The sequence below is a fragment of the Xyrauchen texanus genome, chromosome 9, assembly GCF_025860055.1.
Source record: "Xyrauchen texanus isolate HMW12.3.18 chromosome 9, RBS_HiC_50CHRs, whole genome shotgun sequence".
In the NCBI taxonomy this organism is placed as follows: Eukaryota; Metazoa; Chordata; class Actinopteri; order Cypriniformes; family Catostomidae; genus Xyrauchen; species Xyrauchen texanus.
Window position 1 is genome coordinate 25313830 of NC_068284.1, and position 144179 is coordinate 25458008.

At 39.7% G+C, this 144179-nt stretch overlaps 1 protein-coding gene across 3 annotated transcripts; it reads left to right on the top strand.

Moving 5' to 3' along the window:
- The first annotated feature begins 1065 nt into the window (after positions 1-1065).
- LOC127649593 (cadherin-7-like) lies at positions 1066-100197 on the top strand. 3 transcript variants are annotated; one of them, XM_052134775.1, is made up of 12 exons: positions 1066-1438; positions 8159-8615; positions 22505-22799; positions 24903-25022; positions 29102-29269; positions 30280-30467; positions 42099-42352; positions 43727-43863; positions 56767-56888; positions 75011-75128; positions 75312-75563; positions 95381-100197. In XM_052134775.1, the coding sequence occupies exons 1-12, from the start codon at positions 1410-1412 to the stop codon at positions 95884-95886; spliced, it is 2646 nt and encodes an 881-aa protein (XP_051990735.1). In that variant the 5' UTR covers positions 1066-1409; the 3' UTR covers positions 95887-100197. The 3 variants fall into 3 exon arrangements, with proteins under 3 accessions (XP_051990735.1, XP_051990738.1, XP_051990736.1); XM_052134778.1 differs by lacking the exons at positions 75011-75128; positions 75312-75563 and having other exon boundaries at positions 95381-95523; XM_052134776.1 differs by lacking the exons at positions 22505-22799; positions 24903-25022; positions 29102-29269; positions 30280-30467.
- The last annotated feature ends 43982 nt before the right edge of the window (positions 100198-144179 follow it).

Here is a 144179-nt window from a genome sequence, read left to right on the forward strand (position 1 = left end):
AGATTAGCTCCATGAAGCTCAGGGCTCTAACTGTCCCCTGTATTAGTTAATCCTGGGCAATGAGACACCAGAGTATCCCTCTGTAATTGAGGAGCTGTTGCATTTGTGTGGTTTTGACTAGCTCAGCACTGCTGTTGAAAGCATAGGTCTATTGACGGTGACATAAGCCAGCAACAGTTAATTAACTTTTTCATACAGTAATGCTTGAGGCTGGATTAGAGGACTCTCTTCAATAAAAAGTTTCTCTTGTTTGTTTTAGGTCACAAAGGGATTGAGGGGTTTGCTTCCCTGGGGAGCCTTGCAGCTATTTGGCTTCAATCATAGTGGAGTGGATGATAGACACAAGCACACTCACTGGGGATGTTTTTGAACACATCGTACTGTAACCTAGACATCCAGGCAGCTGAGTAATTCACTCTGGTAACAAGAGACTGCAAACTCAGGAGTGGATGCATTAAACGCACTTTATTATTTTCTTTCGCAAAGTCAGAAATCTAGGCAGGTTATTAAATTGGAAAAACGTTTAAACTTGTAGTTATTCCAATAAAAACACTTGGCTAACTCTTTTTCTCTCTTTGGGGAGTCGACAGGGAGAGAAGAGGAAAAAGCGAGGTGAATGTTCCGGATCCAAACAAGTTAGTCAATAGCATTTGTGGCATGATGTTGATTACCAGAAACAATTATTTTGACTCACCCCTGGTTTATTTACAAAAAGCAAACTTCAGGGCAGAGGAACAAAAACCATAAAAGCAATCATACGGGTGAAGGCGAAAACGCACAAGGAAGGCAAAAGCGTTCCCACAAAGACCGAAACGGGGGCACCTTTTTATTAATCAAATAAGTACTCAACATTAAATGCCAATAAACTAATAATCTCTGTTCGTACTTCGCCCATATGTCATATAAGTTATCAAAGGCATGCTTAAATCCACCTCGGATACGGTGACTGACATAGGCACCTCCCCTCGATGCAACGTCTCCCTAATGAGCGATGCTTGAAAAGCACACTAAAAAAGACTTGTTCGTTTTGTCAGGGTAGAGTAGGCACTTTCAACAGAGAAAACGAGTTACGTTCAACCACTATTTTCCCAGAGTTTGGGTGACTGTGGCTCCCGGGGCATGCATCACGGATGGCCGTCAATGTTGTGGTCCCTTTGTGAGTCTCTCCTCAGTGCGCGGTGCTCTCGTGCTCTCTCCTCTGGCTGAGGTTCGCTGCAGATGTGGCTTCTCAATAGGGCTTATTGTAGCCGCTGTGCTGTAGATGCGCGGAATCTGCGCGAGCAGCGCACTGAATGCGATCACGTTAAGCAGAGCGGAGGGAAAGACGTCTGAAGCGCAACGATGCTTCTTTTTAACACAATTCCTTGACTTATTCGGAAAGTGCGCGGCTACAAGAACATTTACAATGTATGAGCACGTCAAGGACCAGGAGGAAAAGGTACGAGTCTGATTTATGCTGTGTTTATGCAGGTGCAATATCGTACGGACAGTTGGAGATTAATGTTTGTCGTCTTTACTGTAGCTAGTATTTGCAGCTCTTGCACATTTAGACAACAACAAGAACATATTTTAGCGACCTTAAAGTGTTGAAAAGCTGATATTTTGGCATTATTGTGTGTTATTTTTTGAACGAAAGGTCAGTTTAATTTAACTTAACGGACTACAACTATTGCATAGGCTACTCCATAAAGGATAGATATAGCATATTATATGTAGAATGACTGAGAAAAATCAAAGAGGAATAAACATAACACAATGATTCTTTTGTTGGGATGCAATTAATTATTTTCTTTGGGCTACTAATGTATAAATGTAGCAATTTGCTATCATCTTATTTTGATAGTGTGGTCAGCATCAAAAGCTATGCTGATTTAAGTAACATTTTTTAAAAGTTTCTCTCACTGCCTGTGATGTTTTAATATTCATAATTATTCCCTCAGGAACATGCGATGTTCAGAAGTTAAGGTCTGACAGTCAGCATATTAATCGACTCGTTGCGAAGTGCAATTTCTTAGTCTTGAGAGCAATATTTGGGACCATGCCAGAGAGTCACATTTATGATGCAAATAATGTCACCTGTACTGTGCGAAGAACTTTATTGTGATGTCAACACTTAAAAAAAGATGTCAACACTTATATAAATATATATATAGATAACAAGAGCAGTTATCAAAAGTAATGAAAATCACACTGCAATGCCAACAACTTTGCCTGTCATGCGAACCATGGGCCACCAGGTGGCGTATTGAGTGGACTGTGAGGACAATCTTCTGTGGCCCAAAATTAAATAAGAGAGGGTCAGTTCGAATGAACGGTTTGAAATTCTGAGACTGCACGAAGTATTTTGTTCAGTTCTCTTGTGCTGCAGTTGGTAATGTTACTATTTTCTTATTTACCATGTAAATGTGTAAATGATTGTAAATCATGCCTTAAAAATAAATTATAAAATAAAATAGATAAATGATATTTTAGCGGCTTATTTTTAGAGGGTTTTGTCTGGTTTTCACAGTTCCTGACAATGTTTCCCAGGGGAAGCATATATAAGGAGAAAAGCAGAGACCCTAAAACCGATCCCAGTGGCACTTCATACTTAACTTTAGTTTGATCGAAGGTAGTTTTACTATAGTAATATTGTAGTAACCATGTTTTTTGATGTAAACAATAGATCTGATTCAATTAACAATGGTGTTACTACAGTAATATGGTGTTTACTGTATGTAGTAACCATGTTAATTATGTGGTTGCTATGATTTTACAATAAAATACCATGGTGATACTATGGTTTTTGTAGTTAAACAATGGTTAATTTTTGTAAAGAAAGGTTAGGGTTAGGTTAAGGGTTGGAGTAGTGTGTCTGTGGGGCTCCAAGTAAACACAAACACAATAAACATGACCCTATACTAATCATATTTAATTAGGGTTGCAAATAGTATCTACCTCTATTTGTACTCAGGTGCAAACAGCATCTACCATTTTTTACCGGGGTTTGGGTGCAAATATTTTTTTTATTTGCCACTATTTGTACCAGGGTGCACACAGCATCTACCATTTTTTGTACTATGGTTGAGGTGCAAATAATATTTTTGTTTATTTGCCACTATTTGCAAATACAGTAGCATCTACCTTTATTTGCACCAGAGATTATCTGGCTTTTTTATTATGTGAAGTGTTTAATGACACAGTATTAATCTACTACAGAAACATTTGCACGCTCATCACTACTTCCAGTACTCCCAGATCCTGGCATAATCTTGTCACAGTTACCCTCAAGAGACTGCAAGGGGAAGAGCAGCCTTAATAAGAAGGCCATATGCTACTAGTCCTCACTGTGCTGTGTTTGATGTCCAGATGTCAGGAGCCTTCCTTGCTCTGTGTTTGAGCATACTGTCCCTGGTGAGCGCCACAATCGCTCTTACGCTATAGGGGGGCTATGACAATGGAGGACGATGAGAACGGTTTTGTAGTTGAATCTCTGGTGGTGGCTGTGGGCGCTCTCTCACAGGGCGGTCTGTGTTGGAGCCTCGGCTTTGCGCGTCAGATGGCATGGGGGGCTAATGAGACTTCATCATCCTGTCCCAGACTATTTGGGCGATCTGTGCTGAACACAAAGTCCGGGGCCTCAGCCAAGCCTGACAGTGAACAGATTCGGGCAGAGAAAAAATTGTTAGTGGGGGAGCTGGAAGGAGAGAGGAACAGAAATAGTACACTCACGGCATGGTATAGTCACATTATAACATACAGTAACTCATGATTAGTCTTTTTCATGATTTTTCAGTAGCTCATAGATTTTATGTTTTATAGGATCTCTGTGACAATATGACTTGTAACCCCCAGCAATCTGGTTTTATTGTAATATCAGATTGTCATTCAAAGTGTTGTTGTTTTTCTAGTCAGTCCTTGTCTGGGTCCTAAATGATTTAGGCACAATTGAGAAACGTCCTGTCATGCAAACTTGTCCTAAGATATTGCTTTGGACGCACAGGATTAAGAAATTTTAAGGATTGTTTCCTGTGTCCTTGTTTGCTGTGTTTTAATGCAAGCCTGATAAATGATCCATATCACCTTCTAGCTCTCTTTATTAGCTTGCACTATGCTATAAACATTCCAGACTCAAAGCTCTTTTATTTCACAGTGGTGTCATGTAGCACTTCAATGAAACTCTTGGAGGTCAGAGATAATTAAGACTAGTGGAGGATTATTTATTTTTCCATAGCTGTGTTTTTCTTCATATCTTTTAGCCTTTTTTCCAACTTTGTTGAATCCACTCAGTAGAGATCTAATCAGTTACTAAGCACTTGTAATTCCCCTATAACGTGAAGCTTATGATAAAGATTACAGGCTTTAGATGAGACTTTTCCCCACTGAGGGGTCCAGGTACTGTTTTCTTCAGAATCAAAGCTCAAGAAGTTCTGCTCTCCTTCAGCAGTGCTACTGCTTTGAGCTGGGAGGGAATACAAGGAGTGAATGGATTCCCTTAGGGATTCTTTGTGATTTATTCTTTTGTTAACCTTCAGAGCTCTACACTCAAACATGCAATTATTTAGCATTTTCTAGCACAGTAGCAGTCATAGTTCTTAAATGTTAGAACATAGGTTTAGCATCTCGTATATAAAACTTCTATTACAATTAATGTTTTTTAACAATGTTGCTTCCAAAAAGCAATTATTGGAATGTCATAAACCACCCTACTACATTCATGCTGCAATAGTCACACAGTTTTGTTTTGCCATAAACTCTAAACTGAATGTGTTGTGCAGTTCTGTTATCTGGAATGCTTTGGTCAGATCTTGTCTCGGACAGTGACAGATTTCCTTGGAGATTTCAACATCTGTTTCAACATCAATATAAGCTGTTGGGGTTTGAATTCTGTTGCCGTGGGTTTTGAATTGCTGGAAGGACAGATTTATCTAGAGAGCATCTATGTGCTCTACCCAAATCCCTTTTTAACAATTATTTCCAGACTTGTAAGTGTTTGACTTAAAAGGATGTTAGAAACACCTAAAAGGCTCTCTTGGACTGAGAAGCTCCAGGGATCCCTTTAGAGGAATTTGTGCCTGGGATTTAGCCATTTGAACTTAGAGTGCACACTTTCAAATTGTAGTTCTACAGTGCAATTTGGAGCATGAGGTTTTCTGTATAACATTATAAAAATCTAGTGTCACTTACCTAGCATAATTTTATGGTGTGGAGTGGATCAGAGGTTGAAGATCTTAAGTGATCCCCTAAGGTTGAGGTTGTAGGTTCAAACCCCAAATGGCATTGCTCCTGAGCGAGACATTTAACTACAGATTCCTATAAGTAAAAATGTACTATCATTTGCAGAGGATAAGGGTGCGTCATATAGAATAATTATTAAGCAAGGAAATTCAGTTCAGCAACAATATTGTTCCTGGGATATTTATTTGATGCAACAGTGCTGTAATGAAGAAAAAAGTAACTTTTCAACATTTCAAAAACAATATGGCCTATTACTGTGCTAACAAAAACAGTTTCAAACAAAGCCAAAGCAGGATCAACTATGGTGTGTCATCGAGCAACACACAGATTGACAGACAAGCAGAGTGATACATAGTTGTGGGAATTAACAGGGACCTGGCAATTTGATATAATATATTGATATCTAGGTCTTTGCAGTCTGTTGTTCTATTACTTTTTTATGCACCTTCATAGGCCTTCTTGGGACTGGTGTGAAACATCCTGCCTTATGTCATCATAGAGCCATACGAGTTCCATAGAACATAGGCACACCAGTGTCAATAAATTAAACAACCTGAGGGACTACACTCACTGTAAATATCTTTAGTGTGAGTTTACAGTAAACTCCTGGCTGCTAGTTGCATGACATTCAGAGTATATTTTACAGTAGTATTACTACAATTTATTGCAATTAAAAGACAACTGTATTCTGTGACTTCACATTGAACTGGACCAATATATTGCTGTAATGTAGCAGTACTGTGTTGTAAAATCACAATGATCATCTGTATTTTTTAATATAGAGTGTTTGTTAATCATCACCATTGTTGAGATTTGTATGCTGAGTGTTGATATCTTGCATGCCTGACTGACACCTCATGATAATAAATTAATGGGTGATAAAACCAATCATATTATAGCCTAGCTTTGCAAACATCCCTTCCTAATTGTTCATTTAAAAAAAATATATTTACATTTTTTTATCCCCCTTTTCTCCCAATTTGGAATGCCCACAACCTAGTAGGTCCTCGTGGTGGCGCGGTTAAACACCTCACTCCGGGTGGTGGAGGACAAGTCTCAGTTGCCTCCGCTTCTGAGACAGCCAATCCATGAATCTTATCACCTTGCTCGCTGTGCACAACACCACAGAGACTCCGCATGTGGAGGCTAATGCTACTCTCCGCAATCCACGCTCAACTTACCACATGCCTCACTGAGAGTGAGAACCACTAATTGCGACCATGAGGAGGTTACCACATGTGACTCTACCCTCCCTTGCAACCGGGCCAATTTGGTTGCTTAGGAGACCTGGCCTCACTCAGCATGCCCTGGATTCGAACACATGACTCCAGGGTTGGTAGTCAGTGTCAATACTCGCTGAGCTTCCCAAGCCCCAATACTATTTCTTTACTTTCAAATGCATCATGTGATGTAGTTTATACATTATAGTTCGACATAAAGTTATCCACTAAATGTACTATTTACAGTATAATAAATTGTGTTCTTAAACACAATTGCGCCAACTGGGAGCAATTTAATTTATAAATAAGAGAAGGTGCCATCCAAAGGGAACACTAAACACCGTAATTTTGACTTAAAATTAAACACAATTTTCCAGTAATGCAGCACGATATTCAAATGTCTTTTTTCACAGTAATTTGTTGTGTTGTGACAGAAAATAACCTGTGTAAATTTCAGAAATGAAGTGTACATTTTACTTACCTTTTCGAAGCTGTTGTTCCCAGCATGCACCAGGCTGGAATAATTAATGACCTTGCATATTTTAATTGTATGCAAGTAAATTTACACAATTTTTATTGTTGATGATTGTGTTGTAATGATTGGTAACTGTATTTTTGTATATATTTTGTATACTGTATATGTAAAAGAATATCTTATGATTGTTACCGTTTTGTGCACCAATTGTTGAGGTCTGCGGTATCTTGATTCTATTGCCTGTAATGCAAGGCGGTATTGTTTGATAAACTACGTAATGTAGCATGCAATAAGCTTAGCAGTGGAAGGCTTCCATATGTCATATGCTACGTGATTAAACATGCATTTATAAAAGAAAGTTTATTTGAATTTGACTAAGTTTATGTAAGTGCCTTGTACATAAATTTTTAAGTAAAAGTTATTGAATGAACTGCAATTTTAAGTTAAATTTACTCAATCATTTTAAATCAATATTATTTCATGAGGTTAAGCAGATTTTACTTAATTTTATACCATTAAAATATACTTCGAAAAACTGTGTGCAAAAACTTGCAAAATAAGTAAATCTTACTAGTCATTTTAAGTGTATAAACACACTAGGATTGCTGCTGTCCAATCAGATTAGAGGTTAGACCAGGTCAAATTAGACCAGAACTAAGTGTTCTACTTTAACATAAACTTGATAAATGATAAATGTGATTACAAGCTAGATACTGTACATGCTCTATTGTACACTGGTAGGCTCAAGCCAAATATGACAATTGAGCTACTCTCTCCTATTGCCTTGGGACATGGGTTGGCATATATGCCTATATTTGCTTTATTTTCCCAAACCTTTGCATTGGAGCTTTGCCTCTACCCCTCTCCCTCTGTCTCTCCCTCCCTCGCTGGCTCCCTTCAGCTCAAAAGATTAATGTGCTCCACTTTCAGCAGTGCTGTCAAACACCCATCAAGAGGAAAAGGCTGCATGTCCGTTTTGCTCACCTGTAGCAGTGTTCCGGCACCTGCATCTCAGAAGGCTCTGAAATGCCAAAAGTCATGTTGTCTTAATCTGGGGTTGAAATATGATGTGGTATTATTAAAAATGTCAGTAAATCGAGCCTGCATCAGCGTTGACACACTAGTTTTTTCTACATTTCTTTCTTTTACTAATTTCAGATTGTCTCTTTCATGCCCCCTTTCTTTCGCTTTTTCTCTCGATTTCTTTCTCTTCAACCTCTCCTTCTGATGTCTGTTCTCACAACAGGTTTGAGAGCTTCATCTACAATCATCGTTCATTACAGTGGTCTCACCCATCAATCACTGGTTGGACTGTCTGCTCTACCCTTCTACCCAAGCCGGTGCTGAGGTGGTGCACAGCTTTCCATGACCCACCTCTAAGCATCAAGATCTCTGGCAACCATTCATTACGGAGGAGTGTATTTCTTTCCTTTTTTTCTGCCTTACGTCCTTTCATCCAAATGATGCAGAAGGGCTCTGCAATGTGGAGAGGACTGAGTGTAATGACTATGCTGTTGTTAGCCCAGTGGGACGTGGGCTGCTGGGGAATGACTCTGAACTCAGTCCCTCTCCGTCCTGGTTCTCAAAGGCCCATCATGGCTAATGTGGGAGCTCCACTTCACAGACACAAGCGCAACTGGGTGTGGAACCAATTCTTCGTCCTGGAGGAGTACACAGGAGATGATCCTCTCTATGTTGGCAAGGTAAACAATATATTTCCCATTAACAATTTCACATTTGTATTTTATAAAGGTAAACACATTTGATAGAGAACTCTAACACAAGACATGACACAAGCTCCAAATGCCTTCTTGAATACTTAAAACGTGTAATAAAAAAAAAAGTTCAACTGCATTCTCCTATCCCAGTTTAATATGCAGAGACAACTATAAGTAATAGGGATGTGCATCTCCATAACTGAGGCCGATGCGATACGCATCTCGATGCATAGCCAACAATACGATACATTAAAGATACATATGAAGCAGCTACCGAACGATTCACCCCTATTACAAGGCAGTGCGATCCGATTTCGATTCAACACAATGCGATTCAATGCAATATGATGCAATGGTAAACAATATGATGGTATGGAATTCAATATGGTAGGATACAGAGAGTTCACTTTTATTTATTTGGTTCAGATAGACAGTAAATCATAAATGAACTTAAGTACCTACTGACTTCTAACACATGGACCTTTCACAAAAAGGCCTTTGTAGTGCAAAAGATTAAATAAAACCAGACGTTATTTTCCTGTTCTGTTTCCAGTTACACTTTTAACAGTTCACACATTTAACAGTGACACAATTTAAGGATGCTCAGGGATAAACAATAAAGAAACGTTCCATAACTTGCCAGCAGACGAATGTCCTTTCATGACGGTTCTTCAAGTGTGTTGTTAAATTAGTCGTACTGCCTGTATAATTTATAGCAGCATGACATATTTTACAAACTGCATGGTTTTATAAAAATCTCCATCTTTCTTATAAAACCCAAAGTGTTTCCAAACATTGGATTTGTAATTATTTGGTGGAAGATGCAGCTCTGCCTCTGTCATGTTAATCTATATTCTATGTCAGGGGTGTCCACACTTTTTTGCGTGATTATCTACTTTTAAATGACCAACTAAATAAGATCTACCAACTAAAAACCGAAACGCAGTTTCGTTTAAAAAAAAAATGCTTGTTGGGAATACTGCATGTATCCCTACATGGAATTCATCTTCTAATTAATTAAAATATATATAATAATGTTCAATGTTGATATCAATCAGTATTAACACTAAACCCAAAACACCTACAGCACAATAGATTACAATAGCCAGGGCATTTACCTTATTCTGATGACTTGCACTGAATGAAATCAGACAGTTTTGCATAATCTGGGCAGTAGCTGCTGGTAGCTAGTCTCAAACACTGCTAGCTTTGCAATTTCGCACTCTGTTCTCAGAAGCCCTTGGAAGGCGTGAAACTAGTTGTCATGGCAACTGAATAAACAAAAATCTTGCCTGGTCAAAATGTACTCGTCAAGTGCAAGTCAGACAGAATCTAAAAGAAGGATGTTCACGTAGCCGCAGTGGTGATGAGAGAACGTGCTGTAGAAACAGTTTAGAGAAATCAATCTACATATAATATATGGTCACAAATTATTGGTCACTTTCCAAATAATAAAAGTATAGCGCATCTACTAATAATTATATATAAATAGTTTTTTACCGATGCAAATATGTTAGAAACGATGCATTATGATAAAAATGCCAATTTGTATCCGATGAACACTTTTTTAAATCGATGCATTGCATTGTTAACTTTTATGCGAATCTGTGAATCTTACCATCCCTAATAAGTAAGCTATTTGTAGGTTAAATATCACCTAAAAGTGTATCACTGTAGCTATGTGGTACTATCAAAAAAAAAAATATCTTTGTTTGGGCATCCCATTCATCCTGACACAGTAACATTGGCTCAACCTATCAACCAATTGACTATCTGTTTGGAATGGAAGAGTGGGGGAATTATCTCTTTAATTCATGCATGCATTAGAAATGCATATTAATAGATGTGGTATATGAGTTGGAGGGATGCTGGAGAAATTGACGCAGGAGTGAAGTAAGGGGCTGTTTATATACTCCTGATATGTTGTTGACAAAATAAAACATGCTCCTCCTGAATTTTTTGTTAGAACTCTATTAGTGTCTCTTAAAGTACATCTTAAACTTTTACTATGTATTGTGTAATAAAACAAATGCACTGTTCCAAGAGCACTGCAGTCATACCTTAGGGCATCTCCATTACATTTAAGAAGAGTTTAGCATGTGTAATAGACTCTTTGCAGCTTTCTGTAACTTGCCAGACCTTTCCTGTGCTTGGTGCCATGCTTTAGTGTTAGAAATACATCCAGATACTGCCTACTAACTGAGCTGACATGTTTATTTAGATAATGCAGTTTGGGTGCCCAGAAGCCAGCAGAGCTGTCCTATAGTTGAGACTTTTCTCTGGAGTGTCTGGCAAAGCCTTCTGCCTCAGAGCTCACCAGCTGCACATGATCACTGTTTCTGCTTACCATATGACAGTTATTAGACATGACTACCTATTGTGCACGGATTAGGCATACAGAGCACCTTTAAAGGAATAGTTAACCACAAAATTAAAAATATGTCATTATTTATTTACTCATGGCACTCTGTGGAACACAAAACCACTTTGTATTCCATATAATAAAAATTAATGAGGACTAGAGGTGTAAGGCTCCAACATGACAAAACGACTCTTTTATGAACCCACAGTTTGGGAAAAACTCCAAAACTTCATGATTCACTGAAATCTTTGACATCTGCCCTCACTCTCTTTGGCGTGTTCATGAGTTTATGAAAGAAGTAACAATATCTGATTTGTGAATGAATAATTTGAGTAAAATATTTTCATTAATCAGTTGATTCAGTTCATAAAAGTTAATGATTTGTTTAATGTATCAGACTGATTATGTTCTCAAGTTCAACTCACTGACAACTTACTGATCTGACCTCAGTGGCTAGCAGACTACTGGAGTGGAAGATTGTCAGTGAATAAGGACTTATGTGGTCTGTTTGTTAAACAACGCTATTGTATGACTTTTGAAGACTTTGAACAAAGTGCCCATGTCTTTTGGACCATATTTTCTTTTGTGTCTTCTTTTCCCTGCTAGATTTAGAGAGCAGGGTGACTGATAGATGTATATATTTTTACAATTTAATGATAGCAAATAATTTGTAAACAAAATTGTTGAATTTAAACAAACACTTATTGTACAAATGTGTTAGCCTGAGTTAGCCTGGTGACTGAGAAGTCCTAAGGTTTTGGAACAATATGAGCATGAGTAGATTACATAAACTGTGTTTTAATAAAGTATTTTAGTTAAAAGAGAAAATGTCCATTGTCCAGGCAACATGCAGTATCTACAGCAACACTGAAACTGAAAAAAAGGCTTTAAAATGACTTGGATTTAGTGTTGTAACTGCAATATTTAAACTCTTGTTTTCTCTGACTCTGAGCATAGTTGAGCCAAACGCATCCGTCACAGGCATCTGAGAGACCCGATTTAAATTATAACTCAGTTTTGAAGAAAATAAAATTAATTAAATTTGGAATTGGCACTAGGCAAAAAGACTACTTCTGTTAATAAGCTATTTGGGCACAGTCATTGTCCGATACTGAAAAGGCCAAATATCAGCTGATTTATTAGCCTGGCAGATATATTGTTCTGTTAGTTATAAGAGAGAGGGAGTGTGGCCACTTACAGTACTCTAACTTAATGTTTGCAGAATGTTGAAAGATGTGAGGTGGTACAAATATTAGACAAACACACTTCACTCTCAGAGATTCCTTGCTGTGACTTCAAAGATATTGACTATGTTTACATGGACATCAGAAAGCGGCTTATTGCAAGAAAGCAGGTTATTGCGAGAGCAGGTATACTCTTTACTCCCGTATACATACGGCTGGGCCAGTTTTCTACACAATTTCCCTTCAACACTTGTGTAAATAACAAACGGAAGACTTTGTGATTTTATTCTCCATTGCTTAACTTCTTTTCCTTAACATTCAACAAAGAGCAAAGAATCATACAGAGAAGTTAATTCTTAATCAAACATGCATTTGGACATACAACACACCAGTCTACTTTATTATCTGGGAAATTATACCAGAATGAATTTAATGAATATGTCTTTGCCATCTTGATATCGTACCATCAGCAACTGGGATTATTGCCCATGGTGACCTCTTTGCAGCCTGATGAATATGGATATGATAGGTCCAGCTTGAATAAAATGCTCAAACGAGGGGATGTCAAAGAGAGCATGATGAATAATGCATATCTGTGTCTCTAGGGTGGGTTCAGTAATATCAACAATTATTAGAAATCACCCCAGTGTCTCCAGTGAAAGTACAAATTCATTACAGCACTTCCTTGCTAGTTCGCTTCAGAATAAGCATAAACAAGTGTCCGGTGTCGAAAATAGTTCATTTCCAGCTCGACACATCAATGCTGACTCAACTAATGGTATGAGTTTGCAGCGATACTATATGTTTGTTCAGCCAGTGGAAGACGGGGAGAATTCAGGAAAGCTGTTTGAAAACAATCTTTATTTTTAGCAATTCCATTTGGTGACGCTAGTGAGAAATTACACATTTCATCTTACAAGATCTTGTCTATGGCTGAGAATCACAGGATTAAATGCTACTGTATCAGGAGCCTCTCAGCTGCTTGTTATCCCACCATTCTCATCTTTTAGCTTCATAAGAACTGCTGGACCTGTCAGTTTGAATCTCTTAGGTGGGCGTTGAGTGTCCGATCATATTCTGCCTGTACTCAATGAGTCCACCAGAGAAAATGGCTTTGATACCAGCCTTAATTGGGGGGACCCTTTGATGGTGAAGGCTGAGTTATAGTGTGTGTGTGTGGGGGGTTGTGTTCCCAAGCCGACTTCCATCGCAGCCCATTTGCATTTCCTTCTCCGACCCTGCCAAAAACAACTCGTAGCTTACCTTCTAAATGTGTGTTTAATGAGAAGCAGACCAGGAGTGCTGCTGTAACCCCTCAGCGGGGATGTGAGATCCACACTTCTCTCCCCTCTGGCCACTGGGAGGCTTTCGTCAGTCGGGCCAAGCAGATTAAACAAGCTCTCCATCACGCCCGCCCTCGAACCACATCAATGATTTGCGCAAGCTGAATTAAACAAAATTAAACAGAAGAGAAAGAGCACTTTTCATGTTGTGAATCAACATGCATTCCCAAAATCCTCTTTGGAGTGATTTCTAACATATGCTGGGTAATAAAATGCAATGTAGGAGGAGATGGGCTGCTTTTCATCTGCTTCTCAGTTTGTACTGGTCCATGCCATGGCCATTTGTCATCAGTGCAGATGAAAGTCATTGGGTTGGCAGTCACGGCCCAAGCTCTTGTGCCAATCCTGTGTGTTTCCACACACACTCTTTTATACACACAAAACACGGTGGTTCACAGTGTTGGGAAGTAAATATATGAAAAATACTGACGCTACTAATATAACAACATTTTTTGTTTAGCGTAAAAGTTACATTTGGAGTGGAGTTTACTTAAAAACCCTAGGAAACAATTTCCACATAGAAATTGCTAGTAAATTTAACACACCATATTTTCAATTAAGGGCTACACACAATTCTTGGTGGCTTTAATTAGATTTGTTTGCCTTGAAATACTCTGTTTTAATACATTTTACTCATTCTTTTATATATATATATATATATATATATATATATTTTACAGTGAATTTCTGGCAACCACATCTGCCAGTTTTTTACCGTAGATTTTTTGGAATGTACTGGAAGCTTAAGGCATCCTATGTAGTCTATTAGACAACATCACCTTGCTCTAATGGAGGTAGAAACAAGATCAAGATATCTCAATACTTGGTGCACTTCATTTTCAAAAGAGTAGCTTGACTTTAGTGTACCTATTTTATATTATGAGTAGCTTATAGGATGCAAATCTATGGTTTCAAATTAGCTTACCCTACACCAATGGCACCTATACACTCACTGATCTGCACACATTTATATGGCTTTACACAGAAATGCCCGCATATTGGGAACTTGAAGAAAGGAAATAGTGTCTTTTGAGATAATTAAGGCTAAGGGCATTGAAGGTGTCTAGTCACAAAGGTGCTTTTTAATAGAATCTGGCAGAGTCTTTCTCATATGGAGAGTGATATGAGCTGACACCACTGAATCTAATGACAGGGAATAAGGAATCCTCTACAAAAAGGGTGAGATGAGGCTCCCACTTCCTTAGCGAAGAGCAGCTCCACAACACAATAAAATACCATTTGCATTTATATAGTACTCTACAGGTGTTGATTCAGGTGAAATATTACAACAGCGTAAGAATCCCACACCAAAAGAGCATATTGAAAAGGCACCGGCAAATAGATCTAATATGTAAAAAGCTATCATGTACAAATGACTGCCTTTTCTCAACAATTCAGCCGCTTGCCTTATTGTAGGCTGGTTTTTGGTTTGGCTCTTGATTACCCTGGGTGGTAAGAAGTTTTAAAAGCCAAGTCAAATGACATTGCAAAGTGCTACCGTACATCACATGAGCTTGGAATAGGAGACAATACTTGTCCTGGTTCTGTCATTAGACATTAAATATCACAAACAAAAAGCACTAAAATATGAACAGTGCCAGAATGACAAGCTAGGTTTATTTCACCTTTAAACGGTCAGCCAAGGGTATCTCTAAGGGAACTGTCGCTTTAATGAGATGCTTATGAGCTTACACAGCAAATAATGATAGCAGGCAAACCTTTAACATGCCTGAGTTACCTCCTTTAAAAATGCTTAAATCTACCATTAGAGACTTCAATATGATCTCAGTAACTTTGCTTTCTTATTCATAGAGTATATATATATATATATATATATATATATATATATATATATATATAAAACAGAATGCATTCTCAAAGTTATTCAGATCATAATGATATTAAATATTCCTTAAAGAAGCTATAAAATGTGTATTTTCAAGAATCATAACTACATTTTAATTAGAGCTGTCAGAATTAACACGTTAACGCATGTGATTAATTAAAAAAGTTGAACGCGTTATTCTTTAAAAGGGGCATGTAATTATAAGACTAGGTCTTCCTCATGCTCCTTTTCAGCAGTGAATGTTATTATTTATTTATTTATTTATTTTTTTTTGTTGATGTGATTAATATTGTGTCTGTAATAACATCATGACTGAATAAAGAACTTGAACTTGAACTTGACTTGAACTTTATCGCGATTAACACATTTACCGTTAATACAGCATAAACACTTTAGTGAACCTTTGTAATGTGTTCGTCTGGAGTCATTACACCGATGCACACTTCACAAACAGACACCGTGCAAGAGCCCATCTACCAAGGAGAGATACAAGCTTAGCATGAAATAGCATAACGCAGCAGTCCCATTGACATTCTATGGGTGGTACTGTCGTAATACACTCCTATGATAGAGCCGGTGAGGTTGTTATTTCAGAAAATAAAGTAATCTCTGACAGAGCTACCCTGTCAGTAACAAAATGATGAAGAACAAAATAAGCCCAGATGGGACTTGTAAGGCACATTTTAATTACCACCGAAGCAAGTCAAGTTTTAACTATCACCAGAATGCAGAAAGAGATGTTTTTGTGTGGAAGAACATTTCATGGTGAGTACAAAGTGGCAATTGACACTGGCGTTGATGCTCTGACGCAAATCATGAACGCAGCTTCACAATTGCTGTAACAAAGTGTCAGCCACAGTCTACCGGCAGAATAATATTGCGGAAGATGAGTGTTTAAGAGATGTATTTCCCATACAGTTGTTCAGCTTGTAGTACAAATCCCTGAAGATACTTTACCAGGGGTTCCCTCAGGATTATGGAAATAGGAAAATCTAGAGGGAACCCACGATGAATTAGACTTCTGGGTTCACCTACAAATTGACGTCACTGCTGAACAGCTCTATTGCAACGAATATACAACCTATGGGGAAACTAGTTCTTTCAATTAGTCAACCTCCACAATTAATGCTTAATTTTTCTCAAATTGGTGCTATTGTAGTGCATTTCTTGTGGAAGGCTTTGTTTGGGAAATGTGTTTAATCACGTTTAACTACAAAAAATTGTGTGATTAATTGTGATTAAAAACAACTTACAGCACTAATTTAATACATTTTAACAATTAGGCTTAAAGGGGTAGTTCACCCTCAGAATGAAAGTTCTTCCATGATATACTCACCCTCATGTTGCTCCTAACCTGTATTACTTTCTGTCTTCTGTGAAGTGCAAAAAGAGATGTTAGGCTGAATGCAGTCACCATTTACTTACATTGTATGGAAAAAGAGAGGGTGAATGAGGTCGAGGGTGAATAGATGAAGACATAAATTTCAGTTTTGAGTGAATTATACCTTAAAATGTATTAGCTATTTGCAGTATAAGCAGTAGGAACATATAAAATGTATAGAAGATTCTTGAAGTTGCTGAGTCTCCTGTACATAGTCCAGTGATTCATTCTTCCCTGTTCATCAACCTAAAACAGACCACAGTCATCCTCAAAGAGCAATGCTAATCATACTAGTACTGCAAAACTAGGATACCTTTTCCTCTACGAAATGTCAGAAAGTAAGAAGGTTGTTTGTACCACTTCGTGAAGCTAATAATACTACTAGAATTATGAACACAGTGCATGATATCTGCTGCCATTCAAAGTTAAAATCAAATATTGTAAAAACAAAACTTATCAACTATTGTAGGAAAGCAAATCAGCCAACCTGGGGTGCATTGTTAGCCAACTATGGTTGCAAGTTCCATCGTTACCAGCAGAGTTCAACGATTTGGTGATTCCCAAAACAGTAGTTCCAACAAACAGCATCGCAAAGTTGTGTGGTTGTGGACATCATTTGACTTTGCTGAGGCTTCTGTTTCTTTTATTCCATATATATCTTTCATTCTATGAAGACTTTGACCACGTTTACAATCACTTATGAAAACGGCTTATTCTGGGATTTTTGCAGAGAGCTGCGTTCTGAAATGTCACGTTTGTGCAGCCGGTTAAAGGATTAAACGCTGTTATGAGAAAGCACTTTAACACACATGACTAATGTGTCCATGTTAACACATAAGTGGAGTTTTTTATTTGTTTTTAAAGAGAGCTCAAGTGCGTCAGTTAAAGCCCAAAGTCTGATGTAAAGGGAAACTCCACTACTGCAGCACAATCATCTGTGTTATTTACTTATTTATTATCTTCGTCAGCTTTTGTGCATTAAACAGCTTTCTGAAGTATGGGTAAATGAGCTATTATAATTTGATGTCCGCAGAAGTTATTACTCAACCCCCAGCATAACATCTTTAACAACAACTCTGTATTGTTAAATCAACGTGGATTGAACAATGAATGTGCGAAATAGTTACTACAGTTTCGGGAAACAGTCATGACTAGCAAGTTAATTTCTCCAAAGATGAATCGTACTATGGTGGTTAAGCAGTGAGTTACGTAGTTGTGCATGAAACGCAACCCAGGTAGGCCTAAAAATATACCCTATGACACAACCGTTTATGTCGAGGAATTTCTAGTAAAACCATAGTAACCACAAATCAAACTTTGCATGGCTCCTCATTACTAGTAATTTAACTATGTTTCTATTCAACAAACTGTGATATTTGTAATAAATTTGACCATAAATATAGGTAAATATGTCATACTTATATAAAAAAATCTTCTTCTTCTTTTGGCTGCTCCCATTAGGGGTCATACTAACATAAAAAATAATAATCCAAAAATGTATTATTTAATGTTTTTACAACATTTCTGCCTGAGAAAGTTTAGAGTTTCTAGACCAAGTGTACATGAGATACTCTTGGTAAATTTGCATGTCACCTAGCAGTTCATGTTTTTTTAAATTAAAGGTGCACTCAGGAATTTTTTTGTTTATGTCATCTTGGACTTACACTGACACCTAGGGGCATGGATGTAGCACCATAAAAACACAACAGTTTTCAATTACCAATACCATTGTAGAAATTAATTATTCACAGTCACACATGATCCATTAAATCTATGAATAAAAGTGTTCAAAAACACTTGTCTTCTCTCCACTTCTCAGATCTTTTTTATGACTTCCTCTGTGCTGAAAAAGAGGCAAAGGCCGAGAGATAGAGGACTAAGTCAAGAGGCGTCCCCAGTGCTGCATTCCTGCATTGCAGAGTGATTCACACATCCACTTGCATTCACATGGCCACCCATATACATAGAGCTGTGCTCAAGGAGCTTTCTGCAAGCATACAGATTTGGTGTCATAGTAGATATGAACATCAAAGCGGAATAGTGACCAAATTGATAATCTTGAACCAAAGAATTTTGCACAAAAGTTCCAACATTAAGAAATAGGGGTGTAACGATCCATCGATCTGGATCGATGCATCGATCCAATGAATAATAATACAATGTTATCCTTAAATATCGATATAGACATTCTTTTAAGATGCACCTTTATTTTAATACACTCATGTCAGCCACGTTCGTACGTTTTTCTGTCAGGCGATGAAGTAACCTTTTTACATTAATTTCAGGCCAAGAGAATCGATTCAAGATAGTATCATGATGAAATTTACACCCTTATTAAGAAAATAGAGGGCCCGGGTAGCTTATCAAGTATTGATGTTGAATACCACCCCTGGAGTCTCAAGTTCGAATTCAGGGCATGCTGAGTGACTCCATCCAGGTCTCCTGAGCAACCAAAATGGCCCGGTTGCTAGGGAGGGTAGAGTCACATGGGGTATCCTCCTCGTGGTCGCGATTAGGGGTTCTCGCTCTCAATGGGGCACGTGGTAAGTTGTGCATGGATTGTGGAGAGTAGCATGAGCCTCCCGTGCTGTGACTCTCTGCAGTGTCATACACAACAAGTCACGTGATAAGATGCACGGATTGACTGTCAGAGACAGAGGCAACTGAGACTTGTCCTCCACCAACTGGACAAGAAATAAAAAAAAAGAAGAAAAAAAGAAAATGTCCACTGCCTTTATTGTCTAAAATTTAGAACAGTTCCAAAACTTTGAGGAATAGTTCAAACAAAAATTTCCCATTGGATCTTGCGAAATGATGTCATGACGTTTGATTGCGATATGTGCTTGCTGTTATCAATTTAGTCGCCATATTGGATATCAGTGCTGTTTATGAACTTTATTGTTTATTTGATTTGATAGTTCATTAAAATGTTAGGGTGAACTATTCTTTTTACAGCTTACATATTAAATTAACAAACTAAAACAACCAAAAACATGTTTGAAGATCACATATTTAATCATTCATTTTATTTTGGAACAAATCTTAACATTGAAGGCAGCGAATAGCCTTTTATTTAAAAGTCATAGTATGAACTTTTTTGAACTTCTTTAAAAGGATTTCAGGTTGTCACATTCATCTAATTTGGCAAACGCTTTTAAGCAAAGCTATATACAATATATATATATATATATATATATACAGTCAATTAATTACACAGGTCTCTGGAATATTGATTTTGATTGTCAGTGCTGCCATCTAGTGGTCTGATATTTCTAAGCAGCAACCACACATCCGTTTATTAAAACATACAGTATCAGACTGGTCATCCAGGTATTGTGAGTCATCTTTCCTATATTTAATTAAATAATCACAACTCATGTCAATGTTTTCTGCCCATTTATTTATTTATTTGGCTTATAATAAGCTGTATAATGAGCAATCAGGCAGTAATTTTTGCTAAATTATCAGTTGGTCAGCAATTTATTTTTTCACACATAAGAACATAATTTCAACGCAAATCAATATTTCATGTCCATTTGTTTATTTGTTTGGTTAGTAGCCATGCAATAAGCGGATCATCTTTGCGTTGGGGTCCTGATTTCCTTTTGGGGTTTATTTTGCGATAACAACTGGCTGAATGTAAATTATTTCTTACATGTTTGTTTCCTGTGAATCAAGCCCATGATCTTGGTGTTGCTTGCACAGTTCTCTACCAAAGGAGCTAAAGGAACAAGCTAAAGAAACAGATTCTGATAGATTAGCTTCCATGAAACTTTGGCTGTGATTTGGACGTTTAATACTTTACATACAATGGTAATAACTTTGACAGATTTAATTATTCATATGTAAATATTAATACATTAATTAATATCATGATGAGTCTGCAAGTTTAGAGCTATAGAGCTGAGCCCACAGAAACTAATGATCTGCAGTCATCATAACAGTAATTTATGGTCAGAATAAACATTTTAAATTAGACATTCAGACCATGAGTGCAGACTCAAGCCCAGCCACACAACAAGCATCACACTGGAGTTGACCTTGGAGAACTGCCAACGCTGACATCCAAACACAGATTTACTTAAATTAATTAAACTCAGATATCATTATAACACTGAGATCCACTGCTGAAACCATTTTTTTTTTAATAAATTGTTTTATTAACTGTAATCATATGTGGAAACTGCAACCTAAACCAGATGTGACTTGACGGGAGCTTCAAAAGGAGTAGAAGTATATGGGTCGATAACAAATAAAAGGGATCTGAATTCTTTTTTTTTCAGCACTATGGTAACTGTTGGTTATATTTAATACAGTATATTTATTAAGGAAAGTGTATATTTTTAGATCCTGTAACTGGTCACCATTTCTTTCCAATCACCAGTCACATTTTAGCAGTAACTAATTGTTAAAGCATTCCATGTAGTCTCTCAGTTAATATGAGATCATAAAAACAGCATGCAAAAATTAAAATTATTAAGAAAATGCTGTTTAAAATACTTTTAGATGAAGTATGCCATGTCTTAATGCAAGACTCAGCTCTCACTGCCTGACATGTCATGTTAACTACCCAAATTCAGTTGTGATATCATGGCATTTTTTGAGCCATGGAAGTACAGTAATACAGCTAAGGTGGTTAAACACTGTTAAAAATTCAATAATAATGTGTTTGTCTGTGACAAATAGCATTATAAAGAAATGTTGTCTTATGGTATGACAAGACTAATTAAATTAGTCACTTTATATTTAAAATACCAACAGTATGAGAAAAAGGCTCATAATGAGGATTTCTGGACTGTGAATAAAATTGGACCTTGTATCTGTAATTTGGTGCAATGGATTTTGTTTTATTACTAATGTGCATTGTTGGCACTATTTAAAAAATGCTGAAGATGAAAGATATTAAAAAAGTTAATGTTGTTTTCCGCAACAAAGTTTGTAAATTTGTGAGGCTTCACCCAAAGCAAATGCCCACTTATAAAATTGACTAAACATTCAGTGCAAAATGCTTGACAACAAATAATGTTTTATTATTATTAATTACTAAATATCACTTCTGAAGACATGGATTAAACCACTTGAGTCATATGGATTACTTTTATGCTGCTTTTATAAGCTTTTTGTACCTTCAAAGTTCTGATCACCATTCACTTACAATGGACCTACAGAGCTGAGATATCCTTCTAAAAATCTTTGCAGAAGAAATAAAGTCATACACATCTGGGATGGTATGATCGTAACTCAATGTATGACTCTTATATGTATATATGTAACATAAATATATATGTTAAATATATATAAGCTATATCATAAGTGTTTTTGAATAGTGACATTTTTCCCCTATTACCATTGCTCCATATCTACATTTTATCACTATAGCCCCCTTTTTATTTAAAACAGGCTTTTTTCATTTCTTTTTTCTCAGATTATGATATAAATAGCATGAAGTATTTAGAGAATGGATATTAATCCAGCAATGTGTTCTGAGATAATGTGAAGAAGAATAACTTGAGAGTTTTTTCATATTTATTCAGTTGTCTTTTGTCGACATACATATTTTTGTGCACTAATTGCGCTCAAATGTGCCGGAGATGGTTTATACCCATTTATTATTTAAACCACTGCAGAAGTACATTCTCATGAGTAAACAAATGTACTGGCTTTATACATTACTATGCTAACTAGACAACAAACAGTTACAAAGGCAACATATATTTATAATGGTTTTTCTCCCCTCCTCTGTTCTGTCCTCCTAAAGCTTCACTCTGACGTGGACAAAGGTAATGGGAAAGTCAAATATGTGCTCAATGGTGAGGGGGCAACCTCCATTTTCACCATAGATGAGAACACAGGTGACATACATGCCACTAAGCGTCTGGATCGGGAGGAGCAGGCCTACTACACACTTCGAGCTCAGGCCAGAGACCGCACCACCAACCTGCCAGTGGAACCAGAGTCAGAATTTGTGATCAAAGTGCAGGATATTAATGACAACGAGCCAAAGTTTCTGGATGGACCATACCATGCACAAGTAGCAGAAATGTCTCCTGTTGGTAAGTGCCACGTATTTTGTCATACAAAGCCAGTCACCAGTGATGGAAATATTGACATGTCCTGTTTCACAATAATTATGAGTTGTAGTCCCTGCTGACTAAAATACAGCTTAAATCGGCAGACACGGTTAACAAAACGGTTAATTTAGATGTTACCACACAAAGTATTTTTTGGTTACCTGACGAAACATTTTTACATGGTTTGCTGTTCTTAGCTGGTTGAGCTGATCTTCCAGCTTGGCTTAACTGGTATTTAGCTGGTTTAATTGATGAGTTAACAATTGCCCAAAACCCTTTAAAAACCATCAAAACATTCAAGCTTGACCAACTTGGCAATGCTGGGAGACCAGCTAAGCACCTTTGACTGTTTGTAGGTGTTTTATTTTTTATTTATTTTTTAGGCACTTTTTTGTTGTTGAACAGTGATATTCACAATGAATGTTCCCCATACAAGGCAGTTGTTTGTCAGTCTGACCATGCAGAGCATTGTACCTGACAATCACACAAGCATTGACATACTTTTTTTTATAACTTCAATTAACATGCTGGCTGCCAGTGTCTGTCCAATGCCATGAACAAAGCCATTAGCCTCTATGAATGCAAGCGATCCTTGTCCTTAATGACTGTATTATAGATCCATTTAAAATCATTAGCAGTCAAGCGCTGATGAATGGATTTGATTAACAAGAAAATGATTAATTTAATTTGGTAATTAAGAAACAGGAGATTGTTTGCAAGTGTGGGGACCACAACCTAACCCAGACACATCAGACTTAAGTATCAGCTTGAGTGCAAATTCATAACATATGCCTATAGACTCTTACCCAATCACTTTCACACATGCTATGCGTTAAATTGATTTACAACAGAAATGACCATATGCCTTGTAAGGGATTGTAAAATGCAAAAGGGAATATTCTGTCATCATTTACTCATGCTCATGTTATTCCAATCCCATATGAATTTCTATCTTTTGCCAATTTCAATATATGGAAAAAAGATGTAATGGAAGTGAATGGTGACTGAGACTAATAATCTGCCTAACATCTAATTTTGTATTCAACGAAAGAAAGACATTAATACAGATTTGCAACAACATGAGGGTGAGTAGGCTAAAGGATGAGAGAATTTTTAAATTTGAGTGAACTGTCCCTTTAATTGTCTATGAATGTACAAGCCTTTTGATTCTTTGTAAGCCTACAATGATTTTTTAGTTGTACAAGGTCATATGTTAGAAGTGAAATCACATCACACCATCTTAAAAAGAGTAGCACTCATTTGGCTTTGGTCTTTGCTGTACAGTGTTGCCATGGTACTACGCTTTTGTGGGTGTCTCCAGATATTTAGATAACCAATATGACAACATCTGGGCCTGTCCCCAACAATCTTTTCTAGGTTATTATTTTGTATTTATTTTTATGGGCAAATGCATTTAAGGACAATTTGCGATTTCTGAGGAGCACTGCAGTCTGAACTGGCCCGTAAATTGCGTTCCAATGAAGGCCTGGCACTTTTCATTAGCTATTTTACAGTTTAGATAAAATCTGGGAAATATCCATGAGCCAGTAGAGCAGCATTAAACTTCCCTTTGTGCTGCTGTGTTTCAGTTCTACAGGATAAATGAAGTACAGAAGATTTTGTGTGAGGATCATTACAGCACATGTCCAATTTTTGTTATTGTGCAAGAAACCTTGACTTTAGAGAGAAAGGCAGGAATGAAGCCTCCAGTTGATTCAGTTTATTAATTTATATTGCATTTATTATGCACAAAGTATTTTGTCCAAAATATTCAAGGTTCACACAGTGCATTCAAGATCAGGTTGTGTGTTCCCTGAGAATCAAACACATAACTTTGGTGTTGCAAGGGCCATGCTCTGCCAGTTGTGTTACAGGCAGTACTGCCGCTCCCTATACGCATACTATGCAGTGTGTGTAGGGCACCAACTCCCTAGGAGGGCACCATCTTACCCTTACTCGCACGTTATATGTTATTCAAGGACCTGAAAGCAGTTGCGGTATACAGACAATCGCTTCACGCTCATATCATGCGACAACCATGACATGACATGACTTTGACCAGACTGGGTGGCTAATTTGTTCCAGGCACGTCGGTGGTTGAGGTTAAGGCGACTGACGCAGATGACCCCACATATGGAAACAGTGCCAGAGTCATCTACAGCATCCTTGAGGGACAACCTTATTTCTCAGTTGAACCAAAGACAGGTATTCACAAGTTAGAAATATGTTAATCTCTTTGCAATGCTGTCAGTATAATTATTAGTCACTTTGGTGTACTTAGTTTAGATTTAAAGCTTAACCACCATTCATTATCCACGATTTTGAGTCAGCTCATAGTTACAGGAGAACCTGAAGCTGTAGTGTAGTCTAGGGCATACACAGGCATATGCCATATGCCCACCTATCTTTCTTAGGATTTTGTGTATGCCCTCCTAAAATAAGTGGATACGTATAGCCGCCATTAAGTTCATGTCATGTTTAAGCCATGCTAAGTCTAGTTTATGTCAAGCCACATTTATGTTTAGCCATGTTTTTTAGTTCATGTTTTTGTCTAGTTTAGTTCTCATTTAAAGTTAGGGTTTTGGATTTCACGTTTGAAAGCTACAACATTACACTAATAATATGATCCTGCAGCACTGTTGAGTGAATAGTGTTTTTTTATTTTTTATTTATTATTATAATTTTATAAAGTGTAAAGAGATTCTCTCTAAACTCGCACAGAGCAGCGGGAGCGCAACTGATGGCACAGACAAGACAGGCAGTCCGACTAAGCTGATCCACCAATCAGAACGTTAATTTCAGACATGATTGGAAATTTGATAACCAATTATATTTTCCGTATCAGTAAGGGGTGGGACATTTCCAGAATCTAATGCTAATCTGCATGTTATTGCAGGGGGGGTCCTTCATAAATTCACAGTATGCCCATCTCTTCAGACACTACTATACCACTGGCCTAAAGACATATTCTGTTTAGCTTGCCCATCAAGGTTTTTAGGTTAACAGTGTATCATTTATTTGCTTTTTGTTCAGATATTGTTTGATTTTTTCTTATTTGGAAGTAATTTGAAAGATCAAAATAAGAAAGCTTTCCATTTTGTTGATTTGAGTGACACTTCTTTTCGTGGCTATGACATGATAGCCACAAATACTTGTCATGGAAACATCAAGAGACCAGTGTTTTGATTGGCTTGCTTAAACATGGAAAAATTTGATGGGACTTGTTATGAAGTTACTGCCACACATTACCAACTGATTACAGGGAATTAAACCCTTAATGTAATCAGCACTCTAGCTGTAACTGAGGTCATTTTCACATATGGACTCAATCAACGGGGTAAATTACAAACCTTGATTAAACTTTTTCTCCTTTTTCTTTTAAAGCATAGGGTTTTTTTTAGAGATGGTCTGCGTCACCACAACATGTGGAGGAAAAAGATGCCAGATATAGCAAATAGCAGCACATATTGATTGAGATTTATCGCAGCTGCCTGTTCAAAAAGAAAAAAGAAAGGACTCTTGGGTGTGATTATAATGGTTTGGAATAATGGTTTGGACACTAAATTGATTTAAAGTCCAAAATCTAGTGAATTTGACTCATCGATGAGAGATCCATTATAATTTGGCCTAACAAATTTGGAAAAGGTCATTGCTGCAGGGAGATTACAAAATGGTAGTCCTGTTTTAAACTCTTCATCTCCTTATAATGCGGAAAGGACACTGATCCATTTTTGTAATCTAGATGCATTTTCACTGCTCTTAATGGCAAGGACATTATCACATGCATCAACAACCTCCTCCTCATGGTATACCTTAAATTATTATAGATTTATATTCATTTTATTTTTATTATAGTTTTGACTTGTACATTTTTACTCCATGGTTGATAGTTTTAGATTTTTCATTTATTTTTCATTTTTTTGTTGTTTATTTAGTTTAGTTTTAATATTTTAGTGATGCCAAAGTCAATGCATTAACTAATATAATTAAAAATTATGGGCTGTCAAGTGTTATTGTTATATAGTGGCATTTTCATATTTAATCCTCTTATTGCTTTCAGAATCTGCATACACCTTTTGCATTTGCACATCAGTTCTGACCCGGTGGAATTCAAATCTAAAACTATATTGTAAGCCATTAATAATAATAGTTCTTAACTGCTCATACATGTAAAAAGATTTATATTTTTGGTTGATATATTAACTGATAAATACAAAAGTTGTTAATTTATATGCCGTTATTTATTTTCTTTCAAAATAATAAAATGTAGAATTTCAAAATATACACCGATGAGCCCAAACATTATGACCACTAACAGGTGAAGTGAATAACGTTGATCATCTCCTAACAAGGCGACATGTCAATGTCTGGGTAGTTCTCATAGTCAATGTGTTGAATGCAGGAGAAATGGGCAGACCTTAGCAACTTTGACAAGGGCCAAGTTGTTATGGACAGATGAATGGGTCTGAGCATCTCTGAAATGGCAAGGCATGTGGGGTGCTCCCAGTCAGCAGTGTTGAGTACCTACCAACAGTTGTCCGAGGAGGGACAAACCACAAACCGGCGACAGGGTGTTGGGGCCCAAGGCTCATCGATGCACAAGGGCAACGAAGGCTATCCCATCTGATCCAAACCGACAGAAGGTCTACTGTGGTACAAGTCACAGAAAATTTGAATGATGGTTACGGGAGGAATGTGTCACAACACACAGTGCATCGCACCCTGCTGCGTATGTGGCTGCATAGCCCTTGTCTTGGTGCCAGATACCATAGGACACCTTCAGGGGCCTTGTAGAATCCATGACACAGTGGGTTAGCGCAGCTTATTAGGCCATGATAGGTCATAATTTTTTGGCTCATCAGTGTACAATAACTACAGCAAAACCAGTGTTACACATGTGAAGATGTGATCTTTTTCATACACATTTCTGTTAAATTTTATCTAAATACAACTTAATATACAATTTACATTAACATTTAATGTGAGAATTACCAGTAATTTGAATGAATGTCGTATTACTCATAACTGCTCAATACAACATGGTGGTCAAAAGTTATGAAACCAACATATTCTTTTTCAACCAAACATCATCAAAACAACTGTACAACTCTATTATACAACTTTAATACTTCTTTATACTGTTTTTAAGCCAAATGTATTCTATTGACTTGCATGAACTGCCAAATGTTGAAGCGTGAGTATGTAGCAAGCTGGTTCGTCATCAGATTGCTACAGATTAAAATGTGGACGATTCCGTCTTTCAAGCCTATTTAGACTAATGTGTGCATTAACTTTTGCTCTCGCCACAGACAGTAGTACCATTGATTTAGTTTATTTGTTATATTTGTTACATCTGTCATGTCTGTTTTGTACAGGAATGTGTGTGTGTCTGTGTGTGATTGCATGTGTGTGTGTGTGTGTGTGTGTGTAAACAAGATGCAGTCCCAATGAGAGACAAAAAAGTGCATGAAAGAGTATGGGAAAGAGGCTAAATGTAAGTGAAGTTTTTAGAGAATATATGTAATTCATAGATGTACAAAGAAATCTACATAATATCATGGTTAAATCCATAATTGATGTCCGGGTCAAAATTGACCCACAAATGTAAAAGTAAATGTTATATCTATTAAACAGTTTTATTAAAAAATCTGAAAAAAATTACAATAAAAATGTGATAGTCTTGACAATGTCACTGTAAAGGGAATATAAGGGAAAGAAGGAGGCGAGAACCGGCTTGACAAAATAAATAATAGTTTTATTGATAAACTTAAACAAAAGACACAAACATAAACACAAGGCGGTCAGCAGCCGTAAACAATCTCTCTCTCTCTCCTGCACCACTTTTCACAGTCGGCCTTTATCCCTCTTGGAGGCTTGATTAGCCTGATAAGGGACGGCGTGTGTAGAATCACCACCTGGCCTCACCATCCGCCATGTCACAGTCACAAAGTTTGGTTCCCGTACTAAAAACTATGTGGTATTTAAAAACTATTATCTACCTCTCCCTAGTCAAAAATTACCCAAATGCAATAGGTGGGTTAATGAAGGCAGGTTGTAAAGGTTTCATATTTTATAATATGCTGTGTATCAACAACTGAAGCTTTAATTAATTTGCAGTCAATTTTATTGGATTTTAGTTAGTTAGTTTTGGAGTCATGACAATGGAATTTAGTTTAGATTTAGATTTTTCTATTATGTTTTTATTTTTTTATTTATTTTTTTGTGAACAGTTATAACTGTAAACAATAAAAAGTTCAGTAAAACAGATAATACTTCTCGTGCAGGCATTGTGAGGACAGCTCTGCCCAACATGGATCGAGAAGCACGAGACCAGTATCTTTTGGTGATCCAGGCCAAAGACATGGTGGGTCAGATGGGAGGGCTCTCAGGAACCACAACAGTAACGGTCACACTGATGGATGTTAATGACAACCCTCCCCGCTTCTCACGGAGTATGTATCTGCTACCAGTTATACATTTTATAACAATTTTATTTGTATAGCACTTTTCACAACACACACCATTTCAAAGCAGCTTTACAAAAAACATGTGCTTTAACAGAAAATGAATTATGAATGTAATTTCTGTAAGGTTTTAAAGTCGTCATTGTGCTGTTTGATGAAAAACTTGATTGTAGATAATACACTCAGTCACACGATAAAACAAATGTGATCCATCATTAAATGGATTGTTTACCAATAATAATAATAAAAAATCCAGTCATCATACTTGCCCTCGTATACTTCCAAACCTGTTGGACTTTCTTTGCTTCATGTAACACAAAAGGAGATGTTTGGAAGAATATTAGTCTCAGTCACTATTCACTTATATTGCATCTTTTTTACATAAAATGAATTTGAATGGTGACTGAGAATTAACACTCTGCATAACATCTCTTTTTGTGTTCCACTGAGGAACACATTTTTATAAGGGTTTGGAACAACATAAGGGGGAGTAAATAATAACAGAATTTGTATTTTTTGGGCGAACTCTCCCTTCATTTTTTGGGTTAACTCTCTTAATGCATGCTCTTTCACCATTTAATTTGCATATAAGTAATCAGAGATCCTTAATGACTTAAAGGCTTGTGTTGCATTATAGAGATTAAGTGATCACTGTAGCTGCTGTGTAACTATCAGCTAGATCATCTATTGAACGGAAATGTAAAATTTTTATTACAAGAAATTTTAATTTCGAGTCATTTCTATCCCTATTTTTAGCAGTGTGATACCATCACCGCCATCAATATGTGTCTGGGAGAGTGTAGAATGAGTGTGTAGAGCTTCGACCATCCTCGTGTTAGCTATATCTGAGAGTGGCTTACCTGCCACAGAGCAGAGAGATACATTATTAGCTCAGACCAGCCTTAACAGCTGGGTGATAAGGAAGAAAAAAAGAGAAATAGCATCATCAATAACCTCTGTGTGTGGGTGTGTGTGTGTTTGCTTGGCCTCTTTTGCAGAATCCTATCAGTTTGCTGTGCCTGAATCCCTGCCTGTGGCTTCGGTGGTGGCCAAGATAAAAGCCTTGGATTCTGACATCGGACCAAATGCTGAGATGGACTACAGAATTATAGAGGGCGATGGCCTTGGGGTGTTCAGGGTCGGACCAGACAAAGATACCCAGGAAGGAGTCATAACTCTGCAGAAGGTAGGCCAGAGACAGCCAAAACCAGATATGTATATTCAGCCCCATCTCTATGACAGCATACAGATGAATGTGAAACTGTGCCCAGTACAAACAATCTCACAATCCAAGCGCTTAATGTAAAAATATGGGTATGAACTGTGGGGTGCAAAAGTCCACATTGAAAATCTGGGGTTCAATATCTAATTTAAAACTAGAAAGTTTTAGGATTTTGAAATATTTAGGATTCTGCACTATTTCTATCTAGGTCACTAATTAAATGAGCATATTTTTGACAGTGACATTTAACATTTTAACAGGCTTCCTGTAGCTCAACTGGTAGAGCATGGCGCTAGCGATGCCAAGATCATGGCACAAACTGATAAAAACGTTTACCCTGAATGCACTTTAAGTCGCTTTGGATAAAACTATGCAAAAATGCATAAATGTAATTAAATGTAAATGTATCTGTAGAAAAAGTTCAGATTTCCTAGCCTCCATTAAAACAAACAAGATGCTCTTTAAAACTAGGGTGGCCAGACGTCTCGTTTTTACTGGGACAGTCCCATATCTAAGCACTTTTTCTAGTGTCCAGACTTATTCTGAAAAAATTGTGTTTTGTCCTGTATTTCTTCTCAATGCTCTACCAGTCGATCGCAAAGGCAATGCTGGTAGATCGCACACAATTTAAACATGCTTTAGTAAAATTTGTATAAAAAAAAATGATAATGTCTTTCCTTCTTTTAGTTCCTGTTTGACTTGCACTCAACGAGTACATTTTGACCAGGCAAGATTTTAGTTTATTCAGTTGCCATGACAACTAGTTTGCACCTTCCAAGGGCTTCTGAGAACAGAGTGCGAAATTGCGAAGCTAGCAGTGTTTGAGGCTAGCTACAAGCAGCTGCTGCCCGGATTATGCAAAACTGTCTGATTCCATTCAGTGCAATTCATCAGAATAAGGTAAATGCCCTGGCTATTGTAATCTATTGTGCTGTAGGTGTTTTGGGTTTAGTGTTCAAACTGAATGATATCAACATTGAACATTATTATATATATCTTAATTATTTAGAAGATGAATTCCATGTAAGGATACATGCAATAGTCCCATCAAGCATTTTTTTAAATGAAACTGTGTTTTTTTTTTTTAGTTGGTAGATTTTATTGAGCCGGTCATTTAAAAGTAGATCATCACACAAAAAAGTGTGGACACCCCTGGCCTAAGCAGCTTTCTTAATCACGTGAGCAGGGGCGGACTGGGAAAAAAAATTGGCCCTGGATTTTACATTGTCGCTGTCTTTTCTGCATTTCGTGGACTTTTTTTAGCTTATCGCCACCCGTTCAGCCCCGTTCGTGACCGGCCCACGGGAAAAGTCCCAGTTCTCCCTATGGCCAGTCCGCCCCTGCACGTGAGTATTAAAATCAAATGTAGCCAAGGATACGGCTTGTAAAACCAATAAAATTGCATCATGTCCAACTATCCAATCACAATCCCATATCAATAGATGTCCAGTTAGTGAACTGATTGAATAGTCAGTTTGAAAGGGCACACAGATGTAATTGTGGCTGAAAAAATATCAAAGAAGCATGTGTCCACATTTAATGAAGATCTTCAAAAAGAGTTTAAATTTCTAAAAAAGGAGTCACAGACAGAGCCTAGTAAAGTGAGTAGTGAGATTTGTGGAGCTCTCTTTTCCATCACCCATTGAGGCCGCAGCGACATCGCGCAGCATGTTCATACAAAAAAGTATGTGGATGCTGCTAAAGTAAGTGTGCCACACCAATTGTTAGCAATTTTTGGGTGAAGCAAAGTTCAGAATCTGACAAGTTGCATGCAAGTGAAGGACTTTTTGCTTATCATTCTGTAGTGCATGGCCATAGATTTCGGTCGGCTGACTGCACTGCGAAATTGATCAATCTGAAATTTTCTTCTGCCATCACCAATTCTGAATCTGTCATGTGCAACATACTTCCTTTTGTGCAGCTGGACTATCAGAAATTACTGCAGCATGGCAACACATGTTTCCTCTCTCTTGATCTCAAGAAAAATGCCCAAAGTTTCTAAGATACATTTTCAGCAATCCTTGCACTAAACTTTGGATTGGCTTCACACTCAAGCAAACACGCACTTTTAACCGTGCACTGGAGGTAGTAGGGCAAGACCACATATCAGCCACTGCGCAAACACTTAATGCAGCTAGATTATAACTTATTGGCTCTCAACTTATTGAATCAAAATATATGTCACTGTGCATTTCTTATCGTGAAGAAAATTGGCAATATGCAGCTTTATTAATAAGAGGGAGTTTTTTTTTTTTTTGTTAAAAATTGATTGAATTGAACAGAAAGGTGAGAGAGGGAAGTCTTTGCTCCATTATACACTGCAACAAAATAGGTTTTTGTGATATAAATATGTAAAACTCTTTTAAAACAACGTACATTTCTTTACCAGAAATATTGCAGAAGAAAAAATTGTTATCTGAGAATGTTGAATATAATACAAATATTTTAAAATATCTAAAAATCTTTTAAAAAAGATGCATTCACCTGAGAAGTAACATATAAGATATTTAGACTTGCTTTTAGAGAATAGATCTTGAATCTAAGTATATTTTGTCTTTACCGCACTTGCAGAAGTATAACCATTAAAAATACACTTATATACACAATACACTTACTGTATATTTAAGATACATTATTTTAAAAGTCTAAATATCTTATATGTTGCGTCTTAATTAAATGTATCTTGTTTTAAAGATTTTTAGACATTTTTAAATGGAAAACAAGACAAAATTAATCGATTATCAAAATTATTGTTAGTTGCCACCCTACTGGAGAGCAAGACCATCAACTTCGGAGTCTTAGCCAAGGTCGTGGAGTTTGTTTTATGCTTGCCTGGGACATCTGCATCTGTGGAGCGTGTGTCTCATTAATGAATGCAGCATGGACACCGGATAAATCTCGACTCAATGTAACAGTCATGAATGCAATGCTTTTTGTACATATTCATTTTATTAATGCTCTGGATTTTATGATACGCTCTTGAAAGACATGCACACACTGAGAAAAATTGCTGCCAGAGAAAATTACAGATGTGGATGCACCCTTTACTCCGCATTGATCTGCGCCTAGGTAATGAAATGTCAATTTAAATTTTTGCTGGGAGGGGGCTGTCCCGTTTTCCACAAGCAGGAATCTGTTCACCCTATTTAAAACATTCTTAGTCACGATGGGACAACATTACATACACAAACTAGTGGAGTCCATTCCAACTCAAGTGCATGTTGTCATTAAAGCAAAAGAGGGGCATACCATATCCTAAGGAATTGTGAAATGCATGTTAATTTTTCAATTCATCTTTACACTCAAACTGTTATGCTGATCATATAAATTGACATTTTTAAAAATGCAAAAAATGGTCTCAGATTCTGAACCCCACTGTTTGTACAAGTTTACACTCAGTTTGTACTCAGTATGTACAGCCCTCATTTTACTGTTATCATTTTATGTGTTTGCATTAATAATGTGTAACACAGTTACGGGAAGGGCGATCAAGGAGGACACAGGAAACGGGGTAGGCTTTTTAATTTCTCACAACACAATATGCAGCACACTGGGTTGCTTTCTTTTAGGCTTTCTCTCTCTCTCACTGGAGGTTCGGAGTCCGCTTTTATGCCGCTCTCCTCGTGCTCACTGGAATTAGAGACAGGTGTTAGGCATAATTTAGCTCAGGTGTAAGCGCCCTTACCGCTTTCCTCTCCCGGATGGGTGCTTGACCACGCCCCCGCTGCCACATACCCCCACCGCCCGACTCAGGCCGGGGCGCCATCCGGCCTGTCTACCACCCCCCCCCCCCCATTTCTGGAGAGAAAGTCAGCGACAGCCATCTGCACCCCCGGTCTGTGGACCACCTTGAATTTAAAGGGCTGGAGAGCCAGATACCAACGGGTGATCCGGGCGTTAGTATCCTTCATGCGGTGAAGCCACTGGAGTGGGGCGTGATCCGAGCAGAGGGTGAAGGCCCGCCCCAGCAGGTAATACCGGAGGGTGAGGACCGCCCACTTGATGGCCAAACACTCCTTCTCCACGGTGCTGTACTTAGTCTCCCTCAAAGACAGCTTCCGGCTAATGTACAGCACTGGGCGCTCCTCCTCCTCCTCCACCACCTGCGAGAGTACGGCCCCAGCCCCCTGTCTGAAGCGTCCCTCTGCAAAATAAAAGGGAGAGAGAAGTCAGGTGCATGAAGAAGCGGCCCCCCCCACAAAGTGCGGCTTTAACCCGCGTAAACGCCTGTTGACACTGCTCTGACCATTGAACCGGATCTGGAGCCCCCTTTTTAGTGAGGTCAGTCAGCAGGCTGGTGACGTCCGAATAATTAGGCACAAACCTTCTATAATAGCCAGCCAGCCCCAGGAACTGCCTCACCCCCTTTTTGGTCTTAGGTCTAGGGCAAGTCGCAATCGCCACGGTTTTGTCAATTTGGGGACGCACCTGGCCATGACCCAAGTGGAACCCCAGATACCGCACCTTCACACGCCCAATCGCGCACTTCTTAGGGTTTGCCGTGAGCCCCGCCCGCCGCAGCGATCTCAGGACGGCCCTCAGATGTTGCATGTGCCGCTGCCAATCATTGCTATAAATTATAATATCATCTAAATAGGCAGCGGCGTACGCTGTGTGAGGTCTGAGGATCCTATCCATAAGACGCTGAAAGGTGGCTGGTGCTCCAAACAAACCGAACGGAAGCGTCACAAATTGGTGTAATCCAAACGGTGTAGTGAAGGCTGTTTTCTCACGGGACATTGGTGTCAAGGGGATCTGCCAATAGCCCTTTGTTAAATCCAAGGTCGAATAAAATCGAGCAGTACCTAACCGATCGAGCAGTTCATCAACACGGGGCATTGGGTACGCGTCAAATTTAGACACCGCGTTGACTTTTCTATAGTCCACACAGAATCGTACAGACCCATCGCTCTTGGGAACAAGAACAACCGGGCTGGACCGGTTCCTCTATTACTCCCATCTCAAGCATCGCATCCAATTCTTCCTGAACTATTTTCTTTTTGTGTTCGGGCAGGCGATAGGGGCGGCTACGTACCACCACCCCCGGCTCGGTCTCGATGTGGTGTTGTATGATGTTCGTACGGCCCGGTAGCGGAGTAAACACATCTGCAAATTCCTTTTGTAACTCGGAAACCTCTGTGAGTTGACGCGGTGAGAGGTGGTCTCCACAAGTAACCGGGGTGTTGAGATTGCGAGCTTTGTTTACCTCCGGTCCGAGCTCAGCCCTCTCCGGAACTACCGTGGCCAACGTCACAGAGGCTGCCTCTTCTCTCCACAATTTGAGGAGGTTGAGGTGATATATTTGGCGTGCGCCCCCTCTATCGGTACGTTTAACCTCATAATCGAGATCCCCTACTTGCCACTTGGCGAGTAATTTAGAGCTTGACGTTGGGAGTAAAACAAGCACCTTATCTCCCGGTGTAAATTCCCTTAGCCGAGCACCCCTGTCATACAGCCGGCGTTGGCGTTCTTGAGCCTGGAGCAAATTCTCCTGTGTTAATTGCCCCAGTGTGTGGAGTTTTGCTCTAAGGTCAAGAACGTACTGAATTTCGTTTTTGCTATTCGAAGGTCCCTCCTCCCAAGTTTCACAGATGACGTCAAGGACCCCGCGTGGGCGTCGCCCATACAGCAGCTCAAATGGGGAGAACCCCGTGGAGGCTTGCGGGACCTCTCGTACTGCAAACAACAGGGGGTCAAGCCACTTATCCCAATTCCTAGCATCTTCGTGGACGAATTTACGAATCATATTTTTGAGCATTTTATTAAATCGTTCCACTAGGCCATCTGTCTGGGGATAGTAAACGCTAGTTCGAATCGACTTAATGCCCAACAGTTCATAAAGTTCGCAAAGTGTACGTGACATAAACATCGTGCCTTGATCGGTGAGGATTTCTTTCGGAATCCCCACCCGGGAGATTATCTTGAAGAGTGCCCCTGCAACGTTACGTGCTGAGATGTTGCTCAGAGGCACTGCTTCTAGATATCGCGTTGCGTAATCCACCAGGACTAACACAAAGCGATGTCCGCGTGCTGTCCGTTCTAATGGCCCGACGAGGTCCATTCCAATTCTTTCGAAGGGGACCTCGATTAATGGAAGGGGGCGCAATGGCGCTTTTGGGGTGGCCAGTGGGTTTACCAGCTGACATTCGCGGCACGCCGCACACCACCTGCGGACGTTGCCGCCAATGCCCGGCCAATAGAAACGGGCTATTAGACGGAGAAGTGTCTTCCTTTCCCCTAGGTGACCGGCCATAGGATTATAGTGAGCCGCCTGGAAAATCATTTCCCGGCGGCTCCGTGGAATCAATAGTTGTGTCACGTCCTCTGTGTCACGTCCTCTTTTGTTTGAGCGTCCTGCGTCACTCTATATAGCCGATCTTTAATCAAGGCAAAATATGGGTATGAAATGGCGATGCCCGGCCGGAGCGGTTGACCATCAATTACTCTCACTTGGTCAAGAGCATGTTTAAGTGTTTCGTCCCGCGACTGCTCTAGAGGAAAGTCCCCCTCAGGGAATTCCCTGAGAGGAGGGGCGGCCACCTCGCCCCTTCCCTCGTCATTCAGAGCAGCCGAGGACGGCCCCGGCTCCGCCTCCCCTGCCAAAGCATCGCACTGAAGGACTGGGAAGGAACATTCTCCCAAGGCCGGGAAGCTGATCGCACATACACTCCACGACTGCGCGGGGCAGGAACGGGCCCTGGGGAGAGAACAGAGCGAGAGAACACAGGGGAGGGGGAGGAGGGGGGTGTAGACACAGGGGAAGGGGAGAGAGAGAGAGAGAAGAAGAGGGCTCGTCCGCCCTCGGAATCGCCGCCAAATGGTCCTCCGCCAGATGAACAGCTTCCTCCAGCGACGCCGTGTGGTGGCACTGGACCCACTCCGCTGTTCTCCTGGGCAGCCGTTGCGCAAATTGCTCCAGTACCACCTGATCGATGACTCCCTCGACATTGCGGTCCCCCGCGAGCAGCCACCGCCGACAGGCATCCCGGAGCCGTTGACCAAACGCGAACGGGCGATCGGACTTCTCTAGCTTCATGCCCTAGAAGAGCTGGCGATTCTCTTCCGGGCTCCGACCGACCCGTGGCAGAATGGCCCTCTTCAGGTCAGAGTAAGCCAGGAGGTTTGTCGCCGGCAGTTGTTGTGCCACGAGTTGAGCTTCCCCGGACAGGAGAGGAATTAGGCGGGCTGCCCACTGTTCGGGCGGCCAGCCCCAGATTTCTGCCGTCCGCTCGAACAAGTCGAGGAAGGCCTCAGGATCATCTGCTGCCCCCATCTTCTGTAACGTGGGCGGGGGTAGCATAGCGCGGGTGTCCGGGGTCGCGGCTGTAGCCGACGCAGTCTCCTGGCTGAGGAGGCTCCGGATGGCGAGCCGGTCCTCTGCCTGAGCCCGCATGATCTCGAAAAACCGTCGATCTTGGTCTTGGCGGAGCTCAAGCAGGGATTGCTGGTGGCTTTGATGTAACGTCGCAAGGGACTGGAGGACTTCCGCCAGCTGGGAGGACTCTATGGGGCGACTTTGCTCCATGCTTGGAGAGTAATTTCATCCCAAAATGATGGAGTATTTTAAGTTGTTTCCGCTGTAATGACGAAAATATGCAGCAGGACGCGCCGGCGCATCCGTCGACCCCAGAGGGTTAAAATCTGGTTTGATTTTCATTTAAGTTACAATAATGAACAAACACAATCTGTTTTATCTAATAGCACACATATTACTGTATTGTTCATATATTGAATATATTATTCAAACATTTACAGTGTAGGTTGGAAAAAGTATGTGCTAATGTAGGCTAATGATGACAACAAAAGCTAATTAGAGTCAGGAGTTGGTAAACCTGGCATGCAATTATTTAAATGATATTGTAGGTGTGGGTTCCAGCTACTTTAACTTATAAAAAGCACTCAAACATTTTGAGTATGCTATTCACAAAAGCATCTGCTGATGTGGACCATGCCTCGCAAAAAAAGACCTACGATCAGAAGACCTACGATCAAGAATTGTTGCTCACAAAGTTATCTCAAAGAGCTTAGATATTCATCTGTCCACAGTTGTAAATGCAAATGGAGTTGCACAGTAAATTGAAACAATTAAGTACTGTGGCTACTCTACCTAGAAGTGGCCGTCCAGCCAAGATGACTCAAGACTTGAAGCAATCATTGGAACTGGTTAAAATGTCTGTTAAAAAACAGGCATTGTGTTCATGACAGGGCCACTGCTTTCCAGCAAAAACATTGCTGTGTGCCTGATGTTTGCCAAGACCACATTGACACTCCATTACACTACTGGGAAAATGTTTTTGACTGATGAAATTAAGGTTGATTTATGTTGGAAGAACAACATTACGTATGGCGTAAAAAGGGCACCGCATACCAACATGAAAACATCATCCTAGCGGTGAAGTACTGTGAAAAGAGCATCATAATTTGGAGCTGCTTTGCTGCTTCGGGGTCTGGACCACTTGCCATCATCAAGGGAAAAATTTATTTCCATGTTTATCAAGATATCCTACTGTCAGGGTGGCTGTGCATCAGCTGAATCTCAGTAGAAGTTGGGGGTGATGCAGCAGGACAATGACCCTAAACTTCAAAGAAAATCCACAACAGAATGTCTTCAAATAAAGAAAATCCACCTTTTGGAGTGGCCCAATAAGAGCCCAGACCTTAACCAATAAGAGATGCTGTGGAATGACATCAAGACTGCCTTTCATACCATACATCTAAGAATATGGCTGAACTGAAACAGTTCTGTAAGGAAGAATGGTTCAAAAATCCTTCTGAACATCGTGCAGGTCTAATCTACTTGGTTGAGGTTATTGCTGCCAAAGGAGGATCGAACAGTTATTGAATCTAAAGGTTCACTTGCTTTTTACGCAGAACTGTGACATTTTAATGGGATGCGTCAATAAAGACATGAAAGATTATAATTTTTTTGTGTTGTTAGCTTAAGCACATTGTGTTTGTCTATTCTTGTAACACTGATGAAGATGAGATCACATTTTATGACCAATTAATGCAGAAGAAAAAACTGTTAATTCCAAAGGGTTCACATACATTCTCTTGACACTTTACATAGAATCCTATACAATAACTAGGATAATTTACAAAACAAGACCCCTTTGAATTCCTGACAAAGTCGATACTCGTCTGACTTCAATAGAATGTGTACTGAAGAAGCCAGTGTTAACATGCCTTTATGGTTAGCATCCGTTTACTTTCACACCTATAATAATGCAGTGCTTCTTGCTGCTGGTCATGACCCATATCAAGACCGGAATGCCACCCACACTGGACCCCTGACATTTCACTTAAAGGCAAAACTATCTTCTTTGAAAATCAATTTCAGCTTAGTATTCAGCATTTTCAGACCGCAGAACACTAAATAGGTGAAGTATGTAATTGTTTCAATGTTGAAATAATTTATTCCATTTATTCCATCACTATACTTAACTAATCCATCCATACACGTATTTCCCTGAGAGTGTAAAAACTGTAGCTCCGTGGCACTATCAAAACATTGCTCTGTTTGTTTGAACATTTCCATTTAGGGGGATGTCACTAGAGTCACAGAATTTACACACTTCATCTCAAAACTAAGCATCACTTTGCAGCTTGATCCTAGACTTCCTGACAAACAAACCTCAGGCAGTCATGATCCGTGACCGGACCTTGCAAACTGTCACCCTGACTACCGGTGCCCCTAAGGGATGGGTCCTCAGCCCTCTATTGTTCATACTGTTGACTCTGAACTTGGTTGCCAGGCACCCCGGCAACCATATCATCAAGTTTACAGATGTTACACTACAGTGCCAAGTCTCATCAACAACAATGATGAAATAGCATGCAGAGAGGAGATGACAGACCTAGAAAAATGGTGCAGAGTCAAGAACTATCTCTTAATGTGAACAAGACAAAAGAGATAATTGTTGACTTCAGGAAATCAACAGTGTTTGGAAACTGCTCTTCCTCTGACTGGAAGCCCCTGCAGTGAAGACTGCTCAGCATGTGACTTCCCCCAAGCAGTGTTTAAAGAAAGTCTGTAACAGCATGAAGGACCATGCTTTTGGCCTTCAGCTTTTTTGCCCCTCTTCCCTTTGGGAGAAAAGCTTAGGAGCATACACTTCTAAACCACTGGACTCGAGAACAGTTTCTTCCCACATGCTGTCATTCAACTCAACCCACCTTACACCCCCTACCAAAACTCCCAACCATTGAGCCTTTCATATGCAGCTGTTTTAACTTTAGTGCAATAATAAGTGTTATACTCATGACAACGTTTCATTTCAACTGTCAAATATTGTGTTTTATTGGGTATATACTGTACTCTTACTCTGTATTTTGTGACATGATACTGAATTGTCTTTTCTACATTTCTATAAATTTCTGTGTAACACAAAAAAGAAGATATTAGGCAGAACTTTAGTCTCAGTCACCATTCACTTTCATTAAATGGAAAATAGATGCAATAAAAGTTAATGGTAACTAAGGCTAATATTATGCCTACCATCTTCTTTTGATTTTCTTGGAGGAAATCAGTTATAAAGGTATGCACAGACTTGAGTGGCTTATTGCTTTTATAAAATGGTGAAAACAACATGATAAAATAGTTACATTTATTATTAATAATTATCTATTATCGTAATAAACTATTCTACTGCCAAGTGATATAGTTCATTATATTAACTATTCTGTTTGTGGTTACCAATGAATGCCAATCAACTTACCGCATAAATATATAGAATGTACAATCAATGTTGTGCATTTATAGTTTACAATGGCTTCGACTGTGGCTTATCCAATCACAATTTAGACTCTGAACTCTCAATTTTACAAACCATGTTGGTAACACTGGTACAATAAGGTTCCATTTGTTGACATTAGTTAATGCACTATGAACTAACAATGAACAATTGTATTTTTATCAACTGACAGATTAATAAATGCTGTAAAAATATATATTGTTCAGTGTTAGTTCATGATATCTAATGCATTTACTATTGTTAACGAATGGAACCTTTAGTATAGTTTTACCAAATTATTAAATATGTAATCTTTGATATCCAGGGAAACTACGTATTGTTTTCCCCCTAATATGTAGGAAAGAATTTACAATAAACCAACTTCGACTTCTCATATTAAAGCCACTGCTAAATGTGCAAGAATTCTGTATCTGGCTTGGTTGCACCCTCAGGGATGTTATGTATTGTCAGTGATATGAAATAGGCACGGAAGGTTGTTTTCAATGCACTGCAAATTATAGCAGACAGGAGTGATAAATGACTATAAGAGAAAGTATTCCACAAGACATTTTCGGCATCATGTATCTCTGTCTTAAAATCAATGTACTGCTTTGACACTGTTCTTTTCTGTCCTATCAATCGATAGCAATACTTAAATGAAATATGAGAGCTAAGAGGAGAGGATCAAGGGTTCTTGGGTGCGTTAAATGTGTACAAACATCACAGGGCTAGATTTCAAGTGTGAACTTTGTTTTTGACTTGTGTGGCTGCATACAACAGAGACCATGCCCTTGTTTATTAATTTAAAACTAACTCTTCAACACTTTTTCTCTTGCCCCTCCTTTTGTGCTTTTTACCTCAGAATCTCGACTTTGAGACAAAGTCAACCTACACTTTAAAAATTGAGGCATCCAACAGGAACATAGACCCACAGTTCTTGTCTCAAGGACCATTCAGTGATACGGCAATGGTGAGGGTGACTGTGGAGAATGTAGATGAGCCTCCCATTTTCTACTCTCCACTTAGTAAAATGGTGGTCTCAGAAGCCGCTAAAGTGGGAACCATCATAGGAACTGTCTCCGCTGTGGACCCTGACTCCACCAATAGCCCCATTAGGTAAGGCATGCTTGGTTTGGTGGAATGGCTCTACACAATGTGATTATGCGACAATGAAAATTACAATCTTCACTGAAAACCCCCCCCCATCTTAATCAGTATTTATGCCTATAATATAATATAATTTAATTAGGGTTGTTAATCGACTAAATTTTTAATAAAATTAAATATATGACATGCCATTTAATTAATCGAATAATACATAGTTAACATTTTTATATAATAATATGAAGGGCCTATAATAAATATGTAATGTGGTTTGAAATAAATTGCATTATTAATTTTAATTGTCGCTCTATGTACATGTGTGTGCCCCAGATGGACGCATTTGAAGTGTCTCACTGGTATACAGCGTCAATTAATTTTTAGGATGTTTTAAGTAAAAATTAGAGGAACCTTTCAAAATTGCATCTCAAGAATCCTGTACGCTGGTGTTTCCTCCTAAAGCAGTTCTCATTCTGTGGCTGCACTGCTTGTGAGGTTTGTGAGGCGCGCTGGAACCTATTGACATGGCTTGTAAAAACAGATGTACTTCAAGCTTGAATTGCTCGCATGATAGGAACATCTGTACTTTGAATGCAGAATTTACGTACGTGCCAGTGGGCATGATTAATTGTGTAAAAATGTTTAACACATTATTTTTTAAATAGTTAATCACATTAAATTAACATTTTACATATAATATAAATAAAACAAAAACATGTACAGTACTTTAAATAAAATATGTAAGGGTTATTTTAGGGTTACGTCGTTATGGCATTGGTTACGTTTTGTGGCTATACTTTTGAAACAGTGAGAATTTTAATGTTTACCCCAATTCATTTCCATTGTAAGTGCCTCATTATAGCCCAGATTTGTACTTTTTCTTTGGAGAAAATGAGTCGAAATTCATTTTTGTGGTTATCAACATTATACCACACGTGCTGTCGATTGAGATTAGCTTGTATTGAAAAAAACAGCAGTGATTGAGAGTGACAATTAGTTTTTTCATTAATGCCTATATTTTAATTGCATCATAGACAAATTTAACCTCTGTTTTATTGTTTTCACATTTGTATGAATTTGTTTTATTATGGTGCATTACACTAATAAGATACACATGCAATTCATTAGTGCCATTATTATCACACTTAATTTTTTTATTTGGTTATGCAGGAGCAGATGTAAATGTTGACTATAAATGAGTTGTGGGCTCAGGTGTTATTTTGCTAAAAGACAAATGTTCATAATTAACTAGTTCTGTGTCTTAGAGCCTCTGGAAAATGATTGCTGAAGGGCATTCCTCTCTTAGACCTATGGCTTGTGGGCATATCCATAGGAAGTGAACACTTGAAATTGACAATTGTTCTGACTTTTTTTTACACCTTTCCGCAGGTATTCAATAGACAGAAACACGGACTTGGAGCGATTTTTCAACATAGAGGCAGCCACAGGGGTCATCATTACAGCTAAACCATTAGACAGAGAAGCCAATGCCGTACACAACATCACCATCCTGGCTATTGAAAGTTGTGAGTGAACACCCTATCAATTCATTTTGTACAGTTGTACAGTTATGATCTGAAGTCTATATGAAATTACACTGAGAATAATTATCTTTCTTGGCTGAAACAAAGAATGAGATTCAAAATATGTTATATAAAAGAGGTTTAATTTATGTAGTACAGTACTCCTTTTAATAACTGAACATGGTCTGCCCATTACAAAAACTGTTACTGCTTGATATGTCCTTCATAATTTGTCCATTCAGAAAAACAGTCAACTAATTTTTACTTTCATTTTGTATTGTAAAGCTTTGAGCAGCTACATTTAACTTTTTCCAATACAAAAATCTATTAGGACGAAATCCTTTGCATATAATTAGAGATTAAAATGCAAGCCTTCCCAGCAATTTCCCGATGAATATAATTGTCCTGAGGCCAGCAGACTTTTGCAAACAGACCTGGCAAACAGTTAGCACTGCTATGAAGTGATCAATATTTCAAACCATTTGCTATGAGCATGTGTTGTGCCGTCTCACTCCTGAAACGTTGTTCACATACGCGATCACAGAGCACTGTACAGCTGGCATAGTGTTAAGTATTCAATCTGTAGAAGTGCTCTGGCCAGGCTTTGAGCAGATGCTGGGCATGGAGGTGACTGCTGTCCACTGACACCTCTACAATTTGTTTAGCTTGATCGAGTCTTGTTCTGATTGTATCTGATGGCCAGAACTGCAGCCTCCTTCTCGAATACCAAAGTTTTACTGCTGATTTTCACCATGACCTTCACTCAAGTGTGTCTGTTCATGTTGATCCCTTGCAGTCTTTGCACAGAGTGCCATAACCATATTGACTTGAGTGAATGAAGGGAATATAATCCATCCAAAGTTAAAATTTTTACCCATATCCATAAATGTGGACACACTTAACCAAAGTTTCCAGGTTCCAGCCAATGACAATCAGTCATTGTCAGTGGAACCCTTGGTCTCTCAAATGGGTCTTGGCAGAGAAGATTAAAATGTCCTCTTCTATTTATCTGTAAGAGGCTTGTTAGGTGCTTCAAATTAATTTGTCTTCAGGCAATGTTTGGTAAGATCTTAATGGCTCGGAAAATCATACTGGAGGAAATCTCAGTTTTGGAAAATGGATACTTTAGATTCTGACGCAATATTTGAAAGGGGCATTCAGGATAAAGATAACTCCATGAGCTAGAATCTCTTTTTTCTGGTCAATAATTTACAACATATTACATTTACATATTACATTACACTGAACTTTACATGGCGAATTGTGAGACTATGCCCAGAGGCATCATTTGTGTGTGACATTACAGTCACAGTCTATGCCATCGAGGTAACTTATCACCCATTTTATTGTTTAAAGAATTGTAAAGTCAGTTATGATACAAATCCAGCGATGGCATGCTGCCTTGATTCTATTCGATCCCTCATCCTCGACAAAGTCAAATTAATAGATGAATTAGCTCAAACCGGGAACTGGCTGCAACTCAGCATGTTTCCTGCAGGTGTGTATTGCATTGAGGCAGATGGGCTCTGTATATCTTGGGACAAAGATACTGAGAGGTGGGAGGCATATATTTACTAGCACTAAATATATATACTAGCATAAATATATTTATTTAAGGATATGCATTTTCCCTAAACCTGAACTGTGTTTGGTTTACAGTTAGGCTGAATTGTGCTAGCCATGTAAAAAGGCAAGCTAGTTTGATACATACAATAATCACTGTGTTTGCAATGAAAATCAACTCTGATTGAGCCAGCATATTTCTAGTTCGCTTCTGCTGTGTGTTCACACCTGCAGAATTTATTTATATTTGCTCTCCATCAATTAGTTTGCCTGAAGACCATGGCCTCATTTTGTCCTCCTTAATGCTCTCAATATCATCACTGGTGCCAAATTATGGATAGATCATAATTACAGAACAGCTTGCAAGAATTTATTCAACCATGTCGATTAATGGTTGATTAAACCATAAAAAATTTGAATTCTGTCATCGTTTTCTCCTCCTGTTGTGCCAAACCTGTATGATTTTCTTTCATCATATAAAACATAAAAGATGTTACGCAGATTGTTAGTCTTAGTCACCTTAAACTTGCATTGCATCTTTTTTCAGTACAATAAAAGTGAATGGTTACTGAGGCTAACCTTCTGCCTAACATCTCTTTTTCCAGGGAAAAAAAAAAACATACTTTTCGCAAGTACACAAAGGCAGACATGAGCGCTTGGCCAACACACAGCCCGACTGAACATACTGTGTTTAACTTGCATTTTTTTGCATTATTGTGAGGGTAACAAACCTCGGTCATCAATAGAGTTTTTGTCTTCAAAAGCAAGTTCAATATTTAAGTCAGTTTTTACCCTAAATCTCCACTTTTGCTTTTGGTTGAACTATCCCTTTGGTTGAACTATCTTTCCCCTTCTGTCGCTCTCTCCACGTTGTGTCAGAGAAGCGACACTAGGGGTCTCTCTTGAGCGCCGATATTCACCTCTGAACTATGAAAAAAGGCCAATGAGAGTTGGCAACCAGTATTTGCATGTCCCGCCCCCAGACATACGGGTATTTAACGGCGCAAATACGGGAGTTCATTCAGAAAATTTCTTCGGAGCCGATGGTCGTGTCTGCAATTGCTGCGTGTTACACACCGAGTTCCTGTCATTCCTCTGCTGCATGCTGTTGGATTCCACGGCGCACAACAGCGGCTTTCTCCTGTTTGCACGGCTGTGCATTCTGCCCCTCTCACGAGTCCTTTTTTCATAAAAGAGGGATTTTATTTAAAAGAGTAATTTCCTCTAAAAGAGCAAAACACAGCGGCATTGAACGTCCTTTTAAGGACGCGTCTTTATAAAGATGCCTTTCCGACCCTGTGTTGTTTCTGGATGCGGTAGAGTGCTCTCCGCTTCAGACGGCCAAAGGCATTGTCTCGTGTGTCTGGGTAGCGATCACACCGAGGCTGCGTTTGTGGATGGTTCATGTTCTCACTGCGAGAACATGACCATGACAACGTTGCGGTCGCGGCTTGCTTACAACCGTAAGCAAGCCACTCCAGCTGCCCCCCATGTTGCTCCTTCCCACGGGATTGAGGACGATGCGGGATGGCAGCGGGTGCAGCTCCGCCGGGTACGCCCCCCTCGGACCACCTGCACCCCAGCACGCTCGTTGATTCCCGTCCGTGCTCAAAGCCATTCTGCCGACACTCTTGCGATGGAAGCAGGTGAGCTCGCCGCGGCATCAGAGGGCATGGTATCTGATGCTGAGGACTCCCCTGGGCTGCCGCTTTCGGGCCTGCATACCCAGGCTGAGGCTGACACACAGATGACCGACATGCTTTCCCGGGCAGCCAACAGCGTGGGCTTGGACTGGAACCCTCCATCCTCCCCACAGCCATCACGCCTGGACGACTGGTTCCTGGGGTCTGGGCGCCGCTCACAGCCTCACCCCCGGTTCCGTTTTTCCCGGAGGTGCATGATGAGCTGACATCTTCGTGGAGAGCCCCCCCACTCCACTCGTCACACCGCCACCTGCTCATCCGCCCTCGCCACCCTCGACGGCGGATTCCCCAGGTGGATAGGGCAGTTGCGCTCCATCTATGCCCCGGAAGCCCTACCACCTGGCGGGGCCGCCCTGTACTCCCTTCCGCGAAGGCCTACAGCGCCACCGGACGCGCCGCTTCCACCCTGCATGCCATGTCTCTCCTGCAGGTCCACCAAGCCAAGGCAGTACGCAACATGCACGGGGGTGGCCCTGATCCCGACACGCTGCAGGAACTGCGCTCAGCGACCGACCTCGCCCTGAGAGCAACGAAGGTCACAGCGCAGGCGCTCGGGCAGGCGATGGCCACACTGGTGGTCTAGGAACGTCAACTATGGCTGAACATGGTCGAGATGCGTGAAGCTGACAAGACTCGCTTCCTCAACGCCCCTGTCTCCCAGTTTGGCCTCTTCGGCGACACCGTCGAGGACTTCGCCCAGCAGTTCTCCATGGTGAAGAAGCAGATGGAGGCCATTTCTCACATCATGCCTCGCCGCAAGCCTGCCACCACGGCCCATGCCCCGTCTGCTCGCCGAGGGCATCCTCCCGTGGCCAGAAGACAAGCTCCTGCTCCACCTCAACCCGGGCCCAGCTCTCAGCCCCAGCGTCGAGCAAACCGTGGGAAGTGCATGCCCCCTGTCTCACGGACCCCCTCGAGGACACGGAAGGCTCCCAGGTGCTCCTGAGACAACGAACCCAGAGTCCAAGACATTAGTTCCGGAGGTGGTAAGACCGCTCCGTCCCCCGGTGGAGGGCCGGGAGGAGAATCCTGTGTTTTTTCATTTGCCGCAACCCCCAACAGGGGCTGCGGTACCCAAATTCTCAATAAAAGAGCTATTTCCTTTGTCTCTGGGGCACATGGCCCGCAAATGCCGTTCTCACGGCACACTGCTTTCAGGCCTCAACAGTCCCGGCTTCCTGGACGCAGCGTCCCCACCCTCAGCCCCACGACTGTTTCCCGGCCGGCCGGTTCAGACCAGTCCAGAGGATGCCAGCATCAGACCTCCTCCTCAGTCACGAACCCGCCCCCCGCCGGGTGCGTGGAGCAAGGTAAGTGCTTTGAGTTTATTCTCAGCACCAGAGCCTCGGGACGCTACAGTGCATCCCGATGCTGCGTTAACTGTTCCGCACCGCTGCGAAGCCCCGCCGGGTACGTCCAAAATACTTGTCCCCTTGGTGCCCCTAGCACGGAGCTTAGAGGCGTGGCTTTCACTGCCCAGCCCGTCACGCTGGCTGCACCGGACCATTCGACTCGGTTACGCAATTCAGTTTGCCAGGTCTCCGCCCTCCTTCGTGGGCGTTCATTTTTCCGCAGTACACAGCGAACATGCCCACTCCCTGCACGAAGAAATTGCCTCCCTTCTAATCAAGGACGTGATGGAGCCTGTCCCTCCAACTGAAACGAAGAAGGTTTTCTACAGCCCTTACTTCATTTTACCCAAGAAAGGCGGCGGCTTACGACCGATCTTGGACCTGCATGTTTTCAATCGGACCTTGTCCAAACTCCCGTTCAAAATGCTCACCCAGAAACAAATTCTATCTGGCGTCCGGCATCTAGATTGGTTCGCAGCGGTAGACCTGAAGGACGCGTACTTCCACGTCTCAATTCGCCCTCGACATCGACCCTTCCTACGGTTCGCGTTCGCCGGCCAGGCGTATCAGTACAAAGTCCTCCCCTTCGGCCTGTCTCTGTCCCCTCGCGTCTTCACGAAAGTCGCAGAGGCAGCTCTTGCCCCGCTCCGAGAAGCTGGCATACGCATACTCAATTACCTCGACGACTGGCTCATACTGGCCCACTCCCGAGAGTTACTATGTGCGCATAGAGACCAGGTGCTCAGCCACCTCAGCCGTTTGGGGCTTCAGGTCAACTGGGAAAAGAGGAAGCTCACCCCGGTCCAGAGCATCTCTTTTCTCGGATTGGAGTTAGACTCAGTCTCAATGACAGCATGTCTCTCTCCAACGAGCGTACTCAGTCAGTGCTGAAATGCCTCGCTTCCTTCAAGCCAGGTGCCGTGGTCCCTCTAAAACGATTCCAACAGCTCCTGGGGCATATGGCATCCTCCGCGGCGGCCACGCCGCTGGGGTTGATGCATATGAGACCACTTCAGCACTGGCTCCAGACTCGAGTCGCACAACGTGAAAGTTACCACTGCCTGCCGCCAAACCTTCAAACCCTGGACAGACATCTGCTTTCTACGGGCAGGAGTACCCTTGCAGCAGGTGTCCCGACGCGTTCTGGTTACAACCGACACCTCCAAATTGCCTAGAGCTGCTGGCTGTTTTCCTTGCCCTGAGGAAGTTTCTCCCGTTAATTCGGGGCAAGCACGTCCTAGTCAGGACAGACAGCACCACGGTCGTAGCCTACATAAATCGCCAAGGTGGAGTACGCTCCCTCCACATGTCACAGCTCGCCCGTCGTCTCCTCCTTTGGAGTCAGCAGCGACTCATGTCACTGCGCGCCACTCACATCCCCGGCAACCTCAATGTGATAACGGACGCGCTGTCAAGACAAAGCTTGCCTGGCGGAGAGTGGAGGCTCCACCCCCAGTCGGTCCAGCTGATTTGGGACCGGTTCGGCAAGGCCCAGGTAGACCTGTTTGCATCCCAAGAAACCTTCCACTGCCCGCTCTGGTATGCCCGGACAGAGGCTCCCCTCGGGGCAGATGCGTTGGCACACAGCTGGCCCGCGGGGCTACGCAAGTACACATTTCCCCCAGTGAGCCTTCTTGCACAGGTGCTATGCAAGGTCAGGGAGGACGAAGAGCAAGTCATTCTGGTGGCCCCCTACTGGCCCACCCAGATTTGGTTATCGGACCTCACGCTCCTCACGACAGCCCCTCCCTGGCGAATTCCCCTGAGGAAGGACCTTCTTTCTCAGGGACGGGGCACGCTCTGGCACCCGCACCCAGACCTCTGGAACCTCCACATCTGGCCCCTGTACGGGATGCGGAAGATCTAGCCGGCCTACCATCAACCGTCATAGATATGATCAACCAAGCCAGAGCCCCCTCTACCAGGCATCTTTACGCCCTAAAGTGGCGTCTGTTCGCAGACTGGTGTTCTTCCCGAGCCGAAGACCCACAGAAGTGCGCAGTTAGGTCAGTGCTCGTGTTTCTACAGGAGAGGCTGGAGAGGAGGCTGTCCCCCTCCACCCTCAAGGTGTATGTCGCCGCCATCGCGGCTCACCACGACACGGTAGACGGCAAGTCTCTTGGTAAGCATGACTTAATTGTCAGGTTCCTAAAAGGTGCCCGGAGGCTGACTCCCTCCCGGCCTAACCTGTTTCCCTCCTGGGATCTCTCGGTCATCCTCTCGGGCCTCCAGAGACCCCCCTTCGAGCCGCTAGACTCAGCTGGATTCAGGGCTCTCTCTCTCAAGACCGCCCTGCTGATCGCGCTCACCTCCATCAAGAGGGTCGGGGACCTGCAAGCGTTCAATGTTAGCGACACTTGCCTGGAGTTCGGTCCGGCAGACACATACGTGATCCTAAGACCGCGACCTGGCTATTTGCCCAAGGTTCCTACCACACCCTTCAGAGATCAGGTAGTGAACCTGCAAGCGCTGCCCCGGGAAGAGGCAGACCCAACCCTTGCGTTGCTGTGTCCAGTACGTGCTTTGCGTATCTATCTGGACTGCACGCAGAGCACTAGACGCTCTGAGCAGCTCTTTGTCTGCTTCGGGGGACAGCGGAAAGGGAACGCTGTCTCCAAACAGAGGCTTGCCCACTGGGTTGTCGACGCCATTTCATTGGCTTATCACACCCAGGCCGTGCCCCCCCCCCTTGCGGGTCCGAGCTCACTCTGCTAGGGGTGTTGCGTCCTCATGGGCACTGGCCAGGGGCACCTCCCTAGCAGACATCTGCAGAGCAGCAGGGTGGGCAACACCTAACACTTTCTTTTTTACAATCTCCGTGTTGAGTCAGTATCGTCCCGTGTTTTCTCAGGTCCGAGCCCGTAGTACGCTGACGTTCTGACCGGGTGAATCGCTTGCGCCTAGCGCCCTTTCCCTCAGCCGAGGTAAAATAGTGCGCCTCCGTTCCCAGGAGACCCCATCTTCGGGTCGCTGGTTGACTCCTCCATAGCCCTGTTGGGTCCGCAGTTCAGGGGAGGAACTCGCCGACCCAAGCCACTACGGGTACCCAGAAGGCTACCCTGTACTGGAATAGGTGCTCCACAGGTAAGGCCTCCTGCTTGGACTCCCCCTGTGTGTAATTCCACGGTACTGTTCCCTCACGAGCGGACCCCCGTGTCTCCCTTGGGCAGTTACAGCTGCCTCAGTCGCCTTGCTGTATGCTTCCCCCCTCTACGAGGCTGGATCTACCACCGCACCAACTTTTTCCACATAGGTCCTAATAGGCCATGTGTTGCATTCGCCACTCTTAGCCTCCCCTGACGGGTAGGTGTGGCCTCCGCAGGGTCTTCTCCCCCTGAAAGAAGGGCTAAGACCCCCTTCCCTCAATGCGTGTAAGGGCCCCGGCCGTAGTTGCTCTATGCGAGAAACATAGAGAGAAAAGAGGCCCAGCCAGGCTTGGCCTGTTCCCAGGTTGGCGGCAATCACCTTGTTCCCCCCTCCAGGGTAACGAAAAGGATTCTGATGGCTTGAATGGGGCATTGGGGAAGGGTACGTGCAGTCTGATACAGTTGGTCGTCCTGCACGTAAGAATACCTGCTCGCTCCTGTATCAGCAGTTCACGTACACGGCTCAGCGCATGGCACTTTTATAAGTGCACCCCTAGTGTCGCTTCTCTGACACAACATGGAGAGAGCGACAGAAGGGGAATGTCTAGGTTACGTATGTAACCTCCGTTCCCCGATGGAGGGAACGAGACATTGTGTCTCCCCTGCCACGTCGCTGAGCCGAGCCACTGTTGTGGCCGGACCATTTCCGGCTCCTCATAAAAATCCTGAATGAACTCCCGTATTTGCGCCGCTTAAATACCCGTATGTCCGGGGGCGGGACATGCAAATACTGGTTGCCAACTCTCATTGGCCTTTTTTCATAGTTCAGAGGTGAATATCGGCGCTCAAGAGAGACCCCTAGTGTCGCTTCTCTGACACAACGTGGAGAGAGCGACAGAAGGGGAACGGAGGTTACATACGTAACCTAGACGATAAATATATTGACTTCAGCTCACTTGTTCAGCAATATTCACTTCACACTCTTGCTCTGTCATGACAGTAGTTGGTTTGAAAGAGAAAACTCACATAGAAGCGGACAGTTCACACTAATGTCCCCTATAGCACTCCTGCGTGTACTTGCGAAGTGCTATGAATTGAGGTCTGACATATTTGGAACTCAACAAATCAAGCTTGAGTAACTAGAAGCGTCTGCATTCATACACTTGCATATAGTAAGATTCAGGCTTAATTGTTTGAAACAACAGGTGAGGGTGAGTAAATGATGACAATTTTAATTGTTTGGGTTAACTATCTGTTTAACACAAGAAAAATGCTCTTAAACACTGTTGATGTATTGGTTTTGTAGTGGATCGAATGTGTTTTAAGCATGCAATAGTGAGCTAAAAATCAGCAGTCATCCCACTCAAAGCATACAAGCAGCTGTGTCTGTTCTGGTTGACTAGAGGCAAGATGCCCTCAACAGGTGTTTGGCTTGTGCCTAAGCAGCAATACCATTTGAGATATCTACACCTTATAGTTACACAACAAAAATAACCCCACGCCCTCATGCAGTCACTTAATGACTGCGATATGATGGCTGGGCGATATGACGATATACATCGTGGTGACGATATAAAGTGTCAATCGATAGAGATTTTGCTATATAGTGTATATCGCAATATGTAAATATCCATGTGCACAGCTTGGGCTTTTCTATCTGTGGGCAGGGCTTCTAGTGAGACTGAAGGAATTGAAAAAGTATGGACAGGGACATGGCCGCCCAAGCAAATTTAATGACTTTCATTGTGTGTTTGGCGCTAAATATACTTCTTCATGTTCATCTGATGTGAACGCTTCACATAACTCTGGCTCGCGCTGTCTCTGTAGCTCCGAAGTGTGTGCGAATACGGCAGGCTCTCCAATATTTTCACTCCAGAGACAGGAGAACATAGAGTAGGCTCACTTGCGCAACTCAAATCATTATTGATCCAGGAAAACCCCAAATCTTGACAGAATGGGACGACTCCCAAACAAGACAAGAAAATGAAGAGGAGCTTGTTATAAAAACAGGTGTGACATCTGTGGTGTGGGTTCACAAAAGCCAGCACAGAGCAGAAAAATGATAACTGCAAACGATATAATGACTTGTAATACAAGCAATCCGTTTTACAACCTCAAAATAATAATTATATTTATTTATTAATAATAATAATAATAATTTGTTCATTTATTTATTTTACAAGATGTGATATTTATTTGATATTTATTTTCTTCAAGAAGTGTTTTTTTTCATTGGATATTTTTTATTTTATTTTCTGTCACATTGCTTTGAGAAGATCTTAAGTTTCTTGAGGAAAGTTAATAATAATAATAATAATAATAATAATAATGGTTGACAACATTTCAAACTGTAATGAGGCAGACTGTGAAATTTAGCATTTTGGTAAGGAAGATTTTTGGAAACAAGTTGATTTTGTAATATTATTTATTTAATTACATTGACATTGTTTGTCTTGTTCCAAATAAAGAGGAAGTAGTTAATTTCTTAAGTATTTAATTCACTGCCTTGAGTTCCAAAAATAGGCATTAAATAAGGTTTTTTAATATATAAATCCTTTTTTATTTTTTTTTGACAGAAAACGTTTACTATATTGTGATGTATATCATTATCTTGATATAAAATTACTGATATCTTGATATTCGATTGTGGTAATATCGCTCACCCCTAGTTGAAAATATCACCTTATTTGCTAAAAGTAGAAAGAATAGATGAATCAGATGCGCTTTAAGCTTCACATACAAAACTCTCATGAATGTACTGTGCTGTGCCAGAAAGGCCTTATTTAATCTTATTTAATGTTTTGTTTTTTCTTGGAGAATGTCAACTTATGTTTGCTAGTCTGATAAATGGGATGTTGCTGCGATTGGCCTATTAATTTTGACAGCACAAATTTTATTCAAAGACACATAAAATTCTATTGCTTGTATTGCAGCAGTAAATTTCCATTGTCCTTTTTATGGTTCTCTGCACTCATGGGAACACTAAGCAACAAGAAAAAACAAACTGCTAATTCCTAATTCAGCTTTCTATATTGCATCAATCACACTAATAGTGAATTCTATCTGAGGTGTGTGTATTTATATCTATGAACGTGTAAAATGTTAGGGATATTACCCAGAATTGAAACTTCTGTCATCATTTACTCTCCCTCATATTGTTTCATATGATCTATTCTAGGCTATATGACTTTCTTTCTTCTGTGGTACACCAAAGTTGATGGACTGGATAAAAATATCAAATTTCAGATGCATTGCGATCTTCATTTGAAAGATCTCGATATTGATTCTTAAATACCAAGATCGATCTTTTACTGTATGTGGAAATCGTTCATAAAGTGATTATATCACTAAATTGCACACTATGTCACTAAAATATCTGTGATTAGCCACTGGTTGGTCATTTTCAGATTTCATTAACCAGTGATTGAGTAGTATAGTAATGAAGATCCTATTACTTGTAAATAGTACAAATTGTGCTTGTAAACAATTAGCATATAACAGAAAATATATAAGAAATATAATAATTGCAATTTCAAGACATTTAATGATGGAATACACTGAATAAAAAAAAAAATCAAAAGCTACAGTGTGACCAATATGATGAAAAACTAATACTAAAATATTATTTGTAAAATTATTATTATTTTGTATTGTACTCAGTGTCATATTCCCTGTTGTCTTTTGTTTTTGTGCTTTTATGTTGGAATTATTATTTTATGTTTAGTTTCCTGTTTCCTGTGTTAGTTTTGTAGTCCTTGTAGTTTTATTCCTTGATTGATTCTCCCTGATTATTTCTCATTCCCTGATTGTTTCCCCAGGTGTTCCTTGTTTTCCCTTGTGTATTTAAGCCCATGTTTTCCTTGTTTTCTTTGTCAGTTTTTGCATCTTTATTTTATTTTATTTGGGGTCTATTTTATCTATGTCTTTTCCCTTTTCCTCTGAGTTAGCTTGTTTATTTTTCAGTTTAATAAAGCTGTGTGTATATTCTCATTTCTTGTCTGCCTCGTCACACTCAGAAAGGCTAACTAGAAGGTTAGAAGGTTTCTTTATAATTAACAGCATTCATTAGCTGAGAGAGAATTTCTTTCATATGTAGGTAAAATTGACATTGTAAAGGAAATACATACTCGTGAATCAATTTTTAATCAGAATCGAATCAAGCACTTGTGACTCAAACTGAATATGGAAATGATAATCAATGCCCAGCCCTATTATATAGCCAAAGCGGCAGCCTCAGTCAACATTCACTTTATGGTGTAAAAAGATGCATTATAAATGAATGGTGACTGAGCTAACAGAATTTTCATTTTTGGCTGAACTATGCCTTTAATGTACAGTAACTCCAGCATCTTAACAGCAGCCTTCAGATGAAATATGCAATATTTGTTATTTCTCTGAAAGAAATGGGCCCAGAGAACAAAGTTCAGAAGTAATGGGATATTTGCAGTACACTTGCAATCTCTTGTAAGAACATCAATGAGAATATTTAGTGGAATTCTAAATGAAAGTTCGGGAAGAGCATGTTCATCCAAATCCTGTCTATTACAACCCACTTGTAAATTAATGGCTGCTTACGTTATTTCTGTAACCATTTTTCTGACATCCCTTCACCACTTCAACTATTTCTAATAATTTCTATTTTATATAATCCATTAATTATGTAAGCAGTCCAGCTTGAAGTGAGTTTCAAGCCCTATTGATCCAGACCAGGTTATCTTTATCTCATTCAAGGAGTATATACAAATGTAAACTAGTGAAATAGACCATATTCAGAGTAACATATCTCTTTGTCCAAAGTACTCTGCAGATTTGCATGTATTACACACTTTTGCTGTTAGGACAATATACAATATGTGCAGTTGTTTACATGTATACAACATGTGTAGGCATAATCTGTGTGCATAAATTTGGACAGAATTGGAACACCCTTAAAGTTCAACAAATGTCCCGCCCCTTGCGTGTTCATTTTTTATCTATTTTGGTAATTAGGTAATTTTTAATTAACAATAAGAGTGTAGTACTCTCAGCTGCTTTTAACACATTTTACTATGTTTAAGTTGATTGATTTTGCTAATTATCTTCCAAAATCAGTGCTGAAAATGTAGATTCTGTATATGCTGTTTGGGCCTGCTTATGTGTCGTTATGTTTAAGTTTTTGTTATCCTGTTCATTTATGTTCATTGTCTCTTTCTGGGATTTCAGTGGATCCATCACAGGTGGGGAAAGGCGTGGCTCTCATCACAGTGATGGACATTAATGACAACGCGCCAGTCTTTGCCATTGAGTATGAAACTTTCCTTTGTGAAAGTGCTGGACCAGGACAGGTATTGTGACAAACTCTTTCTCTTTAACAAAAAAATGCTTTTTACCAAATGTGATTTCTTACACATTGAGTGCAATAAACAACAATTATATTTGTATTGCTTCTCTGGTACTGCAGAAATGAATTCTCAAGTATTACTGTGGAGCATAGCTAATAAATTAGAATAGCTATTATGTTCTGCAATGTGCACCCATGCACCGTAAAAAGTGGTAGTCTGCAACTGTTACCTTAAGGAGCTATTTTTACCTAATCTAAAGTTTGCTGGTGTACTCTAATATACTAGAGGCATTTATTTGGCATGAATCAAACCAGTTAATATATTGTAGATGTTAGCACATGAAGCACATTTTTTTTAGGATACAATTTTGTTTCAGTGTGGGTAGCTTAACCAAGGTTAGACTGCTAGTTTTACTTTAAAGACAAAGTGAAATGCTGATTGCAGCACATTTGACTTTGTAATGTGAAATATTTTCAAGTGAAACAGGAAAAATTGGGGGTGTTTTTTTTTTTTATCCTTTGGGGATTGATCGGATCATGAAAAGTGGTTGTTGCATACCAAAGTGAAATCAGACCTGAATATGACTTTGTTAAAACAATACCTAAATAGCTATTTGACTATTGATTAATATTATCCAATAGCACAGTCTTTTCAGAGGAAGAGCATTTTGATTAAAGATGAAAAAGACATGGCATTTCTTCCGAATAACATGAACCAATGACTTATTCACAATAAACCCAAGAACATGCAATAATAAAGTTGATAATCAATGTATGATTTCATAAATAAGTATAAATTATTATTTACATATGTAGTACTGTATATAATTCACATCCTTCATTAGAAACTCAACCAGAAAGAATGTGGAATTTGGTGCTGATACATACCCAGTAAAGAGAAGGCAGAGAGAGACACACAGATGGACAAAACGATAACAATAGGATTCTTGTGGCTTTCTGCTGCAGATTACTCTAATCAGAGGATCAAAACAGTGTGCGCTCATGTGGAAAAAGCTTTACAACAATGCAAATGAGACAGAGGTGACTGTGGCATGAAATTGGTTTGTTGTGAAGTGTGGGGTTGTGTCATGTAGCCAAATGTAAGGTCCTGCAGTGGCCAATTGCAGCAGCCAATTGCATAGCACAATGAATGTGACGGAGAATTTGTCTGAATCAGGGTTTGTTGCTGATTCTAAAATGAGGATTCTGTTTGTTTGTGTGTGTAGCAAACAAACAGAATCCTCATTTTAGATTTGGCAATAAACCCTTATTCAGACACATTCTCTGTCACATTCATTGTCAGAATGTCATTACAAATATGAATATAGTATAAAGGGCATAATGAATGGCGCATACTAAACTATCACTCTGAATGCATGGAGGAAACATTATGAACCTTTGTTGTTCTAATGGAATTGATAAAAGCCACTGCCAAAATGTGTTTCATGATGCACCATAGATCTAGAAAGGTCTGTATAATGTCAAAGGGCCAACACCAGTGGTGGAAACTGAGTCACTCTACTCAGTTAGAAGCACTTAAAACTAGAAGGCTGGATTACACTATACAACTTTTAAAATCACAACAGATTATGCAAATACTACAAACTGCACACTTACCTACTATGTAAATGGCTACAGACAGAAACTGGGAATGTCACACTAAATGGCCTGACTGATCACACGGCGAATTCAGCAACATGAGGTTCTGCGACTAAAATTGAAATTCTAACTGCTTCCCCCAGTGGCCGAAGCTGGAATTGTGGTTGAGGTAAAATGTCAACACGTTAGCGCCAAAAGCGAGTTGTATTTTTAGTTGTAAATGGTGTAATACAGTCAATAGGAATGTATATTTTACTAACCATACTCCCTAACCCAAATCCCAATCCTAAACCTAACTGTCAGAGGAGACACTCAGAGATTGCTCACTTAACATGCTATCAGTAGATATACACGTTTGAGTTGATAAAAAAATGTCTGATAGTGGATGCCGCTTGTCAGCAATTTGGGAGATGGGTTCGACTTCAAGATACATGAACATTTAAAAGCAACTTGTCGATTTTTTTGTGTTGAAACAACTGGGGATCACACACTATACTACTGTAAAGTCAGTCTGATAACAAGCTCCCACGAAACACAAACTCGTTAACTCTTGCATTAACTCTTGTCATCAACACCGTTAGAGGCACTGATTCTCCTGCCACAACAGAATTAACTTTAACTTCATCGCAGAGATTCACTTTGAGTATTTGAGCTTCATGGCCCCACAGGCTCATTTTCCAATGGTTGTCACCATATGACTACAGATTAAAGTCATGGAGCATCACATACTACATGACTTCTCTATATTCAGCTTTTAAATATCAAACATGTTTGATATCCTCTGACTAAATGGAATTGTAGTCTGAAGGCAATAATGCACTGCCTGTACTCTCCGGGGATTGTCACCTTGTCGTGGTGGAAAGGCTTTTGTGGTCCTGAGATCCCGGGAGCAATGCTGTCTGGAGCTATGCTCCTGGTAGGGCACCCATGGCGGTAAGGTGGGGGGGTCCCTGATAAAGAGCAATCCAACCAAGACCTCAACGGTGGAACAGGCGGAGGATGATGGCTGGCTTTAGGGGAGCAGAAAAGGGCCCCCAGTCATCTTGGACTGGCCTAGCTGCCCTTTCTGAAACCCAACTGGCTGACAAGGATAACTGAAGGAGGGGAAGGGTGGCTAAATTTTTCTGGAATTCTGGAAAGGAAAAGCTGCTGATGAGCCCAGGATCCATGGTGTTGGATTTGCCATTAGGAACCAGCTAATCAGCTACCTCTCTAAACGTCCTGTGGGGATCGGTGAGCATCTTGTGACCATCCATCTGGTGCTTGCCAACAACCAGATAGCAAGAGTTGTGAGTGACTATGCCCCTACTTTAGACTCTGAAGAGGAAGTAAAAGAGACCTTCTACACCTGCTTAGACGAGACACTGTCAAGAATTCCTAGGAAGGATAAGATTATTCTCTTAGGAGACTTCAATGCCAGGGTTGGCTGGGATCAACACCTCTGGAAGGGCACTATAGAAAAGGAAGGTATCAGGAACGTCAACTCCAATGGAGTTATGCTTTTCAGCAAGTGTGCTCAGTACGACTTCACCATCACAACACTCTCTTTCTTAAGGCATCTTGGAGACACCCCCGCTCCAAACAGTGGCATCTCATTGACTATGTCATTGTATGAGCCAGGGACCGCCGTGATGTGAACATCACAATGGCCACGATCCATGCAGAAGACTGCTGGAGAGATCATCGCCTCATATGCTCCACAATGTCAAATCAAACTCAAGAGGAATAGGAGAGTTCAAAAGAAGCAGATCAGACCATGACTGAACCTTGAAAGCCTGTATGAAACTGCCATCCAGCAGCGACTTCAGGCCACTCTTGGGGAAAGTCTCCAACAGGAATACTCTGATGATATTGAAGAGCACTGGATGCTGCTCAAATCCACCATCCTTGCTACCTGCAAAACCATTATTGCGTACAAGTCAAGAAAACACCAGGACTGGTTTGATGAGAATGACACAGGGATGGAACAACTAATCTCCAAGAAAAGGAAAGCCTTTTATGCCTGGCATAATGATGTAACCTGCAAGGCCAAAAGGGTGTCTCATTCCACAGCTAAGGCGGATGTCCAAAAACTGGTGAGGGAGCTAAAAAAACTCTTGGTGGACAGAAAAGGCTCTGGAAATCCAGAGACTAGCAGTCTCGGGTGACACAGAGGCATTTTCAGTGCTACCAAGGCCATCTATGGTCCATGCTACTGCGGCATATACCCCCTGCGCTCAACAGACGGGCAGGAGTTGCTGAAAGACAACGAGTCCTTAACGCCAGATGGAATTTGCACTTTTGAGAACTCATCTGTGACAGCACAACTGAAACAGACAATACCAGCCACATTCCCCAGAGTCCCATCAGAGAACACATGGGGGAACCTCCAACTATAACGGTTCAAGATGTCATCAGGAGCCTTAAGAACAACAAGGTCGCTGGTCCAGATGGGATCCCAGCTGAGATCTTAAAGGAAGGTGGATCAGAGCTCCTTTACTACACCCATGCCCTACTCATTTAACTCAATGTCTGGGGAAAAGAAGAACTTCCCTCAGAGCTCAGGGACGCTCTAAGTGAGGCTGAGCCTTTCACTGTGAAAACGGGGGTCAAACAGGGATGCATCATCGCACCCATACTGTTTTCCATCTTCATTGCTGCCATACTCCACCTCATTGGTGAAGAGCTGCCACAGGGGATTCCAGTCCTGTACAGAACTGATGGCAGACTCTTCAACCTTAACAGGTTCAAGGCCAAGAGCAAAGTCCGCAACACGAACATCACAGAGATTTAGTACGTGGACTAAGGCATACAGAGCCCTGGGCCTAGCCTTAAACATCAAGAAGGTCCTACATCAAACTTCATCTAACCAGCCATCTACCCATCCCACCATACAAGTGGACAACACTCTTGAAATCGTGGACCACTTCCCCTACCTCGGCAGCCTTCTCTCCTCAAAAGCTGACATTGACTCTGAGGTCAACCATCACCTGAGTTGTGCCAGTGGAGTCTACACCAGACTCAGGAAAAGAGTCTTCGAAGACTCGACCTAACAGCCCAAACAAAACTCCTGGTCTACAGAGCAATTGTCCTCCCCTCCCTGTTGTATGGAGCCGAGTAATGGACCACCTACAGCAGGCACCTGAAAGCCCTAGAACAACACCACCAAAGATTTTTTTTTCCTTACGAAAGATTCTGAGGTTCAGCTGGGAGGACAGACTCACCAACGTAAGTGTCTTAGAGGAAGCCAACATGGCTAGCATCAAGACCATTCTGAAGAATTTCCACATCACATCGAGCAACTGGTAACACATTGCACTGGACAGGCACTCCCTGGAACAAATCCGTGCAGGAAGGAGCTGCACCTTATGAAATGGAACTCTGCTGTGCCGCAGAGACAAAGTGACAGCTTCGCAAGGAGAAAGAAAAAAGGCTCAACCACCACTCTCCCCTGCCCACACTGCATCAAAGTATGTGGATCGGCCTCTACATCCATCTGAAGATCCAGTAGATGACCCAATGGAAAGGACAGCCATTCTTGCCTCGAGTGACCACTGATGATGATGACTGGAATTGAATGAATTCACAGAAAATCGCCTATTGAATAGAATAGAATAAAATAGAATGGAAGCCTTTATTTTGGTCACACATTATAGATACATTTTTGCCTATGTACAGTGAAATGTATTTGTTTTCACATATCCAAGCTAAGAAAAAAAAATAATTCTCAGGAGGTTTTGGAAAGATTACATCAGAGTAGCTTGTAACGTAAATTGATTTTTTATTAAAACAATGTACGAAGTTGAAGTTGCTTTAATTCAGCAAAGACTCATTTTGAAATATTAATAACAATATACACATTATTGTTATTTTCTGCATCACAAAGGTGGACATTTTGGAAATGATAGACCATTACAAGGTCTTCCACTTCCAGAAGAGCACAGAAACTTTCACCAGTGGAAAGTTGTGAATCATCCTGAATACATTAAATTACACCAACAAAACTAATTTACGGGTTGGATCAGGTAGAGATTTCTCTACGAGGTTAGCACTTTTTACAGTATACTCTGTAAAAATAGATTTAATCTGATCTGCAGTAGCCGAAGCCCTACTTTGCAACTGTAATCAGTTAATTTGCATGTTTGACAGCCCATTTGTATTTAGTGGAGAATTAATAGTTGTGCATTGGCAGAGGCGTTTGAAATTCCTAATCATTATGTTACAATGTTATTATTAGTGTATCAGAAACTGACTTGATCTAATCAGTAATTCTGGGAGCAATGAAGGGATAATGAAAGATGTTTTCCTTTTTCTTAATAAAACAATCTCTCCCAATAGAGCTCTCAACAGAGAGAGAACAAAACAAGGCTACAGGGTCCACTGAGCGAAAGATACAATCCCCTGTAGTGGCATCATTGTCTGAGCCATTACAATTAGGCCTGGTCTGCCTGTGTCCCTAAGTTACAGAGAATCATGTTTGTTTTGCCTAAGTGAAAAGGTGCTGGTGGGCTTTCTTCTCAAATGCTATAATCTCAGCCTTGAAATGTATTACTAAAGTCCCCGAAGACCATTCTGTATGTGTTTTGGACATTCAGAGCTCTCACTAATATAATAAGCTAAATTGCTTTGCCATCACTTACAGGAACAGTGGATCGGTCTCTGTTTTTTTTTAAATAGAGTTTAAAGCTCCTGTATGTTTTCATATCATTTTAGTTTTCCCAGTGAAAATAACTTTAACCATGGGACCTCTTGAGTGATGCGGCAGTGATAGTCAAATGGCATTCTCGATAACACTAATTTCTCTTGTGATTCTTACCACGATGACTCTGTCCTTATCGCAGGCCTTAAAACTCAGTACCTGCAAAATGGACACTCTCAGACATTCTGAAGTGCCATGAGGCCAAATCTGAAAGTCAAAACCTTTTGAATGAGCTGTTTCGAGAGCTGTTAGACAATGAATTGTGATTTAAAAGTAATGTATGCCTCGAGATGCAATATCATCAACGTTCTTTGTCACTTCAATACCTCACAAAATAGTCGCTGTTTGCCTATTTGCATCTGAGGCAAAATAGGCTCTTTTCCAGCAAGCATGTGTGCCTGCTCTTACATTGTTATCTATGAGTGTATCGCAACTTCCTTGTTTTCATATGCCTCATCTGCACATTTGTATATTTAGAGCTTCACACCTGCGCCATCAAGAAGCTGGCCCCTCTGAAAGAGACTGTATAGAGCTCTTGAATTTGAATGAACTCCTCATAATTGCCTGGAGAAAGAATGAATTGTTGCACACAGTTGCATGGGAAACCTGTTCAGAACCAAGCAATTTAGGTTTTGAGATCAAATGAAATTGTTTTGCTTTTTTCCTACCAGGGTTATTGTAATTTTCTCTCAACTGATTGGTAGACCATAGTTTGGTAGCAGATTAAAACTGCAACAATGAAACAATTAAATACCAGAACTCCCGACTGTAAATCAGATTCAGGTCTGCTTTGCTTATTTTATGACCATTGATAACCAAAGCCACTCATTACAAGGTTTTTTTAAGATGTTCTTTTCAGGATTTCTTGTAGTGACTATTAAAGGGTTAATGTACTGTAGTTTTATTTATTTTTTTCTATTTTATTAAAATTGTCTTTTCAACTTAGAAAATAATAATTATTTATAATTTTCATCTACTGACAAATCAAGGCTAGTATTAACAGTGATTGTATCGGAATGCACTTCACCTCTTCCTGTCAATTTTGATTTTGAAATATTAAATGTATTTATTGAAACACGAAAAAATTAAACCAAAACATATTTCCAAATTCAAATTACACTTCAAATGAAATTAAAATATAATTTAAATAATTAAGTGGTCAGAAAAATCATGCAAAATACAAATGGCACTCTCATTTCTCCAATTCTTCCATCAGCCCCTTTTGCAGACTTAAAAATCACTTTATAACAACGGGTGGAAAAATACATATACAAACTACATACAAATTTAATAAATATTTGATTCATAAAACAGCTTTCAGTGTATGTCAGGGGCATAATCTGATGTTCTTCTTTAATTTCAGTTTGAACATGAACTTCATTACAACCTGCTGGTGCAATCTCCAAAGTGCAAATGCAGACACTGAGTTTTGACTTTGCCTTGCAAGTTTAACCGGTCTACTCATAACCGCTGTTACCTGTTCTGCGTTGTGTATGAAAAAGAGGTGGACAACTGCCACTTCTGATTAACCAAAGGAGGTTTATTGGTCTGTTTCACTCTTTCCTCAGCTTGCATTGGGTGAACTGTGTAAAACATCAAAATTTCAGTACATCTTCAAGATGATAAAACGCATCGTTTATACCTCCTCTCCCCAGCGTGCATAAAGTGAACTGCTAGATAGTGTATATATAAATGTTTATATATATACACACTATATAAGTGTCAACAACAATCAATATGAATGAATAACAAACTCTTAAATTAAATGTATAACAATTAAGAAAATACACATTAACATGAATTAATAATTATTTGAGTTATCACATGCCATCTCACACTGTGATCTCTACAGACAGCATGAACACATTCCAAAAAATCTTCAGTTGTGGAAATATATCAAATACATTTACATGAATGGATAGGATAAGATTAAAGAGAAATACCTGTGTAAAACATCAAACGTTCAGTACATCTTCAGGATGATAAAACGCATCGTTTATACCTCCTGCATGATATAAAACTCATTAGCTGGTCTGCAGTTATTCAAGGTGCACCAACTCATGTTACACGGCCCACTGAACTCGATATAATTACACATTTATGGCATCCAAATATAAAACTAATATTCAAGCGTAGTATAACCCCTTATACAACACTTGTTGTAATAACAAACTTATTTTAATACTTCAACAAACTTTAACAACTTTTTATATGAAGAGACGGGAAAAATGCTTACCTCTCCTCAGCGTGCATAAAGTGAACTGGCGAGATAAGTGCGCAGATCCAAAAATGGCATCTACCAGCACCGAGACAAAACAAAAGTCCCAAAAACAGTTCTTTGTCAAAATAACAAGATTGCATAAACAAAAAAGAAAAATAATCACCAAAATATCAGAGGGATTTTAGTGAAACAAATTATTCATATTATGAATATTACAACCACGTTACACAAGCACACCACAGTTTATGAAGATACACCTACCCATGCCCACTTGAACTTTGTGCTGGCACAAAAATTGCACTTAGAATTAGCACTCTTACAAAAATAGGATAAGATTTCAGTACACTGCCCTTTGCGCACTCACAAAAATAGAGCTCTTAGTTTCATTTTCATTAGTGTTTACTTTCAATTGCTAGTTTTACTGTATATTAAATATTTTTGATATTATTAAAATATGTTTAACACCATTACATTTTTCACAGACATAGTGTTATTTCTATCTAATGGCATTTTCATGTTTAATAAAGGTGGGTTTTAAAGGTTTCAAATTGTATTATATACTCTCACTCTCACTAACCATAGTCCTCGAATATGATTGGATGAGAGACGTTCCATGAGCACTGATGGTGTGACACCATCAGCACTCGGACGCTTCACTGTGTGTATCACTCCGCGTTCATGATGTTCTAAACTAAAGTGTATCTTTAAGGAGTTACTGTCTTTATTTTTGAAATTGCATATGCTAGCCAGCAGGTGGTGACAAAAGATAATTTTGTGTGTAATATGAGCCAGTTGGTGACGTAAAGTGAATCCGTTAGTCATTGTTTACATAGAACTGCGCTCCCTGAGCGCTCGTATTACTAATACATTATCAAAGCTAGGAAATAGCTTTAAACTGACAACTTCAGGATTAAGGCTCATGCTGAGAGAAACAACAGACTGATTTATTACAGAACTCTAGTGCTTACCTTTTATCAGAGTTTCCACATTGGATACATACTGTTTAAAATAGCGGAGGACATATCTGTTTCTATAGTGAATGACTCTTGCACACGGCTACCGTGAAATAGAGAGGAATACCCCCGCTTGGATGTCTATTTTCCACTGAGAAAGCTCACTAAGAAATCTCTGATTGGGTGTGGCAACAGGTGATTGCACATGTTCCACTCTCTCTCTCTCTCTCTCTCTCTCTCTCTCTCTCTCTCTCTCTCTCTCACAGACACACACATACACACATCCAGCTGTCTATCCTTGTTTATCCAATAACTTGTTTGAAACACCACAAGCTGTGATACTATTTCTGAAGTGAACTTTTTGAATTACTAATGGAGGCTTGGACGCATCATTTGTTTTGAACCAGCAACGTCAGATTCTGATTCGTCGTGTAATAAAGTAGTTCCATGCACATATGACTTATATATATATTTGATATACATAAATATATTTTATATACATATATTTTATTTCATTTGAAAAAAAAAACATTTATGGTCATTTTTATTTTATTTCAGTTAGTTTTTTAATCATTTTTGTTTTCCATTTATGTAATATTTTATATATATATATTTTTTTATTTCAGTTAACGAAAATGTTTCATATAGATTTCGTTTTCATTAACGATAAAAACACTTTACTAATTATAATTTCCTTTATACGGTTGAAGACCTTATAAGGAAAAACACCTTAGCCAAATACATTTAAACTCAACAATTCCTATTTATTTTTACAATTAAACAATTCCTGACATTTAATTATAGAAAAAATTCCCTGTCCCCAGGTCAGTTAGGATAACTACTTTATTTTAAGAATGTGAAATGTCAGAATAATATCAGAGAGGATTATATATTTCAGCTTTTCTTTCTTTCATCACATTCCCAGTGGGTCAGAAGTTTACATACACTTTGTTAGTGTTTGGTAGCATTGCCTTTAAATTGTTTAATTTGGGTCAAACATTTTGGGTAGCTTTCCATAAGCTTTTCACAATAAGTTGCTGGAATTTGTAACTGAGTCAAGTTTTTAGACATTCTTGCTCACACTTGTTCAGTTCTGCCCACAAATTTCTATCGGATTGAGGTCAGGGATTTGTGATTGCCACTCCAATACCTGAACTTTGTTGTTCTTAAGCCATTTTGCCTCAACTTTGGAGATGTGCTTGGGGGTCATTGTCCATTTGGAAGACCCATTTGTGACCCAGCTATAACTTCCTGGCTGATTTCTTGAGATGTTTCTTCAATATATCCACATAATTTTCCTTCCTCATGATTAACCCATCTATTTTGTGAAGGGCACCAATCCCTCCTGCTGCAAAGCACCCCCACAACATGATGCTGCCACCCCTATGCTTCATTGTTGGGATGGTGTTCTTTGCCTTGCAAGCCTCACCCTTTATTCTTCAAACATAACGATGGTCATTATGGCCAAACAGTTACATTTGTGTTTCATTAGACTAGAGGACATTTCTCCAAAAAGTAAGATCTTTGTGCCCATGTGCACCTTGTGCAAACTGTAGTCTGGCTTTTTTATGGCAGTTTTGGAGCAGTGGCTTCTTCCTTGCTGAATAACCTTTCAGGTTATATTGATATTTGACTCATTTTACTATGGATATAGATACTTGTCTACCTGTTTCCACCATTATCTTCACAAGGTCCTTTGCTGTTGTTGAGAATTACAAGGCCTTAAAATACATCCACAGGTACAACTCAATTCAGTACACCTCCTATCAGAAGCTAATTTTCTAATTGTCTAATGGCTTGACATCATTTGCTGGAATTTTCCAAGCTGCTTAAAGGCACAGTTAACTTTGTATGTAAATTTCTGACCCACTGGATTTGTTATATAGTCAATTAAAAGTGAAACCATCTGTCATTAAACATTTGTTGAAAAAATGACTGTGTCATGCACAAAATAGATGTCCTAAATGACTTGCCAAAACTATAGTTTGCTAATATAAAATCTGTGGAGTGATTCAAAAAATGGTTTTATTGACTTCAATCTAAGTGTATGTAAACCTCTGACTCAACTGCCAAGTTTTTCTTTAAGGTTGTCTATATTCTGCCTTGCCTCAGAGACATGGTCAGCAGTGATGGGCTGACAGACCAGTGTTTTAGAGTGCATGTGACTGCTGACTCTCCACAGGCGGTCTCACTACAGTGAGATTTCCCCTTAAATCTGTATGAGAGAGATTCTTTGCCCTCCAGCCAATTTTACATGCTGCAGTGCCTCACTCTTGTGACCTGGCTGACTCACACCCACGCAGCTTATGAGGCTTCCCTTGCCCGTCCTGCCTGGTGGTCTCGCTAACTGACCTGCCTTATCTGGTTGCCTAACTGCTGCATCAGTTACCTGATCAGCCTTCCTGCTATCCCTGGAATCCACCAGTTAGCTCCGATTTACCACAAGCACCCAGGACTGTGTTGTGCCCTTCGGGTTTTATTTCAACTTTTTTTGTTTTTTGCCCTTAAAATAATCATTTTGTTTACTTCTGCATTTAAGTCCTTGCTCCTTGTAGAAACCCTGACAAAGGTGTTCCTCTTACCTAATCAAAACCTAGTACACATATATTTTTGAAGCTTTAAACCTCTATTTTATCAGAAATTATGCATGCACTTTCAGAAATGTAACTGTTATAAATTGTAGAAACATTGCTTCTGTTTGGGGTCAGTTTGAGCAAAAAGCAAGTTCTTATAAACGTTAGGAAAAGTCATGAAACATGCCCGGGATATTCTGGGTTCAGGACAAGTTAAGCTCAGTCGACAGCATTTGTGGAATAATGTTCCACAATGTTCCAAAAATAACCTGACTATAACGTTACACCGAAAAGGACAGTTAGTAATTTTATCACAATAAAAAAAAGTTCAGTGCATATTGGTAATGTATTGTGGCTATAATTTTGAAACGGTAAGTATTTATACGTTTACGGATTGCTCTCATTCACTTCCATTGTAAGTCCCTTAGAGGAGTCAACAGGCACTTAGCATGATGTGTGGGATCTTTCAAGATTTTCATTCCTTTACTTACGTGACACACAAATATCAGAAATGGCAGGTGTAACGTTGCTGGCAGAGCTGACAATGACGAAGACAATGACAATGGTGTATGAACCCAAGTCCATTTTATTAATAAACGTGAAAACCAAAAACCTTAACTACAAATGAGAAACATAAACATGAACTTGTCTTGACTTGACTTAAAACTTTGACTAGACATAAACATGGCTTGACATAAACACGTTCAATACTTGACCAAGAACGATGGAAAACATGAGGGTTTAAATACATGGACATGGGAGAACACAAACAGAACTCTAAACAAGATAACAAGAAAATCAACCAATGAAAACAAGAAACGTGAAATCATATGGCAAGGGAATCACATGACATGAAACAGGAACTAAACTAAAAAGGAACTAAAAGAGAAAGTTAATATGCTTTCTATCACTGCTCTATAAAAATTGGACATAGCATTTTATGATAGACCAAACTTTTTTAGCTGTCTTAAAAAGAAAAGTCTTTGATGGGCTTTTTTGATAATGCCTTTTAGGTTATCATCCCATTTCAGAGATGCAGAGATAGAGATTACCAGGAACTTGAAGCCTTGTACATTTTCAATATCTTATAGACACTGAACTCAAGAACTTGTTATTCATTTTCACTACTTGTGATCTGTTTTTCAGGAAGTTCAGAATCAAAAGGGCAATGGAGTGATGAACCCCCAATTGCCCTAACTTATCAAAAAGTTTAACCGGGTCAATTGTATTAAATGCAGAGCTATAGTCCACAAAGAGAGCCCTCGCATAGGAGCCTGGAGCTTCTAGATGCTGCAAGATAGAATGAAGACACAGTGCCACAGTATCGTCCACAGACCTGTTAGCCTAATAAGCAAATTGGTTGGTGTCCAGACTGACTGAAGAGATTCAATGTCTGAGTACCAATCGGCCACTGGTCTGTAGTCGTCTTGGCAGCTTATGGTAGGCTTTTTTGGCACCGGGATGATGATAGCCACTTTAAGACATGCTGGATCTCTGCAAACTTTTAGCAACCAGTTAAAAATGTCAGTGAATACTGGGGCAAGGGAGTAAGCACACCACTTTTTGGTTGCAGCTGATATGAAGTCTGGGCCTGCTGCTTTCCAGCTGTTCTGTCTTCGCAATAGATTCCTGACTTAATATTCTTCTATTTTAAAAGGGGGTGTCATGAGACCGGGCCTGATGTGCAGTTTTAGCCAACCCGCTGTGCCATCAGTTGTATTGTAAAATCGTCAATAGAACATATTGAGATCATCAGGCAATGACAAGCTATCCGAAATAACTGGTGCCATAGTCTTATAAATTGTGATCTGCTGCAGACCTTTCAATACACCATAAGTGTCTTTGGTCTTCAGTTAATTTTCCAGCTTACACTTGTAGTCACGTTTTGCCTGTTTGACAGCTCTTCCAAAGTCACCCTTAATGATTTTATACAGTTTTTTTTGTCATCACTCAGGAATGCCTTGTGTTTATTTTTCCATATGCTTTTTATCTCTTTGTTGAACTGTGGCTTTTTGTTGTTGTATATAAGTACAATCTTGGAAGGGATACAGACCATCTGAGAAAAGTTTATATAGGAGGTAACCACAGCCGTATACTCATCTAGATCGTGGCATGACTCCTTGAAAACAGACCAATCAGTGATCTCTAAGCAGTCCATTAACATTTCTATTGCATCAGGAGACCATTTATTAACATTTCTAATGATCTGTATAATACATTTGAATTTCTGGCGATAGACAGGAATAAGAAAATTCACGTTATGATATACAATATACAGCATGATAGGCATTTGAAAATACACTATAACGTTGATCAATAGTCTTATTAAGTCTTCTGGGAACTTTAATCTGTTGTTTGAATCTTGGAATGGACTTTCTAATGTCAACATGATTAAAGTCACCAAGAATCAATAGTTTCGCATTTGGATGTGAATTTTCTATCTGCATTATATGTGCAGCCATCTGTTGAGCTGCATCAGTAGCTCCTGCTTGAGGTGGAGTATAGGTAAATACAGCAACCGATATATACCGCAACCAAAATAATAGAGGTGAAATCTCTAGGCTAGTAAAAAGATCTGCACATGATGGTAAGTAGCTCCAAGATGGTAGAACATGCTGTTGAGATTACCTTTATGTCCATGCCCCATTGTTGATTCACATAGAAACACACACCTCCACCTTTACTTTTCAGTGAGCTTGAAGTACGATCCACGCAGAACAGAGAGAATCCCGCCCGATGTAACGCTGAGTCCGGTACACTCTCGTCCTGCCAGGTCTTTTTAAAACATAGTACAGAGCAGTTAGCCATATCCTGTCTCTTACTTAACAGAAGATTCAGTTCATCTTGTTTATTGACTAGAGAACGGAATTGGAGATTAAAATACTCTGCAGCGGAGAGCGTTTTTCCGTTTTCTGATCCGAACCAAAGCGCCGGCTCTTCTCCCTCTCTTCCTCGCTTGTGGTGCTCTATCGGGTTGAGCAATAGTATCTCCGCTGGCAGTACCAAACATGCTTGATAAAAAAGTCCTCTGAGTAAAAGTGTAGTTTGGTCAGTTTAATCATATTGTCCCGAATATGCAGTAACTCCAGTCTGCTAAACGACATCATACCCCCCACATAATCTAACCAAAAACAAGACATCACCACACAAAAGAGTGAATAGAGCAACTCCATGTCAACAAAGGACGGCGCCATTATGGATTACTTTATCCTTTAACCTGATACATCAATAGAATGTAGCTATGTTTTTGTTTTGTTATTAAAATGGTTTTGGGGGTATGAGGCTTAACACACTAAATGTGGTTGGCTTTAACACAACTCCTTGGTCGTTAAATTCAAAATCCGGTTTAAATTTTTTAGGGACTCTGCCTTTGAAAAGAGTTCTTATTCACTTTAAATGAACCCATTGCCTCATTGATTTTATCAATAAACTTTGCTTAATGGACTATCTGTAATTAATTTTGTCACAGTTTACTGTAATCATACAGCGCTCAGTGCGGCGGGAACATCCTGCAATATGTGAGTCATTTTGGTGGCAGAGTTTTTAATAGCATAGCATTTTATGATTTCAAAAATATTTACAGATAAAAAATAAATCCTTCATAGTTCCCATTGCCAAATAATCACTTAGCGTAAGTGGTGGGAGGCGTTAAATAAACTAACTGAGAGGAGAATTAAAGCTCTTGTTTAGCACAAGGTCATACTCCTCCAGTGAATGAAGAAAATATGTATACAAATATACAGAGTATGTTCGCTCTGGCTCCGTTGCTTGGGCTGTGCATGGGGTTTTAGGAGATTTTCAAGCAGATTGAGTTTGTGCTGACTGCAGTCTGACACAAGGAAGAGCTGTGCACACAGTATTAACCCAACCAAAGCCCACAGATTAGGCCACAACAGTGTGTCAGGAGAATCTTCTTAGCGTACCACCTGATGGGTCACCCTGATATTCATCTCTAAAACATAGCACTTTGCTGCACTTTGGGGGTTTCGGTCCAGCTAATCTTTAATGACCCTCTACTTTGCTAAATCCCTAGATGCTGTATAAGCTTTGTCTATCACAGATATCTTACTGACTTAGTCTATCCTTCTGATGTTGTTTGCAGCACGATTCAGACTTAATGTAAAATTTGACATTGTGAAATCTGTATATTTCCCTCCAAGATCACCACCTTGAATTCAGTTGGTAACCAAAGTTTGTTCCATATTATACAAAAATTAGTTCCAGTCCTCAAATTGGATCTCAGATTGTGGCATTATTTTGGAACTTTTTTTGTTGGTTTAGAAAAAATAAATAAAAACGAACTTGCCAAATTTGTGAAATGTAAAATACTGTTGCCTTGTATCTATGGCCGAATCACAGCCATGCTGATATTCAGTACAACGGCACTCTTGCTTGTGTAATATTGCTTAATTTTTGTGTAAAATATATAGATCTGAATATCTAGAATATATAGATAAGATATGTGGATGATGTTGTCTGGAGTGAGCTAATAACAGCCTGGTCTAATTAAATTTAACTGATAATTAGAAGTCTGTACGGGCCTTAAAATTAAACCCCGACCCATCCCAAAGACTGTGTGGACCGACCCTACCCGGCCTTAATGATGCTGTCAGATTATAAACCCGAACCCAAAATCATTCACTATCTTTTTAATTTCTGTTCCTAGCAAGTACTATTGCAATAAGCTATATTTTATGTAAGCATATACAGTAGGCAACATTAGGAACAGTATTGAAACAGTAAACATACAGTTTTAACAAGGCATGGCAGCCCCTCGGTACACTATAGCAGGATGGAAAAAGCATTGACTTACCATTTATTTGATGAAACTTCACTTGGTGCAGAACAATCTGGAATAATATGAAGCAATGCAACAGTCCCTCTTTATTGCCTGAACTTGTTTAGAATGATGCATCTTTGTGTCACCTGCGCTAAAAACAATCTAGATGCTGTGCAAAGTATGAAACCAAGTGCAGGTGTCTCGACATGCATTTTTGAAAACGTTATTTTTAACTTTAAGTTAATGGTGTTTAAGCAGTGCCAGTCCTGCACAAGATGCTGAAGAAACAGCGAGACACATGCAGCAGTCAAAGACATTCATCCAGCATGTGTTTACATTGGAAAACAATGGAAAACAGAACAGACACACCCAAAAACTAATTTGGTGTGAATGGCCCCTAACTCATCTGCCTGCGCGTTTCTATGAGTGAGAGTACGTGTGCAAAACAAGTTCGGTAGGCCTGTTTATTTTTTCATTAATTACAAACCCGAACCCGGCCTGAACCCGAAGTCCTACTTGAAAAACTGACCCAAACCCAGCCCGAAACCCTTTGTACCCGGGTTGGATTGTAGACCTCTAGTGACAATGGCAACGTTTTTGCAAACCAAAATTACGTGCTTCATTTGGTGGCAGTTTCCAAGTGAAATGTCCTACGGGGGTGTGAAAAGCAACTGAAATTATGTTATAATCAGACTAGGTTTTTTATGTGAATATTATATGGTGTTTTAATGAGTAAAACGTACCTCCCTAACCTAAAAATGTAACCCAAACCTAACCAATATTGTCTTAAAAGATAAATGAGAGATGAAAAAACATCCTTAACCTTAACCTAAACCTAACTGATAGTTTTTAAAGCAAATTCAGCATGAATCATGAAGCACATGTACTGATGCATCCAGGTCATATTGTGTTGCTTCTATGGCACCTTTGCTTCACTTTCACTTTCATTTCGAGCATCCTTTGCTAGACTTGAGGCTGGGTCTTCGAGTCCATTGGAATAAGTCTGTAAATGTAATTGGGTCTGTAATACGAGTGTTTAAATAAGTAGTTTTTCAAATTATACGTTATAGTAAAAGTGTTCTATAATAACATTGCAGTTAGTAATAGAGCGAAAGATAAGTGTTTATAAAGTCATAATTAGCCATATTACCCATGAAAGTAAATAAAACGCACATTTTCACCAGGAAACTGCAGCAAATGCAGCACATAAAAATAAGTTTGCAAAAATATAGTTATTTTCACTTTTATTTTATGAGACTAGGTTGGGTAATAACACCTGTGCTCATCTTTCTGTTTTTTATTCCTTCTTCACACTGTCTCAGGTCATTGAAACCATAAGTGCAGTGGATAAAGATGAACCGCTAAGCGGACATCGCTTCTTCTTTTCTTTCACTGCAGAGACAGTTGGAAACATGAACTTCACCCTCAGAGACAATAAAGGTTTGTGATTTCATTAAGACAGCAATATTTAAAAGCAAAGTCTTGAAACTCAGCTATATTTTCCAATAAGATACGCAAAGCTGTCATTCTATAATCTATTTATTGGAGTCATTTTACATATTTTCACAGTTTCAACTGAAATCATCTTCCTTATAAGTCATAGAGCTCTCTCTTTCTCTCCAGACAATACTGCTTCTATCCTGACTAAGCGGAGTGGTTTTCAGAGGAGGGAACAGGCTATGTATCGACTGCCTGTGTTGATAGTGGACAGCGGCACTCCTGCCCTTAGCAGCACTAACACACTGTCTATAAGAGTGTGTGACTGTGACTCTGTAGGGACTCCTCAGTCATGCGGCACTGAAGCCTTCATGCTGTCAGCTGGACTCAGCACCGGAGCTCTCATTGCTATCCTGGCCTGTATCATCACCTTGCTCGGTAGGAGATAAATTGAACCCTCAACAGCACACAAAGCAATGGTTAATAAGCAGTGTTGCGGAAGCTACATTGAAACTGTAGTTCACCAAGCACTAAACCTTTTATAACTGAGAGCCGAAAACAAGTTGATGAATTATACAATATTTAGTTATATCAGCATATAACTAAATATCAGGGCCAATTCTGACCATATGGGGGCCCTAAGATAATTTCTGCTTTGAGGCCCACCCTCTCCCGTATCCAAGCACACCCAAGAATGACACTACAATATAATCTTCAATGAATTTGAATGTATTAACTTAAAATTGGAATACATAAATTACAAAAAATTAACTATACAAAAATTTAAATAACAATAAATAACTATTTACAAAAAATAATAATAATACAAAAAAGGACCTTGCTTTGTGGGGCCCCCTGGTAGCTTGGGGGCCCTATGCAGACGCTTATACTGCTTATAGTTAGAAATGGTCCTGCAAAATATGATATTATTCTGTACGTTTATTGTAATAAATATTATATTACTTTTTATATTGCTAGAAAAAGAAGTTGGAGGGAATGTTATTATTTTTTTAATCCAATCAAAACAAATTGATTCACTAAAATGAATTGGACATCCCAATGCTTCATATTAGAGAGAGAGAAGGGATATTTTCGGTGAGCGTGTTTGATTAGAACCTCAGTTTTCCCAGCTGTAAATCTGCGAACACAATACATTGTGACAAAACAATTGCAATTTAGTGTTTTGTTCTGCTACACTGTTACTCATTGGAAAAAGCAGTGTCTCTATTTTCAGAGCAGCAAGCTACTGTCATGCTACTGAAAAATGCCATTAAGATAGTAGCGTTGCTAATTTTAGTTTGTTATTTGCCAACACTTTTAATAAGCCAGTTTAATGAAACTAAATGAATCTGAAATTGAAAGTGCTGTGCTTTGTTTGCTGTGCTAACAACTCTTTTACTATGAAAGACAACATGAAATGACATTCATAACTTTTGTAATGTGACCGTTTTATGAGTGAAGCACAATATTTAGTAAGGAATAGAGTGGGACTTGATTGTGTTCATCTTTGATTTGATTGGATGGAGGATAGTTTACTTTTTGTAATTGGTAATATTATTCTTCCCCATACACACAATCTTAATTACATCAGTAAGAAAAAGGAGTGTTGTTTTATAACCTGAGAAAATCATTGCTTTTTGGTAAAAGATTATGAAAACCATTTTTCTTTAGAATAATGTGCAATGATGAATTATGTGCAATAATGCCAAGGACATCTATGAAGTCCAATTTGATTTCAGGTTGTCCTTAATAAGACCAAGCCAATGGATTGAATTCTGTTTCAGAGCCAGCATTTAAATACATCTTAGTGCTTTCTGAACATCCAATCAAAGAACACTTGTTCAATCCATGTTATTGTTCTCCATTTTTAAACCATTTCTAACCATTTTTAAAGAGCTTCATTTAATTTCCACCTCCCCCATACTGACATTTCACGCACAGTTGGTTTACTGTTACTTTATAAATGCTGGAACTACAGCTCTAACAGGTGGACACTGAGAGGTCTGCTTGGCCACAATTGACTTGTTTGCGCTCTCCTGGGAAGCTGCTGGTGTGTCTGATTACTACATTTTGAGCCTTATTAGCTGATTGTTTGAAGAATGACCTCTACCCAATATGTACCATTCACTTGGTCTGATTGGTTGACAGGTGTGTCTGTGCTGATTTGTTGACCTGAAAACTGCAGAGAGGGAGTGAATTCAGTCCTGATGGTTGGATTGATTTCTTGATTATACCATTGATAGGTTGTCTCTCTGGCTGGGCCGGCAGTGTGTAGATCTGTCCACAGATACTGTCACAGCCCTGTTTTCTGACAGCTGTTGCATCTGGCAGTGTGTAGATCTGTCCACAAATACTGTCACAGCCCTGTTTTCTGACAGCTGTTGCATCTGTCTTAAAAGAATCCTGTTATTGTGACAAGATGGGAATTTGTATGTGTACACACATTTTGAGCTGAGCCCCAGTAATATATATTTTGTTTAGCCTTATTAGTTGATTGTTTGATGAATGACCTCTACCCAATATGTACCATTCACTTGGTCTGATTGGTTGACTGGTGTGTCTGTGCTGATTTGTTGACCTAAAAACTGCCGAGAGGGAGTGAATACAGTTCTAATGGTTAGATTGATTTCTTGATTATACCATTGATAGTTTGTCTCTCTGGCTGGGCTGGCGGTGTGTAGATCTGTCCACAGATACTGTCACAGCCCTGTTTTCTGACAGCTGTTGCTGAGCTGCCTAAATTCAAAATTCAGTGACAACTATACACAAACATTTAAAAAAAGGGGCCAATAATTGAGTGTATTATAATTTTTGGTGGTACCTTGCAGATAGAATCTTCACAGCAACAAGCTCCAACACAGTGCACCGTGACTTACTGTTTGGGTCAGAGACAGCGGTTTACACACTGTGGAAGCACACACACACTAGGCGAGTTCTTCCTTTCAAACTGTTAGCTGGAGTGCAGCTGAATGGAACATTCAGTCTTCAAAAAAATGTTTTACTTAACACTGTGTATTAAAAACAATATGGTTAATATGGTTTATCAAATCAAATCACTTTATTGTCACACTACCATATACACAAGTGCAACAGTAGGTGAAAGTCTTGTGTGCAGTTCCGAGCAACATAGCAGTCATGACAGTGACGAGACATATAACAGTTACAATAAACAACATTTACACAACACAATTTACATATCAAATGTACACATACTTACACAACACAATAATAATATACAATGTACAGTAAACAATACACACAATATAGAATACACATACAATAAAAAGAAAAAAGAAAGAGTATATTAAAAATATATATATACAGTAGTTGTATTGAGGAGAATATAATTATGACAGTCCAGTGTGAGATAATAGATTAATAAAGTGCAGTGCTGATATATTTATTGATCGTGAGAGATCAAGTGTTCAAAAGTTTGATTGCTTGGGGAAAGAAGCTGTCATGTAGTCGGCTGGTGCGGGTCCTGATACTGCGATACTGCCTGCCTGATGGTAGCAGTGAGAGCAGCCCATGACTCGGGTGGCTGGAGTCTCTGATGATCCTCTGAGCTTTTTTCACACACTGCCTGTTATATATGTCCTGGAGGGAGGGAAGCTCACCTCCAATGATGTGTCTGGCAGTTCGCACCATCCTTTGCAGGGCTTTGCGGTTGTGGGTGGTGCTATTGCCGTACCAGGCGGTGATGCAGCCAGTCAGGATGCTCTCTACAGTACTGGTGTAGAACCGTGTGAGGATGTGGTGGTTCATTCCAAACTTCCTCAGCCATCTCAGGAAGAAGAGGCGCTGGTGAGCCTTCTTCACAACGGCCGGACCATGTAAGTTCCTCAGTAACGTGGACACAGAGGAACTTGAAACTGCTGACTCTCTCCACCGGTGCTCCATTAATGGTGATGGGGCTTTGTTCTCTGTCTTTCTTCCTGAAGTCCACTACAAGCTCCTTGGTTTTACTGACGTTGAGGGAGAGGTTGTGCTTCTGACACCAGTGTGTCAGAGTGTGCACCTCCTCTCTGTAGGATAGTATTGTCAGTGATCAGTCCTACCACTGTCGTATTGTCAGCTAACTTAATGATGGCATTGGAGATATGTGTTGCCACACATTCATGTGTGTACAGGGAATACAGGAGTGGGCTGAGAACACAGTGTTGAGGAGATGTTGCTGCCCATTCTAACCACCTGAAGTCCAGGATCCAGCTGCACAGCGAGCTGTTTAAGCCCAGAGCCCGGAGTTTCTCATCAAGCTTGGAGGGCACTATAGTGTTGAATGCTGAGCTTTAGTCTACAAACAGCATTCTCACATATGTGTTCCTTTTTTCCAGGTGTGAGAGAGCAGTGTGTATTGTAGATGCAATGGCATCATCAGTTGAGCAGTTGTTGCGGTAGGCAAACTGCAATGGGTCCAGAGAGGTGGGCAGCACAGGGCAGATGTGATCTCTGATTAACCTCTCAAAGCATTTGCTGATGATGGGGGTTAAAGCAACAGGATGCCAGTCATTTAGGCAAGTGATTTTGGCTTGCTTTGGTACAGGCACAATGGTTGATGTTTTGAAGCATGTGGGGACTACAGACAGGGTGAGGGACAGGTTGAAAATGTCCGTAAAAACAACAGCCAGTTGGTTCGCACACGCTGTGATGACACGGCCCGGAATGCCATCTGGACCCGCGGCTTTACTGATGTTCACCCGTTGGAAGGATCGGGTTACATCCGCAACAGTGACGGAGAGTGAACCAACCTCTGTAGCATCAGCCGCGAGTGCTCTCTCTGCGAGGGCGGTGATATTGTCCTTGAAACGAGCATAAAATGTATTAAGCTCATCCGGGAGAGAGGCAGATCACACCGTGATTTGTTGATTATAAAACATACACCACCACCTCTGCTTTTACCTGAGAGGTCTTTCGCTCTGTCCGCTTGGTGCATGGAGAACCCCGCAGGTTTGATGGCCGAGTCTGAAATCTCCGCAGACAACCAGGTTTCTGTAAGGCAGATAACGCAGCAATCCCTCGTCTCTCGTTGGAAAGAGATCCACGCTCTAAGCTCGCAGAGCTTGTTGTCCAGAGACTGAACATTTGCCAGTAGTATACTGGGTAGCGGGGGTCGATTTGCTATGATAAGTACGCTGGCTCTTTTTCCCCTTTTCCTTCAGTGTTTCCGCGGACGGACAGCCCAGACAAAGGGCTCCGTTGGCGTGTTTGTAAACAGCGGGTCGGCATTGAGGAATTTGAAGTCCGGTTTTCGGTGTGTAATTGCAGAACCAATGTCCAAAAGCGTTTGTCTGTCATATACAATTAGGTAGACAACATCCAAGACAAAAAAGCAAAAAACTGTAAACAAAACAAACAATAAACTGCAGTGTTGTGTCGGAGCTCGCAATGCAGCAGCCATACTCTGCGCCATCTTGAGTTCCATTTATCCATTTTTTAGTTCCATTTATCCAGTCAAGCCAACCACGTTTTGCAAATACACTGTCCAGCCAGCAACGACGAAAACAGTGGTGCACGCTTTTTAAGATAATTATGATAACTTGAATGAAGAGCAGAGAGTAGTGCTTTCTAATCATTCTTTCGTTGAGTTGGCCAGCAAGTCTTCATATAATGACAAAATATGATTAATTATATTTTGATTGTGCTGTTTTTTGTAGGTTTGGTAACAGACTACGTTATAACAACCTATAATAATGAATATGCGAGACACTGCAACAACAAAGTGATGCAATGCAGCAGCCAAAGACTTCTGTCTGACATACAGTCCATAATAATCCATTTTAGAATTGACTTTATACTACTGTCATTTGAAACGTGTCTTGAGACCCCTGCATTCATTTTTGCTTTGCCCAGCTGTCTTCCAGTGCAAAAACGTATCCTGTTGTGTGGGGTTTTTCATTTTGTGCTATCTTCTCTCAGAAAGTGTGCCTTTTAAAGCTGGAGTTGCACTGTCCCTTGCCGACTGCTACTCGTTGACGCTCTGAGGCGAATCATGAATGCAGCTTTAGGATTGCTGTAGGAAAGTGGATAGTCAAAGTTTACCAGCTGATTAATATTGTGGAGGATGAGAATTTAAGAGATTTAATGGCAATTGCAAAGAACACTAAACCTATGTGGACTAAAGCCATCTTTACATGGCAAAGGTGGCACAGAACCTGCATCTGAAGTAGCAATTAGGTGTATTTTCACAGAGCAGGAATAAATGCATCTACACAGTCATTGCAAATGCATAAATAATGGTATGAGAAGAATATTTTAAAAGTACAATTATGAATATAGAAATATGAAATGAATTAATATATGAATGAATACTCAACCTATGGGGACTAATTCTTTCAATAAGTCAACCTCCCAAATAGACCTTGAGAGACGTTTAATGGTACTTGAATTGAATTGACTATTTTAGTGCATTTCTATCTTTATATTGTGGAAGGCTTTGTTTGGAAAATGTTAATAAAGCATTATATTGCTAAGATGTAAATAAATGCATTTTGACATGAAAATAAGTATATATGGTGTCAAATTTCAGCCTTTTCAAAATCTGCGATTAATCATGATTAATCGGACATGGCCTGTCATGGACTCGGTCTTGAGTCCGACTCGATTGTTTAAAGACTCGGACTTGACTTGGATTAGACTAAGGTTGACTCGAACCCAACACTGATAGATATATATAGATGGATGGATGGATAGAGTTACTACAGAGACTACTGTATAACATTGAATACCGAGGTGGCTGATACGACGAAAACACAAAGATGGTTATGTATTCAGTGTAATAGAAACTAGACAAGGCAGTTTCACACGACATTGGACCTGACAACTGGTCAAATTACTTGTGGCGTTTGTGCAGCCAAGACGGTGCTCACATTGTGGTTTCATCATGGTTAAAACTGTGGTCCACACGGTGTTGTCAGCTTAAACTGGAAACAGTACAGTTACACAGTTAATAATTAATTAACTGTGTAACTTTTTAAATAGTCTGGGGAAAAAAGCATTATTGCTAAAGCAGACAGCAACTCTAAACATATAAACAGCACCTATTTATTATTGACTATTTTAAAAGCATTGACGAGCTTAAAATACATACTTTTACTGCATTTGTCCACCATTCACAACATTCAACCATGCACAATAAAATGTTAGGATATTTGGGCAGTGACTCTTTTTTATTTTATTTAATTATATAGACTATAAAATAAAAGTATTATTTGATTACAGAATTTGTGTATGAAGCTAAACTTCATGTTATGAGATGAATTTAACCAGTTATGAAGTTTTCATTTTAAATGTTTATTTTATTTTTATTGTAAACCACCAGGAACGAGACATTGTGTCCCCCTTGCCAGAACACTAGACCTACCACTGTACTGTAAATGGCCGTACCTTATTCTCGGCTCCTCAGTGCAAAAACCTGACTGACAGACGCACGCCCGCTTCCCTTTATACCCATATGTCCGGGGGCAAATTCTGTCTGCCAATTTCTCATTGGCCTTTTCTCAAGTTCAGAGGTACATGAGGCTCTCAAGAAAACCCTGATGCACATCTTTTTTAAGCCTATATCTCTGACACTTTTGAAGGACAATTCTGTTCAATTTATGACTCAAAATTATTATTCTCCAAGTTTTTGAGGTTAAAGTAGAGCTCAATGAAATTTTCTTTGGTTGGTATTTAAAGATTTTGGACTAATTGCAATACAACTCTGCTACCTCTCAAGCAAATATCAATTATTATTATTATTATCTTCTGCAGCAGAAGCTGTGAGACACACATGGATGCATCAGGGATTTAGGTTCATGAGCAGCACTCAGAATGTCATGGTTACTGTTGTATCCTCCGTTCCCTGATGGAGGGAACGAGACGTTGTGTCAAATGTAGTGACACAAGGGTCTTTCTTGAGAGCCTCATGTACCTCTGAACTTGAGAAAAGGCCAATGAGAAATTGGCAGACAGAATTTGCCCCCGGACATAGGGGTATAAAGGGAAGCGGGCGTGCGTCTGTCAGTCAGGTTTTTGCACTGAGGAGCCGAGAATAAGGTACGGCCATTTACAGTACAGTGGTAGGTCTAGTGTTCTGGCAAGGGGGACACAATGTCTCGTTCCCTCCATCAGGGAACGGAGGTTACAACAGTAACCATGACATTCCCCTTCTGTCACTCACTTGACGTTATGTCGAATGTAGTGACGCAAGGTGTCCCATTTAAAAGCGCCATGCACTAGACCATGTTATGTGAACTGCTGACACAGCGTGCTAGAAGCAACTGTATCGGCCACACGTAACCCTCCCCAACGCCCCCAGAAAAGGTGTCATATACAGACCTTAGGTTCCCAGCGCCCCTAGGGAGGGAACAGGCGACATGACTACCATGAGAGCAAGCCATGCAGACTTTTCTCTCTCTATGTTTTTCGTCATAATAATAATAAGTTTTATTTATAGGCGCCTTTCAAGACTCTTAAGGGCACCTTACAGACATAATCAAGTTTACAATAAGAAAAGATAAAAACCTAAAATCACATATAAAAATTAGCACAGAATATATAAAAAAATATATACAGTCATAAATAAGAGTTATTTGTAGTAACCTAATTTAAAAAGGTGGGTTTTGAGGAGGGACTTGAAAGTGGAAAGACGATCACAATTACGGATATCTGGCGGTAAAGAGTTCCAGAGTCGTGGAGCAGCACTGCTAAAGGATCTGGACCCCATAGAAGTCAGATGAACAGAAGGTATCACAAGAGAGAGAGAGAGAGGAACAGGATCTAAGAGTGTGGGTAGGAGAATATATATGAATAAGATCTAGAAGATAGGAAGGTGCTAGGCTATGAAGAGCCTTGAAGGTCAATAACAGAATCTTGTAATCAATACGAAGTTTAACAGGGAGCCAGTGAAGTTGTTGAAGAATAGGTGTTATATGGGCAGAGGTAGAAGTTTGTGAAATAATCAGTGCAGCCGAGTTTTGTACCAGCTGTAATTTATACTGAAGTTTTTGTGGTAGACCAAATAAAAGGGAATTATAATAATCCAAGCGGGACGTGACCAGAGCATGTACGAGAGTGGTAGTGCTGTGAATTGAGAGGGAGGGGCGAAGACGATTTATGTTGCGCAAGTGGAAATAAGCAGACCGGGTAATATTATTTACATGTGCTTCAAAAGAAAGAGTGCTATCCAGAATGACACCCAGACTCTTAACTTTCAAACAGGGAAGTACAGTGGAATTGTCAATGGTCAGAGCAAAACCTTTTGATTTGGCAAGATTCGACTTAGTACCTACAAGAAGAAGCTCAGTTTTATTACTATAGAGTTTGAGAGTTACTAGAAAACCATGATTGTATTTCAAGTAAACAGTTATGAAGGGAAGACGGTGGGAGAGAAGAACTTGGTTTGGTGGAAATATAGAGCTGGGTGTCATCAGCATAGCAGTGAAAGTGAATTCCAAATTTCCTAAAAATATTGCTATAAAAATAAGAGGTAGAAGATATATTATAAATAATAAAGGTCCCAAGACAGATCCCTGTGGAACACGAGTAGTAACTGGAGAGCACTGTGAAAGAAACATTTTCAATTTAACGAACTGAGTGCGACCAGAGAGATAAGATTTAAACCAAGCAAGAGACGTACCACTAATACCAATGGATGCTAATCTCTCTAAAATTATGTTCTGTGAGATAGTGTCAAAGGCTGCGATTTAAATCTAGAAGAATGAGTATTGACAGAAGTCCTGCATCAGCTGAGATTAACAGATCATTAGTGATTTTGACCATAGCAGTTTCAGTGCTGTAATGTGAGCGGAAACCTGACTGGAACTGTTCATAAAGGTTATTAGTTAGAAGATGTGTGTGGACCTGAGAAGCAACTATCATTTCAAAATTTTTTGAAAGAAATGGAAATGCATGAGCATTTTGAACGGGAGTTTGTGTAAAGCCCGTTTGAGAACTCGCAAGTCCAACCCTTTTTTGGGTATGATGAAGTAAGGGCTGTAGAAACCCTTCTTCATCTCGGCTGGAGGGACGGACTGTATCGCGTCCTTGAGTAGCAGAGTTGTAGTCTCTGCTCATGAGGCGCTGGCGTCCTCGCCGTGCATCGAGGTGGAGCGAGTACCACTGAAATGAGGTAGGAGCCTGACGAATTGAATCGCGTAGCCGAGTCGGAATGTCAGAGACTGAGTAAGAGGTCCTGGAAAGGCGTCTTCGTAAATCGTCAGCGCCGGCTTGCCGGGGATGGGCAGTCGTGGGTCCAGAGGCAAGGTAACTTCATCCGGGGAACCGGGACTGGAGGATTTTGGTGCCGGGGCACCGTGAGAATGGCACACACTGGCGGGAGTGGGGAAATCGCTCTTTCATTGACAGTGTGGATGGCAAAAGAAAATAAGGAAAATTGACATTTTCCTCCCAGCCCTCCACCGGGGGACTGAATGGTCCTGATACCACCTCTGACAGTCAGAACATCTGACTGCCCGGGTCTTCCATCTCAGAAGCACTTAGGAGCTTTCCGGGTCCTAAAAGGGGTCCTGCAGACGGGGGGCATACGCTGGGGTTGAGAGCTGGGCCCGGGTTGAGGCGTAGCTACCTGTTGCTTGGATGCAGGGGGGACGCCCACGGCGGGCAGATGGGGCGCAGGCAGCGCTGGGGCGGCTGAAGTGGCATTCACCTTGAGAAATGAAAGCCGCAACGCTGCCATGGTCATGTTCTCGCAGTGAGTGCATGAACCATTCACAAAAGCTGCCTAAGTGTGATCGCTACCCAGGCACACGAGACAGCATCTATGACCGTCAGGTTTGGAGAGATATCGACTGCATCCAGGAACTACACAGAGGTGGAAGGGCACCTTAAAAAAAAGGATCCCGAAAAGGACGTTCAACTCCTGCTGTGTATTGCTCTTTTGTGAGTGAAAACAAACTCTTTTAGAGGGTAAAATACTCTTTTAGAAGAATGCACTCTTTCAGACAGAAGCGCTGTCGAAACGCCCAGTTGCGTGAACTGCACAGCACCGTAGATCCAACAGCAGCTTGCTGCTACACAACCACTCGGCTCCGAAGAAAAAATCTGACTGACAGACGCATGCCCCCTTCGCTTTATACCCGTATGTCTGGGGGCGGGATATGCAAATTCGGTCTGCCAATTTCTCATTGGCCTTTTCTCAAGTTCAGAGGTACACGAGGCTCTCAAGAAAGACCCCTTGTGTCACTACATTCAACACAACGTCGAGTGAGTGACAGAAGGGGAACTGCTCTGCATTGTGCAGTTTTCTGCAAATTAACTTGAAAATCATGTCCGTGGCGACATGGACCTAATGTTATCAGTGGGCTTTTCCAGTGTTTTTGGATGGTGGCTCAAGCGAGTGCTAATTACTACTGTGTTTCCTCATTTGTATGTACTGTATTTTCCCAAATCAGTCGGCAGACTCAGAAAGAAATCGCAGTATAGACTATTATTTCTTTATATAGGGATAATTGTAAGTAAAATTAAATTGAATTGACGAATTGAAAATGAAGTAGAAATAATAACTAAATTAAAATTCTAAGTAATAATAACCTGGGTTGTAATGACTAATGCAGCTTTCACTTTCTTTAGTCTATGTTTGAGTGGAGAGGAAAAAGCAACAAATAAATGAAATGTCAACAGAATGGAATAAGAATTGTGTTAAAGGACAGTTTTTTCTTCATACACCTAAAGCAGTGGACTCTACTTGCTGAATTATTGCACCATTATCTTAGCAATATGCTAATGCAAACTCTATTGAAATCAATTGCGAGTTGGGTCTATTTGCTGCCTATGTATAGCACTTCAAATTTGTCTCTTATGAGGTTCCATGATATTTTAAGATGCTGCATGAGAAGGCAGCAGCATATGTAGGCAGTAGGCAACGAGGCAGACAGAGCTCATCTGTCTGTCGCACTGATAGCTCAGACTCTGCCCCTAATTAAGATCGACACGGACCTGTGAGAAAAACCATCCTCTCAAAACAGCACAGTTTGGGGCCCGCATTACCAGACTCCCTTCTCGTGTGTTGATTGATCACTTTCTTCAATTATTTATCATGGGAATGTGAGCACAGCTTTCTTGTTAACAGCTCTAACGGATGTGAAATAGTCATTCCTGTGGTTTTGCCGTCTCATGTGAACATAGACTCTCCAGTGCTGCAACCCCCACCCTTCTCTCCATCTGAACTACAGAAGTTGGATTAGACCAGTGCTCTGCCTGATTTGAGCAACGCAGTTATTTTTGGCAAAGAGAGTCCAGCCCCAGGGGCGCAAGACTGCTCACTCATGGCTGAGGGGAGGAGGAGGATGGCTTCAGAGGAGGAGAGATCATTCTTTCTATCCTCTTTCGCTCCTTTTATCTTTTTTCGAAGTAATGAATCAACAAGCTTCCTGCCTGCTGTTGCTGTACTTATCAAAGCAACAGTCAACCAAACCTGCCAGACAATGAACGATAACACAAGAACATGTCAGCTTTGAGCGTTGTTTGTCTTTTTCTATCTTGTTGTTTCCAGCTCACCTAACGACATACAAAATAGCTTCTGCATTAACTTGAGTTACATTACAACGTCTGAGTCATGCTATGAACCCCAAAGCTTGATAATGGCTCGTGAAATATTTGAAACCGAAAAAATTGATGGAGGGATACAGCAGACTGTTGTGGTATACAAATTAGGTTTTATCAGTGTTTGGATAAAGTAATTTAAAGATTTTCAGGAGAGCATTTCACATAACGACAGCCGATGCGAAGCGCTCAGCACTGAATTGAGTTGGAGCTTCTACTCATTATTTCACAGTCTTCAGTAGAGGAATAGAGAGAGAGGTCAGGTAAGCCTTGGGCACTCTGATACATTAATAGCCACAAGTCAAACTTGCAAGAGTGACATCAACTTTTCGGTCTCTGCTAGCCTGAATGCAAGGTGTCCCCCTCTTCCAGGATTGCTTCCCCTATGGCATCCGACAGTGCAAGCGGACCGCAGTCAGCAATACTTATGAGGCCCCTTAAGGCGATGTAGTGTGCTCTTGCATCACCCAGAATAAATCACATTTTATTTTGCAGATAATGTCGGCACTGTGAAAATGCAGGGACAGAGAGGTGTCATAAAGCACAAACACCTTGTGTCGTGCAGTGGCATAAATGTCAACAGATAGATAGATCTGGGTAATGCCAGTATATCTTGATTAGACTTAAATGTCCAGGGCTATTGGCAGTGGCTGAGAGAGAGAAAGAGAGGGAATGAAGGGCAGTGCATAATCTAGTAGTCACTGGCTCATTTTTAAGAGGTCGATGAGAACGAGGCCTCCACAAAATATCCCACTTGTTGTTTAATTGATTCTGTATGACGGATTGTTTTCTCAATCCAATTACTGCAAATTGAGGATAATGTTAAATTGATCTGCTGCTCCTGTTGAACATCCATCTTGTGTCAAAACTGCAGTCAGGGTAAATCAAGCCTTAAAGTGGGTGTATTCTGAAACAGTTAAGGCTCTGCATTAGACCTATATAACTCTTAGTAATTACATAACAGTGGCTTGAAAAATCAAACTCCCATGTCTTTAAAGAGCTGTTTGGATTGGTGAATTGCAAGCGACTTCATGTCTTCTCGAATAAAGCAATGTTTCACAGAGAATTAGCTTTCAGCAATATAAATGTTTCTGCATTAAACTTCAGCTTTGAGCTTTTGAGGCACACTTGTAAGCATTAAAATGTTGAAATAATCCTGTGTCTTTGTGGTTATCTTTTTTGTAAAAATATCAAAATATCCTTAAAACAAGATACATTTACCTGATACGCAACACTACCGTACATAATACTGTATATTTAAGGGATAGTTCACCCAAAAATAAAAATTCTCATAATTTACTTACCTTCTTGCAATCACAGATGTGTATGACTTTCTTTCTTCTGCTGAAACTTTTAGATTTTTATTAGAATATTTCAGTCCCCACAATGCAAGTTAATAAGCCAGAAAAGGACATAAAGGCAGCAGAAAAGTGTCTTTTTCTGTAGCACATTTGATGATGTATCACAAATTCAGAATAGTCCCATGCACTATATTTACAATGTACAGGTCATTTGTAAATATATGTTTATTGCATCTGAAATCGATGCCTTTTGATTCATGAATGTATGAAAAATAGAGTAATGTTATTTACATTATTATGCTGTTTTTACAAATACTAGTTTTCTTAATTTTAGGAAAAGCTGTTGATATAAAGCATTCACAATTAGTTAAAAAGAGGTTTTCAGAGGCGTGAAACACTCAAAGTGGACAAAAAAAAAAATTATTAACTGCAGATGCCCAAGAGTATACATACAATATTGTATGTATACTGTTGGGCATCTGCAGTTTATAATTGTATATTTTTTTTTACTTGTTTCCTGAATAGAAATAATGAGCCACGGAGTCCTTGGCACCAAACATTCCCATAGGCACCATATAACAATGTTGCACTTGAATGTAAGGTCGAAGTTGGTTTTGTTTATATAATTGTCGATGTGTGTGTGTGCGTACTCTGTGATTATGACTGCACACGTGCAGCCGCTGCCTCGCTGGCCCACTCGCCCAGCTTGTCTGACTTGTGAAATGACACTAGGCCCGGGGATGAAGTATGAGACTTTGACACCATATTTCACACTCGCTGTGGCAGGCCTGAAGGATGGATCATTAGACGTTTGCCTCCCTTTTCCCCCTACTCTATCTTTCTTTCACTCTTTCCCTTTCTCTTCAGCCTGCTCCTACTTGCACCTCCTTCACTTCATCAGCTCTCTTTCCCTCCCCCTCGAGCTTGGTATTGGCAGCCAAAAATACATATGCAGTATCTACATTGAGAGAGATAGACTCCCGTGGGAGGAGTGTGTTGTGGCTGTATACTGTAAGTTCCAGTGCATTCATTGGTCTGAGCGGTGCAACACAGAGGATTGTTTTTTGCTTTTTGTTTTTTGCATTTTACATGGCACAAACATTTTTTTGTGCATGTGATGTATGTCCTCATTTTTCTCATTTTCCATTGACTCAATTTCTCCTCTCTCACAAAATATATATATATATTTTTTTATTATTTTATACCTGGTTTGCATCTCTGAGACACGAGTCTCTGTGTGACAGTGCTGCCTTGTCTCTTGTTGATATTTTTGATGTGTGCACATGGGGTCTGCGCTTTCAGGGCAGGGTGATATTTTTTGACTGACATATAATCCAGTCTTATTTCATGCATCCAATAGGCATATGCTGCACTCATTAAAATGATTTAATGTTGGCCTTTCTAGAAGCTGCTTGCAAGCAAGTGGCCATTAAAGTCCCATATTTACAACACATATACTGCTTTAAATCTTTGTGTGCTTGCAAGTATGTGTTTATCTCTGTCTGTTTGCTTGTGTTCACACATGACAGAGCTAAGAGTGAGAAAACAAAAGTGCTGCCATTTGTGCAATTCTCAGTGGTGCTTGTATTTGTGTGCGCGAATAAAGGGCCGTACAGTTAATAAGCATTGTAAACAGAAACTCATAGTAGGATGAGATTAAATCAAGACTGTAACTCCTTCAACACCTGCTCCCAAGAGCACCTCCCATGATGAAACGCCTCCTGCTCGGGATTTGTCAGCAGCATTATTAAAACCACTACAGCCCAATGTGATGAACTTTTTGATAAAACTAATGTACCAAATCTGGCCTAATTGAACTGCAGAGATAATTCAGGTTATCCATCATGTTGAATGTAGAAGTGTCAGGCCTTCTAGAGACGTTCTATAGGGCATAAAACTGTGGGAATGTAATATATTGGTGCAGTGTCATAAATACAGAAGAGATATTGGCACAGCTGTGCTCTATAACTGATGCGACACATCTTATTTCTTCTCTTATATTGCAAAGTAAATAGACTGCTTGAGATGTGCAGATGCGTTTTTGTTGTTGTTTTTTGCTGAAAGAGTGATGCCATCTTACCCGGTGCTTGATATCCCTTGCCATTGTTTTTTTATTGTGTGAAGGGCATCAATTTGTAATGAAGCAATTTAGGAAATTCTCCAGTTGTATCATACAGAAGGATTTGTTGTTGTTTATATTGTTAGCATATTGTTTAATTACCATTCGCTAGACTCCACCCCTCCCTTAGTTACTTTTGCTTACTCAGACCAGATTTATATAATGTCCCACAGAAATGAACGTTACGATTTTTAGTAAAATGTGGTCATAAATTGAATGGATGTTATTCTTGCGTGAGCTGGAATATTGAGAACCATTTTTATTTGCTGTTTTTCTTTAAGAATATTGTTAAATTATGAAAACTCAGGTGACTGAGAATCAGAATCAAGGTAAACACTTATCAGTCAAAAAAGATAAGAGAAAGGCCTCAATAGCATTTGAGGGTGATTCTCACGAAACCTGTCAAGGAAATGTTCTGGTAATATTATGGTACCCCAAATCAATAATACAATTTTGTATGTTTATAATATATATTTTGTGGGGTGTTTTTGCATAAAAAAACATGCATTTTTTTTCTTCCATGGTGACATTATTTTCAGGACACTTAAGCAAATTTTACTCAACAATTTTCATTACCGTAATGTGTCTGCTCGTTTAAAAAAAAAAAAAAAAACGACCAGACACATTGCACTCAGTAAAGTCATCTTAGACTTACACTGACACCTAGTGGCTCGGATGCAGCATAATTTAAATTCAATAGTTTTCAGATTCAGATGCCATTGTAGAAATGTATTATTCACAGTCAGCCATGATTACTGAGTGAAAGTGTCAAATAACAGGATCGTTACTGAGATTATGCGAGTAGTATCCGTCTGGTCATGTGATTCTAACATGGCAGCCCCCATGTGCAGACCTTCGTGTAGAATAAAACGGCTTTTATAATGTTACTGATATGACTGCAGTCTTCATTTTAATGTAAGTGGTCATGATTTCCTACATATACTGCAAAATTACAAAATTACTTTAGTAATTACACTTTTTTAATGAGGAAAATATTACTGAGTGCTAACTTTTGCTATTCCCAGTTTTAGATGATGATTCTCATTACAGTAATAGTAATTTGTTTAAGATTTGAAATCATTTTTAAATACTTAAGCAAAAATATATATATATTTTTTAAGTGAAAATATAAAGCAGTACTAAGGGTGTATTGCAATGATGTATAAATATTAGTGCTGTGAGTCGATTACAATTTTTGATCGCAATTAATCACATATTTCTTTGTAGTTAATCGTGACTGATCACATATTTTGAAAGTGCTGTAATTTGACACAAAATATACAGTACTTCTTTTCCTGTCAAAATGTATTTCCGTTTTAGGAAAGAAAACAAAACAATATTAAGCTTTATTAACATTTTCTAAACAAAGCACTAAAATATCACAAATTCAAGTAACATTAAACGTCTCCCAAAGTCTAACTGGGAGGTTGACTAATTGAAAGAACTAGTCCCACCATAGGTTGCAAATTCATTGCACTGGGCATTAAATCTCTTAAACTCTCATCCTCCAAAATATTAATCTGCTGGCAGTCTGTGGCTATCCGCTTTCCTACAGCAATCATGATTTGTGTCAGGGTGTCAAGCAAACTGTGAATTCCACATGAAAAGCACTTGCTGACTAAAATCTCTCATTCTGCATTTTGGTGATAGTTAAGACTTGACGTGCTTCTGTGGTAATTAAAATGCACCATAATTGGGCTGAGAACACATGACACTTTTTTAATTAATTGCATGCATTAACACGTAAATTCTGACAGTTCTAATAAAAATGTTACTATTTTAAATAATATATAATTTGTTCATGTTGTGCTAATGAGAATTGGGGGTTAAAATTTGCAGAATACTGTGTGCATCCTCTTTGGGTACCTTGTGTAACTATTAGAAGTGCAACAACAACAACGTTTTATCTTATATTTGGATCATTTCTGTAAAATTTGAATTCAGACTACACAAAAACACACATGACTGACCAGACTTACGTCTGATAATATGGCAGAAGGTAACACTTGCTAAGATATAACTTGTCAGTAACTTTTTATGACTGGCCTTAATGAAGGGTCAATAGAACGCAATAGAGTCGGGTTCTGGAAGTAAAAATCCTATTCATTTTCTCCATAGGATGATTGATTTTTTGAGGATAACTCAAAAACCTTTGACAGACATACCGTGAGCTCAGAGGTTGTTAATTGATGGGATATACAGGTTGAAGTCATCAGTCTCGTTATTTCAAATCATTATTTAAAAAATTTCACGCACCGCGAATGACACAATCTAGGCGGTCTCCCTACACTCTCAAACTACTATCTGCAATTCCAGAATATTTTGCAATAAAATTAAAATATGTGTAATACTTAAAATCAACAACTTTAAATCAATAGTTTATATGTTCCCATCAATTTATTTTTATTACATCTTTCACAATTCTTCATAGGATTGTAGTTTGTGCCCTAATGAAAGACCTTTGTCTTTTTCAAATGCTTTTTGTCAAATTTTTAATGATGTGATTCACCTTGGAGGTAGTTGGTTTGGTTCTTGGCTTAGAACTCTTAGAAATTTTATAAATTTTATAAATTTCCTATGGAAGAAGTGAATGGGGAAAATACATTTGCAAGTCTATTGCAATGCCAGGGCTCAATGCTAAGGGTTTTTTCTACTGGCCCAGTCAGGCCAGAGCTTCAGATTTTTACTGGCCCTGCCAAAATTTCCACTGGCCCCAACACAAAAATGATATATAGTTGTTTTTACCATCATGGCTTTAAAAATTTGTCTGAAGATAATTGTTTTTTATAGATGTTATGTTTTTAAGACAATGTCCCCCCCAAACTGAATCACATTTATAATTTGCAAGATATGATATATGCCTTATGTAATCCCATATAAGCGCTTTACAGATATAAATACATCATATTAACCTCAGCCTTCCTGCCATTTACACATGTGTTTTTAAGCAATGAGTTCTGTTATGCAGATGATGGGTTTTCGGTCACCCGTTTACTTTTGGCCATGTGTAGTGTATTCAAGATTTAATCACTGAGTTAAAGATGTGATTATTGGCTCAATGTAATAAACATTTGAATCCCTGAGAAGAGACTTCCAAATCAGTTGTGACATGTAATATACATTAGGGAGATATTAGGCCTAAACTGTGAATTCAGAATTTGTATATAACATGAAATCAGACAACCTAAAGACCAACACAGCCTGATTCACAAAGCACAAAAACAAAATAATCTGTATAGTCCAGAAATGAGAAATGTAACAGGTATTTCATGAGGATGATATGAAGTAGACTGTTTTGAATATTCATCTTCACTCTGCAGCTAAACCGATAATAATCTCCTAATAGCCATAGTGATCTTGCTGCTTTTCAGATCATACTCCATTATCATGTTGAATTAATGATTACGTTTTGAAACTAACCTTATTAAATGTATACTTACATTTTGAATATTGAGCAGCTTGTGATTTCCAGACACGTGTATAACTGGGGGTTTAACAAAGTTCATTACTTCTCATTCACGCTTCATCTCTAAAATTAATGAGAATTTTTATTTTTATTTTTTTACAGTGGGAATAAAACTAGCGTTCTGTCCTTTTATGAGAGCGCATGCATGTTAAACAGTCTACGCTGCATGGAGAGAGATGATGATGAGACATTATGCACGGAGAGACATGGATTTTCAGTCCTGTAGAATTAATTTTTTGTGATCCAATGTGTGGATTACTGCTATTCACTAACATGTAAAAACTAAAAATATGAGGATTTCGCACACTGTGAACACTGAATGTGCAGGGATACTTAAAATGATGTGTAAGATATGCAATTCCGCCACGAAATTCATTAAGTGGGTTTTTTTCCTTCAATTTTCTACACATTGGTAATAGCTGCTGCTAGGACACTTGAAAAAGAGCAAGGACAGTGCTAGGAGAGTGCACTCGGTGTCTGCACGATCTTGTGTGTGCGCGCTACTGTGCCTTGGCGTGTCCAGTATATTATGCACTCGCGCACCTTTGTGAGCTAAAAGAATCACGCTCACTCTTCGTTTAGAAGACTCAGTGTAATTGTTGTGCTCTCTTACTTGTTGTTTTCTTGCACTAATGTTATAAATGCAGCACTGGCCCGATCAGGCAAGTGACAGTTCTTGCAACTGGCCTGAATCTCTCACACTGGCCCCGGACCATCGGGCAGTCCTTATTGTCGAGCCTTAATGCTAATTTATTATGTTGTACTGATGACAGCTCAGGATTGCTTGTACTGTCTAACACCATATGGTTCTTCTGTATTCGATTTGCAGTTCTGGTGCTGCTGATCGTGACGATGAGGAGGAGGAAGAAGGAACCTCTGATCCTGGATGAAGACCGAGATGTGCGGGAGAACATTGTGCGCTATGACGATGAAGGTGGAGGTGAGGAAGACACTGAGGCTTTTGACATGGTGGCGTTGCGAAACCTCAATGTAGGGAGGGACAGCAAAGTTCGGAGAGATGTCACCCCGGAGTTGCCCACTCTTTACTGCTCCCGCCCTCCACCTTACAAAATCACCCCTGACAACGGGATCTTCCGGGAGTTTATATGGGACCGCCTGAAGGATGCAGACATTGATCTTTCCGCCCCTCCCTATGACTCCCTGCAGACATATGCCTTTGAGGGCAGCGGCTCAATGGCTGAGTCCCTCAGCTCGCTGGACTCCCTGAGCACAGACTCAGAGCAGAACTATGACTATCTGAGCGACTGGGGACCGCGTTTCAGGAAGTTAGCAGATCTGTACGGCCATGGTGACAGCAGCAATATATTCTCCTAGCCGAGATTAACATTCCTGCCAAGGTCTGCTCAATCAAAGGCCTAACTGAAATTAACAATGATCAAGAGAGCACCACTGATTAGTTGTTGCTTGAAAGAATAGGGAAGCAAAAAAAGGGAACATTTAATGTGTGGGGGGACTTATATCTGCGGAGAGCAGTGGTTTTGTTAAAGAACAGACAGTGGAGATTCAACTCTGAAGCACTTCTATTTAATATATCCATTCAAAGCCAAGTCTAGACTTGGGGTGTGGTTGCAAAAGCCAGAAAGAGATCTTCAGGCCCCAGAGAATAATGGACTTTGGGCTGCAGGGCCATGTGAGCTGTTCCAGCAATACCAATTGTTTAGAAGGGACATTTGAAGTGCTCTCCCCAAGGTTAAAAATGAGTACAGTGCCATCCAGCTAGCCATACAGCACCAATGCTTGAAAGATCAATGTTCCTGTTCCATCACATGTTTCTATGACTCATGGATTCTTTGTAGGAAAAACAATCAGTATGACTTCAGCAACTGAGAACACCAATATTCTTTCCAAATATTTCACCTAGAGAGAAACTGCAACAGTTGCTTTGTAAAATGTCCTTTATTCATAGCTTCACATCTTTTATCAGGCCTTATTTCCACATAAAATTGCCGCCAAGGCGCATTGAAATATCCTCCAGTTATGCTGACCAAAAAACAAGTCAAACTCGTAGTCAGTAGGCTTTGATGTATTGAGAAGGACAGGCCAGAGTGGATTTAATCATTGAAAATGTATAGTACTTGCATTTTAGTTGAGGCTGTCAACCTGAGGTATTTTGAGATGTTATTTTGTAAGTTTGTAGACAGAACCCTTATGAAAGTGAAGGGTTTTGAAGGGAAGTAATTTGTATTAAGCAGATTCCTTTCTTGGAAGCCTCAATGGCAAACTCAAAGCAGCAAAATGTTTTTGTAGTTCTCTATGCTGTCCAGTGTACAGTTTTTGCTGTGGTTCTTGCTGAATATTGTGAGAAAAAAAGTTGTGTTTTTATTTTCTTTTTTAAAAAGCAGGCCTATTGTTGATATGAGTTTGAGTGTCAAACTGTAAGGGGAAAAAAGAATGTAAAGAAATTATCCTTAACAATATAACTGGCGATGTGTGAACCAGTGTATAAGTTAAGGACAACACAGAACTTATAATACAGTATATTATCAATGTTTAACTGTTGTCCAACAGGCAATTATGATTTTGAATTGTAGCAACATAAAATTACAGTATCAGTCTACGGTATTATACTCATGCTAAATTCTAAAGCTGGGAAGACATTTTGTACAGATTTTGTAATAAAGACAATTTCATCACACAGCTTGGTATGACCACTTCCTGATGACTGCTGTCATTCATTTGGACTGCCAGACGTAGCATATTTTGATCTGTGCCGAATCTGGAGGACTAACTGCTAAATTGCCTGCTTATGTTTGTGGAACAGGGTGGTTTGCACACACACAGACATGATGTGTAATCAAGGCCAGAATAGAGAGCCAACAGGGCCTTGAGTTTGATGAATGATACAAGGTATGTCAGAGCATTTAAAAGGCCTCGGCTAAATTAGCCTCTGTGAAAAGAGATTGATGATTCTGTTAGGGAACGCAAACATACATCCAGAAATACGTTCACACATCTAAACACAGGCAGACAGGGTGTGCGACACCATGGCTGGACATAAAGCTTTGCCTATAAATTGTCATGCCCAGGCCAGTTATAACCATGCAATGAGCAAGCTCAAACCAAGACTTGTTTGTCTGAAACTCATACAGAGCTTGATACATTAGCATGGCAGTCTTTCCACAAACTCCCATTGCAGTCTGGCCTACACTCAATCAGAGTGTGATATAGCTGTGAGTCATGAAACATGTTCCATTTTGTTTTCTTTCCAGCAAATGTTGGCACTTGGATTTACACGGTAAACTGTTTTTCAGACTACATAAATGTTTGGTGATAGAATCTCAATAGTTTAATTTGTGTTGAAACAATGCACAACGACATAAAGCATAAATACTAGGTGCAGAAATCAGTCCCTCATTTTTCACCAGCATCATGACATTACATTTCATATTGACTTCAGTATCAATATGTGAAAGGGGGTGTTGCAAAAAAGAAAAGAAAATATGTCATTGGCCGTTGTCTTGTTTGGAAGGATGCGTCCTCCGGAGGTCGCGTCCTTTGAAGGCTGCAGTATACCAAGTATAACGAGACGGCCTTGGTAGTACGAACGGAAATGGAACGTAACATGGTTGCTATGACAGCACGCCACTCTTTAACAAGCGTGAGCAAGTAAAAAGTAAGAAGGGAACAAAGTCCCTTTAGAAGGGAATGTATGAGGTAAAATTTAGGAAAGTTATAATGATGTAAAGAGAAAATAAACTTGATTTTACAGGTGTACTTTTAGTCAAATACTTTATTTTAATTATATATTAACATAATTATACATATTATATACTCTGCAGCCGTCTGCTGAGGTACTTCAACTTGGGAATTAACATTCCTTGCATTTGAACATCATATTTACAGGCAAATTGTCGTTATTTATTTTAGACATTTCCGTTGAAGCAAAGAATTGTGGGTTGTGAGTGCCCACGAAGGATAAACCAAATGCATCCTCCGAATTCCCTTGAAAGAAGGTTGCAGAAGTGTCCAACTCGCTTTTCTGAAACGAGACATCCTCAATGACGTATGCGGCCGACAAATGCAACCTTCGGAGGACGCAGCCTTCCAAATGAGACACAGCCATAGAAATTGACAAAAAAGCCCTGAAATGTGGGAAAATGCCACTGTAATGAATATCTGTATCCTCTGATATATTTCTTAATATTCTATTCTGTGCCTAGTTATGCACACATTGCACAAAATGAGTTGATCTTGATTTAAATGTAATGTTAACTGTCTAATTATTACAAATTTTGAATTTATTTTAAATAATTGATTAAATTGAATTATTTGACATGACATAACACATTGTATATTTTATAGGGTTAGAAAAAAATACAAACTAAAATGATGTCCTTATTATATTAAATATTCTCCAAGGACCAAGGCCAAAAATTGCCCTTAAAAGGAAAGTTCACCCAAAAATGAAAATTATCCCATAATTTATTCACCCTCATGCCATCCCAGATGTGTTTGACTTTCTGTCTTCTGAAGAACACAAACAAAGATTTTTAGAAGAATTTTCCTCACAATGCAAGTGAATGGATACCAAAATGATGATGCGCCAAAAAGCACATAAAGGCAGTATAAAAGTGATCCATAAGAATCAAGTGGTCAAATCCATTTCATGTTCAGTGGCGATATGATAGGTGTGGGTGAGAAACAGCTTTAAAGGCAACTTTAAATTCTCCTATCTGCCCAGTAGGTGGTGATATGTAAGAAAAATGTGAATTGCCAAAAACAAATTAAGAAGAGTGTGAATGTGAAAGTGTAGATTTATGGTAAAAAAAAAAAGGATTTAAATATGAATCTGTTTCTCACCCAGACCTATCATATCACTTCTAAAGATATGGATTTAACCACTAGAGTCTTATGGATTACTTTTATGATGCATTTATGTGTGCATTGTGAAGACCTACAGAGCTGAAATATATATATTTGTGTTCAGAAGAAGAAAAAAGTAATACACATCTGGGATGGTTTGAGGGTGAGTAAATGATGAAATCATTTTCATTTTTAGGTGAACTATCCCATTAATGGAAAAGTTAAATTGTGACTGCTATATGGTTGTGCTTGTCGAAGTCAGAGATAGAAGTTTAAAATCAGAAGTGTGCATTTGAAAAGTGGTGTTTAATGTACTATATTACTTTTTAATGAATCACACGGGATATTTTGTCTTTTGTCCAGTCTGATGACGGATTTGGATTTTAACCCCTGTAATAACATATCCTTTTGTTTGTTTGTCTGACCAAAGGTAATAGAGACTGAGAATACTGTCTGTGATCATTAGATGGAAGCTGCTATCCAAAAGTAAATGCAATTATTTGTTAACTGGCTTGCTAAATGAAAACTAAAAGGGCAATTGGAATCTCATTTGACTTGGCACTAAGTAATAAATACAGTTTTAATTAAGCAAGTCACTGCAGCAAGCAGATAATGCAAACAAAGGAAGATGGGGTCAGCCCATCATTGTTCTCTTTACAGACATGAGACTCTATAACACATATATTAGAGGAACTGGAAATCAATATAGCAGATTATTTTAAGGACTGACATGTATTCATGAGTTTGATTCTGTTTACTGGACTGGCTGTGTTTGGTTTGTGATTATGAAAATTCTTCAGCCCTCTTGTCAAATGATCTCATAAGGCACATGTTATGAATGCTGGTAATTTTATTACTAAAAGCAATTGAATTTAATAAAACATACATACTGTATACTGGTGATTTTTTGCTTTGAAAAATCTTTCACTTCTCAAGATCTTAAAGGTATACAATAATTCATCCAAAATGTATATTCTTCAATGGAATACAAAAGGAAATTATATATATATATAATATGTATAAGATTTTTAGAAGAATATTTACTCACAATGCAAGTGAATGCATACCAAAAATGATGATGCTCCAAAAAGCACATAAAGGCAGTATAAAGTAATCCATAAGAATCCAGTGGTCAAATCAATATCATGTTCAGAAGCGATATGTGTGTATGAGAAACATAAATATTTACGTTTATTTTTACTTTAAATTCTCCTCCCTGGCGATATATATATATATATATATATATATATATACAGAGGAGAAACATTATTCTGTTTCAGGCTGACAATCAATGCCCCGATATTCAACATTCTTCTCCTAGGCATCCAGATAGAAATTTTAAATTTTTGTAAAGACATCTGCTCTTGACCTCATTTCATATATCTAACCTTCAATAAAGTTATACATATTGTTTCAAAGTGAGTACAGAGTGAGGTCATTTCCATTGCACAGCTAGTGGATTATTTAAGAGTGTTAAAATGACAACATCAGTCAAATGACTGATTACTTCTAATTAATATTACTCATAAAATGGTTTTAGCACCACAAGAGTACTCCTTACATGCTCCTCAACCGATTAAGATAATTTAACAAGCACTTCTTAAATATCCCTGACCTTGGACTTATCAGCATGTAGTCATCTTCAAGAAACACTTACAAGATGTTTATGCTCTGAGTCAGTCAAACCAACCCCAATTCGTCAAAATAGTATGAGGTGGCAAATTTGTACCAAGTCATAATTGTTTATTTGTATGAAATCATTAGACACAAACCTACCAATGTGAGACGCGTCCCTCGTGTTCTTGTATTTCCTGATGTTGTGTTTGTTCTATGTTAATCCAAAACTGTGTTTTCATAACTTTAACCCCTAACCTAAACCCCATCCATAAACTTAACTATAAAATGTAACACCTTACCCTAACCAGAGCATAAAAATATAACCATGATCTTAACGTTAAAAGCCCTGTTGTGTAATATGGAAGAAAGCAACACTTCCGGGTTCCAAGCGCATGTTCGTGAAGCGTGTGTGATTGATAGTTGTATGAATCGTATGTTATATTATGAATGAAGTTGTACATATTTGTAAGAATTTGCCACCTTATAGTAGACTAAGGGCCCTATTTTAAGTGCACTATGCCTTAAGCGCAGCTCTGTGTAATTGGTCATAACCGCAAGGTCAGTGGGCATGGCCATGAAGTTTTTATATTTTTGTGCAAGTATAGGTGCAAGTAGGCTGGTGAAATTGCAAATGAGCTGGGTCAAGTGCAATTTAATTCTGAGGTTCTTCTCCAGTTATTGCACTGTCTACGTCATATTTACGTCAAGCAACATCGATATAAATGAAGACAGCTCATTCATTAGAATCTGGTAGCCTAAATGTCTGCAATGCATCCCCTGCTCTGTGCCTGTATTGTCACCTGGGTTGCTCTGGACTGCAATGTATGTGTTGTTCTCTATCAGCCTCTCTGGGATTATTGGCTCTTGTCCTGCTTGCCCATGTCTCACCTGCTTGAAATAGACTTTTCTTCTCCATCATTGTTCAATGTTTTGTAATGTACATTTGTTCTATGGTTCTCTATTTAATGTTTTATATTTAATTTATGTACAGTGCCCTTGAGCTTTGGAAAGGTGCTATACAAAGTTAATTTATTATTATTATTATTATAATTATTATTAATCATTAAAATTGATCTACTGACGTACAAATCATGATATCATCTGCTAGTGGAATCCCCAAACTGCAGATGCAGGAGCTGATTTTAGACTGTGCAGAGATTAGTTCTCAAACGGTTTAGCGCAATGACCTATTTCTAAGCAAAATAGCAAATTGCCCTTAGCAATTACCATACAACACATTTATAAACAATATTTTCACAGTTTCCTTACACCCACAGATAGTAAAAACACTCCCACGGACGGCCACTTGCGCTGACACGTAAATTGCGCTTAGAATTTAATGCGCTTTAATACTCAGAGACTGGTTTGACACACATACACACACATGTGTCCTGAGATGCACTTTAATTACTGTCACTTTATAACTGTCTGCTACCTCAATAACTGCTATGTGCATAGAACACTATCTCATAGTATGTTATGTTTACGTTTTTAGAAACTGTCATCTTTTTGCACTACTGTGTACTGGTCGGCGCTGCACTGTCTGTCACTGTGCCTATTGTCCTGTTCATTGTTAGAAATTTCTTGTACTGTCCCGTACTTTTTGCACGTGTTTGCATGTGCACTTTATATAGGAATATATAGGTATTTTATTTAGTTGTGTAGTCTCATGTGGTCCTGTGTTTGTCCTATGTTGTTTTTATGTAGCACAGTGGCCCTGGAGGAACGTTGTCTCGTTTTGCTGTGTACTGTACTAACTGTATATGGTTAAAACGACAATAAAAATCACTTGACTTGACTTGACTTGAGAATTGAATACGAAAACTGAATAAGAGGTAGCGCCCTTAGAGCTGCTCCTAGTGCAGTCACAAAAATAGAACCCTATGTTGCTCAAACCACCTCAATGGTGCCCTCTCAGATTTTAAATCACTTCGACAGACACAAATGTCAGAGACAGACCTCAGGGATATTGATTGAAATTTAAAACGTCTGTTCCGTTTGAATAAAGTATGACGGCTTTCTCTGAAAAATTGCTGTCCATTTAAAAATTGAACAGGATTAATAAAGTCTCCCCAACACAACAGAATACCCAATTCTCACTTATACTGTTCCCATGAAACACTTATAAAGCTCAAGCTTTGAATTTACAGCTTTCATTACAGTAACAAGATGTTAGTGTGCGTGTTAATATATTGCCTCCATCTCCATAGCCCTGCTCATTGCATGTCCACAATGGCGCAAGTGCTGCCAACGACACTCACATCGCCATCGATTTCCTCTCTAAATTAAATACACGATTAAATATATTATTTTAGATGCTGCAAGCCAGTGGAAAACTCATTAAAATGGTTGGAATAATTATGCAAGTAATGGCTGTTTTGAGCCAAAGGAGAAGCTATAGAGAATTCGGTTTTGAAATGCTAGAAAAGCACCCAGGATATTTAACTGTAGTGTGTTTAAGAGACAAGTAATATTAATAGAGTTTATATTAACAAAACAAATATGAAAGATATGCAGACAAAACTTGTTTAAGGGTTTCTAGAGTGTTCTGATCAATAAGAAATACACTTTTAAAGAGTGCATTTCTGAATTCACAATGAGGCACATCAAACTGCAGCCAAATGCAGAGCTGTCTGTGGAAGACTTCTGTTTTCAAGTCATATATTGATATTCTTGAGGGCTTGTCCTCTGAGCTGTATCCCTGGGTTGAGCGGTGGCTCTGTGGCTTATTGTTTCTTGTGTATGTTTAATGTAGTATGCTGTAGTGCCATGCACATATTTTGACACTGCTGAGTGTGCCTTTTATTTGCTTTGAACTGACCTTGGATGACTGCGAGGCTGTTTTGAAGTGTTGATTCTGTCAAAATATACTTACATGCACATAAAAACACCCCCTTTCTTTTGCAATCCTTTCATTTTTTTCTGTCTCTCTTTCTTTCAGACTGAATATACAGTGCATTGCAAAAGTTTTCAGTATTCATTGACATATTTTAGAAAACAAATGAAAAAACTAAGAAAAAATATTAACTATTATTCATGTCAATCTTTAAAAAATGCTTTTCCAGTAATGACAGATTTGCACACAGATCATGTGCACACAGATCATGTGTGATTCAGGCCCTTCTTTCTTTGAGACAGATTCGCTCTGGCTTGTTAAAATGTATTTGATGATGCTTGTGCTTTGCAATTTTCAAATACTGTGACAGATTCTGAGTTGGAATTAGATCAGTACTTTACCTCGGTTATTTTGTCAGTGACTTTTCCTTGTACAAACAATTTTTTTGCCATATATGGCTAAATATATGAGAAATTTGTTTTGCTGTATTTTACACCATGTATTGTTCTCTTTATTTAAACAAGATGCCTAGTCCTACTGATAAAAATCTGGGTCTCGCAGCATGACACTTCCAGCACTGTACTTCACTTAAGGTATGGTGTTTTCTGAGGTGTGGGCAGTGTTAGATTCACACATATTGCTTACATTTTTGGCTGGAAAGCTCTATCCGTGTATGCAGTGCCGAACAACAGGACCTTTTGTCCCAGGCCCGGGCTTGATGGGGGCCCAGACTAGATAGGGTCCATAGAAAGGCTATTTCGATTGTAGATCTAAATGTGTTCAGCGGGAGATGTAGTGCTTGACATAAATATCCCTGCCCACATGCCAAATGTGGTTAACAATTCTGTCGCTTTTACTAACCACTAATTGAATTTATCAATAAATGTGCTTCTCACACCTGACACGCGCATCCGTGCGGGTCGAATTAAGTGTGGTTTCGCACAAACCACCACAGCACAAATCATCTTGGTTACGTACATAACTTCGGTTCCCTGAGATGAAGGGAACGAGACATTGTGTTTATTAATGCATATGGGGAGTGACTTATTACACAACCTAGTTGAAATATCTCTACAATATAACTAATATAATATTCTAATATTGGATATGGTGTTTGAGCACCGCCTGTTTTGGCACGAAACTGTCCGCTATAAAAACAGGTGCACAAACATTTCCTCAGAATTTCTGACTGAGAACAAGGAGCACATCTCTCGTGCCTCAAGAACTCTGAGTCTAGTAGTGTATCTAGCTTTTGCAATGTCTCGTTCCCTTCGTCTCAGGGAACTGAGGTTACGTATGTAACCGAGATGTTCCCTTATGACTCAGTTCACTTGGCATTATGTTTATAACACATATGGGGAACAGAATCCCATCACGCCACACTACATGACATAACCTCCCAAAAAGGAAGCATGACGCCGCAGTCTCGTGGGATGGTGACCGACATGAGTATATCGCAGTGAGTGACCGTTGTGTTGGGCCAGGAGGGGAACACTCAGAATGAATATATGAACTTTAGTCATATAGTATGAATTAACTCCTTCACGAACCCAGTTGGGAAAGGAGCTTATTTATAATGCAGTTGCTTGTGACTTATGGTAAATTACAACGGCCTGTATGCAGGCGGTTATGGAAAAGATGGGGAGCTCATCCATAAATGGAGGAGCATAAGTATATATATTTGGCCAATGAATAGCAAGCACTCTAAACAGGGAGGACTTGTGAAGAGAGATACATTACGTCTAGGTTGTAAAACCTTGCAAATGTGTTTTGAGATGACCATCCTGCTTGAAAACCTATGTCTTATAAGGACACAACATTCATCCATGCCCATGAGGAGACCAGGCCTCTAGTTGAGTGCGCTTTAACACCAATTCGGCAAGTCTTACCTGCGACTCAGAAGCCAGGGCAATTACATCAACAATCCGGTGAGATTGCTTGGAGATGGACATTCCTTTTGTGTGTCCTCCATAGCATATAAAGAGCTGATCAGACAGTCTGACAGACTGGTGTGTACGCTCAACGTATGTGCGTAGTGCCCGCATAGGGCATAACAAAGGCAATGATTGTTACTCATCCAAATTAAATGGAGGTGGAAAGAATGCTTGAAGGTGAACCACCTGCGCTCTGAAGGGCGTGGTTGGGACCTTAGGTACATAGCCTTTTCTGGGTTTGATTGTAGCTTTTGAAAAACCTGGACCAAACTCCAGACATGAATTGCCAATTGATAGTGCATGCAGGTCACGAGCCACTTTACTGAGGCCAGAGCCAGCAGTAGTGAAGCACTTGAAGAAATATGAGAATTTCATATATGGGGCAGTTTACTGGGTCTTTTCCATGTCAGAGACCAAAATCAGTGAACACCTTCTGTATTAGCACATAGAGGCATCTTGTGGATGGTGCTCTGGCCTGTAAAATGGTGTTCATGACTGAATGTGTCTATTTCTGGCATGTTTAGTGTGCTCCATTCAGAGGCCACACATGCAGGTTCCACAGCTGAGGCTGGGGATGTGAGATTGTACCTTGCGCCTGAGAGAGGAGATCCCTCCTCAGTGGTATTTCCCTTGGAAAGCTGTATAGCATCTCTATCATTTCCAGAAACCATGGCTGGTTGGGTCTTTGCATACGACAGAGTAATTCTGGTGGCCTAGGGCATATGTCGCTCTCAGGGTGATGAGATGACACTCGCTCCATAGGAGTCTCAACAGTGGTGGTGAATAAATTCTGCCTTGACAGTTTAAATATGCCACAACTGTCATGTTGTCTGAGTGAACCAGGACATGACAGTTCGCTATTTCTGAAAAGGCTAGAAATAGAGCCGATAGCTCTAGGTGGTTGATGTTTCACACTTTCTTTACCCCTGTCCAGGTCCGAAAGTCAGGCATCCATCGCACACTGCCACCCAACCTGTGTTGGAAGCATCCGTAGTCACTTTCTGCCTGACAACTGGCCTCAGCGCGACACCTCGCTGGTAAAACTGAGGAGCATGCGATAAGATCAGTTTCTGAGTAATCGTTTTGGACAGGCACATTGTCTCAGATCCAGGATCGGCCGAAGCCAGCCATCTTTCTTTGGGACAAGAAAATAATGGCTGTGAAACCCTTTTTGGACTTGACAATCTGGCAAAATCTCTATCAAACTTTTCATGTGGTTCGCCGGAGCACCGCAGTGAAGCGGTAAGTCTTCTCATGAATATTCCACCCGCTGACTCTTGTAAATTGTCGGTGAAGGTAGAGGGCTTCTAGACAAGAGATGATCGCAGTCTTGAAGGAAGTTATTCTGAGGAAATCGTGTTTGTGCACCTGTTTTTATAGCGGACAGTTTCACGCCAAAACAGGTGGGGCTCAAACATTATTGGAATATTGCCTTTATTGTAGAGATGGTCCAACTAGGTTGTGTAAGAAGGCACTCCCGATATGCGTTAATAAACGAAATGTCAAATGTACTGAGTCGTAAAGGTGCGTACACACTGCCAGCGACATCGCACGCGCCAGCGACTCAATACCATTCATTTTCAATGCGAGCACAGCGACTTCCGGCTTACCGCTTTTCTCTGACCACGCCCCCGCTGCCACACACGGCTTGTAACAAAAAATAAAAAATTTGCAGTAAACAGTAGCCTAGCAAGAAAGTCAGTGGTCACTATCTTCCTCTTGTGCACATGAAACCACTGAAGTCATCTCCTTCGGTGTCGGAGTTGAATAGCCTCAGCTTTAGTTGTCTTTTTGCACTGAGTCAATTCATCACGCTGTTGTTTCCAACGTCTCCCGTGCAGCAGCTCTATTTCCTTTTCCAACAGCCAGACCAATTGCCTTCAACTTGAAAGCTGCATCATATGCATTTCTCCGTGTCTTGAGGGTGACAAAATGACTACCGTAATCAGAATGATGGGAAGTTTGAGCGCGCTCGATTTAATCTAAACAGTAAACAAAAAAGTTGTTTGACCTTAACCCGTTCGGCAATTTCAATTGGTCTAATGCAAGCTTCATGCTGGCAAAAAACTGAGCACGTCACAGAATGTTTTTTTTTTTTTTTTAAATAAAATTTGAATGCGGGAAAAATCCATATATTAGCCGCGTCGTTGTTTAAGCCGCGAGGTTCAAAGCGTGGGAAAAAAGTTGCGGCTTATAGTCCGGAAATTACGGTATATTTTTCCATTTGTGGAAAAAGGTGCAATGAAATTGAATGGTTAATGAGTTTAATCTACCTAATATCACCTTTTGTACTCTGTGGAATTATTATCTGTGAAGTTGTAGTTAAAGGTTTCTAAACCTGTTTAGGTAATTAATTTTTCATATCAAATACTAGCCTATAGTTTATTTATTTTAGTAAGCCTATGTACGTTCGGCTAACCACAGTATTGTTTAGCCATCCATGGTCTGACCTATGCTTATGTCCTTTATCATTACAAATGCCACTGTTACAAAATGGAAGAACATTGGTAAACTTTCATGAAGGCAAGTATAATTTAGGAAAATTAAAGTGGTTAAAATCTAAACTTCCATGGAAAAATTGACAAATTGAAGTTTTCTGCAAACTAAGTTTTCTGCTTGTTCTAACCTATTCTTGTTCTTACTGGCCATGTTTGCCATCAGATATTCTAAAAATGAATTAATTCTGTGACTGTGACCAGCTGAACTTTATAATATTCTTGTCCAAATAAAAACAAATGCATAGAGTTACAGTCTCCATTTGTTTTTAACATATTTTGTGGGAAGGGGGATTTTGGCTAGTGAAAATGCTGAGAGGCTATAGTGACTTTGGAATACAACTAGCCACAGTAGCTGGTGAGCCAAAAACTAAATGTCAAGCCTTGGGGAGATGCGGATATAAACAGGGAGACAGTGGCAACCACAAAAGTCGGTTTAAACCTTTCATTAAAAATCTTCCATTATAACAGTTTGTGGATTTCAATCAGAGCTTCTCCGCCGTGACACCCCCCACGGATCTCCCATTCCGCAGCACGCTTGTTTGCCCCAGCGAGTTCGCGATGTAACCGCCAGCTCGTCGCAGGGCGAGTTAGCGGGACGCGTTCGCGGCTCGCGAATTGGGTGAGCTTTCGATTACAGCATCGGAGAGTGGGTTGGTTCAATCTGTTGCCATGCGCAGCTGAAGGCCATGTTTGCCCGGGCGGCTGCGAGCGTCAGGATGGAGTGGAATCCTTCGCTCCCCCCTGATCCCTCGCGGCCCGGTGATCGGCCCCGGGGCTCCGAGCACCGCCCCCGTACCTTTCTTCCTGGAAGTGCATGATCTCACGCGATCGCGGCGGGCACCTTTTACTGCCCATACCTGGTTCGCAGGCTCATCCTCTCTCACTACACTCGGCGACTCCCCAGGTTGGTAAGGCGATTGCGGTGCACTTGTGCCCGCAGAACGCCTCCACCTGGCGGAGCTGTCCGAGTCTCCCGTCCAGGGCCCGTGGGTATACATAGTCACTCACGACTGAGCCTACAGTGCCACTGGACAGTCCATCTCCGCTCTGCTCACCACGGCTCTCCTGCAAGTGCACCAAGCCGTGGTGCTCAAAGAACTGCATGAGGGTAGTTCTGACCTGAGATTTATGCAGGAGCTATGCTCAGTGACTGGTCCCACCCTCCAAGAGATGATGGTCACAGCGTGGTCTCTTGGGCAGGTGATGTCAACCTTAGTTGTCCAGGAGCGCCACCTTTGGCCCAACTTGGTCGAACCAGTTTGGTCTATTCGGCGGCACCGTAGAGGATTTCACCCAGCAATCTTCAGTGGTTAAAAGGCAGATGGAGACAATTTAACACATCCTGCCCCAGCGCGACACAATGTCTCGCACCCCCGTCTTTTTGTCGCAAAGGGCGTCCCCAAGCGGCAACAACACAGCCCCATCGTCGAGCCACCCGCAGAAAGCAGACGCCACCCGCCACCCGTCACCCAAGAAAGGCTTCAAAGCATTCACCGAGCAGTCCAGGAAGTAGGAGACCCACTGCACAGGAGCTGGTAAGAGCACCACTCCTTCCCCCTGTGGATGGCTGGGTGGAGGTTCTTTATTTCCTTTTCTCACCTCACCGCATGCCCCAAGGGCCGCGGTACCCACTTTTCTTAGAAAAAAAGCAGTCTTCTCATTTCCTGGGCCTCACAGACGGTGTACCCGGCCATCGTTATCATGACCACCAGGCACCGGTTCTCTCTCTGGCAGGCATGGCGCCTCGGAGGCGGGCCTCACGCCCCCACGTGCTCAGCTGTGGCAAAAATCCGCCCCTGATGTGATGGTCTCCACGGGCTACGAGGACAAAAATCTTCCTCCCCCATACCAGGCTGTTCCGGGAGTGGTCACAAGGAGCCAGGTAAGTGCTTTGATGTCTCTAGACTCAGCACCTCGGGCTCCGCCCCATCGCGAGGCCCCGCCCGCTGGTACGTCCGACATTGTAGTTCCATTGGTCCCTCTCGCGTGGAGCTTGGGGGCATGGCTTGCGCTCCCCAACCCGTCGTGTTGGTTGATCAGGACCGTCCGACTCGCCTTTGCAATTAAGTTTGCCAGGTCTCCGCCCAGGTTCAACGGCATCCGCTCCACTGCAGTGAGAGGCCAGAACACCGCTGCCTTGCACACGGAGATCACCTCCCTTCTACAAATGGACTTGATAGAGCCTGTCCCTCCAGCCGAGGTGAAGAAGGTGTTTTACAGCCCCTACTTCATCGTACCTAAAAAAAAAAAATGCTGGCAGGTTGCGGCCAGTCCTAGACCTGCGAGTTCTGAACCGGGCTCTGCACAGACTCCCACCGAGATGCTCACGCAGAAACACATTTTAGCGAGTGTCTGGCATCAGGATTGTTTCACGGCGGTAGACTTGAAGGACACGTACCTCCATCTCTGATTCTTCTTCGACACAGACCCTTTCTCCGATTTGCCTTCGAGGTTCAGGCATATCAGTACAAAGTCCCCACTTCGGCCTGTCCTCTCACGCCTTTACAAAAGGCACAGAAGCAGCCCTTGCCCCGCTAAGGGAAGTAGGCATCCTCAACTATCTCGACGACTGGCTAATCCTAGCTCACTCGCGGGACATGTTGTGTGCGCACAGGGACCTGGTGCTCAGGCACCTGAGCCACTTGGGGCTTCAGGTCAACTGGGAAAAGAGCAAGCTCGCCCCGGTTCAGAGCTTCTCTTTCCTCGGTATGGAGTAGACTCGGTCTCAATGACGGCATGCCTCACCAACGAGCGTGCGCAGTCAGTGCTGAACTGTCTGCATGTGTTCATACAGAACACGTTGGTCCCACTGAAATCCTTTCAGAGGCTCCTGGGCCATATGGCATCCTCAGTGATGGTCACACTGCTTGGGTTAATGCATATGAGACCATTTCAGCACTGGATAGAGTCCTGAGTCGAGAGACGAGCATGGCGCCACTGCACACACCGCGTCTTTGTCATGCAAGCTTGCTGCTGTTTTCTCAGGCGTGGCTGAGACCTAACATGGAGCAGACTCAGACTTGGCTGAGAGCTGGCATGGAGCAGACTCAGGCATGGCTGTTACATGGCATGGAGAAGACTCAGGCTTGGCAGTGACATGGCATGGAGAAGGCTGAGGCATGTCTGTGACATAGCATGGCGAAGTCTTAGGCATGGCTGTGACATGGCATGGAGCAGACTCAGGCATGGTTGTGATATGTCGTGTAGTAGACTCAGGCGTGGGAGGCTTGGAAAATGAGTTCAGGGTAGGGAGAGGAGGATCCTCCAAATCAAGATTTTTTTTGTTAAACTCATGTATTCCTCCCAAGTATAGTCTCCTGTTGCCGGCAACTCCCTCCACTGGTGTGTGATGAGTCCTATTGAGTACATGGACTTCAGGGTAGAGTCAAAAATGTCTGTGCATTTGGCAAGGCCACAAAACAGATGGGAATATTCCAGGACAGGTAAGTTTGCTTGGGTCAGTCGAATGAAGGGTGCTGCTAGATCCATTTCGGGAGGTCAGTTGTTCTGTTATAATGAGGGAGGTGACAGGAGCAGGATCTAAATGCAGCTAAACGTATTTAATAATAAACAAAGTTCAGAATAACGGGGTAAACACTGGAACAAAGAAAACATCCACAATGGGAAAAACTCAGGAACAAAGGAAACATAAACAATGGGAAGAAAATAGGAACACAGGATGGGCTCAGGTAATACACAGGATGAGCTCAGGTAATACATGGCAGGTCAAACACATACAAAAACTGACAATGAGTGAGCAAACAACAAGGCTTTAAATACACAAAGATTAATGAGGTGAATGAGACACAGGTGAGATACAATCAAGGACAGCTGGCAGTGATGAGGGCAGGGAATTATGGAAAATGTAGTCCGGGAGGTATAGATGACAGAGGCAAAACACAGGGCAGACAACAGCGAATCATGACCCTGAGTTACCGAAGCCTTTCTGTTAGCTCAAACCAGTCTGGCCATTCTCCGCTGACCTCTCTCAACAACAAGGCATTCCTGTCTGCAGAACTGCCACTCACTAGATATTTTTTTGTTTTAGGCACCATTCTGAGTAAACCTTAGAGACTATTGTGTGTGAAAATCCCTGGAGATTAGCAGTTACAGAAATACTCAAACCAGCCTGTCAGGCACCAACAGTCATGCCATGGTTGAAATCACTGAGATCATATTTTTCCACATTCTGATGGTTGATGTGAACATTAACTGAAGCTTCTGATCCATAACTGAATGATTTTATGCACTGCACTGCTTCCACACGATTGGCTGATTAGATAATCACATGAATAAGTAGATGTACAGGTGTTCCTAATAAAGTGCTCAGTGAATTTAGAGTATTTCATACTCTAAATCAAAAACTGACTTAAATTCAGAACTGCTCTCAGTTGATGCTAATATGACTATAGCCAAACCAATTCTGCTGTACATGAAATCTCACATTTGCACATTTTACATCTCTCAAATTCAACACGATAGCATAGAGCTTCTTCGATATGCATAGAAAATAGCAGATCATTACCATGTACTTCAATTTCTCAAGTTTTTCCTGAAAAAAATTACAAATACCAATTTTTGCCTCAGCTGTTACTCTTTTCCCCCCTCACAACCTATTGTCATGATCAAAATAGGGGGCTTGAACAGGAATGGGAAAATAACGCAGCTTTGGGGAGGGTAACCCCCTCAGGGAAATGCAGAGCAATCAGACACACATAGAGCTATCAGCAACTCGATCTGCAGATTAGGACAGGCAGGCCTCAGGCTCCACAACTTTAGGATAAGATAGACCCTCCATGCCTTTCTAAAGTGTCCATAAATCAACTGTAAATTGCCACTCAGAAAATGAATTTTCGAACCCCATAAACTCATTCAATTATCTTCGGAGAAAGGTCGGAGTGCCGTGTAAGTCACAGTTGCAGAGTTTTGTGTTGGCCGGCTAAAAAACTTTTCATGTCGAGCTGGAAAAAGTGCATTTCAGAATGTCATATCTAGATCATGGCTCACCAGCTGAGAAATGTAAAAGCCTCTCACTTAGAGTTGAGACTTAAGTGTTCTGTCTGCTTTTATACTCTGTCATCATTCTTCACCCAGATCTCTTCACTTTCCTTCCGTTAAATGCTGCCACTTCATTTTAAAAGCATGTCATTATGCTATACATCTTCTTGCACCTTCAAAGTGCCTCACTACAAAATAGACTATTCTTTTGTGGAGAATATTGTCAAAAAGCCACTGGAGAATGTGACCAACGTCGTACACCACTTCACGTTATATATAGAAGCTTATAGATAAAATTGGTGCATGCTTTTTCCTGGAACCAAAATGTGCCTGCCAGAACCATGTTTACTTTGTTTAGAACTGACCCGCAATTGTTCGGAAGTCTTCTACCATAATCAAATGCCAAACTCTTAGTCATCCAAGGTGTATTCTGCTGACTTTTGCAGCTTTGTCAACAGGGACAACATCTCAAGGGCACAAGATATTTGGTAAACTGTGCTTGTAGCCAGGGGTTGAATGGCTTGCTGGAGGCTGGAACATTTCATGTAAATGAAGTTCGGAAGGAGATTGACCTGCATCCTTGATCGCTGCGGCATCATTCATTCTGATTAGGGCACAGATCCACACGACTCATCTATGCTGGTCTGATGGATTAGCCAGCCAGACTAAAACCTCCTACAGGAATTCAAAAATCCTACAGTTTAATCTCCTGATAATATTCAAGAATGGGCAGACAACACCAGGCTGGATGCTAGACAAACACAACTATAATGTTGCTATTTCTCAAATTTGTTGGATAAGAAGCAGCCTTGCGATTGTGATGGTGTTTATTTTGCCTTCTAAACCTTGATACCCTGTATCTGCAGTGCTAAATGACATTGCAAAAGATAGAGACCCTCGGCAAAATCACTTAGATTGGATCGCTATTGAAAAAAATGAACAACCCTTCATTAACCCTCGGTGAGAATGAATATTGACTTTAATATATGCTGTCAGATTTTTTTAGTTCTTCTTAGTGCCTGTCATTTTCAAGGGCTTTCTCGCTGCTAATGCTGAGTAGCACCAATAACCACCCTATTGTCTGTGAATGGTCTCCTGCAGTCAAATGACTCATGCTCTGTTTATCACCCTCCCAACCCACCATACAGTATTATCATAGATATAGAATAGCCATAATCAGGTTAATCTGAGCATGGGGGGACAGACATACTTTCCTGTTCCCCTCATTCATAATGGTGTAGTGGGCTGAAGCACACAACTGGCAATCAGAAGGTTGCTGGTTCAATCCCCACAGCCACCACCATTGTGTCCTTGAGCAAGGTACTCCAACTCCAGGTTGCTCTGGGGGGTATTGTCCCTGTAATAATTGTAATGTAATTTGCTTTGAATAAAAGCATCTGCCAAATGTATTGACTTTATGTTTGGGGTCCCAGAGACCCCAATGCTTTATGTGTAAAAATACTAATAATATTCTTGAAATGAACTTTTATCTTCCCCTTAAATTATTTTTTAATATGTTTCTCTGATTTTATAAAACACCAAGGGACAGATTTTATTGAAGGTTTAGCTCTCTCGTTTATCACAAATAGACATGCACTTTTCAGAAATCTGACTTGAGTTTTTGTGTAAACCAGACATGCAATGAATTAATGAAGATTAATTCATTGTTTTTAATCATGTTTTACACTTGATGTCTGTAAAACCCTCAACATAATAATGTAACATTTTTTGTGTGATGACTTATCAAGTTTTGTTTATAATTAGTTCTCATAATATTTTATATATTATATTTTTTCTAAAATATTTATTTTAAACTTCTGTCATCATTTAATCACTTTCATGTTATTCCGAACCCAGAAAATGTAGAATGCAAAAGAAGATATTAGAAAGAATGTTCAGGACTTAAGAGTCTCAGTCGCCATTCACTTTCATTGTATGGAAAAAGATGCAATATAAGTGAGTGGGACTGTCATCCCATAACATTCTAGCTAACACCTTATTTTATGGTACATGGAATACAGAAAGTCATACAGGATTTGAGCTTTTATTTTGGCCTTGGGGTTTCTAAGACCCCAAATAAAACATGAGGGTTAAAGGAATAGTTCGCCAAAAATTATAATTCCCTCATCATTTACCCTCATGACATCCTAGATGTGTATGACTTTCTTTCTTCTGCTGAACACAAAGATATTTAGAAGAATATCTCCGCTCTGAAGGTCAAATGGTGGCCAGAACTATGAAGGTCCAAAAAGCAAAAAACAAAAAAAAAGCCAGCATAAAAGTAATCCATATGACTCCAGTGGCCATATGGTGTGGGGGAGAAACAGATCAACATTTAAGTACTTTTTTACTATAAATGTTGTACTTTAAAAAATAAAATAAAATTACTATCTGCCCAGTTGGTGGCGATATGCACCAATAATGTAAATCAACCAAAACTAAAGAAGAATGTAAAAGTGAAAGTAGAGATTTATAGTAAAAAGTACTTAACCCTTTCACACGTACGATAAACCATGTGATTACACTAGGCTGGGGTCAGAGGCATACGATCAAACGGGTGTGATGATTCATGCTGCTGTTACCAGTAAAGAGGGACTGAAGCTGTTATTATAATGAGCCAGCTGCTCAAATAGACTTTTCAACATCACAATATCTTTATTTTTTTTTCCATTACAAACATTAAAATGATCACTAAAAAAGGTTTATAGCAGTTACGTCAGAGCTGACTGTTTTGATGCAGTGCTGCAACAATGTTTTCTGATGTCAAGAAAATAATTTACAGTCTAAACTAGCAAGTCTACTTGAACCTTTCCGTTCTTTACTTATAGGCAGGGCTCGAGTTGAGGGGAAATGCGAGGGGATGCCATCCCCCTTGTTGCAAGAGATACCAAAAAGCATGGCCCTTGTAAAACCACCATTCCCCCTTACCATTACCCCTTAGATCAATTTTGTCATGTATTACTTACTTATCATGCAAGTAAAATATTTAATATTTAATTTGAATATGTTTGATAAACAACAGAGTTTAAATAAGGGTGATTAGCTGGTTAGAATTAGATTTCGACATGTGTGAGGTTGCCAGATATCTATAAGTGAAATCCCCAATCGGATCTGGACACATGTACAGTTTGGGTATATTCTGCTAAGGTGACACTTTAGTCCTGCAATTTGCCAACCTTGAGCATACAAGCTCCCTCTCCACTGGGAAAAAAAAGATGCCTTTTTTTTTTTTTAAAACACTGCAAAACAGGTATGTCGGAGTTTGCGATGGGTTGAATTGTCCTTCCTAGTGTTCAAATTAAACTTAAACCACAAGTTTTAAAATGTTTCACACACTTTAAAACATGATCAAGTAGTAGATTGGAGTCGAAAAAATGCTTGTCTGCAGTGGGCGAATGATCTAAATAATTTAAGTGATGCTCATTTTTGTCCTGATCTATTAAATTATAAATACATACAAAAATGCAATTCACACAAACCATTTACTTGATTACTTCCCTTCTATGGTGAACATTTTTCAATTGCTGAATTTAAAGTCATATTGATATTTTTTCTGGGGTTAAAGTAAAAAATGTCACTCTACAGAAACGTCCACTTTTGGTATGGCAAGATGTCTTAAAACGTATTTAATTTTCTAACATTTAAACTTAGACCACATTATTAGATTACTCTTTGACTTTATGAATACTTATAAATGACAGCTTAATGATTTTAAAAAAAAATTGTGCATGTATTTAAAAACCGCATACACCTTTTTTTGTCACTGGTGTTACCTTACTTCTTTAGCAATATTAAAGGTGTTTATGAAATATTATTTCAAATTTTTTTCAATACATGCAGTCAGAGGTACAGAAAATTAATGATAATCTAACTAATAAGGAGATTATGTTTTATTTATTTTAATCAGGTTTGTGTGTGTGACTGAATGATGTTAGTTCATTTGTGCAACCATGTATTTGCTATAACAATGAAAATATTTGAAGTGTAGCAGAATTCAATGAATTTAAAATTATCATCATGTCACATGTGACAGATTTTATTTAATGTGAAATAAAAAAAACACAATAACACCAGTGACACAACAAATCACCAGTGACATAAATAACATATACACATGCCTCATTTCATAAGAACTGAAATCAGTTAGTAAATCTATCATAGACAACATTTTAACTTCATTAGAAAACAACTAAAATGTACAACAAAGTACATTATCTAGTAAGTAAGTACAATAGCATGACATAAAATAGTCACAATTGGACAATTGCAGTTTAGACAATGACTTAGAGGGGAAAACTTTGAACTGTCCCCATTTTCCATTTCATGGTGCCTTTTTTGCTTTTTTTTTTTACTTGCCCAACTGCTGCATAATGAACTCCCAGAACCGCTGATCAATCTGAACTGAACGCTTATTTAGTGCCATGGGCTCTGGAATCAGGCATATGATCTGGTCATCACCGTACCAGTTAACATCATCTCTGGGGCTTGGCCAGAAAAACTTATTGACTCCATTGCAGTGCATGCATTTGACTTGCACATTGTTTTCCTCCACCTGCAGGATGATGCCAGGGTAGGGATCATCATCATATCCCACAACACACCACTGCCCAGTGTGATGCTCTTCTATGACATTGGGTCTGAAATCTTTGCCTGTTTGATTGATCGCATCCATAGCTACAAATGTAACCTCCTCTAGGCTGTGGCATGGACACTCAAACACCCCCTCAGCAGCCTGGCAGAAACAGCTTATGTCCCTGTATTTGAGAATGCCGGGAGAAACGCTAAGGACCTCATGCATTTTCATGGTGCCTTTAATGGTGAATATGGGTACTTGCTTTAAACCTTCATCCTCCTCCTCAACTTCTTTCTTACTCACATAGTAGAATTTCACCTTGCTTGTGTCCTTCAGCAGCTGGAAAAAGCTCTGTGCATCAGGAATATCTTTCCCTTGACAAACTAATGCGTCTGCTGTTCTCTTCAGTGCAGCCCCCACTCCATCTGGTGAACCCTTACCGTGACTTGCCTCAAAGAAGTTCCATGTCACAGTCGAGAAACCCCTCTGGTGTGGCTCCGTGGATATGATGTAAAAGTTTAAGCGGTTTCTGTATTGGGTGGCAGGGCCATCACTAAAAAAGTGAAGGTTTTGGACATCAGTGTGGTCCTTTTTCAGGAAATTAAGAATAGGATCCAAATGAGCCCATATAGCTGGTGGGTCATGCCTTCTACTGGGGGAGATAGTGCAGAAGGGCAAGGGGGCCTGGTTTGCCAGATAAAGCACTCCAGTGCAGTTCAGTTTGAACCTTGAAACACTGGGTGATCTATCTGGTGAGGATGGGGGGGTCAATGCTCCTGCTCCTGCTCCTGCTTGCTGACGGACCCTCCATGCCTTTCGCTCATATCTCTTCTCCCTTTCACACAAATCACTTATTCTCTTTCTTTTTTGTGTGTTAATGTCACTGACATAGCTCTGTTTCCTTTTCTGCAAATACTCTGGGTTCAGGATCAGCATCCCTATGCTTTCGGTATAGTCGCTGTTTCTCAGCTGCACTCAGTTTAGCCATACCCTCAATTTAGAAATACCTGACCAAAGGAGGATTAACAATGATAAAGAAAAGTTAGAATCACACAATTTTAGTGCTATTTTATGCAAAATAACTAAATTAATAGCTTAGAACAAAGTTTATCTATAAAAGGGAGTCACTGGTGTTACCCATAAGGAAGGTGACACCAGTGACAGTAACACCAGTGAAAATTTTCATGAAAACTGCATTTTACAAAATGGCTGCTGCAAGGTGTCAAACCACATGTTGTCAATCATGGTATACTCACTAAATTAAGTAGTTTAATCCATTTGTATTCTAGTTTTTTACAATCCCCAAACAATAAAGGAGGTCATACCAGTGACTTCAACTAAAAGCTTCATATGAAATCATGAGATAAATGTGAAGATTTCTGATAACTGAAAAGAGACAGTGGACTTACCGTGGGCTTCTCTTCATAGATCTCCAGGAAATTGGAAGAAGGAAGTCAAATGATGTCATCAGTGTGATTTTAATTCCAAAATAAGAGCTTTTTTGTGAAATGGTAACACCAGTGACACAACTCCAGGGGACCACTACTTTCATTATATATTTTATAATATTTATTTAGCATTTTGTTTTTTTATGTAATTTACATCATATATTTGATAGTTATGGACACATTATTGTATTTTAAATGGAAGAAAACACTGTATTTGACCTCAAATTAAAGCATTTTCCCTCTGTACATGACTGTGGGGACGAGCACTTCTGTGGTGGTTGGAATTCTAATTAATTAATAAAAATCAAATATTGCCACATTGATGCCTCAAGAAGGTGTAATTGTTCAAATAACATATCGTTTCATTTTAAAATATAAAGAAATTGTAACCCTAAAGTGTTTTTCAAGTGTAATATTTCTGTAAAGGCTAGGGACAGAAAAATTGACATTTTCGTAGAATGACCCGTCTCTGAAATTCCTGAAAAAATAAATGTTGGCATGACTAGTGCAAAATAATATTTTATTGTTATTTCTTAAAAGATAAACAGTGAAATAATTGTTTTAAAATATGATTCATTAAATCAAAATCTTTGGGTGTAACTAACATGTAGAAAGCCATTTAGTTGTTTATGTTGACCATAAAAACTATAAAACACAATAGTGTTTTGTCAGTATTTAGTTTGCTGAGATAAACATTTGTACTGAGACTGTATTTAGTATAGACAGGCCTTCTATTAAAATGAATGGGAGAAATTGGAATGCCCAGTAGTCAATGGATGTAGAAAGGAAGATGTTTAAAAAACATATGAAATGTTCAGAACATGTAATTAATATCATAATATTTATATAAGAAAAATATAAGAGTTTTTTTTTTTACTCTTGTGCATTCAAGATGCATGTGGCAGCGGGGGCGTGGTCAAGCGCCCGTCCGGGAGAGGAAAGCGGTAAGGGCGCTTACACCTGAGCTAAATTATGCCTAACACCTGTCTCTAATTCCAGTGAGCACGAGGAGAGCGGCATAAAAGCAGACACAGAGCCTCCAGTCGAGAGAGAGCGAGCCCCACAAGCCAACCCAGTGCGCTTGTATACTGTTGTGTTTATTGTTAAACTGTGAAAGAGAAAACGGCAATTAAAGCCCTACCTTTAGTTCACAACCTCGTTTCCTGCGTCCTCCTTCCCGTGACGGTCTTACAATGCTAAAAAGTATTATAATATATTTTACTTAATGGTTACACCACATGACAACCTGAAAGTTAGATTTATTTATTTTTAGAAAATGCTAAAAGGGTTTTTTAAATGTATGAAACCAAATTGGACAAAGATTACATGTCTGAGAATGACACAAATGTTTTAAACTAGATTTTTAAAAGGTTTCTCATTTTCAAGTCCAAATGAGGCACAAGTTCATCCATCAGAACATAATTATTGACAGCGGCTTTGAAAACTTTTTAACCACGTGCACATCACAGCTTTTGTGTTGTCCAGTACAGTTCCGTTCACACAGCACAGAATGCGGTTGTGAGTCCTGAAAATTTGTGAGTAGCAGTTTGGTTATAGAATGCGTTGTCACACTCGTAAATAACCAGTGTGTGAATGCAACCATATTAAGCACTTAAAACAGGTCTTGGGCTGCTGTGTGAACATAGCCATTCTAATTTGTGTTCAGCATAAGAAAGAAAGTCATACACATCGGGCTGTCCTGAGGGTGAGTATATGATGAGAGAAACAGATGTGGTAACATATTCAGACACAAGCCATGTTCTGCTACATTAGCTGTCCTCTATCTATATGGTGTATTGCATCACATCAGTGTCCTCGATGGGCCATTGTACCTACAATGAACATGCATATGGAACATTGCTGGCATTAGATGTAGGACAATGAATGTGTGCTGACATGCTGTGTGGATTCCACATTAGGGATGGGTAATATCAAATACAACCAAGCCAAATGTTGCAGATATCGATACCAATATCTTTAGCTCTTTTATATGGGAAGTTTTTTATTTAAAATGTGTAATTAAAGCCATTTAACATTATATTTGAAAGCTATAGTTTTTAACAGTTTATAGGCCTAAACTGCTCTCTGTCTACTCTTAGAGCAAATTTACTCCCTCAGCAGCTGTACTTGAAACCCCATGGCAGCAGAAGTTTCTTTTTTTTTAGGTGGTAATATAAAAATATATAAAAGCAAAATATAAAAATGTTTGCTAAATTTACACTGTTAAATACGGTGTCATAACAGTCTGGTCCATACTTCAAAATCAAACCCATCCCAACATCAGTTTCTGAAGGTGTAAAGACAGTGAAGGCTGTTATCAGAATGCACATGTACTTCTTGTATGCGTTCTAAGTCTTTCCCCAGCACTGCACTGTGTATGTGTGTATGACTATGCACACCAGTCTGAGAGATGAAAGGATAAAACATGGTAAGACGATGAGATCAATACATAAATTGCTCATATGGTTCAGCAGGGATTGAGCTGGGCCAGCTTACAGTTACTGCTAAAATCCCTCTGACAATACAGGGCTGTTACACAATAAACTTCAATGTACCTTCATGGGCTTGTAAGAAGAGAATATCAGCTGAAAAGGCCGAGCACCTAAAAATATTAAAAAGAATATTCAAAGAAATGAACCCCATTCCACTATCCTCTGTGGATGTTACATTGGGCAGAGTCAAAACACACTGACTGAGGTAGCTTTCTTCCTCTCATCACATGGATCCAAAGAAAGACAGAAGGAATTTTAGAGATAGGCCAAGTAGCTTAAACCAGCGATCCGAAATAACACTGCTTTATAGGTGTGGACAAGGAATTGTAGTTTTTTAACCAGTGTAGTCACCGCTGACACAGTTGAGTTGAGTCATGATATTGGTCACTTTGTACTTCAGTAAATATACAGTAGTGGATCTAACCATCACAACACACCACTCTTGGCATTGTAATCTCTTTAATGACCAACATATGCTGACTGATGCCCAGCCCCAAAGCTCTCTGGTGAAAAGTCTACAGCAATTCCAGTGCCTTCCTCTTCTGTGCCTGTGGCTTCACGCGTCTCACACAAGCTGATCCCATCACCCTCACCTTATGCAAGTGTGAATAGAACCATTCAGATTCAGCCCTGCTGGACTTGGGAAAAACAATTGGATTAATATTTATATAGTAGGCAGTCACTCTATTGTGTGATACTGTATCTCTTTTGTAATCCCCTTGTGTCACAGTGACATGCTTGAATTTCATATGGCTGAAGGAATGTGACTCAAAGATTGAATATTATCAACAGTTAGACTTCATTTAAATTGTGCAAGGTATGTCTCAGGGTGGAAAGTTATCATCCATTCTTATTCATATTTGACGCAGAAAGTTTACACAAACAAATTAATTATTTCAAAATTTACTCACCCTCATGTCATTCCAAACCTGTATGACTTATTTTCTAATTTGGAATAGGAAAGGAGAAGTTTTAATTGAAATCTTGGACCATGTTTTCAATACATTGTGGTCATTCTGTGAAATCGCTGCCTTTTCCATTTAAAAAAAGGTGATTTTTAAAACATTCAGAAAAATTATTCATCAACAGTAAGTGTTATTAGATATTGTGTCATCCTTATGAAAAATTCTAAAATTTAAAAATAAGTTGGGTTGTAGCTATGCCTTTAAAAAGGAACAGGGTTAACAGGAACAGGACTGACAGTATTACAGTTCATTAGCCCATATAGATTTATGCTCATGGTTATGAAACTGTGTTTATAAGATCATTTATGGCAAATTTTCTACAAATATCCAGTTTTTAATTATCAGTGATTTTCTGTATAACTCATGGTAACATGGTCATTTAAGATTGTACTCTACTGAAAAACATAATAAAACATAAAAAAATAAGAGTACGTGATAAGAAAGAGGTGACACCTGTACTTGTAGAATCAGTAGATGTAGATGTCATTATGGAATTGTACATTATTTTAATATGGAGGAGTTATGATGGTAGCAACCACACATTACAGTGCATCCGGAAAGTATTCACAGCGCTTCACTTCTTCCACATTTTGTTATGTTACAGCCTTATTCCAAAATTGATTAAATTAATTATTTTCCTCCAAATTCTACAAACAATACCCCATAATGACAATGTGAAAGATGTTTGTTTGAAATCTTTGCAAATGTATTAAAAATAAAAAACAAAAAATCCCATGTACAGAGGTATTCACTGACTTTGTCATGACACTCAAAATTGAGCTCAGGTGCATCCTGTTTCCACTGATCATCCCTGAGATGTTTCTACAACTTGATTTGACATGATTTGGAAAGGCACACACCTGTCTATATAAGGTCCCACAGTTAACAGTGCAAGTCAGAGCACAAACCAAGCCATGAAGTCCAAGGAATTGTTTGTAGACAGGATTGTATCGAGGCACAGATCTGGGGAAGGGTACAGAAAAATGTCTGCAGCCTTGAAGGTCCCAATGAGCACAGTGGCCTCCATCATCCGTAAATTGAAGAAGTTTGGAACCACCAGGACTCTTCCTGGAGCCACTGCAATTTTATTGAAAAGCCCACAATATTAACTGAAACATCTCTTTGTTTTCTGCATAAGAAAGAAAGTCCTAGAAAAACCTTGCTGTACATGAGCTATAAAAACGAAAGCCTTGTCAGAATACTTTTTAAGGGTATTCCTCATTATACAGTTTGAAACTAGCTAATAAAAAATAAACAATATACTTTTGACAGATGCAAAACAACAGTAGCCAGTTTCCCCCACCATTGTAAAGATTTAACACCTTTTATTTTCTCAAAGCAGCTCTTAACAGTTTGTCAAACTCCAAAGCCTCACATTATTCAGTGCAATCTCATGTCACATGTATAGCAGCAACAGTGCAAATGCATACAGCATCACCTCTCATTAGCTGCTTCTGTCTGTGTCTGACTTGTTTACCTACTCCTCTCCGCCTCCTGGCAGTTGAGTCACATCCTGTGGTCTTCCAGGCTTGCCGTTGGGAGCCTGCAAACATGCAGATGATCTGCGCAGAGTATCCTGTCCCAATTGAGATTGACAGGCTGGGGCTGCATTGGACCATCTCATCCACTCTTCTTTGGGAAGCATTCATGCAAGTATGTCAAGCCCAGGGCACCACTGCATGAAAAGTAAGTATTTTCGTCAGTAAGCGTCACTGTAGATTGTCGTGGAAGTTCAGGTTTACGACTGCACATGGCAATTTGCAGGCAACACCCAAAACTGCCGTGAATTGTCGGAAATTGACGTGGGCCTTGCTTGGCAGTTGTCCCCCCATGACCCCCCTCCTCCTAATTCTAGGGGAGGCTTTAACATGTAAATGAAAATGCTGTGAGCTATACAAATGCAAATGAGGGTAGCAGGGGGAGTTTTACCCCAGGTGACATTTTTCTAAAAGGTATAACTTAATTCTAAAAAAATCTCTGGTAGAAATAGATCAGGCTCAGTATAGCGTAATTATAGACTCTTACATTTAGGATTGATTTTAAAGTATTATTACTGGTATATAAATCATTCAATGGGCTAGGACCTCAATATATTGCAGATATGCTCACTGAATATACAGGTGAAACCCGAAAAATTAGAAAATCGTGCAAAAGTTCATTAATTTCAGTAATTCAACTTAAAAGGTGAAACTAATATATTATATAGACTCATTACAAGCAAAGTAAGATATTTCAAGCCTTTATTTGATATAATTTTGATGATTATGGCTTACAGCTTATGAAAACCCCAAATTCAGAATCTCAGAAAATTAGAATATTACATGAAATCAATAAAAAAGGATTTTAAATACAGAAATGTCGGCCCTCTGAAAAGTATAATCATGCATATGTACTCAGTACTTGGTTTGGGCCCCTTTTGCATTAATTACTGCCTCAATGCGGCGTGGCATGGATGCTATCAGCCTGTGGCACTGCTGAGGTGTTATGGAAGACCAAGATGCTTCAATAGCGGCCTTCAGGTCTTCTGCATTGTTTGGTCTCATGTCTCTCATCTTTCTCTTGGCAATGCCCCATAGATTCTTAATTTCTTCTATGTAAAGCACTTTGAATTACCATTGTGTATGAAATGTGCTATATAAATTAACTTGCCTTGCCTACATTTTAAATGTATATATTTAATGAAAGTATGCTAGATTAATTACATGTCATTAGCAATGGCCAATATTGTGTAAAAAAGATACACAAAACAATTTATTTCAACAATTAATTTTATTCAGGCTTTGCCACAAAGGTAAAATGTGCATTCCATGCAAACAACATCACAGTCTCCTAGAGCTCAACCACTGTGCATAGTGGCATGACTACAGTGACCTTTTCTTTGGTCTTGCTTAAATGCACAGTGGATGTGTTAACCACACATCTCCCAGCAATGCGCTCAACAGGCAGAAATGATGCTGGGTATGACGTGTCTGTTCCCTGCAAGCACCAAACTTCTATTGGCTTTCCAAAAAAATATGTGTCCAAACATATATTAAATATCTTCCTTTGTGTACAGCAGAACAAAAAATGTATACAGGTTTGGAACAACTTGAGGGTGAGTAAATTATGACTTTTCACTTTCCATCTGTGACTGGTCATTAAATCACTGCCACGCAAAGACCTCTATTCGACGTCAAAACTAGGTCCACTATTTGGACGTCCAACCATGACCCAACTTGGACGTCATCTTGACGTTCAACATTTGACCTGAACTGGTTAAGTTTTTTTGGACGTCATTTGGACGTCTATGACAGGTGCAGTAAATTTACATGATTAATATGTAATATATATATATATATATATTTATTTTTTTTTTTTTTTTTTACAAATATCAACATTGTTATCAACATGATTAATACATATGAATACAGATATAAACACTTCAGATATTATTTATAAAGAAACACGATTTATTATATTTACATTTATGCATTTGGCAGACGCTTTTATCCAAAGCGACTTACAGTGCAATTATTACAGGGACAATCCCCCCCAGAGCAACCTGGAGTTAAGTGCCTTGCTCAAGGACACAATGGTGGTGGCCGTGGGGTTAGAACCTGCGACCTTCTGATTAACAGCCCTGTGCTTTAGCCACTACGCCATCACCACTCCATGTGTAGTAGTTCATGTTTTTTTAAAAGGCCCAGAAATTGGCTGGAATAAGAGACCTTGATATCTTAAAAGAGGAATAAAGAGACCCCCTTTGTAGTTTTTTTTTTTTTTTTAAAGTTTTTTTTATTTAATTTAACTGATACGTGTCTTGCTTAATACTCATTTACCTGTATTTACCAATGCCATTGTAGATATATTCTGTTGTTCTGTTCTGTTCTTGGTGTTCAATAATAAAAAAATTATTAAAAAAAATAAAAAGCTCTATCAAGGGCTTTGGATTTGTCAAAAACCAGTCAACGTCACTCTGATTGGCCGAGTCAGCACATCATCATAACCCAACCAGTAAACGCAAATCTGATTGGCCGAGGCGACACGCCAGGCATTTGGCGCGTCTTTTTACAAAGCATTGAAAAATGGCCGCACAGCTTTTCAGCCTGCACCGCTTGTGAACCCATCATTTCCTCAGTCTAAATTGAAGGTAAGTTCGGTCAGCCTAGTGAATTCTATGTCCATGTGTACGTATAGTGTTAGGTAGTTTAGCATTATTGTCTTAAATTTCACAAACCTGCTGTGGTTAGGTTACAGCCGCGAATGGTCAAGGACGTTAGCCTTAACGGCAGTATTCTTTGTTTTGCTTGCTGCTCTTGGTTCATGTTCAGTTTCTGTTATTTTTGCTGTCCACGAGAGAACATGTCGATTTGAACAGTTTGGGACTCTAAACTGCACGTATAGAGCTAGCAGCATGGCATGGAGTTCTGACTGACTAGATCGTTGCTAACTAACTAGCGTCCGTATACAGGGACATATAAAACATGTAAAAATGTAAATCAGGGTCCTACAAACTCAAAGCGAGTAATGTGCTTGTATGCTCTAGGATATATTAGTTTGTAACACTGCAACTCTTAAAGGATTAACGTTAGTTCACTTTCAAATAAAAATGTCCTGATTATTTACTCACCCCCATGTCATCCAAGATGCCCATGTCTTTCTTTCTTCAGTCGAAAAGAAAGTAGGCCTCAAGATTTTTGAGGAAAATATTCCAGGATTTTTCTCCATATAATGGCAACCAACTATTCAAAGGTTCAAAGAAGGTTCAAATGTCAGTCTCAATGCAGATTCAAAGTCTACACGATCCCAGTCGAGAAATAAGGGTGTTATCCAGCGAAACGATCTGTCATTTTAAATTGTAAATTATCATGATTTTTTTTTGAAAGTGAATTAATCATTTAACTGTTGTGTGATGGAGATTGAAAACTTTAAGGTGTTTAACCCATTTTTTTTTTTGTCTCTAAGGAGTGAGGTGTCCTTCCCTGTTAGGAGATAAACCACCTAAACAAGGTACATGGATTATTATTCTATTCAGGTGGTGATCCTATCACCCTGGCTGCCTGTTACTGTGCACACATTGCTTTGAACAAAAAATCAAGTAATTTAATTTACAGTTCAGCAAGTTTTATAGATTTCAGATGTATTATTTCTCTTCTAATAAACTGTTAAGTTTCATCATTTGATAACTTCTAAAACAGATTTTTTTCTGATGCAGTGATTGGGAGATGGACCTTCCCATTGCCTTGGGGTGGTAAGTATTTATCTATTGGCAGTGGAGAAGACACTTTTAATAGTACCACTTTCTCTCTTCCTACACTGTTCTCTCTGTCCACAGAAACTGCTTTTCAATTATAGGCGTGGCTTGGTTTCTATCATGTCAGATGATTACATTTCTTTGGACTTTTGTTTCTTTCTCCAACAGATCTGTACTTTCTCCAACAGATCTGTACACAAACACTGAAGCTGATTACAAAAACAGTTGTGAGAAAGCTAACCTTGGTATTCTAATTGGAGCATTGTAATCATCAACAAATGTGTGTTCAGTGTTCCAGAAAAAGGTCCTGAGCCTACTGGTCGACATCCGCCATCGCCTGAAGGAAACGCAGCCTGCCTCTTCAGCTGTCCATATAGAGAGGATTGACACCATGGAGGACTTTGAGTTGCAGGAGCAACACCTCTCTGATGCACAGGCCTTTGATACCCTGGTAGGTTTTACAAGTCTGGAAGTAATGGATAGACTAGAATAAATTAATACAGTGCACTCGCACACTGTTAGATTCCTCTTTGTGATTTTTATTTGTATGTGTATAACTAGTGTATATATGTAGTCTCATGTGTCTAGAGGGTGGAGGACATGTTTTCTGTGCCAGTTAATTTTCCTGTAGCTTTGTTTAGCTCAGCAGCTAATTTTGAACTGGAAATGCATTACACCTTTGCATGTCTCCAGTTATCACCTGCTACTGATACAATCAAATGGAGTTTTTGCAATATGATCTAGTCCCATTTCAGAAGGTGGCATACTGTTCTAGATCATTTTCCAAAAACTCCTTTTGATTGTCTTAGCAGCAGGTGATAAGGTGTAATGCATTTCCTGTTGAAACTAGCGTTTTAGCCAAACCAAGCTACAGGAAAATTAATACATGGTACAGAAAACATGTCCTCCACCCTCTTGAAACATAGGACTATAGTTATAGAAGTTGTATAGAAATTACATGTAAAATAAGTCTAAATTTGACGTTGAAAAGACGTCCACAAACGACCACTTTTGGACTATAAATAGCCCTTACATGGAGGTCCCACCGACGTCAACATTAGACGTCCGGTAGACGTCGAAAAAAGACGTCGCCTGGCGTTACTAAACAACCCCATCAATGGACTGAATTTGGACGTCCAAAAATGACATGGAAAAGACGTCACTCTGACGTCACATTGCCCAGTGGGTAAAGTACCCTAGAAGCAGCACAAGCTAAAAGTAACTTATCCTTGTAAAAGAATAAGTGTAAGTTGCTTTATAAAAGTGTATTTTTTGGTCTTGTCATTTTCAGGAAGCAGTACGCCGTCTTCACAACTCCGAGACAAATTGTAGGCGCTACGAACCAGAGCAAGGGTAAGATTAAAACATATACTTTCATTCTCCTGAATAAGGAAATAGATCCGTTAATACCGATCTTAACCGTACATTTTGTTTTCTCAGACTAACCTCGCCTCATAACGAGGCCGTGACCTCATATTTGCTCGGAGCTATGTCTGGAAGTCCAGATTTACATGATGCTGATAATGACGACATTGTGTTGTAACGACCCTTACGGGAAGGAGGACATGAAACGAGTCTTCAACCAAAGGTAAGGCTTTAATTGCCGTCTTTCTTATAACAATACACTACAACACAATACAATATAATATAATACAAGTGCACTGAGTTGGCTTGTCGGGGCTCTCCCCCACTGGAGGCTCTGTGTCTGTTTTTATGCCGCTCTCCTCGTGCTCACTGGAATTAGAGACAGGTGTTAGGCATAATTTAGCTCAGGTGTAAGCGCCCTTACCGCTTTCCTCTCCCGGACGGGCGCTTGACCACGCCCCCGCTGCCACATGTGTGTAAGTAACTTTTAATATTTTCTCCTTTATTGTTTAATTTTACTGTGACTTGCATTGTTTATTCATTTCTCTCTCATTTAATCGTTTTCCAGCTGCCTGTAAAACATATTACGAGACCGTGCGCAGGATCTTCAGGTACAAACAACCAGATATTGCATCGCAGGCGGAAGCTGTGAAGAGTTCAGCTCGGAGTCGAGCGAGAAGAAAGAGGGTAAGATTTATTTGATTAGATATGTTTTTGGTCAATGTGACTATTTTGCAAGTGCATTAATAGATGTGTTGTGTCCATACGCAGTGCATCGCACAGTACTGATTGTCTTTATTGGTTGTTTTCACAGCTGCTAGAAGCGAGACAGAGTGTGCTGGCTGAGAATGAGGTGGGCCTTTGGAAGTGCGCTACCATAGACCTAATGTCGGATGAGGAAGACGGCATCGTTGGCGGGGTGTCTGGATGGATTGTGCGACCTCCGTCTTTTCGCAGCCAGGAGCTCACAGAACTCTGTGCCACACTGCAGTCTAGATTAGAGGCGATGCCAAAATACAGGGCAACGCACCACAGACGTCTGCAAAATGGACCACATTCGGACCGAATTACCTACAGCTCCGAAGCTGAAAACAGACACTTCATGGTGCTGTAGGATTTTGGGCTTCTCGTGAGCTTCCAATTTGTTGTGTGGGCAGATCTCATATGTTTGTATAGTTTGTGTGTTTCTGCAAATAAAGCTCTTTCTTTGAATAAACAGCATGTCCCTGGCAATTTATTTTCCTCAAATTCATTCATGTCCTTGATGGTAATAATAATGTTGTCCATAGTATAACAATATGAATATACAACATAATAGCATATGATATGAATTTATTTATATATAAATAATATATATATTTGTATATAAATAATTTACATATATAATTATTATTATAATTTTGGGGTTTAAATTTATAATGAGGCAGGGTGACCAATAGTAACAGAGCTGCCAACCAATCACGAGTGATTTTTCTTGTTTAAATGTAGTGGTTCAACCAATACTGAGTGAGGAAATTCAAGCCATTCTCTGGCAAGGCGCGCGGCGCTGCTATTCATATGCTAATTAGAGCCATTCGCACCTCCCGCGAGCTCTCCACATACGTCATGGTTCGTTTCCGTCAATATGTGGCACAGACGAACGCGACGTTCACATGCTGTAAATTGTCGTTAACTGACGAAAATTATGGAGATTTCCGGCCGTTTACGGGGACGAAAATCCCACTTTTCATGCAGTGAGGGGGATGGGGTGCCTAGGGCTGGATCTCTGGATCCTGGGGGCAGACCACACAGTTCCCTGGGTGAAACAGTAAAAAGATGGGGTGAGGAAAAGGTTAGTTTTAAAAGACTGCACAATGCATGGTCTTGATATTGTTGAACATTTGCTGTCATCTTTAGAGTTGGGAATTATGAACCAGTTCTTATTCAGAACCAGTTCCATTAAAAAATAAAATAAAAAATAAAAAAACATGAAAACCTAAAGACTGAGTTCAAGATAGATATAACAGCGAAGTTGCCAGATATAATGAATGATAACGTTTTCTTTTTCAAGGATTTTAAACAATTTTATTCTGATTAGTTTTGTTTTATTTGTATATTTATTTGTTCTTAAGTGAATTCAGTAAGTTTTGTTTTCCAATCAATGTCCATTCTTGCTTTCTCAAAGTTACTTAAAATAATCATCAACAGAACCATGAAGGAGCAGAATGTTTAAATGGAAATCAGAATTGGAATCAGAATTGCAAAATTCTTGAAGAATTCCATCTCTAGTCATCAGCTGACTAATGCACTACGTTTATAAAATCAGTGCTTCGGACTGACATTCACATAACCGGTGTGAATCCTGAATTGTCCTGTTCATACAACTGTTTACAGGGGCAGATTGAATATTGTTTATATGTACAAGTAACCAAAGACAATCTTCTTGTCTAGTCCTTCAATAATTGTGAATAATCCAGAGAGAGTAATCTAATTAAAAATAAATATAAAAAAATGGTTTTACACCGCTTAAGGTATTAAGAGAAACGGTTTAACACACCTTGATTTCTCAAGCTTATGTGGTCATTTAAACACATAAAAAATGTTTGGAGTACAGTGAGATGAGCACATACACTATAAACTATACCCATTTATACATAACAATGTAAAATATCAACTATCCCTCATATCGGGGGCCTGGGTATCACAGCGAGCAAAAATGCTACCAACCCTGTAGTTCGAATCCCAGGGCGTGCTGAGTGACTCCAGGCAGTTTTCCTAAGCAACCAAATTGGTCTGTTTGCTAGGGAGGGTAGAGTCACATGGGGTAACCTCCTCGTGGTCGCTATAATGTGGTTCGCTCTCGTTGGGGCATATGGTGAGTTGTATGTGGATGCTGTGGTGGATGGCATGAAGCCTTCACACACGCCATGTCTCCGTAGTAATGCACTCAACAAGCCACGTGATCAAATGCATGGATTGACAGTCTCACACGTGGAGGCAACTGAGATTCGTCCTCCGCCACCCAGATTAAGGAGAGTCACTACACTACCACGAGGATTTAGTGTGCATTGGGAATTGGCCATTCCAAATTGGGGAGAAAAAGGGAGAAAAAAAAAACTATCCCTCATATTTGCGTAGATGCGCTTGTACATTGGAGAAATCCAAGAGTTTTAAATAAGAAGGGATCCCTACTATTACAGCACAAAATGTTTCTATTTAAGGCTGGTATGGAAGACAAACAGCATGCAAAGGTGTTTTATCATCAGTTTTAGGACAGCCAAGGGGTGAGGGGAGTGCCAGCAATAACTATAGCAGAGAGGCATCAAATTGAAATGTCAATATACCACCCAGAGAGCATCATGGGAGCTGAGGAGGAGAAACATTATGGTCTTGGTCTATTTGTGTGGGTAAAAGGAGTGTGTGTTTACACCATCTTCGAGGTGAAATCAGAGCCCATAGTGTTGTTTATACACACAAACATGAACACACAAAAGTGTGTTCAAAAAAATAAGATCAAATACCTTTGGTGTCCCTCTTGAAAACCATTACTGGTTGACTGGGAGCAGATCATTTCTTTGACCTGGTCCAAACATCAATAGAAGCCTGTTTATTATGATTTAAGTCTCTTCCATTAAATTATTCCTTTTGCATGGTTCTTTACTAAAATCTCAGCCTATGACATCTGAAGGGTGTTTGAGCTCTGTGAATGGAAAATGATTGACAGACACCACTGGCTTTATATGATGATCAGCATATGCTTACCCTGACTTATGTAGAGCAGAGTTTGCTTTAGCTGAGTTGTATCTATCACATATTCTGTTCATAACTTTGATATTTTTGGAATGCTGTCTTGGAGTTCTGCCACCATTTCTTAGAGAATGTTGGGTTCCAGCAGAAAGCTGGCATGCTTTAGGAATACTTGAATACAGAAACAAAAATTTAAAGCATTTCACCTTTGTGGATGTCTAATTAACATTTTTATTTTTTGTATTAACGTTGTTATTGTTAAGAAAAAGAACAAAGCTTTATTTTTCTTTTGACTTATAGATAAAATAGCTAATTTCAGAAGCAGTTCAGTATACATATAACAAAAAGGGTCAGCACCATCTTGATGGCTTAATTAACCCAAAAATGAAAATATGTTATAAAATTGGTTTTATTGGTTATCAAATGGTTTCGGAACACTTATAGTGCACATGCTTTATGGAAAACATTTATGACACTAATATGGTACTTTCATGTTCTTTTTGAAGATTAAGATTTTAAGTCCCCATTCATTTTAATTTAGTGGAAATGAGCAACCAGTACATTCAATAAAGGAATGTTCATGGTTCAATACATGTTAAGTTAAATCAACAGCATAGATATAATTCTGGCTCACCCCTTGTTTTCTTAAAAATATAATTGAACAATAAACATTTTAAAAATCAGTGTTAGAGTAATGCATTGGAAGTAAAGATCATTCCTCTCTGATCATGCCACACAACTCCTTGTACAGTCTATTGTCATGTCTAGACTGGACTAATTTAATGCTCATTTAGCTGGCCTTCCAGCATGCGCAATTAGGCCTTTGCAAATGATCCAGAATGCAGCAGCACAGCTCGACTTTTTGTATTACTGCCTCCTTAAGATGAATCACTTATGTTGTATCCTTCCTCATTTTGTAAGCCTCTTTGTATAGAAGGATCTGCTAAATGAATAAATGTAAATGGTGCCAGCATTAGGATGGTTTAAAGACTGATATACTTTAGCTGATATTTTTGTTAAAAGCACTAAATTACTGAGTAAAACGTGTATTATTTTATCTTTTAAGTTGTCTAAATTGGCATTTTTTTCAGTGGGACTACTGTTCTAGCAGGATGAACTTCTAGTAATTGGCTAGTTGTTTATAATGGCTGTGTTTGATATCTGGTTTAGTGAATGTGGTCATAGACATTTCCATTTTCGCCAGGTGCTGCTCCAGAGACCACTGAAAATGGCATTTTATAAGAGGTGTTTACAGAAAAGGGATTTAAAATGTAACGTAGCATCACAATGAAGACACGTGAGGCCGATCTCATAAACATTGTGTTTATTTAAGGCTGTTGTCGGCCACAACCACATTGTACACTCTGTAACTATTTGGAGAACCACACTTGAAACAGCTATGACCCCCTTCTGCCCACAATCCAGCCCTTGATCACCCTGAAAAGGGTGTCCCCACACACACATATTGTACATGAAACATTCAGGAACAGCTCTCAATTCAAGGCATTACAATCCAATCAATTGCATAACACAAAAATTCTTAACCATTAGCATGTAACAATAAACTACATTTCAACATGTTACAGTATGTATGTAGTTACATCATTGCAGTAAACTGATGCGCTAGGTATAAATGTTTTTAAATGACTAACACACAGAATGTATGACATGTATCTGTTAGTGCCAGTCGGCCAAAATTATCGGACAATATTAACCTTTCACAGATATATCATATCGGCGTATTAGCGTATATGTTTACCGATATGCGCATATATGAAAACTTTTTTCAGAACATATAATGCAGAAACAATGCTTTAGAATTGGTGTCATAATGTAGTTTGCCACTGTTTACAGAGCTGAGCTGATGGTGGCTCTGCAGACAGGGCTGAGTTAAGCGGTGCGGAGTTAAGCGGTGTCTACTCGGCAAATTGCTAACTAGTTTGTGAAATACATACTGGAAAGTTAATAAACAATGACCCCATCATTTTCCCTTTTCAATGTAACTAATATAACGTTGACCCTGACCCTTACAACCATGTCACTCCTTTTTATCACATCTGTTTTCTGTGTTAGCCAGCTATAGTTTGTCAGTGCAGTCAGTAATATAGCAGTTTGAAAGTTAAGAATCAGAGCATCTTTTTGCAGCTCAGCAGACAACAGTGTGGTGGTGTATTGTGTCTGTTCAGTGTTGAGTTCACGCTATGTTGTTACCTAGTAGGGATGCAACTGTAGCGTTTCTGGCTGGCAGGACACAGGAGCAGACGAAGACGATGATGAAGGGAACCCAAGTGCAGTTTATTTACATAAGTGATATATCGAAAATGTGAATCCAAAACATAACAACATAAACGACTTGACATAGACTTAAACTTGACTTAGACTTAGCATGAATTTTGGAAACGACATTACAGTGACAATACTCGTCAACGTATGGCAACATTAGGGCTTAAATACATGGACATGGGAAACATCAACCAATGACCAGACCGAACTATAAACAATATACACAATGACCATGGACCAATTACATAATAGAACTAATAAACTAAAACTAATGACAAACTAGAACTGATAATAACATAATGAAACAATACACCAATGAAAACAAGACACATGGAGGGAAAACAGAAGGTTTTTTTTTTTTTTTTTTTTTTAACAAAGGCTTTATTATAATTGAAACATGAAAATATTTTTTATTGAAGTATGTGTAAAAAGTCTCCCTTTTGAAAATAAATAAAATAAATAGAATAAATAAGAAAGCTAAAAGAATTATAACAATAAACCGAATATTATCCTTGTGATAATATTCATATTATCACATAATATATAGTCTGTATGAAAACCCAGAGTTTTTAAAAGTCAGAAAAAGAGGCTCTCCAGGGTAAAGGATGTGTTCTAACCACTGATCTATATACAGTGCATCCCTTTTTACACATTTTGTTATGTTACAGCCTTATTCCAAAATTGATTAAATTAATTATTAATCGTGGGTCGCCCGGGCGAGGGTGTCTGTTGATTAAAGTCCCGAAACACCTTTTGACCCCGGGTTCAACACTGATGACGTGTCCAAGTAGCACCAGTAGGTGTATGTTAGAACTTCCAAAATTGATTAAATTAATTATTTTCCTCAAAATTCTACAAACAATACCCCATAATGACAACATAAATGACATAAAGTTTGTTTGAAATCTTTGTAAATTTATAAAAAAAAAAAATAATCACATGTACATAAGTATTCACAGCCTTTGCTCAATACTTTATTGAAGCACCTTCGGCACCAATTTCAGCCTCAAGTCTTTTTGTGTATGACGCTACAAGCTTGGCACACCTATTTTTGGGCAGTTTCTCCCATTCTTCTTTGCAGGACCTCTCAAGCTCCATTAGGTTGGATGGGGAGCATCAGTGCAAAGCCATTTTCAGATCTCTCCTGAGATGTTCATTCCGCTTCGAGTCTGGGCTCTGGCTGGGACACTCATGACATTCACAGAGTTGTCTTAGGGTTGTTAACCTGTTAAAAGATGAACCTTCTCCCTAGTCCAGGTTTTCATAAAGGGTGTCTCTGTACATTGCTGCATTCATCTTTCCCTCGTTCCTGACTAGTCTCCCAGATCCTGCCACTGAAAAACTTCCCCACAGGCATTATGCTGCCACCACCATGCTTCACTGTAGGGATGGTACTGGTCAGGTGATGAGCGGTGCCTGGTTTCCTCTAGACATGACGCTTGCCATTCAGGCCAAAGAGTTCAAACTTTGTTTCATCAGACCAGAGAATTTTGTTTCTTGTGGTCTGAGAGTCCTTCCTTTTTGCAAACTTCAGGTGGGCTGTCATCTGCCTTTTACTGAGGAGTGGCATCTGTCTGGCCACTCTACCATACAGGCCTGATTGGTGGAGTGCTGGAGAGATGGTTATTCTTCTGGAAGGATCTAAGCACAAATTTTGTTTAATGAAAGGTGTTTTATGCACATATAATTCATGAATATTGTTCAGTGACCTTTCACCCCCTCTGCCCCATTAGAGTCTGCCCCATTTCTCTCCACAGAGAAACACTGGAGCTCTGTCAGAGTGACCATCGGGTTCTTGGTCACCTCCCTGACCAAGGCCCTTCTCCCCCGATCACTCAGTCTGGCCGGCGGCCATCTCTAGGAAGAGTCCTGGTGGTTCCAAACTTCTTCCATTTACGGATGATTGAGGCCAATGTGCTCATTGGGACCTTCAATGCTGCTGACATTTTTCTTTACCCTTCCCCAGATCTGTGCCTCGATACAATCCTGTCTCGGAGGTCCACAAACAATTCCTTGGACTTCATGGCTTGGTTTGTGCTCTGACATGCACTGTTAACTGTGGGACCTTATATAGACAGGTGTGTGCCTTTCCAAATCATGTCCAATCAACTGAATTTACCACAGTTGATTGGACCACGGTGGTTCTGCATTCAAGGAACTTGAGGCACACATGTTCAACCTAGAACCATACAACAATCACATCTTCATACTCAAAGTGCATTGCAGAAAGCTGCACTAACGTCAGGCTCCACATCATTGCCAAGAAACATGCTGCATCACACTTCAAACAGCTTAGGAAAACTCTTGGCAAGCTTGTACTGCAAAAAAGAAGAAAAAAGGAAAGTTTGATATAAAGATCAGGGGCCGGTTGCACCAGCTATACGCAAGTTAAATCTTAGCCTAGTTGTGCCGTAAATGGGCACTAAGTCACAATTTACACACTACTACATTTTTGAGTGTTGCTACATTACACTTCGGTATGACGTAACCCTACGTATAAACTAAATAATTACAGAAGACTCCGACCAGGTGTAACTGATGGAATAAAAAAGCAGACTGATATTTTATGGCATCATTGAGCTCATGTTTTTTTGACAGGCATCAATCATTTCGACATACAGTATGACGTTGTCATATAAGTAAGAGAAATAAAACTTTTAAGCGTCTCTTCTGCATGAAACCATTCAAACAGTGCAGTTTTCAGGATGGTTCACCCAGTGTCACGTTTCAACACACAGGCATGTGTTCAGCAAAGGACAAAAAAGAAGGCTGCAACCCCAGTGAACCGAACCCCCCATTTCTCATTTGGCCACACAAAATACGAATCATTGTAATTACTCAATTCTGATCAATTTTGTGCTGTCTGCATTAATCCATATGTAATAATAGTATTTAAAATGCAGCATTTTGCAGTTTTAGTACATTTAAGTAGACCCTATCAACCCTCTACGATCATGTTGGAGAAAGAAGCTTCATTTGCTAATACTAATACATTTTTGTTTTTACTCCCCAGAGTTTTGACCCGGTCCATTATCAGGCTAATTAAGCCTCCGAGAGGGATAAAGGCCAATTGCGGATGGTGGTGCGATGAGAGAGAGATCGTTTACGGACATGTCCGTCATGTGTGTGTGTTTGTCTTTTGTTTAAGTTAATCATTAAACTATTATTTATATTGTCAAGCCAGTTCTTGCCTCCTCCTTGCCCGTTTATATCCCTTTACACTTAAACAAAAGACAAACACACAAAGACAAATTAACTTTCATTTATGGATGACCTTTTTTAAGCATCTGTTAAATATAAATACTTCAAAGATAAAGTTTTATTTGCACCCAAGCCAGAAATTAGACTTGAAACTCATATATTCCCAGTGGTGGAAATGTCCGAGATTCACTGGGGGACTCTAATGGGGCAGAGGGGGTGAAAGGTCACTGAACAATATTCATGAATTATATGTGCATAAAACACCTTTCATTAAACAGAATTTGTGCTTAGAAAATTACCTGTGCAGTTCCATCCAAATTAAAGATATTATGTGCAGGAACCTACACATGGGGTGCAGTCACACAAACCTTGTAAGTACATGTGTTAAAGGTTAAAGAAAACTGCAGAACGTTTAGACCTCTCAGTTTATTGCATTGTTATATGCATGTAAAGTTGTAGGGAAGAGGGAGGATGCAGTTGACATTGATTAAAGAAAGAGGAGACAGGAGTTTCTTTTCAAACTGTATTGACAGTAGCATAAATCATATGAAAATATAATCATCAGTGCATTGCATGGAGCACTAGAGATTGCAAACTACAGAAGATGAAAATTATGCTACCATCCATTGTCTTTATGGCTATGGAGAGCATTAGAACAAACACTTCACCGATCAGTGTAATAAAAAAATAAAATTGTACAGTAAAGTCCATTGTGCTTTGATAATCTGCATTAATGACAGCTTCATATAGCCCCCCCACCGCATTTATAGCTCTGCATGTTCCCCTTGAGTGGTACAGCAGCTTATGAATGCTGTGAGATGACGGACGTGTTGCACAACAGCGAAAATACGTGGCCTTAAACAGCTAGTATGAAGGGAGAATTCACAATAACTTCTCCGTTCCTTTAAGGCAGATGAGTTTCCTTTTCAAGGACAAGAGGTTGACAAACAAAGAGGAACTCTGTGGGGGGGGGTGCGGGGTGTCTAATGATACATTTTGCAGACTGGCTTGTACTCCCACAGTGGCATTTTGAGCTTTATATATGGGAGCCTGAAGAGGATTCTATTAACACCAAATTATTTTGGCAAATATTTACAGGTCTTTGGACATTCTTTGGACAGAATGTTTGCTTTATCAAAGAGAATCTTACAATTTCACCAGTATACAACTTTTAGAAATGCTTGCTCCATGTACTAGTTCTTGGTGATGAAAGTGTACCTGTTGGTTGATATTGACAAGTTTCTTGAGCTATGTTAGATTAAAGCAAAAACTGGGCATCCTGCTCTGTCTCTACAGTGTAAGCTGATCTTCAGGAAAACATCCCTGAAAGGATCTTCTACAGGGGCATGAATCTGAATTATCTCCATGCTTTGATATCAGCAGGCTTGGGTTCTGTATCAGAGGCCTTTCCATCTTGCACCATCAGCCATTTCTTTGATTTGCACAACAGAGAGCACTGTAGATTTCCCAGCTATATCAGTCTTCACGCATGAAGTCTTTTGATGCATTCATTTACTATATGCTCCTTCATATTGCATAGTTTTGTGACATCGTGGACAACAGTCTTCCTGGGACTGCTTTTAGACATGTTTATTATTTACATCACAGAAATGTGTTGAATAATGGATGAGAACACAGTAAGATTTAAAATAAATCACTAGAAAGAGAGCAGCTCAAATGCATTGTATTATGTTAACAACTTTAAAGAATGCTTGAGAATTGTGGTTATTGAATGTGATTTACTGTATATGACAGACAGACATGTAAGATCTGTTGCATTGATTTCCCAATGTAGTACTTGTCTATTATATTATAAAGTAACTTTTAAATTTCAGGTTATCATTAGCATGACATTAGTCTGCTTACTGACCGAGAAGGGACAAAGTAAATTATTTAGCGACTGTTTTATACAGAAACTGCAGTTTAACCCATCTGCAGTTTAACCAAATTATGGAAATACTGCCATATGGTCCTTTATCATATTGCACAGGTCACACTTCCACTTCTTTGTTTCCCATTTGAATGCAGACCCTGCTGATAAAACCATCTTAAACCAGTCTAAGTTGTTCTTAGCTGGCTTCCCAGCCTAGTCAGGCTGGTGTGTTGGCTAGCTTTAGAAGGGTTTTCATTTATTTTTAAGCTGGACAACCAGCTGAGCACCAATTTGGCCAGACTGAGAGAACAGCTAAGACCAGCAAACCTGTTTTTAAACATAGGCAATAATTCCAAGTTAAGCAGAGAGACCAAATACCTGTATGTCCAAATATTGACAGCTGTGCATGCCTTATGGCGCAGTCTTTACCTCACTGTTTTCTTTTGCAGACATTGCCTTCTTTGGCATGCCTGGTCTCCTGATAGCTCTCCAATCGACAGTGGCATTTTTTCCTTGTAATGAAACACATTGTATACCCATGCATATGACCTGCTTCATCAGATAAAGAGAGGCTAGTCTGATCTTTCACAGCCTTTTTTTTTTCCCACTAAATAAGTGTCATCAGTCCAGCTTTTATATGCTGCCAGGTACCCCTCCCCCTTTTAGGCAACTCAAGTTTTCTTCCATTATCATGGAGGAATGAATGTTTTGATATGTAAATGATTTAATTAATTATACTTATCCTTTGGTTCTTTTGAAAAAGAAAGCTGAGAGGTTGAATGGGCTCTATTATGTCTTTCCTCAAATCTCATTCAAAAGACTGTTCTAATAGAAGAAATTCAAATATTGCTGAAATTAATTTGCTGCTGTAAGTGACACTTGAAAATTTCAAATGTTACCTTTCGTCTTTTGAAGTAAATTATGTGATGGCATTCAGTATTTTGTTTCCTTTGTGAGTGAATATATTCTATTGTTTTGCCTATTAAAAGGATGCTAAATGTCATACAGGCTGGCGCGGTATAGACTCTTGTCTAGTGCTTGGTGGGTTGTGACAGTTTGACTCACAAAGTAAACAGTGACAGACATTAAGACTAAAGCTGTGCAACAAATAATTAGTAATTTATGCTCCACAACATCAGATCGCACCAGTATTTGAGAAAGCTGCTTTGTGAGAAAACGTATTCCCATCTTTCTGCTTAGAGAATGGCTTCAATCCAGCCTACATTGTTTCTCTACAAAAACACCAGATAATCACAGTTTTATGTTGTTTACAGTAGAACAATGCAATGAACTATGACAGTGAACACAATTAAGTCAATTACGGTACATGTATGTGGTTTTTGGATAATATTACCAGGTCACCATAATGAGTGTAGAGGGTTGGAGAGTATAAGAATACATATAATGGGATGACTTAAAATTTAAAAAAAATGGGATGATTTAAAATACAAAATATTAGTAACTGTATTCCACTGCAGTTACAATTGAAATCTTTGGTAATCAGAATACAGTTACATTCCAAAAATATTTTGATTACTGAAGAGATTACTTTTTACAATCCAAGGGACTTTTGAACAATGATGAAACAATTTCTTACAATGTGTTTCATTTATACGGGCAGACAGAGGGTATTTCACACTGTTTTGAGCAGCCTGGTCTCATGAAATTTATGTTTTTTTTTCACTTATGGTAAAAGCAAGTGAAAAAATCTGCCAGTGCTGAAGATGTAATCCAAAGTATTCAGATTATTTTACTGACTTTGAGAAATCAAATGGAATATGTAACAAATTACATTTTACAGCATGTATTCAGTGAATCTGTCAGGACTACATTTTAAAAGTATCCCTTCCAAGCGAAGCTGCTGTGACTGAAAACAAGGTATAAGAAAAGAGGGAATTCTGTACTTCATTAGATTAATTAATTTGTTTATTCCAGAGAAGATTTGACTGGGGAGTACAACAATAGGATAGACAGAATTTATACAAAATACTTTTCATACTATATGTTTAAACTATTGAAGGGATAGTTAAACTAAAAGTGAAAATTCTGTCATCATTTACCCAGCCTTGTGTTGTTTAAAACCTGTATGACTTTCTTTCTTCCATGGCACACAAAAGGAGATGTTAGGAAGAAATGATAACCTCACTCAACATTCATTTTCATGGTATGGACAAGAAAAGCAATAAAAGTTATTCGGGTTTGAAACAAAATGAGGGTGAGTAAATGATGACAGATGCATTGAATATTCTTAGTTTAACCAGCACTAAGCTGGAATTCCTTAATTCCACAATAATCACTGAGATACTTAGCAACAAAAATTCTTGGCATCTTTTTTTTTTTCATCTTTGATGCAGAGCAGTAGCAGGCATCCTTTTCTTCAAAAGCCTTTTCTTCTTATCCTTCTTTCCCAAAAGAAACACTGGATGGAGCATACACATGAAATATCCTCAGAGCGCTCTGCCTCTCTAAAGTTTCTGGCAAGCCCACTCATCCTTGTTTGAAGAGGATTAACTTAGCATCTTTCGAGAGTTTTGTTTGATTCAGAGTTATTTATTTTTTTGGACAAGTGATGGAACATCAGCAGCGCTAAATTCCTCTCAGTCAACCTTTTCCTCCAGCTATGCCCCTTCTTCGCACATCCGCCCAAACTTATAAGCTGTCAGAAAGAAACAGAAGGGGTAAAATGCAGTTTCTTTATATTTTGCTCTTAGGAGAACATAGTGAAGTAGACAGAGTGGTAGAGGACACAGTGAACCATTTTCCATCTTTTGTGAAGATTACTTTTTATTCTTGTGACACACTACACGAGGCTCTGTTAAAACAAACAGATTTTATTGGCTCATAGATAGAGTGTCATTGTTTGAGGACAGAGTAGTTCTATACAAGCTTTCTGTAAGAGCTGAAAATCTTAAATACAAAAATAAACAACAATGACAAGAAAGTTTTAGGATGACAGAGCAGTAAGTTTGTATTCCTGTATAGACTTAAGATAACTTAGTCTTTGATGGATTTGGAATTTAAAACCAATTTGCTTTCAGTAATGAGAATCTCCATTAGAAGCTCCAGCCTCATTGAGAGAAAGTGAGGGAGGAAAAATAGAGTGTAGGTGCAGTCAGTGAATGAGTAGAGGGGGGAGGGGTGCAGGCGATGGACACAGTCACATTTGCACATTAATTACCTGGAAGGTGCTGGCAGTCCGTTTTAATGGGCTGAGTGAAAGGTCAAGAGGGTTTAACTGTCACTTTTTCCCTCCCATTGGATCCTTTTTGGTATTTCACAGTCTAACTTTCTCATTTAAATATATCACCATCTTATTAAGAGGTTAATGAACGATTGCACAGGGAAGTTTGTAGTCATAGTTTTATTTTGTAATCATGTTTTAGTTTTTTTCAAAGGCAAGGTTGCCGATTTTCCTGTATGTGAAAAGGATCTAAGTTTGAGGGCAATGGAGGAGTCAGGAAACAACGAAGCAGGTTCAAGGTCAGTCGTTTTAATTACATTTACTATATTTAGATACACTTGATGGTAACCGTCCAAACATAAAGTTTACAAAACAACTTAAATTAGCTCTCTCTGTGTGGTCTGGTGAGCTTCCTGGATACTCTCTCTCCCCCTCTGCTCTGACTTGCCTTTTAAGTCTCCCTCCACCATCACTATAAAGAGAGACAGATGTTAGAGACAGTTATGAACCAGGTGACGAGCCTTACCACTCTCTCTCTTCCGCAGACCGACACAATTTTCAGCCTTTAATCCTTAACATCT

Excerpts from the sequence above, each read along its gene's own strand:
- LOC127649593 (XM_052134775.1), top strand. The coding sequence starts at position 1,410 with ATGAGCACGTCAAGGACCAGGAGGAAAAG. Across the intron at positions 8,616-22,504 it reads ATCCTCTCTATGTTGGCAAG|CTTCACTCTGACGTGGACAA; the intron begins GTAAACAATATA and ends GTCCTCCTAAAG. Across the intron at positions 56,889-75,010 it reads AAAGTGCTGGACCAGGACAG|GTCATTGAAACCATAAGTGC; the intron begins GTATTGTGACAA and ends ACACTGTCTCAG.